Raw genomic sequence first — 144,179 nt, forward strand, 5'->3', positions numbered from 1 at the left:
ATAGTGGCCGCATTACCAGCCACACAATTTGGATCTTTAAATTATCGAAATTTACAGAGAGCTAAAATTAGAGCACTCAAAATTAATAGGGGCCATTTTGACAGGCCAATGGAACTACCTACAGAAGCCATTATAGAATTAAAATGGTGGATATACAATATCAAGGATTGTTCCAACCCACTAATCATTAGCAACCCGTCTATGGTGCTACAAACTGATGCAAGTGCACTGGGTTGGGGAGCCACCAATTCCATCTCCAGCTGTGGAGGGAGATGGAATGCACAGGAAGCGTCATTATTAGAAACGCAAGGTATAAATTACCTGGAAATGTTAAGTGCATTCCATGGCCTTAAGTCGTATTGTTTGTGATTAAATCACCAGCATGTTAGACTACAAATAGACAACACCACCGTGGTAGCATATATCAACCATATGGGTGGAAACAAATCGACATCTTGTGACAATCTGGCCAAAACTATTTGGGAATGGTGCATTCAGAGGAATATTTGGATATCAGCTACCTATTTACCAGGTAAACTAAATTTAGTGGCAGACACCAGGTCATGCAAATTCAAAGAAAACACTGAATGGATGTTGGATAAAAACGTATTTGCTGAAATTACAGCACGATATGGAACACCGGATATCGATCTTTTCGCATCAGGCTAAACCGCCAGGTACCAAGTTATGTTTCATGGGAACCAGACCCTGCGGCAGCAGCTACAGATGCATTTTCGCTGCATTGGGGGAAATTGTTCTTTATGCATTCCCTCCTTTCTGCCTCATCAGTCGGGTACTGAGGAAAATCCAACAGGACTCTGCATCTGGGATTCTCATAGTACACGATTGGCCTACTCAACCATGGTTCCCAGTAATACTAGACATGGCACTAGAACCATGCATCACGGTTCAACATGGACCTAAATTGCTGGTAAATCCAGTAACACAGGAAAGTCACCCCTGTCATAAATATACTAACTTGTTAATTTGTAGAGTTTGAAGGCGCCTCTACAACACATGGGACTGACGGACCGAACAATGGACATGATTGCATCGGCCCACAGACAGTCCACCAAAAAAACAGTACTTGGTGCACATCAAGAAATGGGGGAAGTACTGTCACAACAATAACCTCAACCCCAGATCCAACCATATTCCGTCTGTTCTGGAATGTTGGCCAGTCTACATTTCGATGAGGGACTCAGCTACAGTGCTATCAACTGTGCCAGAAGTGCTCTGTCCAATTACTTGTGGCAAGGAACAGAGCGACATTCTGTAGGGACTCACCCCCTGGTGACCAAACTTATGAGGGGTTTTTCAACACCAATCCCCCTAAAACCAGGTACACCCAAATTTGGGATGCGAGTATAGTTTTGACCATGTTAAGAAACTACAACTCTGTCCCTACAGAAACTCACTATGAAGATGGTCATGCTGATGGCGTTGGTCACGGCACAAAGGGTCCAGTCGCTACAAAACTAAGGCTGGACAACTTGACCATTTCATCAGGCAACATGATTTTCATTATACATGACTTGATTAAACAGAACAGACCAGGAACAGCAGGGCAGAGAATAGAATTCAGGGCCTACCCGACGGATGAGCGCCTCTGTGTAATAAATCATTTACAACTATACATAGAAAACCAGGATCATCAGAGGGAAAGAAATGGCACTGTTAATCAGCCACAAACAGTCACATAACAAAGTGACTACTCAGACCATCTCTCGATGGCTGAAACAGGTTTTAATGAAGGCAGGAGTGGACACTAATATTTTTAAATCTCACTCCACCAGGGCTGCAGCTACATCGGCAGCAAAACGTTTGGATGTTCCTATGGACCAAATCCTCGGGACAGCAGGATGGTCAAAGGAAAGGACGTTCCAACAATTTGATCATAAACCGGTCATAGAACCTGGAAATTTTGCAGATACAATTTTAAGTTCTGTAATATGATTTACCCACAAATAGGGGTTATGATTTGAATTTTAAGAAATTTCGTTAAATCAAGATCTTATTGTTATCTATGATGTTAACATTATTCTCCCCTCAATCAAGGCAGTAGTGAAGCATGGACTCGTTCTACGGCATGGAATCACAAGGCTTTAAAATCTTCACGAAGTTCCTCACGTGAATCCGAAGTAAAATAGTAAGATTAAACGAGAACTTACCAGTTTGAAGTTTGATCTTTATTTTATGAGGAGGAACGTTGAGGGAATACGTGCCCTTCGCTCCCACCCTTGATCATAGTCTGAACTGGTATCTGTTGTCTAATCTTACTATGTTTAGTCATTACAGTTATCTGTGATTCCACACCGCTGCTTTGAAGAATACACGCATGCGTCCTGGCGGGGTTCTTCACGTATTCCCTCAACGTTCCTCCTCATAAAATAAAGATCGAACTTCAAACTGGTAAGTTCTCGTTTAATCTTACTATTTTTATTCACACTTTCTGACGGCTCTCTCTGACAGTCTCTCTCATCTCTCTCTGCACCTTTCCTCTGCTACAACCAGTCGTCTTTCCCTTACCCCACCCCTCCTCCAGCTCTTGCTGTATCTCCCCTCGCTCTCCCTGTATCACCCTGACACAACTCTCTCCTCTTCTGTCCCATTGACTAACAATCACCTCCTATCCAGGCGCTCTGACCTCCCTTCTCCCTTCCACTTTCCTATTGTCCCTCACCCATCCCTTCATTCTCCCTCTTCAATTTCCTCCCTTTCTCTATCTCTCCTATCACTCTATCGTTTTATCTGTCTTCACCAACTCTCCTCCCCGCCTCGCTTCGAGATCTCTCTCCCACGTCCTTCTCCCACACTCAATCGATATATCTCCCATTCCCTCTCTCACACTACCTATCTCTTTCCCACTCATCACCTTTCATACTCCCTATCCCTCTCACTCCGTATCTGGCTCACTTCTCATTCTCACTTCATGTCCCTCTCCCACTCTCGATTTCTCTCTCCAACCTTATCTTACCTCATCAGCCTTTCTTTTTCGCTCATCTCCCCCCCCCACCCCCCCCAACCCCCCACCCCCACCCCCGGCTTGTATCTTACCCCATGCTCATTCTCCCATTCATAATGAGCACATTTGCTTTCACTCCCTCTTGCCACCTCTCTCTAGCATTCTCTCTCACTATGTTCCCTTTTCGACCCAACTCCCTGCCTTTGCGTTCTCCCCGTCTCCCGTCGCTCGTTCACCTGTCTACCTCCCCATTCTCTTTAACTTTCCATCTCTGAATCCTTGCCACATCTTTCTCTCTCACCCTTTCTCTTCACTATATCCCACGTAACCTCAATTTCTAACTATCTGGTACTGGACCCCAAGAAAGGGAGTTTGTAGAGTCTTAGAGCAGCTTGTACTGGAGCCTACCTGGGAGAAGGCAATTCTGGATTTAGTGTTGTGTAAGGAACCCGATTTGGTAAGAGAACTTGAGGTTAAGGAGCCATTAGGAGGTAGTGACCATAATATGTAAGAAGTACAGCATAGCAAAGATGACCGGGAAGCCAGAGGATTGGGTAATGTCAAAGAGCAACAGAAGATAACGAAAAAGGCAATACGGGGAGAAAATATGAGGTGCGAAGGTAAGCTAGCCAAGAATATAAAGGAGGATAGTAAAAGCTTATTTAGGTATTGAGGGAGTGCAGCCTAGTTTTACAAGGTTAATACCCGGGTTGGCGGGACTGTCATATGCTGAGAGAATGGAGCAGCTGGGCTTGTACACTCTGGAAATTAAAAGGATGAGAGGGAATCTTATTGAAACATATAAGATTATCAAGGGTGTTCAAAAGGGAACTGCAGATGCTGGAATATCGAAGGTACACAAACTTGCTGGAGGAACTCAGCGGGTGCAGCAGCATCTATGGAGCGAAGGAAATAGGCGACGTTTCGGGCCGAAACCCTTCTTCAGACTGATGGGGGGTGGGGAAAGAAAGAAGGAAAAAGGGAGGAGGAGGAGCCCGAGGGCGGGCGGATGGGAGGGTGGGAGGAGACAGCTAGAGGGTGAAGGAAGGGGAGGGGACAGCACAGGCTAGCCAAATTGGGGGAACTCAATGTTGATGCCATAAGGGCGCAAGGACCCCAGACGGAATATGAGGTGCTGTTCCTCCAATTTCCGCTGTTGCTCACTCTGGCAATGGAGGAGACCCAGGACAGAGAGGTCGGATTGGGAATGGGAGGGGGAGTTGAAGTGCTGAGCCACCGGGAGGTCAAGTAGGTTAAGGCGGACTGAGCGGTGGTGTTCGGCGAAACGGTCGCCCAACCTACGCTTGGTCTCACCGATGTAAATAAGCTGACATCTAGAGCAGCGGATGCAGTAGATGAGGTTGGAGGAGATACAGGTGAACCTTTGTCGCACCTGGAACGACTGCTTGGGACCTTGAATGGAGTCGAGGGGGGAGGTGAAGGGACAGGTGTTGCATTTCTTGCGGTTGCAACGGAAAGTGCCCGGGGAGGGGGTGGTGCGGGAGGGAAGGGAAGAATTGACGAGGGAGTTGCGGAGGGAGCGGTCTTTGCGGAAGGCAGACATGGGGGGAGATGGGAAGATGTGGCGAGTGGTGGGGTCACGTTGGAGGTGGCGGAAATGGCGGAGGATTATGTGTTGTATTTGCCGGCTGGTGGGGTGAAAGGTGAGGACCAGAGGGACTCTGCCCTTGTTGCGTGTGCGGGGATGGGGAGAGAGAGCAGTGTTGCGGGGTATGGATGAGACCCTGGTGTGAGCCTCATCTATGGTGGCGGAGGGGAATCCCCGTTCCCTGAAGAACGAGGACATTTCCGATGCCCTGGTATGAAATGTCTCATCCTGGGAACAGATGCGGCGTAGGCGGAGGAATTGGGAGTAGGGGATGGAGTCTTTACAGGGGGCAGGGTGGGAAGACGTGTAGTCCAGATAGCCATGTGAGTCAGTGGGTTTATAATGTATGTCGGTCAGGAGTCTGTCCCCTGCGATGGAGATGGTGAGGTCAAGGAATGGTAGGGAAGTGTCGGAAATCGTCCAGGTGTATTGGAGTGCCGGATGGAAGTTGGTGGTGAAGTGGATGAAGTCAGTCAGTTGTGTGTGGGTGCAGGAGGTGGCACCAAAGCAGTCGTCAATGTAGCGGAGGTAGAGGTCGGGGATGGGGCCCTGGTACGTATTGAACAAGGATTGTTCGACGTACCCGACAAAGAGGCAGGCGTAGCTGGGGCCCATGCGTGTGCCCATAGCTACGCCTTGTGTTTGGAGGAAATGGGAGGAGTCAAATGTAAAGTTATTGAGGGTGAGGACCAACTCCGCTAAGCGGAGGAGAGTGTCAGTGGCTGGGTGAAGGTTGCTCCTCTGGTCGAGGAAGAACCGGAGGGCTTTGAGGCCATCCTGGTGGGGGATGGAGGTGTAGAGTGACTGGACATCCATGGTGAAGATGAGGGGGTGAGGGCCCAGAGAGTGGAATGCGTGGAGGCGGCGGAGAGTGTCTGAGGTGTCTAGAACAAAGGTGGGGAGGGATTTGACCAAGGGGGATAGGATGGAGTCAAGGTATGTGGAGATGAGTTCGGTGGGGCACGAACACGCAGAGACAATGGGTCTGCCGGGAGAGCCGGGTTTGTGGATTTTGGGGAGAAGGTAAAAACGGGCCGTGCGGGGCTGGGGAACGATGAGTTTGGAGGCTTGGTCAGGTAGGGCGTGGGAATTGATGAAGTCGGTGATGGTGCTAGAAATGGTGGCCTGGTGCTCGTCAGTGGGGTCATGGTCCAAGGGTAAGTAGGAGGAGGTGTCCGAGAGTTGGCGCGTGGCCTCAGCTTTGTAGAGATCGACGCGCCAGACTACCACGGCACCTCCCTTGTCGGCTGGTTTGATGACCCAGTCTGGGTTTTTGCGGAGAGATTCGATGGCAGTGCGTTCAGAGGGGGAAAGATTGGAGTGAGACAGGGGAGTGGAGAAGTTGAGGCGGTTGACGTCGCGGCGGCAGTTCTGAATGAAGAGTTCCAGAGCCGGGACTTTCTGAGGGGGGTTCCACGAGGAGGGGGTGCGTTGGAGACGGGAAAAGGGGTCATCATTAGGGGGCGAGGACTCCTTCCCATGGAAGTGCGCTGTGAGGCGGAGACGACGGTAGAAGCTCTCCAAGTCATGGTGGGCGCGGAACTCATTGAGATGGGGACGGAGGGGGACAAAGGTGAGACCTCTGCTGAGGACAGACCGTTGGGTGGGGGAGAGGGGGAGGTCGGGGGGGATGGTGAACACCCGGCAGGGGTGGGAGTTGGGGCCAGAGGAAGGCAGGTGGGTAGACTGGGTACGGGGTTGTGGGTGTTGGAGGGGTGGTGGGTGGTCAGGGGGTGGGGGGGAGAGAGGGCTGTAAGGTGGGTGGGGAAGAGCGGGTGTGACATGGTTGGGGGGGGATGGGGGAGGGTCAGTGGAGCAGCCACTGAGGTTAGCACGGCTGGGCAGACGGGCGCTAGGACCCGGTGGAATTAAATCGAGGAGAGTGGGAGTAAGCAGCGTGAAGGCTGCAGGCCCAGTGCAGAGTCCAGGCTCCAGGTAAGGCGACGGCTGTGGGTTGCTGGAGGGGGGTGGAGTGGCGCGGGTCAACGGACCCGATGGTCGGAGTCCAGCGGCGCGGGTCAACGGACCCGATGGTCGGAGTCGAGTGGTGGTTGAGTCGGGGTCCGCGGGCGATGCGAGGGTGGTCCCGGTGGGCGGATGGTCGGCGGGTCGGCGGCGAGATGAATCGGGTGCGTAGCGGCGGCCATGTTGAGATAGCCCCGGTCCGGCGGCGTTGTCGGGTAGTTGGGGTCGGGTGGCGATATCGGAGGGATCGGCGAGGGGGAGCGAGTCCAAGTTACCGTTGAAGCTGCGAGGCTGGGCGTCATCGGTAGGCAGGTGAGGGTCGGCGGCGGCATCGATGTAGAGGTCGGTGAAGGCGGCGTCTCGGTGGATATGGAAGTCGCTCCTCGAGGCCAAGATGGCGTCGCGGGACTCGGGCAGGCGATGCGGGCCAGGGTTGGGGCCCGGAGTCTGCGAGCGGTCGAGTCGCGGAGTGTAGGCGTCGGGAGCGGCCTGGAGTCGGGATAATTTAAGGTCCTTGGTGGAATTCAGGTAGGCCAAGATTATCAAGGGTGTGGATACGCGAGAGGCAGAGGAAACGTGTTCCCGTTGTTGGAGGAGTCCAGAACCAGGGGCCACAGTTTAAGAATAAGGGGTAAGCCATTTGGAACGGAGATGAGGAAACACATTTTCCCACAGAGAATTGTTAGTCTGTGAAATTCTCTGCCTCAGAGTGTGGTGGAGGCCGGTTCGCTGGATACTTTCAAGAGAGAGCTAGAGAGGGCTCTTAAGGATAGCGGAGTCGGGATATGGGGAGAAGGCAGGAACGGGGAACTGATTGTAGATTATCAGCCATGACCACATTGAATGGCGGTGCTGGCTCAAAGGGCCAAATGGCCTACACCTGCGCCTATAATCAATTGTCTATTGTCTATCTCGCTCTGCCCTGCCATTGCCATTCCTCTCTCCCTACCTTCCTCCTTATTTGAACCTCTCTACTATCCTCCCGCCATTCCCTCCCTAACACCTCCTTCGTGTTTGCCTCCATTTAGCATCCTTCTTTCCCCTCTCTCTTTCTTCACAGTCATTCTACCTCTCTTCACTCCCTACCTTATTCCTGACCCCTCTATCTATTCCTCCCCCTCGCACTCTCTCCCCTTATACTGTACCTCCCAAATATTCTGTTTTACCCTCTTACTCTCGCCCTTCACCCATTCACCACTATTCCTCTCCCCTTTACTGGATAGGTGGCAGAATACGATTTCAAATATCTCGGTTTTTTCAGTCTCTCACTGTAGATTAACCATATTAGCCTGCCTTTACTATATCTATCACCACACATATTATGCATGCTGCACATTCCATATGTAGTCCAGTCTGGATCTTCATCCCTACCATTTGACTTTGCTATTCTTTTCCCCTTAAAACATCTAAGGAAGCTTTTACTGTCCTTCTTTATATTCCTGGCCAGCTTCCCCTCATACTTCATCTTTTTAGCCCATATTGCCCGTTTTGTTTCCTTCTGTTGTCCAATGAAAGCTTCCCAATCCTCTATCTTCCAGCTACTCTTTGCTGTGTTGTACATCATTTATTTTAGTTTTATTCTATCCCTAACTTATCTTGTTATCCACAGTTGCCTCCTACTCCCCTTGGAATCTTTCTTCCTTTCTGGAATGAAATGATCCTGTGTCTTCAGGATTATGCCCAGAAATTCCTGCCATTGCTGTTCCACCGTCATTCCTGCTAGGATCCCTTTCCAGTCTACCTTGGCCAGCTCCTCTCTCATGCCTTCATAATCCCCTTTGTTCAACTGCACCACTGACACTTCCGATTTCATATACATCTTCTGCCGTGCACCGGAGAGACGCACATTCGGGTGTACTTGTCTGAACAAAGAGACAAGTCACAAAAGGGGAATGCAATACTGTTAATACTTCCTGTTGGCAGTTTACTCCCGTACGAATATTAGCTTTTAATCGCTTTAAAGGTCTTGTATAATAAACGCCATTTGAATTGTTCGGTAGGTGAACATCTGCTGACACTGTCCGTCTCAGTCCTTCTGCCGCCGACAGAAGAAATCTCCGTGCACAAGACTATCACCCTCACCTGCTTTGTGAGAGGATTCTCCACTCGCAGGATCTTCGTCACGTGGACAGTTGATGACAAGCATTGGAGGAAGTACCGGAACACCGAGGCGGTGGCGGAGAACGGCAATGACACCTTCTTCACGTACAGCCTGTTATCCGTTGGGGCAGAGCAGTGGGCTAGCGGTGCACTCCTTCTCCTGTCTGGTGGGGCACGAAGCACTCCCCATGAAGACCATCGTCAGAACGGTCAATATGTCCAGCGGTAAACCCAGTTTTGTCAACGTTTCTCTTGTATTGATGGACACTGTCAATAAGAATGAATTCGTTTCAATTTTCTCTGAAATAAATACTAATAAATAAATACCTTTAACTTCAAATCTTGAGCTGAACACGAGGCCACCCAATTAATTGTATAGAACATTTGCCAAAACGATGACTGTATATTAACGTTGATACTTGAAAATCTTGGCGACAATTCACGGAAAACGGATGCAGACTGCACAGTAACATCGGGGTTTTGGAGATAAGTCACAGCTGCGCCACTGCGCCAATCGCGGACACACTTCAACATTATTGCTCTTGCTGGTCAGATATGGGTCCATGTCTTTGGATCTCCGTTTGCCTCCTTCTCCTGTTTCCAATCCAATCAGGCCTGAGGCAGGATCTGAGACGTCGCGCTTTGTAGGGCCTGCCGCTCCGAGAAAAAAGTAACAACTCACCCTCCTCCGCCCGCATGAGGGGAACGGACAATTTGCAGTGCGTCTGTCACGCATATTTCTGCACACATTTCTATTTCCACATATAGATTGAAATGCGCATGCACTTTCTTATTATGTAAACACCCATCTGCAAAATCACATGAAACGTTTACATAGTGCCATGTACTCAACATATTTGCACACAATTGCACGAGGATTAACAATATAAACACACACACACTCACGTACACACACACACACTCACAAACATACACACACGCGCACATACACACACGCAGACAAGTGCACACACACACACACTCACTCAGACACACACTCACTCACACACACACACACACACACACACACACACACACACACACACTCTCTCTCTCTCACACACACACAAACGCGTTCAAAAAGAAGGAATGAGAGTGGAACCTCCATATATTAATGAAAAAACAATGTTATCGCTGAAAGTCTTCAGGAACGTAGTCGAAACAGCCGATATCAATGCAATGAAAGCAACGTAATTCCAAGTACACCTAAGTGCAACAAAGAACAAGAATAAAGTGTCACCAGAATAGATCATACCCATGAAGAAGTGGGCCATTTAATTTCGGGTCGAGAACACTGTGGCGCTCAGTTAATAAACGGTCATCACCCCTGATAATGTGTGCTGGCGATTGATGGGACAACCGCTATGAGTGGCTGGTGGGAACACGAACTTCGAGCCCAATATCAGATGCGGGGAGAGATTTATTTGCACCCAGCTCGTGCGTTAGACGAGGGCAAATCCGTTTCCAGCTCTCCCCCAGATGTACACGAAGCATACTAATCACAAAACATCAGCGAGCGCACGAAAATAAAATAATTTATGTGTCGCATAGAAACATACATACAAAGCAATTAACGATATATATACACCATAGTACATGGACATCCACCTAAACAGACCAGCAATCAAACATTCTGTGAAATGCAAAATAATAGGAACGGTTAGCTAAAAGCACATATTTGCACACAAAATTAAAAAAAAAACTTTAATACAACACAAATACATTTAGGCGCTCACTTTAATACCAATGGACTTTCACAGCAAATTCTCCGTGACAATACACGTTAGCAGATATGTTGACATATAATATATTTCTTCTTCACAAATGCTGATTGATGTTGAAACAGATTTTCTACAACACATGCAGTATATACACGCACACTCACACTCAAGCACACATACACAGACACGCACACACACGCACACACACCTCACACACACACACACACACACACACACACACACGCACGCACGCGCACACACACACACACACACACACACACACACACACACACACACACACACACACACACACAAGCACACACACACAAAACCATGAACCAATACGAAAACTATGTTAGGATCTAAGCAAACTTATACTTATTCACACGTCTACCCAGTTACAGGCAAACGGAAGGGCAATTCAGATCATTTAATCAGTAGTTTTCCACGCGTTCCAAAAGACTAAGTGTAACCGTAGATTGATTCATGCTCCATATTCTACACTAGAAAATATATTGGCTATAAAATGGTTTAAAGCTATTTTTGTACACAAGCCTTCCTCCATTACTTATCCGAAAACAGGATACATCAGACAACAGGGTTCTAATGTGGGAATTATGGCAAATTATTGGGAGCCAATGTTTGCATTCAGTGAGTTCCTTCGCCCAGCTCCGGTCACCATCTCCAAATAAAGGTTTATCTGATAACATTGTAAGCATTAACCAGTTTCAATGTTTATACCATCCCGGTTAGCAAATTATATTAATGAGAAGCGGACGTTTATAGAATGAACGAGTAATCCCAGAAATATACATACGCATGGCTTTCTCGAAAACTATTCATAAACGGTTCTTTATTAGCTGCTGTGGCTACAAATGGCCATGATTTTGTATATATTTGTTGAGGGTGATTACCTCAACGTAAAAACAATTCATAGTAAATTTATATCCGCAATATTAATATTCGTATTATTTTGGTAAGTAAATAAAATACAATGTTCTATATTAGAAAACATTGTGAATGTCTTCGCGTTCTGCTTTCTGTAGATTATGCCGACGACGTTCGCCTTGAGGTCTATGAGGAAATCAGAGGCAACATCTGGACAACCGCTCCCACTTTCATTATCTTGTTCTTCCTGAGCGGTCCATGGACAATATCCGTTGTAACCAAGGGAAATGTTCCAATCTGAAACGAACAATATCATAAGCAATAGTTCATTCTGTCGATCAGACTTGTTTGATATTGCTTAGTCGCCTTTAGTATAGCGTTAATGTATCAAACTATTTTAATCGTAATTCGAATATCATGTGGAAATAAGTCGATTTTCTCAAACGGTATACATGTTTTTTTTAAATCTTTTTTTCTATACTTTTCTATTCTTTTTATTTGCATGGGCCATATTCGAGTCATTCCGGTGTTGAATGCTGTTGTATAGAATGTCGGGAACGCTGTTTGCGTGAGGTCGCAAACTTCATGTTAAATTCGGACACACTATCTATGCCTGTCATTATTCTAAAAACTTCTATCGGGTCTTCCTTCAACCTCCGATGCTCCAAAGAAAACAATCCATGTTTAGCTAGCCACTTCTTTTTTGCTAATAACTCTAAACCCTGCAGCATTTTAGTAAACCTCTTCTGCATCTCCTCCAAAGCCTCCACATTATTCCTTCGAAGGGACTACCTGACCTCCACACTATACTCCAAGTGCGGCCTAACCGAAGTCCCGTAAATAAAATGTAATGTAAATGCATGTGTAAATACATACCCGAAAATACAAACGCGTGCGCACATTCCACGTATCAGCAAATATCTATTTACTCCTTTTCTGCACAATTGTCGTTTCCTTAATTCAAAGCTTGACTCTCGAGCTAAATGTTGAGTGTACCCGTTCTCGTGTGGAATTCAGTTGTTTTGACCACTTCGTGTTATGTTTTTAAAAGCTTCTCTGTAATATGTTTTCTATTAAATCACAAATAAAAGTGGAACTTCATAAAGCCGAACCTGGTTTGCTATGTTCGTTTCTCGAAGGAACCAGCACCTTACGCTGAATGCGCACTCGTATTTCTTCGTGCTCCACCATTTCCCGAAAGATGATTTCTCTCAAATCGCCACTGGCTGGTAGAATAGGAATCACTTTGATTATGCGGCCATTGCGCGCTCGGTTGTCCGATGACGTTAAGGTCATATATATTTGAGTGCATTTGTATAGGGAGGTTGCACGTAAGGTCACCGGGTCATAGGGCTCGACGCACGGATCCGCTAAATCCAACTGGAAGACATCCGTCACTTCCGGTATATGTTATTAATGCTAGAAACGCGTACTTTCCTACCTGTTAAAAACGGCCAAAATGTTGACTTTTTGCGCTGAATAAAAATTGTGGGAGTCGGGGTAAGTGTAAGAGACATGGACCCAACTTTAGAATTCCAAACGTGAAGCGAAATGAAGGTATAGAGAAGCGAGAACTGAAGGGACTACAGCAGCTAAAGTGCTTGGTAAACATTGAAAATATTGGGAATTATCGCGTTTGCTCGCTGCATTTCATCAAGTAAGGCATTATTTGTGTTTTTCTTGATTCCTTTGGAATTCCTTGGAATACTGAAGTAGGCTAAATGTCTCACACGCTTATCCCGATTTCCATAATTATTTACAGCGCAAAAATTGACAATTTCAGCGGGTTTTAACGGGCCCGCTACGCTGCCTGCAGTTCATCGCGTGTAATCCATTTGGAGTAGCGTAGCAACAGTACGGGTCATGGGTCGTGACCCGACTGCCGTGAAACCTCCCTGTGCCAACGTTCCAGGAGAAGCTTTTCGCAACCTCCCCTTATACAGTGACTATCTTCGACAAATAGGTCGGCGTGACGAACTGTCTGCTCCACCAAGCACTAAGCAATATCATAATATATTCTTATATGTCTGTCGAAAATTCCGAAAAATGGTTCAAAGCAACGAGAGTGCACCTGATGCAGCCAGCACCGTCAGAGAGACCAGCAAAGTACGTGGGTATAATTCTGGGTATGGAGTCTAGAACGGGCAAGAGACAAGGATAGACATTAAGAATTAATCGTCAGCATCGGGAATTAGCTGGGATCACATTACATCAACGGATAGTAAATTAATTCAGATCGATTTGCCTCGTACCCATCTTGGGTAAACTTTCACTTGGGTGTTGGTGCGGCCTTTCAAGGCGGGCAGTGAGGGAATATCGCTCCCCAAATAAGAATGGTCCACACGGAGACACAAAGCGACGCAATCAACTCATCCCACTAGTTGGGTATCATGGACTTGTCTCGTTTGATTGTATTTGGCCCATTCAGCGCACTATCAGGGTAACGGCGACTACAGTTATTGGGCCCAGAGTAATTTGAATAGTGATTGGGACTACTTTCCGTGGCATAATGCAAGAACAACCCCGTGTGCTTTGTGTTTTCGGACCTTAGGTTATTTTGAAAGGTTTTACAGGGGGGTTGCACGTAAGGTCACCGGGTCATAGGGCCTGACGCACGGAGCCGATCAATGCATCTGGAAGACATCCGTCACTTCCGGTATATGTTATTAATGCTAGAAACGCGTACTTTCCTATCTGTTAAATACCGCCATAATGTAGATTTTTTGCGCTGAAAAAAATTGTGGGAGTCGGAGTAAGTGTGAGAGACATGTACCCAACTTTAGAATTCCAAAAGTGAAGCGAAATGAAGGTATCGAGAAGCGAGAGCTGAAGGGACAACAGCAAAAGTGCTTGGCCGTGCAGATATCGGAATTGAAAATATTGAGAATTATCGCGTTTGCTCACTGCATTTCATCAAGTAAGGCATTATTTGTGTTTTTTCTTGATTCCTTTGGTATCTAAAAATTCTCAGAAGTGATAAATCTGGCTGTAAATTTTTCTTCAGAGGTGTTTTCATTTTGTATGTAAAAACCCACTTGGGAACCATGGACGATTAAAAAAAATTACAACCAGATTTATCACTTCTGAAACTTTTTGGATGCCAAAGGAATCAAGAAAAAACACAAATAATGCCTTAGTTGATGAAATGCAGTGAGCAAACGGCCAATGTTCGCCAAGCACTTTGTCCGTTGTTGCCCCTTCAGCTCTCGCTTCTATCTACCGTAATTTCTCCTCACTTTTCGAATTCTGAAGAATGCTAAATGTCTCACACGCTTATCCTGATTTCCATAATTATTTACAGCGCAAAAAATGACAATTTCAGCGGGTTTTAACGGGCCCGCTACGCTGGAAACAATGGTAATTGCCTACCTGCAGTACATCGCGTGTAATCCATTTGGAGTAACGTAGCAACAGTACGTGACCCGACTGCCGTGAAACCTCCCTATAGGGTGATTTCACGAAAGGTCACTGGATCATAGATCCTCACCCACGTGACCGCAAAATCCAACTGGTGTACAAACGTCACTTCCAGTACATGTTATTGATGCTGAAAACGCGAACTTTCAAACTCGTTAAAAACCGCGAAAACGGCCCGTTTTTGAGCTGTAAATAACTGTGCCAGTCGGGCTGACCACGAGACACAGTTATCTTACTTTAGAGTCCAGAAGATAAAGAAAAACGAAGGTAAATACAAGAGAGCGCTGAAGGAAAAACAACAGCGGAAGTTGGCCGTGCAGATATAAAGATCGAAAATATCGGGATCATTTGAAAAACAATATTTGATCCATTCTTCCCCCATATGTGTCCGTCATGGCCTAATCCAATGCAAAGTCCTTCACAAAGTACACTACACAAATGCAAGATTATCTAGAATTTACCCCGCTGTTAGGGACACCTGCAACAGATGTAATCAATCTCCTGCCAACCATAGCCATATGTTTTGGTCTTGCCCTAAGCTAGCAGACTTTTGGAGGAGTGCTTTCGACTTGATAAGCAGAGCCTACGGCCAGACTATTCCTCCAAACCCACTGTCAGCCATTTTCGGTACCCCTCCCAACACCAACCTCTCTGTTGCGGTGAAACGCGTCCTAGCTTTTACAACCTTGTTAGCCCGGAGACTGATCTTGCTTAACTGGAGGCTCACCTGTCCCCCGACACACGCCCATTGGATTAAGGAGGTGCTTTACAATTTAAAGCTTGAAAAACTTAGGTTCTCTCTCAAAGGCTCTACCAAGACATTCCTAGATACATGGAACCCTTTCTTGGAACTTGTTAACTCTCTCAACTTGACCCCGGACTCGGAAGAGGACTGAGTGCTCTCCACCATTGTACTGCTCTACTGCAGCTGCTCTCCCCTTAACCCCTCCCCCCCTCCCCACGCTTATTTATTTAATTACTTACTTATTTACTGTTATTAGTGACCACATTTATTTTTAATTTATTTATTTATTTATCTTTTTTATTTAAAAAATAAATGTTTTTTAGTACTTTTTGTTTCGTTTATCTTACCATATTTGTGTGGATGTGTATGTATGTGAGTGTTGTTTGTCCCCGTTTGGTTCCGACCTGATTCGGGTGGGTTGAAGGTGGGTAAGGGTAAGGGCTTTGAGGGTCGCATACATACTGTTGCACAATTATGCCTTTACTGTCACTGTCTGTTATCATTGTATGTATGCAAATTGCTGTGAAATTCAAATACAAAGATTTAAATCGAAAAACAATATTTGTGACCATCCGCGCCTGCGCAGTTGGGGGAAGCTGGCGACACACAAAGTGACGTCGTCACCCCGCGCGTGCGCAGTGGGCGGGATCAGTCTGCATCGCCTCGACGCCCCCTGGCCTAGTTTGGGTGAGTGGGGCCGTGTAATGTTGTGTTGTGTTGTGTTGTGTTGTGTTGTGGGGAGGGGGGATCTGTTTGTTTTATATCGGGGGTGTTAACTACCCGCAAATGGTCCAGTCCGTTTCTGGTCGGCGGTGGAGACGGCGGTAGTTGCGGGATGACGGAGGGTTGGAGCGAATGACGGGCCCCGCACAGCAGCGGCAGCGGCGACGGCGGGTCCACCTCCTCCTGCAATCGCCCGCGCTCATTGCCGCCGCTGCTGCTGCTGCTGCTGCTGCATGCCACTCCGCCAGTATGTAGCTCAGTCTATCTAGCTACCCAGCTATCCAGTATGTAGCCATCTAGCTAGCTATCTAGCTATCCAGTATGTAGCTCTGTCTATCAAGCTACCTAGCTATCCAGTATGTAGCCATCTATCTCGCTATGCAGTATGTGGCTCAGTCTAGCTAGCAAACAGATCAGACAACGGCTACTAATCCTTTGTGCCAGAGATTGCAACCTTGGATGCCACCATGTAGCTAATAGTGTATCGCCGGTTGCTAAGGCCCCACAATGAGTTGCTAAGTGTACACAGTCAATAACCCACATAGCTAGTTCATCTGTCATACAGGTTTGCCCTGCCAGAGTAACCCACAGTCCCGACATATAATCAATTTTACAACCAAGTTGCTTCCACAGTGTAATATCTACTTCAGGAGCGTCCTCTTGTAATCTAATGACATCTTGGATGGTTGGCATTGGATTTTCCGAGGTGGACCTGTGTTTCCCTAAACTTTTAGTCACTCATCATTTTAGGTTCAACCATCCTGCGCTCCCCGTGCCATTTCTTTAGCTTCTTGCTCAGCATGTCGATTCCCTATATCTACTGGGGTTTGACCCCTGGTATGAGCACTGCACTTCATCACCAAAATCTGTTTTGGCAAAATTAAAGCTTGCAGCGGATCGGACACTAATTGCTGGTGAGAGATTTGTGTTCCCGCTGAGGTTAGGAATCCTCGATTCCTCCGTAATTGGCTAAAATCATGGACCACTCCAAAGGCATATCTAGAGTCAATGTAAATATTTACTCTTTGGTCCTCTCCGATGACATAAGCTCTTATCAAAGCAAACAGTTCCGCTTGTTGGGCAGAGAAAAGCATCTCAAAAGCAGCTGCTTCTACACTGTCTCCATTTTGATGTATGATGGTTGTATTACAGCTTAGTTCATGAACAGCTCTTCCCAATACCGCAAGAAATTGTAGAGAAAATTTGGCAAAGCGACCAACATTACCAAACACATCCCATGCTAGTTATTTTATCTTCTCCCTGCTCCTGTCTGGCAGAAGGTTGAAAGTGTGCACCACCAGACACAGAAATGGGTTATTTCTGAACAACGGTCTCGACCCGATACGTCACTCGTTCCTTCTCTCCAGGTGCTCCCTGTCACCCGGAGTTACTACAACATTTCGTGTCAAGTTTCGGTTTAAATGAGCACCTGCAGTTCCTTACAACACTCTTTCCCTGTTATCAGCCTTCTGAACGGTTCTTCCATGAGCCAGGGTTCTGTCCGATTCACCTCTACCCCACTGCAGGCATTGGACTTTGTCTCTGGAACTGATGCGCTACAATGCTGAGAACTATATTCTGCACTCTGTATCTTCCATTTTGCTCTACATACTGTACTTGAGTTTGACGACTATATATATGTACTGTTCTAGTATTATCTGATCTGTTTGACTAGCATGAAAAACAAAGCTTTTCACAGTACCTGGGTACATGAAAATAATATATCTAAACTCTGCTGTTCCCATCACACCCATACAATATATCCCCCTACCTTTAGGGATCTGTGGACACATCCTCTGCGCATCCTCCATTCCCTACTCTTCCACCATTGGTTTCTTGGGCTTCTTGATGCCAGTGATCCAGGTTCAATTACAAGCTTGCCTACTGTCTGTGTGGAGTTTGCACGTTCTCCATGTGACTGCGGGAGAATCCCCTAGGTGCTCCTGTTTTGTAGAGTTATACAGTGTGGAAACAGGCCCTTCAGCTCAACTTGCCCACACCAACCAACATTTCCCACCTACACTAGACCCACCAGCTTGCGATTGGCCCATATTACAGTAAACCTTTCTAATCCATCTACTTGTCTAAATGTTTCTTCAACATTGCGATAGTACGTGCCTCAACTACCTCCTCTGGCAGCTCGTTCCATACACCTACCACCCTTTGTGTGAAAACGTTACCGCTCAGGTTCCTATTAAATCTTTCCACCTCACCTTACCTATGTTCTCTTGTTCGTGATTCCCCTATTCTGGGTAAGAGACTTTGTGCGTCTACCCAATCTATTGTTCTCATGATTTTGTACACTTCTGAAAGATCACCCCTCATCCTCCTGCGCTGCAAGGAATATACTTATAGTCTTCTCAACCTCTCCCTGTAGCTCAGGCCCGCAGGTCCTCGCAACATCCTCATAAATCTTATGTGCACCCTTTCCAGCTTGACAACATCGTTCCTACATCATGGTGCCCAGAAGTGAACTCAATCCCCTAAATGCTGCCTCGCCAATGTCTGATACAACCGGAACATGACCTTCCAATTTCTATACTCAATACTCTGACTGATGAAGGCCAATGTGCCAAAAGCCATTTTGACCACCCTATCTACCTGTGATGCCACTTTTAATGAACTATATACCTGCACTCCTAGATTCCTCTGTCAAAAACACTTCCTAGAGCCTTACTATTCACTGTAAAGGTCTTGCCCATGTTTGACTTTCCAAAATGCAACACCACCATTTGTGTGTAAAATTCCATCAACTATTCATCAGCCCATTTTGCTGCATTTTGAGTTATGAGCGTGGGTGGGTGTACTCGCTGCTGTGAATTCCCCCAGGGTGTGTGTGTGTGTTGGGGGGTGTTGATGCGAATATGGAGAGCGCGAAGTGGGTGAATGTGGGATCAGTGTAGATGGGTGTGTGGGTGGGCAGCCCACGGCTGGAGGCACTGTCACTGTGCTGTATGACTGAGCTCACCTCTCCCTCCCACCACCAACGTCCCACAATCCACTCCATTCCCCACTCTGTGCCAGTCAGCTGCTGCCTTGCTGTGGCTCTCAGCTTTCCCTCAGTGGCAGGCACACTGTGGAATCAGCCCCCACCTTAACGTTCACATTAATCATACAGCCCTGCAATCCCCAGATGCCCTCGTGACCACCCTCAGATACATGCACAGAGGTATCCGCTTGCATGCAGTCTGCTGCCTTGGGTGCTTGTTGTTGGGACCAGCCAGCCACTGAGACCCTATCATAGCTTTGCCTACGATGATGGAGACTCCACCCTTCATCCCCTCATTTATTAAATATTGTGTTGAACCTGATGCCAAATTAAACCAATCCCCTCTGCATGCACATAATCCACATCCCTCCATTCCCTGCATATCCATGTGCCTATCTATAGCCTTTTAAATACACCTATTATCTAAATGGTGGCCGACTAGGAAAAGGGGAGATGCAGCGAGACCTGGGTGTCATGGTACACCAGTCATTGAAAGTGGGCATGCAGGTGCAGCAGGCAGTCAAGAAAGCGAATGGTATGTTAGCTTTCATAGCAAACGGATTTGAGTATAGGAGCAGGGAGGTTCTACTGCAGTTGTACAGGGTCTTGGTGAGACCACAGCTGGAGTATTGCGTACAGTTTTGGTCTCCAAATCTGAGGAAGGACATTATTGCCATAGAGGGAGTGCAGAGAAGGTTCACCAGACTGATTCCTGGGATGTCAGGACTGTCTTATGAAGAAAGACTGGATAGACTTGGTTTATACTCTCTAGAATTTAGGAGTTTGAGAGGGGTTCTTATAGAAACTTACAAAATTCTTAAGGGGTTGGACAGGCTAGATGCAGGAAGATTGCTCCCGATGTTGGGGAAGTCCAGGACAAGGGGTCACAGCTTAAGGATAAGGGGGAAATCCTTTAAAACCGAGATGAGAAGAACTTTTTTCACACAGAGAGTGGTGAATCTCTAGAACTCTCTGCCACAGAGGGTAGTCGAGGCCAGTTCATTGGCTATATTTAAGAGGGAGTTAGATGTGGCCCTTGTGGCTAAGGGGATCAGAGGGTATGGAGAGAAGGCAGGTACGGGATACTGAGTTGGATGATCAGCCATGATCATATTGAATGGCGGTGCAGGCTCGAAGGGCCGAATGGCCTACTCCTGCACCTAATTGCTATGTTTCTATGTTTCTAAATCCCACTATCATATCTGCCTTCACCACCATCCCCAACAGAACATTCTAGGCACTTACCACTTTGTGTTCTAAAACAAAACATTCCCCTTAAATTCAACCTCCCAAAGTGCAATACCGCATATTTGCCCGGGTTAATCACCGCCTACCATTTCTCCACTATACAGTGGCTTGCAAAAGTATTCATACCCCTTGAACTTTTCCACATTTTGTCACGTTACAACCACAAACAGTATTTCTGAACTGAAAGCACAGATGGAAGCTCAAGGTCGCAGGCTCGTTGCCAAGTCCTTCAGCCCTGACAACTATGAGACTGTACCCTTTTGAAATGGCCATGATATGATGCATCTGTCCAACACTATATGACCTATTATTTACACATATAACTAACTAACTAATTAACTACTTACACGCAATAAACTCAACTAACGTTAAAACCGTAATGTACTATACTAACACGACTAACTATATAGCAGGAAGGATGGGGGAGGGTAGACATATATTTTAAATACTAATTATGAATTAACTAACATACAGTTTAATGAAAAGTGTAATTATTGACGAGGTAATTTAATCCATAATTACTTTTATTTTAGTCCAAATCTTCTAGCTTCTCTTTTATTCTATTTTAAACTGTTCAGCTATTAATTGACCTGATATGATAATTTTGGTTACAACTAGAGGGAACCGACTAACGTTGGGTCACACTATAATAGGGGGGTAAGGCCCAGTGCATAATCTCATCGACGGAGGTCAATTTAAAAACAATCCTAGCTACAATTGGTGGCTTTTTTGTAAGATATAGCTTTTTTGATAACTTACACTCACTTTTTTTGTTTATTCACAATTATGTGTTGTATGACTTAACAATGTTTATGTCCACTTTATGTTATGTTTTTCTCTTTCCCTTAATTATGTTTAATAGTGTCAGGAGATGTAAAACTACTGCAGAAATTATGAAGGACAACTCTGGAATCTGGATTCCGAGGTACTTGGCTGCATCACATGAATCATACAATCTGGTAATAATAGCCAATGCAAGATAATAGTCGAACAAATATCGGAGGTCTCACCTTCTGTAGTTGGAACATCAGAGGTGCGAACGAGCCAATTAAGAGGGGTAACATTCTGGCACAATTAAAATCATTAAATATGGATATTGCTTTCCTACAAGAGACACATTTGAAACAACAAACTCAGATCAGATTAAGAGCAAACTGGATAGGTCAAACCTATTACTCCTCATTCACCTCTAAAGCAAGAGGCACTGCCATTATAATTCGGAAGGGTATACCTTTTAAATTAAAGAAATCCATATCTGATAAAGAGGGAAGATACGTATAGTCAAGGGAGAAATTTACAATACACCATTAACTATGATAAATATTTACGCGCCTAATTTTGATAACCCACAATTTTTAAAGAAAATAATAGATTTAATCGCAGAGCATAATTATCAAAATATAATAATGGGGGGAGATTTTAACTGTGTTATAGACCCATACTTAGATAAATCAATAAAGGTAGGGAAGCGTTTTGTTAAAACTAAGACCTGTGAATTTTTTAATACTTATATAAAAAATAACAACATAGCTGATGTTTGGAGAATAGCAAATCCAAGTGGTAGGGAATATTCATTTTACTCATCAGTTCATAAAACTTATTCACGAATTAACTATTTCATATTGGACACAAAATTAATCCCGTATACGAATAAACCATCATATCATAATAGTATTATTTCTGATCATTCACCATTGACTTTTATACTTAAAATTGAGGGAATGCCGGGTATAAAACCTTTTTGGAGATTCAACGCACACATATTAAATAACCCGCAGGGCTATGAGTATATAAAAGAACAAACAAAATTTTTTTTCGAAATAAATGACACGCCGGGTATTTCTGCACCGCTATTATGGGAAACCTTCAAGGCATATATTCGCGGCGTCATAATCTCTTACCAAAGTTTTCAAAATAAGGAAAATAAAAGAGAGCTTCAGCGGATAGAACAGGAAATAAAATTACTAGAACTGGACAATGCAACTGACCCAACCATAGATAAACATAATAAGATAACTTTATTGAAATATAAAAGCAATAGAATACTATCGGCAAGAGTAATAAGATTATTACAAATTACAAAACAAGCACACTTCGAATTTGGGGATAAGCCACATAAATTATTTGCGAGGCAACTGAAGCAACAAGAAAAGGAAAAAACTATCACTAAAATTAAATCGGATAAGGGCGAGTTTCTAACACTGCCAACGGATATTAATAAGAGGTTTGCCCAATTTTATCATAATTTATATACATCTAAAATAAATACAGATGTTAGTAAAATTACAAATTTTTTAGATAATTGCAATCTCCCAAAATTGGATAGTTTAGAACAAGAGCAATTAAGAGCACGGATTACTAGTGAAGAAATAAAACAAATAATAAACTCACAGAAAAATGGGAAGACCCCAGGACCAGATGGTTTTAGTAATTAATTTTATAAAAGATTTCAGGAGTCAATTGTACCAAGATTATTCAATTTATACATGCAGGCTTATACCGAAAATAAGCTACCAGAAACGCTAGCAGAAGCAACAATAACGCTTATACCAAAAAAAGATAAAGATTTAGATGAACCAGGTTCTTATAGAGCTATTTCACTTCTAAATACGGATCAGAAAATTTTAGCAAATATTTTAGCTAGAAGACTAAATAATTATATTAACAATTTAATAAATACGGATCAAACGGGATTTATACCCAAAAGACAATCATTTAATAATTTGAGAAGGCTTTTCAATATAATGTACTCTCACAATGAGGACAATGAAGATATTTCAGATGTTACGCTGGATGCAGAGAAGGCATTTGATCAGGTAGAATGGCAGTATTTATACAAGGTACTCCAAAAATTTAATACGGAAGAGAATTTTATTAGATGGGTTAAACTACTTTACGATAGACCTACGGCAAGAATATTAACTAACAATATGCTATCTCCAAAATTTTACTTATCAAGGGGTAATAGGCAAGGTTGTGCCTTATCACCATTGCTATTTGCCCTTATGATAGAACCGCTGGCCGAAAAGATGAGAAATCACCCGAATATTCACGGATATAACACTAAGGACTCAAAGAATAAAATTTCATTATACGCTGATGATATCCTTTTATATATTACTAATACACGAACGAGTATACCCACCTTATTCACACTAATTGAGGAATTCGGCTCTTTTTCAGGATATAGAATAAGTTGGAATAAAAGCGAAATTATGTCTTTAAAACCACAGGATTCGAGACACTTACTAAAATTCCCCTTCAAAATTGCAACAGAAAAATTCAAGTATCTGGGTATTCAAATTACGAGAACACAAATCATTATTTAGTGCCAATTTTATGCCACTATTAAATAAACTGAATGATATGATTAAATTTTGGAAAACGCTCCCGCTCTCATTGATAGGTAGAATTAACGCTATAAAAATGACTTTCTTACCACAATTAATATATTTGTTTCAAGTGATCCCAATATATATTCCAAAAGACTTTTTCAAAAAACTAGATGCTACTATCACTAATTCTATATGGGATTACAGAGCACACAGAATTCAATGAAAGCATTTGTGTAAACCTAAATAAGTTGGGGGTTTATCATTACCTAACTTTATGTATTACTACTGGGCAGTGCATATTAAGAACATAATGTACTGGTTGGATAGTTCCACTCAGCAGTTGGAGTGGATAAGAATGGAGAAAGAGGAGTACTCTCCGCACGATATCGGAACGATCTTGTTCTCACCGATAAAATTGAATAGTATAATATATAAGAAGAACCCAATTATTCACAATACAATAAGAATTTGGAAACAAATAAAAGTATCCTTGAAATTAAATAATCTATCAATACTAACCCCACCATTGAACAATCCCGCATTCAAACCATCTCTCATCGACAAAACATATCAACAATGGGATAGACTGGGGATTAGGAAAGTAGGGGATATGTATGAATTGGGCAAACTGTTATCATTTCAACATTTAAAATTAAAATTTAAACTGAAGGATAATCAATATTTTAAATGTATACAGATATGTGACTTTATGAAGAAATATACACATAGATTTCAAACTATATTTTTAGACCCTTTAGAAGAAGCAATATTAAGGCTGATTCACAAAAAACTAATATCATACTTTTATAATAATATATTAAATAGTAATGCAATACATAATTTAATTCAATTCAAAATGATTAATATCGCTCGAAGGGCCGAATGGCCCACTCCTGCACCTATTTTCTATGTTTCTATGTTTCTATTACATAGACTATATTATTCAAAAACGAGGTTGAATAAATTTTATCCAAACGTCTCTCCCAGATGCGATAAATGTTTGTTTCAAAACGCTGATATAACACATTCATTTGTAGGATGTATAAAGTTGAATAAATTTTGGAGCGATATATTTGATATATTTACAAAGCTTTTCAAGTCCACAATAGAACTTAAAACGGAATGGATTATATTTGGAATAATAGTAGAAGATATCAATTTAAATAACGACCAAAACGTTTTTTTAAATTATGGGTTAATAATTGGAAAGAAATTGATACTTAAATTTTGGAAAAATACAAACATACCAACTGTTAAAATGTGGATTAGGAATATGATGGACATAGCACGCCTTGAAGAAATGAGACTCCGACTAATAGATAAATATGACCGATTCTTAAGGAGTTGGTCTCCGTTCATCGACTTTTTGGAATCATGTGATGCAGCGGTACCGTAAAGATTGCTGATTTCAGTTCATGCCGTGGATAGATCTACAAATCCGAATAAAGATTTGAAAATTTCTCTTTTAAGGGGCCTTCTCTCCTATTTCTACTTACCACTTTTTCTTTTTTTATATATATATATATACACTTCACGTTTTTTTATTCTCTACCATCTATTTTTCCTCTTTCCCCCCTTTCTATTGTTTTCTTTTTCTTGTATTGCTTACTTCCTTCTCAAAACATAAAACTAGAGGTTGTACATAGAATGGATTACGGTATGACATAGTTGGCACCTAAAATTAGGTTCCACTGTACTGTTTTGTACTGTATTAACTTCTAATAAAATAAACAAAACAAAAAAAAACAAAAACAACTAAAAAAGAAGAGATTTTATTTTCACTCCCTGACCGGAGGCTGTTGTAAAAGGCTGCACGGATTCGTACATGGTGACTGGTCCTCTGAGGGTAACGCATTATGACGTGGTTTTGTTGAAGAGCTTGGAGAACAATGTTGACAGGTTGCATACAGTCAGTGTAACCACCAAGGTCATTAGATTATGTTACAAAAAATGTCCGTGTACTAACACATAAAATACTACAAAACAGAGCTAATGCATAAAAAGGTACACAAAAAAAGCTGGAGAAACTCAGCGGGTGCAGCCTTGGAGCGAAGGAATGCATAAAAAGTGCGGGCGGCGTTTTATTGAGTGAAGCTGAATCAATAATGATCTTATCTCGATTTACTTTTGAACAACAGTCCATTGTAAGGTGCTTCCGCATTTTTTTAGTGGCTGCCTGGTAAGAAAAACGGGTTTAACCGGAGATACATTTTAATATGTTGTCAACCTCCCGTGTTTATCTGAGTAATATGTTTTCGGCAATCTTCCTTCAACCAGTTCGGCTGCGGAACAAAGATTACTGTACACTTTCCTGGGATTTCCGAAAGAGTGGGGTCTTCTCCCGCCGCCGCGTTATTTTTTATGTGTAGGAATGAACTGCAGATACTGGTTTAAACCGAAGATAGATACAAGAAACTGGAGTAACTCGGCGGATCAGACAGCATCTCATGTGACGCTTCGGGCCGAGACCCTTGTTTAATGCCTGACGAATAAATGTTCTGAAATGGAAAAGCGGTGACTTTGGATATTCCAAAGACGCAATAAATACAGATTGCACGTAATTTGGAAAAGAACAAGTGATCCTTTGCAGTCCAAAATCAAAATTAACCCAACAGCCAAATGCAGGTTGGCGATCCGAAACGTGTTCTCCACAGATGTTAGTTCAGCACTTTTGTGTTTCAAGATAACAGCACCAGGGTAGTGGGAGATGGTGGCGGAAATATTGAATGGAACACAAGCCTTGCTATACTGTAGACTCTGCAGAAACCTGGTGGGTATGAGAGGTTTAGAGGGATAGAGGCCAAATGTGAGACGAGGTCATCCCTCAGCCTCCTGCACTGCAAAGAATAAAAACTCAAACCTATCCACCTTCTTCTTGCAACCCAAGCCCTCCAGGAAGGACCTAGCTTGGAATGAACAAGTTGGACCGAGGGGGCATTTTCCGTGCTGTAAGACTCTATGACCCCCCATAACCAAACCATGTAAATCTCTCAGAGCGGGTGCCATTCTTGACGCGCACGGAGATTGTGACAGAATCCCTGGTTAACAGGCAGGACACAAATTTGGCGATGTATCGGATTCACAGGGACATTGGCCACCCCCTCGCCTCTCAGAGTATTTTCCCCCCTATATTCTTCCTCTATTTGCGAGGCCTCCCTTTAACTGAAACACTCCACTTGATTGCTCTCTACCGCAGGGATTTGCTCCCACATTATGTAATTGTTTAGAATTTACCGCATGGGAACAGGACCTTTGGCCCACCGAGTCCACGCCAACCATCGATCACCCGTACCCAAAAATAATTGCTTTACCCAAAGAGTGACAAATGTTTGGAATAATCCTGTAAGGAAGTGAAGAGTCCAGATGAAATCATGATAGTTGTAGACTCACGAGTCACTAAGGTAAACGCACGGGCCACGACGTTCTTACAACGTGTTTATAAGTAAAAACCCAGAATTACATGAATGGGTAACAGCTCCGATCCCATCGAAAGATCCGCAGGTTTATATCCAGAAACGTGGCGACCCGGGATTGATCTAAAACCTGGGATCAAGTTGCAGAATCATTGAAGATCACAACACTAAAATAAGAAATTTCGACCACTACGTACGCTTTGTATTTGTGCCAACCGTCTCCGCTGGCAACATATGTCAGTGTTTAACCACTTTCTGATTAGCTAAACCCTCCTCAAGTAACCTTTATAATTCCCTTCCCTCGCTTTAAATCCTTGACACATTACACTTATAGAAACATAGAAAATAGGTGAAGGAGGAGGCCATGTGGCCCTTCGAGCCAGCACCGCCATTCATTGTGATCATGGGTGATCATCCACAAGCAGTAACCCGTGCCTGTCTTCTCCCCATATCCCTTGATTCAGCTAGCCCCTAGAGCTCTATCTAACAATCTTTCTGAAGAAGGGTTTCGGCCCGAAAAGTTGCCTATTTCCTTCGCTCCATAGATGTTGCTGCACCCGCAGAGTTTCACCAGCATTTTTGTGTACCTTCGATTTTCCAGCATCTGCAGTTCCTTCTTAAACAATCTTTCAAATTCAGCCAGTGAATTGGCTTCTTCTGCCTTCTATGACAGAGAATTACACAAATTCACAACTCTTTGGGTGAAATAGATTTTGTTATCTATGTTTTAAATGGCCTCTCCTTTATTATTAGACTGAGCCCCTTGGTTCTGGTCTCCCTTATGATTGGGAACATATTCCCTGCATCTAGCTTGTCCAGTACTTTGACGACTCCACAATCGCGGAAAATAAATATTTACAATGTCTACAGTATAAATACCTTGTCAGAAGGTCAGGAGCGGGCCAAAATTATATTTAGGAAAGACAGGGGAGTGAGCATGAAGCTAGAATCTAATCAAATGATACGATGGTTTAACCTGAGAAAAACAACGCGTGTTCACAATCTTCGTGCAATCTACAGAAGTAGAGACAACATATGCTGGAATATTAAGTGTTAAAACAAACTGCTGAGGTATTCCGTGCGTGTGGCAGCATTTGTGAACTGACAACGTTTTGGACCGAGAGACGTCTGCTGCCTAAATTCCAACGGTATAGACGTTGATTTGTTTTCCAATTTCAACCCCACCTTCCTCATTTCCCCAACTCCCGCTTCTTTCACAAGTTGCTTGCCAATCCACCGCCTCATCATTCACTCCTTCACCAGCCCTATATCCCCTGACATCACATTCCTCCGACTCAGGTTCCCAATGTTCAACTCGTGCGTTCTCTTACACGCAGCATCCCTCCCTCTATTCCAGATTTACCTTGTTTCCCGTGCATTCCCTCTCTCCGTCCCTCTCCCACGCGAGTTCTCCGACAACCTTCACTTTCCCCCGATCAATGTTACTGTTTGTCTCGTTGTCACTCCCCCGTCAGCCAACAGTGACATTCTACATTCCCTTGATCAACGTGCGCTTTGAATTTGCCGTTTTCACACCTTACATTCTCATTGCACCCTTCCATCTCTCTAGTTTCCATCTCCCCTGATTCCCAGTCTGGGGAAGGGTCTCGACCGGAAACGTTATCAATTCCTTATCTCCAGCGCGGCTGCATTTTCCCGCTGAATTACACCAACCGTATCGTCCTCAGTTACTAAACCGTGTACTCCTCATATGTCCAGTCATTTCTATGTAGAATACGCATTATACAACTTTATCAATTTATCAACTTTATCCATTTACAATTAACCGTTTACATTATTAATCATCCTCTGTTCAAGGTTTTTGACACCAATAGTAATTTTAATGTTAGCCAGGTTTCACATTCAAATCTAAACAAGTTGATTGTTTATAGATCGAATAATAACTATCAAGGAATCGACTACGTCCTGAAATCTAATTAAAAAATACTGAGTTCGTTGCTAGCTAAAAATTTACCAAGGCATTTGTTTTATAAATATACAATAAGAAGTACCTGACAGTGTTTCTTGGTCTGCAATCGGAACGAGGAGTTAACAAGGGTAACAAGTATCTGGCAGTGAGTGACAGACTGGAAGCTAAATGCACCAGTTAGCTCGAGGCAAATTATAGATCCAATAGATGCACAGGACAGTGTTGCAGACGGGTACGAATGGGCAGATTCAAAGGTTTTCAAGATAAGAGCAATTGCTCGAGACTTTGTAAAGGCAGAGATGTGATGAATGTTTCAAGATGTTTGTGATGTGGCCGGTTTTTATATGCCTTGCAATGGATGACACGCGGTTGGGATTGACGCGGAAATGGGGTTATCTTTAACTCGCAAGTGTTATAGATCTCTTAAATTATTAAAAAATAATCTTCCTTTCTGTTTGGCCCATTCGACATTAAATGTGAACCGTCTTCCAATCCCACCCTTATCTTTCCACCCAGAGTGAATTGCGCCATATTTCGATGTAGCGCACTCTCCTCTTGTTTCAGGTCCCATTTCCTGTCAGGTCGTTTACCCTCATGTGATTGTTGGCCACGCCCTGATGTGTTTCACCTGTGTCTCGTTATCACCTGCTAGTCTGTTGGCCACGCCCTGATGTGTTTCACCTGTGTCTCGTTATCCCCTGCTAGTCTGTATTTAAGCCTTTTGTGTTTTAGTTCCCATTGCCAGTTCGTGGTGTATGCTACTTGGTATCACCTCGTTCCAGCTCTCGAAATCTTGTGACCTTGTGATCTCGACCTTTGCCTGTATTTTCGACCACTGGTTCTTGCCTGCTCCTATATGGTACTGTTGCCTCTGTTTTGCCTACCTGTGTACTGACTTGGACCGATTAAACGCCGAAGACTGATCTGCCCTGTGTCTGAGCCTGCATTTGTGTCCTCCTCCTCGTTCAGTTCTGACAGGATGATCAGCCATGATCACAATGATTATTCCAAACATTTGTCACTCTTTGGGTAAAGCAATTATTTTTCTGGCTTTATGTTCTAAATATAATTTACATTTGTTTCCACTTGCAGCCCCCAGGTTAATAAATTATCTGACAATATTTAAGATTGTTTAAGTAATCTGCCTGTTGTAACTAAACACTGAAATTAGGTCGACCTGCAATGGTAATGTGTGGCATGGTGTGAATTTCCTCAAATAATATGTCAATGGTAGGATGGATGACAAATGTGCCTAGTGTAATCCCTGTCAGGGCACAGGTTGGTTTACATCACTCAAACAGAAGACTGTCGTTCACTAACCTATGTCGACAATATTATAAACTCTCTACATGTTTCTCGTCTGTGTTTACTACCATATTAAAATGGTGACAGTGACCATTTGTGTCAAATCCATTTTATGTTGATGTTTGAATTAAATATACAGACTTATATACTACTGAAGTCTATGTAGCAAACATTATTAACTATTTGCAGTCCCCTTAAGGCACGTTTTCTTTAAAAATTGAGTGATTTTCTTTTGGATTGGGGGTGAGATGAATTGGAAATTAAGCGGTAAACCTGATATGGGTATTTAAACTGTGTATATAGAAGAACTAATTCCATGTGCGTGAGACCGGGGGGTGGGGGGTGGGGGTTAATACATAATTATTGTGAACGGAGGAGCAAACCTCCAAAGACGTACAGGTTTGTGGGTTCATTGACTTCTGTAAATTGCCACTAGTGTGTGGGATGCGAAAGTGGGATAAACGAGAAATTGTTTGCCATGGACAAGAAGGTAACAATTCCTCCAATACGTCACTCTCACCCTTGCCTCTCCTCCACTTCCCTACCTAATATCTTCATTTCCACACCCGCTCTATTTTCCGCGTCCCCCTTCCCTCGCAGCGGCAGAGGCCCGGGTATAATTCTGATATTTGGAGTTATCTGTACAATGTGGATTCTGCACGTCCTCTCTGAGACCGAGGGTTTCCTCCAGATGCCCTGGTTACATCCCAGGAACGAAAGCGCGCGGTCATTACGTTAATTGGCCGTTGTGATAGGTCACTCGGTTATATGTGAGTTATGGCTCCTGGGCTACAGATGATGAGGATGTGGGGATAATGTCAACATTGTGCAGGATTAATACAGGATGAGTACTATAGTCGGGAATATTGAGATTTATAAGGACGATGTATAGGTCTAATATGGTTAACCCTAGAGGAAGCGTGATGGGGGAAATGGCCAAGAATGTAATCGGAATAGCAAAGATGAATCATTCTGCTGAAAAACAGGCTTTCTTTTCAGTCGGGGCGGGGTGGAGGATAGTCCACTGTAAATCTGTTTAGGTTCTTATCTGTTGCATTCTTGCGATTATAGTGCTCTTCCTCGCTGTGTTTGGCAGGCCTGTCTTCCGAAGTTTAACGACCGACCGCTTTAACGAGGGCCCTCCATTTAATGAGTAGAATCAACATTGTACTACAGCGACATTGGAATTTACGGAGAGTTTCAAAACTGCAGGAGGCATAAGATTAAAGTTAACTCTGGGGAAAGACAAGATGGAATGTTACTGAGTCATTGATTAATGATTTATTTCATTGTGTCATGAGGATATAACAATGTTGTGGTTACTATGACTTGCTTAAGCAGTTCGGGCTTGCTCACGCTTTTTCCGATGTACATTGCCGAGGCCTTTAATAAACCGACTTCTTCGATAGGCGCATCTCTGATCTACGATCAGTGTATATTGTGTTTGTGCCTATCTGAGTGAAGTCAGATATTGCGTTCGGGTAAAGCACAAAAGTCCCTCCTGCAGGTTCAAATGCTCGGTGTGGTCTCCGCGGCCGAAGGGCCAATTTCTCGGCATTTCCTTCGCCCTAATTTGTAGTCATACAGTTTCACCCTGCTCTTATTCTAGATTTCCTTTCATCTTCTCCACTTCTTCTCCACGGGCCCTCCCCTTTCCGCCTTGTCCATCGCTGTGTTTCTCTCCCTCATCCTCTTGTATTCCGGGTCGACAACTTGCTATATCCATCCATACTTCTGCCCGACAGGGTTCAATCCTGCCTGCAGTTCGCGGTTTACCGTCCTACAACCAGACTTCACCCCACATTCCACAATTGTACGGAATGATGTTAGTTCCCGACTGTAACCTGGTCCCGATATGAACACCGCAGCCTAGGGCAATCGGACGGGATTACAGAGAGGGTGGTGAATAGGATATAAGCTAATAGTGCAATGGGTGTTTTATGATCGGCAAGTTGCGTTGTCTCAAAGTGCTTTTGCGTTGTCCATTCCGCTCCCAACTTGCCCCTACTTGCCTACAATTTGGTCTTTGATTTTCCTATGGTCATTGTTATATTTCCAAATATGGCCGTCCCCCCCCCCCTCCCCCCCCCCCCCCCTTCCTCGCGTCTCAGCCAACTTCGCCCAACTGCCTCTTTGACCTCCCAGTCACTTCCCTTCCGCATTCTGCACCAACAGTTGCTTCCAATGCTGAGACCTGCGACCAAGAATCCACCCTGTTGATCCCGAGCTCCCTAGCACTTTTCCACTTCACGCCTCTTTCACAAATTGGCCTCCGACCTTTCTGTCCTGCATGGCCCTTCATCTTACTATATATTGTTCACTCATATATTCTACAGTCCTATGACTATTCCCCCTCATCCTGATAGGTATGTTGCAAAGCCTACCTGAAGCGTCGCTGATAATCTGTCGCTGCGGGTGTGCGCGATTTTGGCGCCGTTTAGAGGGGGGCGGTTTTAAAACGCGATTTTCTCTAGGCTGTTCAAATCGAAGATGTTCAGCCTTGTTAATTACTAACGAAAAATCGCTGGAAGACCCCGTCGCAAAAGCTATTATTAGTTTTAAAGGCCTTGGATAATAGTTATAGTAGTTTAAAAATCAATCTCTAAACCCGCGACCACCGACAGCCGTCAGGGTCCCATAGAGCAAACCACAGAAGGTATGTAGCTTATTTTTACATTAAAAAGGGCTTCTTAAGATCCCTTTATACAAAGTTTAATATTGCGAGAAGCTCATTTTGGGCCCATTATATCCCGCAGTATTTTTCTGGGCATTTGAGGGCACAAATCTAGCGCAATGTGAACGTTCTAAACCAGCGCGTTCACAGGAACCCACTAGAAAGCTGATTTAAAATGGACTTTAATTTACAGCAATTGAACACTAAATTCCTTCCATTTGGCCTATAAATTAATGTAAATGAGATTTAAAAATCATGTTTTATTGTGAATTATTTATGAATATTATTTGCACACTTAGGCTATTTAAAAATGTTAATCATTTATTAAGAAATGGATAGATGTTTAGATCTAGTAATTGAAGTTTGAAATTAGCTACACTTGAGTAACTAACTAATTATATGCTTTAAATTCAGGTCATCCAAGTAAGATTATTTTATATTTGTTTCAGAATGGTTCAATCTATGATAACTGAACATTTCATTCAGTTCTCTTAATTTTTAAGAAAGTTATGGGCTTTTGACTGTCCACGATCACAGCTTTTTTGTTACTTCCATAGAAAATCAATAGGGAACAGGATGCTAATTTCCGAGTATGAAAATGGCCATAACTTTTTAAATACATGAGGTATGAAAGTGAATTAGGTGTCAAATTAAACTTATTTTTATGCTTTATCTGATGGGATAAATTACAGACTTGATTTTTTAAATCTCAAAATGTTGTAACATTGCTAATCCTGATGTCATTACTATGCCACTGCGATATTTACCTATGACCACACGACTTTCCCCACCATGTCCTTTCATTCCAATTTCCTTATATCATTCTTCTCATCCTGCTAGCTTCAATTTCCGATATGTCCACCACATAGTCGTTTCCGCATGTTTCCGCACGTTCTATCGTCTGGCTTTCGCCCCCTTCCCTACATCTATTCACTTTTATTGCTTTTACCAGCTTGAAATATCGCCGATCCTCCCCTTTCTCCCAATGTACACTATTCCATCCCTGGATCTATCCCCGTAACACGCTGCACCTCCATCCTACCATTTCCATTCATCTGACAACTTTAATACTCCACCTTCTCGGTTGCCTCTCCAAACTGCAGCTCTTTCTCAATGTCTCGGCGGGGCGATCGAATCATAAACTTCGGAATCTTATGGATAGGATGCGCGAAATATCGAAATAGGCAGATTGGCAGAAAGTAGGGAAAGTCAGTAGATGGTCGTGATTTATTGCTACTGTCGTACAGGCCAAAAGCAAGACTTCCCAAGGCAAATGCCACCGTTTGCACGATGCGTTCAGCATATTTGAAACATAAACGTCGTCGGCACACGACCTACACCCGCTAACGCACGCCCCTTCTGAAACATATACACATTTATCCACCATCGCCGGCTGAAATATTTACATGGAATGACACAACACAGAACTGCTGACATTTGCATCTACTTTATGTGTTTACTTTCCTATACACTCCACTCCCTCTCTCTAGGCTCATTGAACAATGAGAAAGAAGAAGACGTTCCCTCCTTCAGGAATTGTATCTTCTCCAGCCTCTTCCTCACGCAGCTGCTTTGGTTCTCAGTCATTCAGCTGCGGATTATATTGTTTATCGGAACGATAAATCCCATGTTGGATTTCCTGGCGGACGGTGATCCCGGGCAAGGTAAGGGGTAGTAGCCATCCCTTGATACTACGAGATAGGGAATGGTGGAGGGAACACGGAGGAGGGGCATATGCGGGCTGGGAGACTGTGGTGTAGATGAATTGAAAGGGACGGAAGCAAAGGGAATAAAGGGAGTGACATGTGGAGATACGTTAATTGGGAATAGGGATATTAGAAAAGAATGAAGGTTAGCAAGGGTGCATGAATCTTGAATGGAGCAATAACAGTGTATATGAGGGTAGTCGATGGGACAAGATTGAAGTGAAATATTATAGAGTGCAAGAGATTAAATTGACAGAGAGGGTGAAGAAGGTAAATAAGGAGAAGGTCGAGTAGGATTGACAGTTTTTAAAGTCGCTGGGAAGGAGGAAACAACAAGAATCGATGGAACGATGGAATGGGGCGGTGTAATCGATTAGTGATGGTGCAACAATGGAGCTGGAGACGAAGAGGCAGTATGAGAATAACGAGAATGATCAATTCAGATGCGAAATAAAGAGGGATGAGTGGTCTGGGTGGTGAGGGAATTCTGGGACAGAAAGTTGCGGGATCGAGGAACGAAAGAAAGATGGAGACATTGTGTAGAGGACTGAAGGCACAGAGGGAATTAACCAGGTTTACGAGAGTGGGAAATATATCTGGTGGAATCATGTCGTCATACAGAAGTGCCGTCCAGAAACAGCCCCGTCAGACGCATCGGCACATTGTCCTTCATGCGGTAATCCCATTCGCCCGCATTAGAACCGTATCTTCTTAGGACGTGTTTACTCCACAAAGGAGAATAAAAATAAATAGTTTACACTGGCGGAAGTGTACAATTAGAACATTATGTAAATGACGAGAGATTATAGATATCTGATTTCTTCAGCAAATGGCGTGGAGATATGTCATTCAGCCGACTCCAGGTACGAAGGACAATATGTTTGGTTCGAAGAAAATTACAAGGGATGAAAAGTGAAATGCGTGTAATTACGCTAGGGGAAGACCGTTCATTTAACTACGAACCTCGCATCCGTGCCTGCAAATGAAGGAGTGTTCATTAAGACACACGAGGCAGACTGATGTCAGAGAACGGAGGGTGAAAACAGAAAGTTAGGGGGAGATGAATGTGTGGCTGCGTAGTTGGTGAAGGGGGCAGGAATTCCGATTTCTGGTCGATTGAGATCTCTTCTGGGGCAGGGGTGAGCTGTACAAAAGGGACGGGGGTTTCCCTTAACTGAAAGCGTACCAATATTTTTTTGCAGGCAGGTTCGCTAATGCTTCACGGGCGGATTTAAAATAGATTGGTATTGGGAAGGGATCTCATATCAGACACAGGGAGGTGAGAGGTTAGAAGTTCAAATGCAGCGTAGTGAGAGAAAAATTACAAGAGACAGTAGGCAGCACGATGGCGGATAGCGGGGAATGAAGGTTGTTTTAAAGAGCACTTAATTTAATGCTAATCGAACAGCGGCCTGCGGGTAAATCAGATGAGATTCTTTCTAACAAAAGGATTTGAGTATAGGAGCAGGGAGGTTCTACCGCAGTTGTACAGGGTCTTGGTGAGACCACACCTGGAGTATTGCGTACAGTTTTGGTCTCCTAATCTGAGGAAAGACATTCTTGCCATAGAGGGAGTGCAGAAAAGGTTCACTAGACTGATTCCTGGGATGTCAGGACTTTCATATGAAGAAAGACTGGATAGACTCGGTTTGTACTCGCTAGAATTTAGAAGATTGAGGGGGGGATCTTATAGAAACTTACAAAATTCTTAAGGGGTTGGACAGGCTAGATGCAGGAAGATTGTTCCCGATGTTGGGGAAGTCAAGAACAAGGGGGTCACAGTTTAAGGATAAAGGGGAAATATCTTCGGACCGAGATGAGAAAAACATTTTTCACACAGAGAGTGGTGAATCTCTGGAATTCTCTGCCACAGAAGGTAGTTGAGGCCAGTTCATTGGCTATATTTAAGAGGGAGTTAGATGTGGCCCTTGTAGATAAGGGATCAGGGGGTATGGAGAGAAGGCAGGTGCAGGATACTGAGTTGGATGATCAGCCATGATCATATTGAATGGCGGTGCAGGTTCGAAGGGCCGAATGGCCTACTCCTGCAACTATTTTCCATGTTTATATGTTTCTATGTTTATATGATATGGGGAGAAGGTAGGCATGGGTTATTGATTGGGGACGATCAGCCATGATCACAATGAATGGCGGTGCTGGCTCGAAGGGCCGAATGGCCCCCTCCTGCATCTATTTTCGATGTTTCTATGTTTCTATTCTCCTGCGCTCCAAGAAATTGAAATCCAGCCTGCACGACCTATCCCTGAAGCAAAGACTGGAGTCCTAGCGAAATCCTCGTATACCTTCTCTGTACCCTTTCCAACCTGACAACATATTTACTATAACATGGTGCCCAGAACTGAACACAATACTCTAAACTTGGCCGCAGTATCGGATCTGTATCGGTTATTTTCTTTCCTTAAATGGCTGTTGGCTGCGCCTTCGTTTCCCCATATGTTATTAATGCAAGAAACGCGTACTTTCCTACCTGTTAAAACCCGCCAAAATGTTGAATTTTTGCGCTGTAAAAAAATGTGGAAGTCGGGGTAAGTGTGAGAGACATGTACCCAACTTCAGAATTCCAAATGTGAAGCGAAATGACGGTAAAGAGAAGCGAGAGCTGAAGGGACAACAACAGCTAAAGTAGTGCTTGGCGAACATTGGCCGTGCAGATATCGGAATTGAAAATATTGCGAATTATCGCGTTTGCTCACTGCATTTCAACAGTAAGGCATTATTTGTGTTTTTTCTTGATTCCTTTGGCATCTAAAACGTCAGAAGTAATACATCTGGCTGTAAATTTTGCTTCAGAGGCGTTTTCTTTTTGTATGTAAAAACCCACTTGGGAACCATGGGCGATTTAAAAAATTTACAGCCAGATTTATCACTTCTGAAACTTTTTAGATGCCAAAGGAATCAAGAAAACACACAAATAATGCCTTAGTTGATGAAATGCAGTGAGCAAACGGCCAATGTTCGCAAGCACTCTGGCTGCTGTTGTCCCTTCAGCTCTCGCCTCTATCTACCGTCATTTCTCCTCACTTTTGGAATTCTGAAGTAGGCTAAATGTCTCACACGGTTATCCCGATTTCCATAATTATTTACAGTGCAAAAAATGACAATTTCAGCGGGTTTTAACGGGCCCGCTACGCTGGAAACAATGGTCAGTGCCTACCTGCAGTTCATCGCGTGTACTCGACTTGGCGTAGCGTAGCAGCAGTACGAGTCATGGGTCGTGACCCGACTGCCGTGAAACCTCCCTATACATTGCTATTTCTACCTCTGTTCTTTACTTATACAGTCAGCAAGTTTACAAACGCCCTTGGTATTATCCAATTATGCGGCATCTTGTGCGCGCCATGGAATGGGTTGATCTTCGACCGACACAAACGGAGAAACAAGCGGTTGGACACATCAGGTAACCCGGGAGTTCTGAGTCGCTTCTATTCAATTGCAGATATTTCACACAGTCATTAGATAGACGTGGGCTACTTATGGATCTTCAACATGTACGCGGGACGTCGTGTCTCACGAATCTGTTATGTGAGGATTTGATCAAAAATGTCGATGAAGACAGAGTTGTGCACGTTGTATACATTGATTTCAATAAGGCATTCGACAAGATTCCGCATGGTCGGCTGCTCTGAAGGTTAGATGCCGTGGGACGCAAGCAGAGATACCCGAATGGACATGACATTGGCTTCAGGCAACGAAGCAGGGGATGTTTGTGGAAGGTTGCTCTTGGCACTGGAGGGCTGTATTTAGTGATGTCCTCAGGGTTCGGTTCTGGCCCATTGCTGTTTGTAATATATATCGATTATATGAATGAGAGCGTACATAGCATGATTAGCAAGTTTTTTGATGTCAAGTGGGTGGTAATGCAGTGGTAGTGAATACGTTTTTCAAACATTGCAACAGGGTTTTAATTGGTTGTGCAGGTGCACTGAGGAATGCAGTGAAATGTGAGGTGTTGGATTTTGGGAGCGCTAACATGGGTAGGACCTACACAGTGAATGGTAGAGTTCCTGGGGGGGGGGGGGGTTGCAGAGTAGAGGGTTCTAAATGCACGGATACCTAGTTCATTGAAAGTGGCATCACGAGTAGATGGAGTGGTCAAAAAGGCTTTTGGCACATTGGCCTTTTTCAGTCAGAGTAAGTTGGGAGGTCATGTTGCAGTTTTATAAGACGTTGTTGAGGCCGCATTGGCAACATTGTGTTCAGTTTTGGGCTTCATGTTAGAGGAAAGGTGTCAAAGCGGAAAGGGTGCAAATAAGATTTGCGATGTTAACAGGACTCGAGGGTCTAGGCTCTAGGGCTCTGGATCTGGGCTCTGTTCCTTGCTGCGCCTGATTACCAGGGGTGATCTTATAGAGGTGTACAAAATCACGCGAGGAATATATTCGGCAGACGCAAGATTTATTTCCCAAAGGAGGGGAAACGGGGAACAGAGGCACAGGTTCAAGTTGAGGAACGAAAAAGATTTACTAGGAACCTGAGGGGTAAATGTTTCCACACAAAGGCTGATGGGTGTATGGTACGAGCTGCCGGACGAGGTAGTTGCAGTTACGTGCTTTGTCAGTTTGTCATCGGCTTAGGTGGCTGCTATTTTTATACATTGTGTATGCAAGCAAAGAATCTCACTCTGCTTAGTCACATATGACAATACATTATTTGTTCCTATCGCATCGTTTAATAAATATTTAGACAGGTACATAGATAGGACAGGTTTATAGGGTGGTTGCACGCAAGGTCACTGGGTCATAGGGCTTGACGCACGGAGCCGCTCAATCCATCTGGAGGACATCCGTAACTTCCGGTATATGTTATTAATGCAATAAACGCGTACTTTCCTACCTGTTAAAAACCGCCATAATGTTGAATTTTTGCGCTGAAAAAAATTGTGGAAGTCGTGGTAAGTGTGTGAGACATGTACCCAACTTTAGAATTCCAAAAGTGAAGCGAAATGAAGGTATAGAGAAGCGAGAACTGAAGGGAAAACAGCAGTTAAAGTGCTTGGTAAACATTGGCCGTGCAGATATCGGAATTGAAAATATTGGGAATTATCACGTTTGCTCACTGCATTTCATTAACAGTAAGGCATTATTTGTGTTTTTCCTTGATTGCTTTGGTATCTAAAAATTCTCAGAAGTGATAAATCTGGCTGTAAATTTTTTTTCAGATGCGTTTTCATTTTGTATGTAAAACCCACTTGATAATCATGGGCGATTGAAAAAATTTACAGCCAGATTTATCACTTCTGAAACTTTTTAATGCCAAAGGAATCAAGAAAAAACACAAATAATGCCTTAGTTGATGAAATGCAGTGAGCAAACGGCCAATGTTCGCCAAGCACTCGGGCTGTTGTTGTCCCTTCAGCTCCCGCTTCGCTCTACCGTCATTTCTCCTCACTTTTGGAATTCTGAAGTAGGCTAAATGTCTCACACGCTTATCCCGATTTCCATAATTATTTACAGCGCAAAAATTGACAATTTCAGCGGGTTTTAACGGGCCCGCTACGCTGGAAACAATGGTAAGTGCCTACCTGCAGTACATCGCGTGTACTCCATTTGGAGTAGCGTAGCAACAGTACGGGTCATGGATCGTGACCCGACTGCCGTGAAACCTCCCTATAGAGATATGGGCCAAGAGCAGACAGGTGGGACGAGTGTAGAATGGACATGTTAGTCGATCTGGGCAAGTTGGGCCGAAGGGCCTGTTACGACGCAGTAAGACAATGTCTCTTTGACTGTGAGTGCTAAATCTAGCAATGTTACAAAATGTTGAGATTTTAAAAATCAAGTCTGTAATTTATCCCATCAGATAAAGCATAAAAATAAGTTTAATTTGACACCTAATTCACTTTCATATCTCAAGTATTTAAAAAGGTATGGCCATTTTCATACTGGGAAATGAGCATCTTGTTCCCTATTGATTTTCTATGGACATAACAAAAAAGCTGTGATCGTGAACAGTCAAAAGCCCATAACTTTCTTAAAAATTAAGAGAAGTGAATGAAATTGTCAGTTATCATAGATTGAAGCATTCTGAAACAAATATAAAATAATCTTACTTGGATGACCTGAAATTAAAGCATATAATTAGTTAGTTACCTAATTGTAGCTAATTTCAGACTTCAATTACTAGATCTAAACATCTATCCATTTCTTAATAAATGATTAACATTTTTAAATAGCCTAAATGTCCAAATAATATTCACAAATAATTCACAATAAAACATGATTTTTAAATCTCATTTACATTAATTTATAGGCCAAATGGAAGGAATTTGGTGTTTAATTGCTGTAAATAAATGTCCATTTAAATCAGCTTTCCAGTGGGTTCCTGTGAACGCGCTGGTTTAGAACGTTCACATTGCGGTAGATTTGTGCCCCCAAATGCCGAGAAAAATACTGCGGGATATAATGGGCCCAAAATGAGCTACTCGCAATATTAAACTTTGCATAAAGGGATCTTTAGAAGCCCTTTTTAATGTAAAAATATACAGCCTACCTTCTGTGGTTTGCTTTATGAGACCCTGCGGTTGCTGGCGGTCGCGGGTTTAGAGATTGATTTTTAAACTACTATAACTATTATTCAAGGCCTTTAAACATAATAATAGCTTTTGCGACGGGGTCTTTCAGCGATGTTTCGTTAATAATTAACTAGGCTGAACATTTTCGATTGGAACAGCTTAGAGAAAATCGCGTTTTAAACCCGCCCCCTCTAAACGGCGCCAAAATCGCGCACACCCGCTGCGACAGATTTTCAGCGACGCTTCAGGTAGGCTTTGCAACATACCTACTAAATCTGATACTTGGCATTCTGATGAGAAGTGGCGCTCTCTGCCGCCATATCCCCGCGTCCCCCTCACTACGGTGCCTGCACTTTTACAACAGTATTTTATCTCGCACCCTCACTCAGCGCATGACTCACTCTTACATTTCCTCTCGCGGACACCACCGGGGAAGTCAACCCTTCCCACCCTCAGGGATAAACTCTCTGGATCGGGTAGGATATAGTGATACTGATGGGGAACGCGGATCGTTAACGACGTTTCACTTTTCCCCAGGCACGGCTGTCTCTGAGAGACTGGCGGACATGCAATCCGCGGTGCTGTCTCTCACCATTACCGTCACGTTATCTGTCACCTTCACGGTGTGCGCCGCCATCCCCGTATTGGAGGTTCAGTACCTGACCTTCATCCTGCAAACTGTCAACCGCGCCTTCCTTTACGGCGGACTCCATACGTACATCGTCATTACGTAAGTGAACTCGTCACATGAGGGATGGACCAGGGTTTAGTAGCCAAAGCCCGAAGCATTAGATCTGGATTGTGGCGACCTTTAAGGCGACCTTTGTACAGGATCATGGTGAGACCACACCTGGAGTATTGCGTACAGTTTTGGTCTTCTAATCTGAGGAAGTACAGAGAAGGTTCACCAGACTGATTCCTGGGATCGCAGGACTTTCATATGAAGAAAGACTGGATAGACTCGGCTTGTACTCGCTAGAATTTAGAAGATTGAGGGGGGATCTTATAGAAACTTACAAAATTCTTAAGGGTTTGGACAGGCTAGATGCAGGAAGATTATTCCCGATGCTGGGGAAGTCCAGAACAAGATGTGACAGTTTAAGGATAAGGGGGAAGTCTTTTAGGACCGAGATGAGGAACACATTTTTCACACAGAGAATGGTGAATCCGTGGAACTCTCTGCCACATAAGGTAGTTGAGGCCAGTTCATTGGCTATATTTAAGAGGGAGTTAGATGTGGCCCTTGGGGCTAAAGGGATCAGGGGGTATGGAGAGAATGCTAATACAGGATACTGAGTTGGTTGATCAGCCATGATCAAATTGAATGGCGGTGCAGGCTCGAAGGGCCGAATGGCGTACTCCTGCACCTATTTTCTATTTGTCTATGTTTCTATGCTGAATCCTCCTTAAGAAGACGGTGAAATGAAACCGGCTGAGGGCTGGGCGGGGAATGGGCAATGTTCCCTGGGCTCGGTCCAAACAACGAATAATGGAGGTGATACTCGGAAGCAATCAATATGTGAGATTGGGATAGGTTCCTCTGGATCATAAAGACCAGCCTGTATCAGTTACCTCTATTGCTCGGATGATGCATTCGTGGGCACGATTCAATGCTTTGCATTAAACCTCTACTCTTGCAGGTTCCCTCTGTGTCACTATGGGAAAACCTTGGGGATGACGCTGGCTCTGGCAGCCGTGGTCTCTCTGCTCCAGTATCCCTGCTTTATCCTCGTCAATGGACCTTTGCAGGGAAACCCATTGTACGTAAGTATCAGATTGTTGAGGTTTCTGTGAAACCTGCGGAGACGAAGCCGAAGTCTTCTGCAAACAGCAGACACAGCAGCAACAGTTATTGCTCGGGCATTATATCCAATTGCAGACACGGTACTTTTAGGGTAGATGATAATGCTTGTAAGAGGAGCGTAGAGGAAATAACTGGGCGGGGTGCAGCGGGGATACTGGAGGAGCGGTGCTTGCCTATAAATACAGACACTTCCGGGGAGATGAGGCAGAGGTGACGAACAGAGTGAAAGATAAAAAGAAAAAAGGGAACAAATGAGGTGGAATGAAATGAGGATCGGTGGCCTAAAAGCCACAGGCGCATGGCGGTTGGATGTAGAAACAGCGTGGGGCTGTGTGGCGCTGCTTGATGGAGACCGGATCTTTGTAGGAAATTAATTGAAATAACGAGTCGTGTGCTGACGTGGGAATGGGACGTGGAATGGGATGGGTAGGGAGTTATTCTAATTGTCTGCACGGAGCAGATGGTTCCACTGACTATCTTTCTGAGTACACGAATTATTCGTTGTTGCATCGGGGCAGTCGCTTCGCAAATCTAATCTCTCTCCACGTCTTCATTTCCATTACAAACACAGTTAAACATCGCACTGGTAACATTGAGTTATGACCATCCAATCAATGTGTATTTCTACTGCCGACGGGAAATCCGTAGACGGATACTCGAAGCCACACCAGTTCCTGCCCAACAATGATGGATATCTGAGCCGGACAGGGCGGTGCAGGGCGTTTGTAGTTGTTTACTTTGTGAGATCGTCTGCAGTCGGTACTTGATACTTCAATGTATTCTACTTTCCTAACAATAATTAATTATTGTACACGTAATGCCGCGATCTCGGTTTGTTCCGCCAACAGTCAGTTTCAATGTTATATTATTTACATCTTGATCCATTCGACAATGGCGGCACATTTTCTCGCCTATCTTTTCCATACATATCATGATTTCGCAAAACTGTATCTGATCATGCAACGATCTAAAACGAAAAACTGAACCCGATTTTTAAATTCAATGCAGATAATATATGCCCTTCATCGTTTGAATAATTTAGGTAAAGTCCTTTTTGAGCATCATCAAACCATTCCGTCTTATCTGAAATGTCACGCCCAAAATGAACTCGATGCTATTAACTATGACCGAAACATGTATTTAGGGATAGGGAACCTTGTTAGTTCTTTTAGGCTATATCACTTTTCAGAAATTCCGAGTCCCCAAACTGCTCCACCATTTCAATCAATTATCCACCTGTTTTCCCAAATCTCTCTATAGGTGTGGCCTATTTAGAAATGTGACTTCGTTTATATCGCATCTTCACTGATCAAATACTTACTCTGAGCATGAAACGTGATCTGTTTAATTTTCGCCCATTCAAATGTCTGTTACTGCATCTCAAAATAATGTGCCACCTACACGAATACTACCAACAGCTTTAATGAATTAAATATTACTGGTACCGCTTCCTGAGAAACTCTGAGGGACATTTTTCTTCATGCTAAAATAATTCAACTTTTCAAGACTGCATTATTCCACTAAATTCCATTTCTTTTAATCCTGATGCAACCAATTGCTCTCTTCCGTCACAAAAAAAAATCAATCACGTTAGTTAGAAAGGAAACGTCTTCTATAATTAATCGTTGAAATGGTGGAGCAGTTTGGGTGCAACGTTGAGTAATCAGTCGGTCAGCCACGTTTCTGAAAGGCATGGATTAGTGACGCTTGAGGTCGTGACACTCCTTCGGACAGTTTATAATAGGTGGGATCAAGAGTAAAGGGAGGTGGTGGCAAGAAAAAGCCTGACAAGTAATGAGTTGATGCGGGTGAAGGGTGGGGTGTTTGATTGGCAGAAAGTTGGAAAAGGACCAAGAGGAAAAAAGGTTCAGAATAGAAGACGTATGACATTTGAAATTAGAGGAATTCATATAGGTGGCAGAGGACAGGGAGAATGGTGAAGAGAAAAATAGACGCCCATCCTGGTGGGATAGGGCAGGGTTAAAGGAGGAGAGGGGGTGTTTGTAGGTTAGTTATCATATTTGGACAACTGGATAGTTGTGAGCTACCGCAGTGGAAAATAATTGTAATTGTAATTCATTTATTTATTAGCCACATATGTTAACATACAAAGAATTTAATTTGTCAAGAGCCAAAAAAAAGCAACAAAATACATAACCACATAAACATTTAACATAATCTTAAGCAGCCACCACAACGGTGTGTGAGAATCCCCAGGGCACACAGCATAAGCAGCGACCCACAGCCATTAGTTCAATGTCTGGGCTACACGCACACCTTCACCGTGATGTGGCCAGAGTTGTACCAACCGCAATCACTCTCTCTGCAGTCCCTGTCCGCCCGAAGAGACAGAAAGCTGTACACCCTCGCACTAAACTCCGGCATGTCTTCATGAAGCAACGTCCCGCAAAACACCGAGATTGCTGCCCTCACGGCATTCTCTCCAAGTCCTCACAAGAGCAGGCAGCATGGCCATCTTGTTTTACTGCGACCTCACATTCCCCACTGTAATGGAAGGCAAATAACTTGTACCTTCCCCACTGTGATGGAAGGCACACAACTCAGCCACCAAGCACGACATCCGGAGGCTGCAGCGAATCGTCCGAGAAGTTTATTCGCTGCAACCTCCACTCCATTTACGAGCTGTACACTTCAAGGGCCAGGAAGCCAGCGGGCAAGATCATCTCTGACCCCTCCCACCCTGGCCACAAACCCTTTAAATCACTTCCGTCCGGATGGCGACTCCGGATTGTCAAAGCTGCCACAGGCAGACATAAAAACAGTTAATTTTCCACGAGTAGTAGCTCTACTCAATAAACAAATATCTGTAGCCTGCTTTTGCAGTAGTATTTTATTGAATTCGCATGTTTAATCGATAATCTTTAATGTTTAATGTTTTATGTGTTATTCCTAACAATATGTGATGTTGTCGCTTTCGAGCAGAGCACCAAGGCAAATTCCTTGTATGTGAATACTTGGCCAATAAACTTATTCATCCATTCATTCATTCATTCGTTTATTTATTATTTCCTCCTTTTGTCCCGCCGTCGGGGCAATCGAAACTTCCGCAGGCGGCGATCGAAGTTCCCGCGATCGGGCCGGTCGAAACTCCTGCATTTGAAGCTCCCGCGGTCGATCCCATACAAAGGGACAGCCAGCTCCACGATGTTAAAGCGCAGTGCTGATGGAGATACGAGGGAAAAGTCGCATCTCCGTCGAGGAAAGAGATCAAACAAAGTGTATACAGGAATAACAAACAGACTGGCTCCGATCTGGGGTGGGTGGGGGGGAGTTGGATTCATTTGAGGTGGGCTTGGAGGGGAGGATGCTCCTCAAACTGCGGAGCATCTTGGACAATACAGCTCACCCACCCCCTCCACAACATGCTGGTCAACCTGAGGAATACCTTCAACATCAGACTGTTTCCACAAAGATGCAGGTGGCTATCAAACTATCCAACTCCTCCCCCTTCTGTCGTGGGGTAGACTGGCTCCCCCTCGCCCCTCCCCAATCTTTGCACATCCCCAATCCTTTCCACTGGTCAGTTTAATTTCATGTTTCATGTATTTTGTGTTTTATGACTGTTGGCCCACCAATTTCTCTCCTTGGATAAGCAATGTTCTATAGTATCTATCGTATAGTAAAACATGTTGAATGCGAAGGCCGGTGGTTTGAAAGATGAGGAATTAAGGAACTATCCTTGCTCCGTTTGGAGGGTGCGAGAAAACTATGGCGCTGAGAGGAGGGTCGGCTGACTGATCCATCTACACTAACAAGGGTGGTATGCGGGGGGGGGGGGGGCTTGTTTTCCCCTCAACTACGTCCATATTGCCTCCTCCCACGTTATTCGGTGACATGTGTAAGAATCGGCATTCTCATGGGCCCCCGCTTTCCCTGTTATTTGTTGGCTACACCGAACAATCCTTGCTCCAGACATAAACTGAGACCATCTCACAACTCTTTATCCGCTACATTGACGGCTAAATTGTTGTTTCCTCCTGCACCCATACACAATTTACCAGTTGCGGATGTGCGGGAGTGGGCGCCGTCTGTGTATGGCTGCCTGCCCGCAGTCCGTCTCTACTCCTTTTTTATTTTATTTTATTTTAAGTCCTGTTAAAAAATGTTAGTGGAGGTCTTCTATGTGGGGGGGTGGGGGTGGGGAAGGGGGAAACTTTATTTCTTAGTCCCCTACCTGGTCGGAGAGGCAGCATTCCTCCAAGCTGCTTCTTCACCCCGTCCTCGCGGCCTACCGTCGAGAATGGAGCGGCGTTTCCTGTCGGGACCGGCCGGGACTACAGCTTCGGCGGCGGTGGTGCAGCGCTGGGATACCAACAGGGAGCGGGCGATGCCTTACCGGGTCGCCGTGCGGTAAGCTCCGGAACGCTGTGGCTGTCGATCCCAACATCGCGGAGCTGGGGCTGCGGGCGTCCGGCCGCGGGCGGCGCTGGATTTGGAGCGCCGCAGAGCCAGATTTCGAGTTCGCCGGGGTCGGAGCTACAATCGGCGCGGCCTGAGGACTGCGAGTGCCCCGGTCCCCAGGGAGGAGGCAGCCGCTCCAGACTTCTCCAAGCCGCTGAGGAATGTTTCACCCGACGCCGAAGTTCCAACTTCACGGCAAGAGGGCTCTGAAAATCATCGGACTGGCTGCAAGGCCACAAATGGGCCCCGACCTCGGGTGTTTCACAGAGGAAGAGTACTTAACTTTCTGGTGCCTTTCCCCACAGTGGAAAGTTTTGATTCTGCTGTGGGGGGACGTTTGTGTTGAACTCTAAAATGCGTTGTGTCCATTTTATTCATTTTTTTAAACCTTTTTCTATGGTTTGTAATGGAACTTATTATTTAATTTATGTAAAGCACTTTGCTGTTATGTTGTCTGTTTATGATGTCTTGTTTATTTTTCTGTACAGCACTTTGGACAACATTGGTTGTTTTAAAGTGCTTAACAAATAAAGTTGGATTGGATTGGATTGGATTCAGGTTCACCCAGCCCACGCCTTCAACTGGACGCTCTCTGACAGCTCCCTCCCCTTTTTTTGCGTCTTTCTCCATTACAGAGGCAGTCTATCGACTGATTTGTAGGAAAACCGCGCGAGCTTCCACAGATATCTGGATAAATATTATTTCATCCTGCTTCTTGAAAAGCAGCCCTCTGTAAAGACAGCACCCTAGTCTGCATCAAATCCGGGTCCCAGGCGCTGAAAGGCAGCAACTATACAGCTGCGCCACTGTGCGGCCGGACATGCCCACGGGTGCTCGGAGGTAGACAGTTCGCAGTATGTGCAAACACTCGAGAAAGATTAGAAATGCGATTCTCGAGTGAGTTGAGGGATTTCAGGTACCGCCCATGCCGACTAGGTGTGCATATTGTGCGAGTGGCAGGCAGGCCGAGTGTGCATATTGTGCGAGTATACCTCTAAACTCTTCCCATCCATATATCTGCTCAAATCTATTTTTAAAGGTGTACCGCGTCGTTGGGAGCTCATTCCATATTTATGCCCTGAGTGAAGAAATGCCCTGTGGCCCCTCATCAATCTCTCCCGTCTCACTGTACTTTAATTTATTTCAGAGATACACGTGGAAACAGGCCATTCGGCCCACTGCGCCCTGACCGACTAGTGATCAACTTGTACACTGCCACTATCCTGTATACTAGGGACAATGTACAGCTTCCAGAAGCCAATTAATCCATAAATTTGTTCGCCTTTGAAGCCTGTGGGAGGGGGGCTGAAGGTCTCGGAGGACTCACGGTTGTCACAGTCTGCCCTCTCCTCATTCTCATCCACTTCACCTGCCTGCCTGCCACTCCCCTCTCATCAGCCCAACTCTCCTCACCTGTTGCACTCAGTTGCCTCTGATCACCAATTAACGCGGTATATAGACTCTCCTTACCGTTCACACTGTGCCACATTGTTCTCAGCATTCATGTAAGATTCTCCAGCGATTTCCCGACTTCCTGCCTGGCTTCGACTCTCCTTTCGTCTGTCCCTCGCTGGTGTGTTTGCATCGTGTGTTGGATCTCCTGGTGACCGGACCTTCCGCTACCCCGACTACGTCTCCTGCCTGCCCCTCTTCGGAACCCTCGCGCAATCCTGAGCCTCTGTGTGAGTACGGCGTACCCATTCCTGTGTTACTACTCTGTGTTACAGTATCGTAATAAAGTTCGTTACCAACTATACCTGCCTGATTCTGTGCTGCTATTGGGTCCAAGCTATACCCGTTACAGTACAATCTGGCCAACAATGGACTCAGCGCACACAACGTCTCCGTCAAACCGCTTCGAGAGGATTGAGCACACGCTCCTGCAGCACGAAGCTATGCTCACTGCCTCCAACTCTGAGGTTCGACAGGCTGTGTCAAACCAGGAGCAAGCATTGGTTGCACTAGCCACCCAGGTCCAACAGCTGACGACCACCCTTGCCCAGGCTACACCCCATGCTTCGCCTCCGGCTCCGACAGCACCAGCTCCCGGTCCGCCAGGGCCATCACCTGAGCCCCGGGTGGGAACCCCGGAGCGCTACGCTGGAGACCCGGAGGGCTGCAACCCATTCATCACGAACTGTTCCATTCTCTTCGCCCTACAGCCCTACACCTTCGCCCAGGAAGCGGCGAGGGTGGCGTTTACCATTAATCACCTGACTGGCAGAGCTCGGCTGTGGGGAACGGCTGAATGGGAGCGACGCACGCCGGCTTGCTCCTCTTTCCAGGCCTTCGCCGCGGAGCTTCGCAAGGTGTTCGGTGAGGTTTCGATGGGGGCGGACGCTGCGGGAGGTCTGCTGGGGTTGAGCCAGGGGAACCAGAGCGTCGCTGACTTCGCCATCGACTTTCGCACGAGGGCCCGTCAGAGTGATTGGAACGCCCCGGCCCAGTGTGACGCTTTCTTGCTGGGCTTGAATGACTATATCAAGGATGAGTTGGTGTCCCACGACCTTCCTTCTTCTCTGGATGGGCTTATCGAGCTAACGACCCGTCTGGACCGACGCATCCTGGCCAGACGTCGGGAGAGGCGACAGGGTCATTACATCTCCAAGTGTCCAGTAAAAGGCCAGACTCACCAGTAGCGGAGGAATTACTGGTGAGTCGAACCTCTGAACTTTCCTCTGCCCGACGCCCTCTTTGTCATGCCCGTCTGCTGTTGTCTGATGGTTCTCACACCCTCGCCACCTTCATAGACTCTGGTTGTGACATTAATCGGATGGACAAGGAACTAGCCCGCCAGCTTGGCATCAGTTGTGTTCCCCTGCCTGAACCTGTTCCCGCCAACGCCCTTGACGGCCATCACCTGGGGGCTGTTTCTCACCAGACGGACCCAGTGCGCATGCTCCTGTCTGGTAATCACCATGAGACCATCCAGTTCCACATCCTGCAGTCTCCCCGTCTTCCCCTTATTCTGGATTACCCCTGGCTTCGGCGACACAACCCCAACATCGACTGGAGGACGGGGGTCATCTTGGGTTGGAGCCCTTCCTGCCACCAAGTGTGCCTGAAGCAAGCCTCAGCTCCTCAACCGGCCACCTGCTCCAGTTCTGCTCCAGATCTGACGGGGTCCCAGCAGAGTACCATGACTTTGGGGAGGTTTTTTTAGCAAGTCTAGGGCCACCTCCCTTCCTCCTCATCGGCCCTGTGACTGCGCCATAGACCTCCTGCCTGGTTCCGCACCTCCTAGGGGTCGCCTTTACTCCCTGTCCGCCCCTGAGAGAGGCGCCATGGAGAAATACATAAACGACTCCTTGGCTGCTGGTCTCATCCGTCCCTCCTCGTCTCCTGCTGGGGCTGGGTTCTTCTTCGTGGAGAAGAAGGACAAATCTCTGCGTCCCTGCATAGATTACCGGGGGCTCAACGGCATCACGGTGAAGAATCGCTACCCTCTCCCACTCATTTCCTATGCTTTCGAGCTCCTGGAGGGGGCCCACCATCTTTTCGAAGTTGGATCTACGCAACGCCTACCACTTGGTCCGCATCAAAGAGGGAGATGAGTGGAAGACCGCCTTCAACACTCTCACGGGACATTATGAATACCTGGTGATGCCCTTTGGCCGTCTTCCAGGCTTTGGTCAATGACGTTCTCAGAGACATGTTGAACAAGTACGTGTTCGTCTATATTGATGACATCCTCAACTTTTCACGGACCAAGGAGGAACACGTACACCACGTCCAGGCAGTTCTACATCGGCTCCTGGAGAACGTTAAAGCTGAGAAGTGCGAGTTTCACTCCCCGTCAGTCTCCTTCCTAGGATACATCGTTGGCCAAGGGAACATCAAGATGGACCTCGCCAAGGTCTCTGCTGTCACCACCTGGCCTGTTCCTGACTCCCGCAAGTAGCTCCAAAGGTTCCTGGGGTTCGCCAATTTTTACCGACGGTTCATCCGTGGCTACAGTACTGTGGCCGCACCCCTCACGGCACTCACCTCCTTCAAAGTTCCGTTCCGGTGGTCTGCCGCGGCCGACGAAGCTTTTCAGACACTCAAGACACGGTTTACATCGGCCCCCATCCTCCAAGTTCCGGATTCAGAGAGACAGTTCGTGGTGGAGGTGGACGCCTCCGACGTGGGGGCGGGAGCTGTTCTATCCCAGCGGGCTGCCGGGGACCAGAAGCTCAATCCATGCGCCTTCTTCTCCCGACGCCTGACCCCTGCTGAGAGGAATTATGACATTGGCAACCGAGAACTGTTGGCGGTTAAGTTGGCGTTGGAGGAATGGCGTCACTGGCTGGAGGGAACCGAGCAGCCTTTCTTGGTTTGGACTGACCACAAGAACCTTGAATACCTCCAGTCAGCCAAGATGCTCAACTCTCGTCAAGCCCGCTGGTCTCTCTTCCTCACCCGCTTCAAATTCTCCCTCTCCTACCGACCTGGGTCCCGCAACGTGAAGCCCGATGCCCTCTCTCGACAGTTCTTGGCGAAGGAAGAGCCTGCCTCTGGCTCCAACACCATCCTCCCGTCCTCGCGCAGGGTTGCCTCCCTCACCTGGGAAGTGGAGGAGAGGGTCAAGGCGGCCTTGGAGAACCAGCCGGGACCCAGCGCATGCCCTCCTGATCGCCTGTTTGTGGTTTCTGCCCTGCGGTCCGACGTCCTTCAGTGGGCCCACAGCTCTCGATTCACCTGTCATCCCGGCATTCAGCGGACCAAGGAGATGGTGCTACGGAGGTTCTGATGGGCATCGCTGGAGAAGGACACTCGGGAGTTTGTCAACGCCTGTCCCGTTTGCAACCAGCACAAGATCTCACACCAAGCTCCTGCGGGTCATCTGCTTCCACTGCCTGTACCCCATCGACCATGGTCCCACATCTCCCTGGACTTCGTTACCGGCCTGCCCCCATCCCGTGGTCACACCACCATCCTGACCGTGGTCGATAGATTTAGCAAGATGGCTCACTTCGTGCCCCTGCCCACGCTTCCGTCAGCCAAGGAAACTGCCGAGCTCATGTTACTCCACATCTTCAGGCTCCACGGTCTCCCCGTCGATGTGGTCTCCGACCGGGGACCCCAGTTTGCCTCTGTGTTCTGGAGGGAGTTCTGCACGCTTGTGGGGGCCACCGTGAGTCTGACGTCCGGATTTCATCCCCAGTCCAACGGCCAAACTGAAAGGAAGAATCAGGAGATGGAGACGGCGCTGCGGTGTATGGTGTCCAAGCATCCCTCCTCCTGGTCCCAGCAGTTATTGTGGGTGGAGTACGCCCACAACACCCTGACAAGCTCGGCCACTGGGCTCTCTCCTTTCCAGTGTGCCTACGGGTTCCAGCCTCCACTGTTCCCGGCGCTGGAGAAAGAGGTTTCCTGCCCTTCGGTCCAGGCCTTCATTCGTCGCTGCCGCAGGACGTGGACCCAAGCCAGTGCGGCTCTTCTCCGCTCCGTGGACCGTTACGCCACGGCTGCCAACCGTCACCGCACCCAGGCCCCCACCTACCTCGCGGGCCAGAAGGTGTGGCTGTCGACCCGGGACCTTCCCTTGAGGGTGGAGTCCAAGAAGTTGGCACCCAAGTTCATCGGTCCCTTTGAGATCCAGAAGGTCATCAACCCAGCGGCTGTGAGGCTCAAGTTGCCTCGTTCCATGCGGGTCCATCCTACGTTCCACGTGTCCAGAGTAAAGCCAGTCCGGGAGAGCTCCCTGGTCCCCGCAGTCCCTCCTCCTCCACCGCCTCGTCTCATCGACGGAGGCTCCGCCTTTACGGTGCACCGCCTCCTGCGCTCCCGCCATCGCGGGAGGGGTCTCCAATACCTGGTCGATTGGGAGGGTTACGGTCCAGAGGAGAGGTCCTGGGTTCCTGCTCGACACATCCTGGACGCCTCCCTCGTCAGGGAGTTTCACCGGCGTCATCCCGACCAGCCGTCCAAGTCCGCCACTCCGAGAGGGGTCGCCGCCCATGAGACTCTGTCCCCTCTTCCGTCTGAGGCGCCCAGTGACGACGAGACGGAGCTTTCCTCTGATGCTATGGAGGAGGATGCGGACATGGATGTCTCAGACGAATATTAGCCCTCCTCCGATCCCCCTCCTCCCACCCAACTCTGCGTGGGATTGGGTTTATTTTCTTTATTGTTTTTTGTTGTTGTTGTTTTGCGACGTCAGGAGCCGTCCCTTGAGGGGGGGTTCTGTCACAGTCTGCCCTCTCCTCATTCTCATCCACTTCCCCTGCCTGCCTGCCACTCCCCTCTCATCAGCCCAACTCTCCTCACCTGTTGCACTCAGTTGCCTCTGATCACCAATTAACCCGGTTTATAGACTCTCCTCACCGTTCACACAGTGCCAGATTGTTCTCAGCATTCATGCAAGACTCTCCAGCGATTTCCCGACTTCCTGCCTGGCTTCGACTCTCCTTTCGTCTGTCCCTCGCTGGTTTGTTTGCATCGTGTGTTGGATCTCCTGGTGACCGGACCTTCCGCTACCCCGACTACGTCTCCTGCCTGCCCCTCTTCGGAATCCTCGCTCAATCCTGAGCCTCTGTGTGAGTACGGCGTACCCATTCCTGTGTTACTACTTTGTGTTACAGTATCGTAATAAAGTTCGTTACCAACTATACCTGCCTGATTCTGTGCTGCTATTGGGTCCAAGCTATACCCGTTACAGCGGTCGCCGGGAGAATGTTTAGTTTGTTTAGTTTAGTATAGTTTAGCTTAGTTTAGCTTAGTTTAGATTAGTTTATTGTGACGTGTACAGAGGTAAAGTAAATGCATTTGTTGCGCGCTAATCAGTCAATGGAAAGACAATTCATGATTACAATCGAGCCATCCGCAGTGAATAGATACATGATGAAGGGAATATCGTGTAGTCCAAGATAAAGTGCAGTAAAGTCCGATTCCAGACTGCCCAAGGGTTTCCAGTGTGATGGATAGTAGATCAGGACCATTCTCTAGTTGTTGATACGACCAGCAAATTGCCTGATAACAGCTGGGAAGAAACTGTCCTTGAATCTGGAGGTGCGCGTTGTCACACTTCTGTACCTCTTGCCCGATGGGAGAGGAGAAAAGAGGGAGCGAGCGAGATGAGATTCGACCATGATTATGCCGGTAGCTTTACCGAGGGAGCAGGAAGTTTAAATGGAGTCAATGGAAGGGAGGTTGTTTTGTGTAATGGTGTGGGTTGCGTCCAAATTATCTGCAATTTATTGCGGTCTTGGATGGAGTTGTTCCCAAACCGAGCTGTGATGCATCCCGATAAAAGTTATTGTACGACGCATCTGTAGAGACTGGTGAGAGTAGTTCAGGACATGCGTTTGTCTTCTAAGGAAGTAGTGGCGTTGGAGTGCTTTCTTGAACCATTGTTTCGATGTCGGTGGACCAAGACAAGTAGCTGGCGATATTTACTCCTCGGAAGCGATAGCTTTTAGCCATATCTATTTCAGCCAATCTCCCTTTCGGCGCCGTCAATGTATACCGGGTTATGCGTACGGTTTCACTTCCGGAAATCAACCATTACCTCCTTTGTCTTACTGATATTGAGATAAAGGTTGTTGTAGATTGGTTATTGCGTGTGAATAGTAGAAATAGCATCACTAACCCCACCTTACTATATGGTTCATACTAACACCCACTTCCTACACTGGTCAGTCTTGGAAGCGGTAACGGTGAACTAACAACTAACGACCTGCTGTACCGTAATAATAATAATAATAATAATAATAATAATAATAATAATAATAATAATAATAATAATAATAATAATTATAATAATAATAATAATAATAATAATACACTTTATTACGGACTCAAGGTTCAGACAAGGGGCAACATTACATTAAAAATGCATTGCATATCAAATATCATAAATACATATAAAATCTTGGTATATCACTTATAAAAACATCATAATTTATATTATTAAAAAAAAACAACAAAAAACACAATACATAAGTTAAAAATCCAGATGAAAAGATGATCAATGTCCTACAACGAGACAACGATACCAGTGTCTCCACAGCTGGTATCGTACGGTGTAGTGCTAACCCTTATGTTTGACAAGGCCACAATAAGCACATTTGTAGAGTCATTTATCCTGCAAATGAATTTATACATGTGGTGTCTTAGGATAGCTTCTAAAGTACTGACTCCTGCAACCACAAACATATTACTGGCACTACACCATCTAGGTTGCCTTAGCAGTGTTCTCATGGCATCGTTATATGCCACCTTTAGTCTCTGCATACTAGTCTTTAAATAGTTCTACCACAGGTGCGCAGTGTAGAGTGGTGCGCAGTATGCTCTAAATAGCGACAACTTCACCACATCTGCACACGCACCAAATTTACGCAAGAGAATATTCGCCTGTACATACAGCGTGCGTCGTTGCCTATAAATATCCTCATCATCTGTCATTTGTTCTGTAATAACATGCCCTAGATATTTTATCGTATTACAGACACTGAGATTATTGTCAGACAATTTAAAATCAGGATATTTTAGACATTTATCCTCTTTGGTTCTACAGATCATAACAGCACTCTTACTAGCATTATATTTAATGCCATGTTCCACACCATACACAGAACATATAGTAAGGAACTGCTGGAGACCAGCACTAGATGGACTAAAGACCACAAGATCATCTGCATACGTAATGTGGTTCACTAAAATATTACCAATCACGCACCCAGTGTTACAGGCTTTCAATTGTTTAGACAGATCATCAATATATAGATTAAAAAGGACTGAGGACAAAATTCCCCCTTGTCTAACACCATTGCTAACCTAAAATGGGGCTGAGACCCTATTGCCCCATTTTATTTGCATAGTCTGGTGGGCATACCAGTAGGCCAGAATTCTAACAATGTATTCAGGCACCGCTCTTTGACTCGTTTTACCAAAGAGCTGTCTGTGATTAACACGGTCAAAGGCTTTGGAAGCATCAATAAAGCACATAAGGATTGAAGAGTTTTTGCCTCTATATTTGTTTACAATCTCCTTTAGGGCATATATGCATAAGTCAGTGCCATGTTTAGCTTTAAAGCCAAACTGGTTATCTGTGGAGTTAACAAACTCATTTATTCTATCCAGCAGAACTCTTTCTAAAACTTTTGACAATATGCTGGCTAAAGCTATGGGCCTGCAATTATTTAGGCTGCCTACTTTACCAGCTTTGTCCTTAATGACCGGCACTAACAGGACAGACAACATTGAGTCTGGTAACAAGCCATGAATCATAAAGCCAGTAAAACAAATAGCTAGGAGAGGAGCTATCCTCATACTCGCATACTTAAGATGTTCAGCAGAGATATGATCCAAGCCACTTGCTTTGTTGTTGGACAGCTTGTTCATGGCATGATACACCTCATGTGACATAATCACCATCGAGTCATTACTCTCAATATTGTCCACCCTATACAAGTCACATTGGACACAGTTGAATAAAGAGCTATAATGTTGTCGCCATAATTCCGCGATATTAGCTGTTCCGGAGTTTCCACCTACAGTATATGGTAGAGATGTTTTGCAACTGCTAAGAGCTCTCACTTCCTTCCAAAAATCAGTAGCATTGTTACTTAGGAGCTTCTTAGCCATGGAATCAGCCCTCATAGCTTGCTCATTTTTACAGATGAAGCGAACAGCATACATATACCTTGCATTAGTGAGCTTCTTGTGCTCAAACACAGGCCCCTGTCTGGGTCTACCTGCCATAGCCCATGATTTGGTGGCTTCACGGGCTTCAGTATGACACTCAGCTACATACTTATTCCAGCCAGGTCTGATGTTATGTGTCATATTTTTATGCTTGCAATAGGGCTTACTGCCTACATATAAGGCGCTTACTATATCATTATGCATGGAGCAGATATCTCTCCTATGCTTCATATCTTTACAATTAACATTACTACATATTATTGCATCTTTAGGTAGATGAATATTGCTTAAGGATGTATCTGTATAGGCATAATAGGCTAGGATGTCATCCTTTGTAAGGGTTGACCAATCCAGTTTTTCTGTATTAAAGCTATTTCTATCTCTGGATACCACAGGTATGTGTTCAACATTTATTGTCATAGCAACAGGTATATGATCAGTCATTGCTGCCCCGTACAGACTGCTCATACACCCCAATGAAGCATGTGCATCAGCTGTACTAATACAGTGGTCCAGCCATGATGTGGTGTGCCAGGCCTCACTAATATAAGTATAACTATCTGTAGGTAAAAGCACTTTGCTTGACAATATTAAATTATTATCTTGACAGAACTGAGCCATATGATTGGTAAATAATGAGTTCCTATCTGAGATATCTGCATTCATATCCCCAATGACATATACACTACAATAATCATTGTTTTGAATGAAAGAATAGATGAAAGCAAGTCTATCTAAATATTCATCCTCATTCTGATGGCATTCATAGGGTGTATATACATTCAAGATAACAAATTCCTTGTCGTTGTGAGTAAAGTGTATGGCAATGCAACAGTCAACATCAAGCCGAATCACACTTACTGATGAGTCAAGCTTCTTGTTCCATAGAATAGCCACACCACCTGGTATCCTACCTCTGACTATTCCCATGCCAAGGTCAGTTGTAGACTCCCCAGCCCCATGAAAGTTGTCATTGAGAGAATTGAGTTTCTCCAAGTGTTGCTTCGCTAAGAATGTCTCTTGCATACATAGTATTTCACAGTTCTCCAGGAGGTTGTCAACAACTGAGCGGCGAGCTTTATGCCCTGCGCATACGCAGACCACGACAATTGTACGATAGTACCCGAATGTTCATTTAGCGAGACTAGTGAGTGCCCCTAGCACCAGCAGGTATACTCATTCCCCCCGCGGCAGGCGCGGTGCTTGATCCGATGATTCCAACCCTGCGCGGCTCGTAATAGCGCCGGACAAATGCCCCTTCTGGCCAGAGCTCCGGATTGTACATTTCGCCAACCTCATTGCATTCCGCAGATACTTTAAATGAACTGTATCTACTGTGTACAGTGTCAATCTTTTGACAGGTAACCTCACGGCCAAGTTTTTCATTAAGATAGACAGATAAAGTTCTGACATCTAGATCCGGTGAAAACTTGGAGGCAAAAACACTCACCAGCTTAGTCTTAATCATTTTGATGTTGCCCATAGCTCCGGTACCAATAATAGGCATAGTGTTACTGGATTTCTTCCTCTGCCCGGTGGACAATTTTGGCTTACCAACAGTGTTGTCTGGAGCATGACGTCGACCCTTTTTCACAACATGACTCCACTTTGGAGAGTCTTGTAACGTTAGACCACTGAGACTATTCTCCACGTTTAATGCAAGGCCCTCCGCCGCAGCCCTCACTCCGACAACTAAGCCAGAGGCTCCTGCCGGTGCAGCTCCCAGTGCTGTATCTGCCATGCCAATGGCTCCATCCAACGCCGCCAATGCATCCGGACCACCGCCCCGAGTCAGGTCAGTGGTGCGCTCCAATGCACACACTGGAGTAGTGATCAAGGTGCGCTCCAATGTACACACTTGGCGATCAATGTCCCCTGTGATGGCACGAAAATCTTCGCTTACATCAGCCTGTAGCTGTATGGCGTGCTTCATTGAACAGATCTCAGCGTACAGCTGCTTCATTCTCCCAAGTAGGCTCGAGACATCCATGTTAAAAAATGTCACCGGCAGCAGTTCATCCAAGTAGTGAGAGACAAATCTAGGATATTCTCCCCACACTCATTCATTACTTTAAGGCAACTATTTATGTTGTTAACGTCTTTCTGTGCCCCTTTATGGGAAACATTCCGCTGTGTAGTGGGGCAGAGTTCAAACAGAACTTTCTTCGAGGACTCTATCCACTCAGAATCAAAGGTGTTTGCAGCCAGAAGGACGATCTCATCCTGGCCTAATGTCTTAATCTTTACAGCAAGAAAATTAAGTAACTCGTCCTCAACAATAACCTTACCGTCAACAGTCTTGTAGATATCAGGCTTCACTCTAGACCTGCCAAGACGAGGTGCAATGCCCGCCATCTTCACCTGCCGGTTGCCCGTGGCCGATGCACCGGCTCCCCCGTTGCCTGCTGCCCGGCTCCAAGCTCCGGGTCTCCACTGCTCCACGCTCCGGGTCTCCGCTGTTCCCAGCTCCGGGCTCCGCTGCCCGACTCCAAGCACCACTGCCCCCCGGCCCAGGTCGGGCCCGTCTCGTACCCCGGCTCCGGCTGCTCGCCGCCCGCTGAACTTGGTGCCCCTTCCACCGAGCCTGGACTGCGACTCTCTCCCGGCACTGCGCTGCCGTTAAGGACCAGGGTTTTCTTCCTGCAGCAACTTCGAGGTGACATTCGCCCGCTCCTCGCAGGGATATGTAAGTTTTTTTTTCTTAGGGCACTAAGGACGCAAGTTTGAATTTGCCGCCAGCCGCGAGAACGTGACCGTGATCAACAGTCGGCCATCTTCATTTCTGCATTTCGTTATATATGGGTACTGATCAAAGATGATCTTGAACTTCAGATTGTGTAGATTGCTTATTTACAGTTGTTGTTTTCAAGTTAAAGTTAGATTTAGCTCTTAATGTCCGAGTCACACACACGCTCCTTCATCGTGATGAGACCAGAGTTGCACCCACCGCTATTACTCTCTCTGCAGTCCCTGTCCACCCGAACAGTCAGAAAGCTGTACACCCTCGCACTGGACTGCGGGATGTCTTCATGGAGCAATGTCCCCGCAAAACACCGAGATCACTGCGCACACGGCAAACCCTCCGAGTCCTCACCAGTGCAGGCAGCACGTCCATATTATTTTTTAGGCTACCTCACATTCCCCCGGCGTGTGAGAACCCCCAGGGCACACAGCATAAGCGGCGATCCACAGTTCAACATTTGCTTAACTTGCGCTTCACTCCAACAGGGACGTACATATCCTGAGCTCATCTTGTTCTTCTTTTGCTGTTTTGGTCTGTGTTTACTTGTATGTTTTTAGTGTACTTTTATTGTTTGTATTGTGTGGAGGTGGGGGTGGGGGAAACCTTTTTTTTAATCTCTTTCCGCGACGGAGATGCGACTTTTTCCATCGTATCTCCGTCTGCACTGCGGTTTTGACATCGTGGAGCTGGCGGTCCCTTTGTTTGTCCCGACTGCGGAAGTTTCGATCGCCCCAACGGCGGGAAATAAAAGGAGGAAATAATGAATAAATGACTGAATGAATGAATGAATGAATGAATGAATGAATGAATGAATGAATGAATGAATGAATGAATGAATGAATGAATGAATGATTGAATGAATGATGAATGAATGAATGAATAGGTTTATTGGCCAAGTATTCACATACAAGGAATTTGCCTTGGTGCTCTGCTCGAAAGCGACAACATGACATACAGTGACTGTTAGGAATGACACATAAAACATTAAACATTAATAATCAAACATTATCGATTAAACATGCGTATTCAATAAAATACCACAGCAAAAGCAGGCTACAGATATTTGGTTGTTGAGTAGAGCTACTATCCGTGGGGAAAAACTGTTTTTAGGTCTGGCTGTGACAGTTTTGACAATCCGAAGTCGCCTTCCAGACGGAAGTGATTTAAAGAGTTTGTGGCCAGGGTGAGACGGGTCAGAGATGATCTTACCCGCTCGCTTCCTGGCCCTTGAAGTGTACAGTTCATCAATGGAGGGGAGGTTGCAGCCAATAACCTTCTCAGCTGATCGGCCGATTCACTGCAGCCTCCGGATGTCGTGATTGGTGGCTGAGTTGTGTGCCTTCCATCACAGTGGGGAAGGTACAAGTTATTTGCCTTCCATTACAGTGGGGGATGTGAGGTCGTTGAAAAACAAGATGGCCATGCTGCCTGCTCTGGTGAGGACTCGTAGAGAGTGCCGTGAGTGCAGTAATCTCGGTGTTTTGCGGGACATTGCTCCATGAAGACATGCCGGAGTTTAGTGCGAGGGTGTACAGCTTTCTGTCTGTTCGGGTGGACAGGGACTGCAGAGAGAGTGATAGCGGTTGGTACAACTCTGAAGGTGTGCCGATAGCGCAGACATTGAACTAATGGCTGTGGGTCTCTGCTTATGCCGTTGTGGTGGCTGTTTAGGTCTATGTTTAATTTTTATGTGGTTATGTATTTTGTTGCTATGTTTTTGCTATATTTTATATATATTTGCTATATTTTTGCTATATTTTGCTGCTATATTTAAGAGGGAGTTGGATGTGGCCCTGGTGGCTAAAGGGATCAGGGGGTATGGAGAGAAGGCAGGTACAGGATACTGAGTTGGATGATCAGCTATGATCATATTGAATGGCGGTGCAGGCTCGAAGGGCCGAATGGCCTACTCCTGCACCTATTTTCTATGTTTCTATGTTTCTATGTTGCTTTTTTTTTGGCTCTTGGCAAATCAAGTGCCTTGTATGTTTACATATGTGGCTAATAAATAAATGAATTACAATGAATTACAATTGCAATTATGTTCTGCTTGGGTAGCTCACAACTATCCAAATTTGATAACTAACCTACAAACACCCCCTCACCTCCTTTAACCATGCTCTATCCCACCAGGATGGGCATCTATTTTGCTCTTCACCAGTCTCCCTGGCCTCTGCCACCTATATGACATCTTCTAATTTCAAATGTCATACGTCTTCTATTCTGATCTCACACCTTTTTTTCTCTTGGTCCTTTTCCAACTTTCTGCCAATCAAACACCCCACCCTTCACCCGCATCAACTCATCACTTGTCAGGCTTTTTCTTGCCACCACCTCCCTTTACTCTTGATCCCATCCATTATAAACAGTCTGAAGAAGTGTCACGACCTGAAACGTCACTAATCCATGCTTTTCAGAAACGTGCTTGACTGACTGATTACTCAACCACTTTGGTTAATTATAGAAGACCTATCCTTTCTAACTAACGTGATTGATTATTTTTTTTGTGACGGAAGATAGCAATTGCTTGCATCAGGATTAGAAGAAATGGAATTTAGTGGAATAATGCAGTCTTGAAAAGTTGAATTATTTTAGCATGAAGAAAAATATCCCACAGAGTTTCTCAGGAAGCGGTACCAGTAATATTTAATTCAATAATGATGTGGCAGTATTCGTGTAGGTGGCACATTATTTTGAGATGCACTAACAGATATTTGAATGGGCGAAACTTTGACATATCACGTTTCATACTCAGAGTAAGTATTTGGACAGTGATGATGCGATATAAACGAAGTCACATTTCTAAATAGGCCACACCTATAGAGAGATTTGGGAATACAGGTGGATAATTGATTGAAATGATGGAGCAGTTAGGGGACTCGGAATTTCTGAAAAGAGATATAGCCTAAAAGAACTAGGAAGGTACCCTGTCCCTAAATACATCTTTCAATCATAGTTAATAGCATCGAGTTCATTTTGGGCATGAGATCTCAGATAAGATGGAATGGATTGATGATGCTAAAAAAGGATTTTACCTAAATTATTCAAAGGAGGAAGGGCATATATTATCTGCATTGAATTTAAAAAGCGGGTTCAGTTTTTCGTTTTCGATGGTTGCTTGATCAGATACAGCTTTGCAAAATCATGATATGTATGGGAATGATAGACGAGATATCGTGCAGCCATTGTCCAATGGATCAAGATTTAAATAATATAAAATGAAAGCGATTGTCCACGGAACAAACCGAGAAAGCGGCCTTATGTGTACAGTGATTAATTATTGTTAGGAATGAAGATCTATGGAAGTATCAAGTACCGACTGCAGACGATCTCACAAAGTAAACAACAACAAACGCCCTGCACCGCCCTGTCCGGATCAGATATCCATCATTGTTGGGCAGGAACTGGTGTAGCTTCGAGTATCCGTCTGCGGGTTTCCCGTCGGCAGTAGAAATACACATTGATTGGATGGACATAACTCAATGTTACCGGTGCGATGAGTGCGATGTTTAACTGTGTTTGTAATGGAAATGAAGACGTGGAGAGAGATTAGTTTTTGCGAAGCGACTGCCCCGATGCAACAACAAACAATTCGTGGGATCAGAAAGATAGTCAGTGGGACCATCTGCTCCGTGCAGACAATTAGAATAACTCCCTACCCACCCCATTCCCCGTCCCGTTCCCACGTCAGCACACGACTGGCTATTTCAATTATTTTCCTACAAAGACTCCGTCTCCATCAATCAGGGCCACACAGTCTCTGGGCAAACGTTTCCCGGCCTAACGCTGTTTCTACATCCAACCGCCATGAGCCAGTGGCGTTTAGGCCACCGATCCTCATCTCGTTTCACCTCATTTGCTCCCTATTTTCTTTTGATCTTTCACTCTGTTCGTCACCTCTGCCTCATCTCCCCGGAAGCGTCTGTATTTAAGGGCAAGCACCGCTCCTCCAGTAGCCCTGCTGCACCCCGCCCAGTTATTTCCTCTACACTCCAAGCATTATCATCCACCCTAAAAGTACCGAGCAATCACTGTTGCTGGTGTGTCTGTTGTTTGTAGAAGACTTCGCCGGTGTCTCCGCAGGTTTCACTGAAACCTCCGCAATCTGATACTTACGTATAAAGGGTTCCCCAGCAAGGGTCCATTGACGAGGATAAAGCAGGGATACTGGAGCAGAGACACCACGGCTGCCAGAGCCAGCGTCATCCCCAAGGTTTTCCCAAAGTGACACAGAGGGAACCTGCAAGAGTAGAAGTTTAATGCAAAGTATTGTATCGTGCCCACGAATGCATCATCCGACCAATGGAGGTAACTGATACAGGCTGGTCTTTATGATCCAGAGGAGCTTAGTCCCAATCTCACATATTGATTGCTTCCGAGTATCACCTCCATTATTGGTCTATTTCACCAAGCCCAGGGAACACTCTCTCCCCCACCTGGATTGCCCATTCCCCGCCCAGCCCACAGCCGGTTTCATTTCACCGTCTACTCAAGGTGGATTCAGCATCTTAAAAGTCCCCAAAATCCAGATCTAATGCTTCGGACTTTGGCAAGTAAACCCTGGTCCATCCCCCATGTGACGAGTTCACTTACGTAATGACGATGAACGTGCTGAGTCCGCCGTACAGGAAGGCGCGGCTGACCGTTAGCAGGATGAAGGTCAGGTACTGAACCTCCAACACGGGGATGGCGGCGCACACCGTGAAGGCGACAGAGAACGTGACGGTAATGGCGAGAGACAGCACCGCCGATTGCATGTCCGCCATTCTCTCAGAGACAGCCGAGCCTGGGGAAAAGAGAAACATCGTTAACGATCCGCGTTCCCCATCAGTATCACTATATCCTGCCCGATCCAGAGAGTTTATCCCTGAGGGTGGGAAGGGTTGACTTCCCCGCTGGAGAACGAAGGGCTTGGAACAAAATGGACAGAGAGGGGGAGACTGTGCGTAAATGAGGGTTGGAGAGAAAATATTGTTGTAAAATGACAGGCTCACAAATGCCCGAAGTGACAGAGTCCGTTTAATAATGAGCTGCAAGACAATGCGCCGTTTGGCCTGAGAGTCCGCGAGAGGAAATGTAAGAGTGAGTCATGCGCTGAGTGAGGGTGCGAGATAAAATACTGTTGTAACAGTGCAGGCACCGTAGTGAGGGGGAAGCGGGGATATGGCGGCACAGAGCGCCACTTCTCATCAGAATGCCAAGTATCAGATTCAGCACTCACAGTCAAAGAGTCATTGTCTTACTGCGTCGTAACAGGCCCTTCGGCCCAACTTGCCCAGATCGACTAACATGTCCATTCTACACTCGTTCCACCAGTCTGCGCTTGGCCCATATCTCTATAAACCTGTCCTATATATGCACCTGTCTAAATATTAATTAAACGATGCGATAGGAAGGAATACTTTATTGTCATATGTGACGAAGCAGAGTGCGATTATTTGCTTGTATTGTATACATTTGTATTTTATACATTGTATACAAATAGCACCCACCGAAGGCGCTGACCAACTTGCAAAGCATGTGCCTGCAACTACCTCGTACCATACGCCCACCAGGTTTTGTGTGAAAAAGTTAACACTCAGGTACCTATTAAATCTGTCATTCCTCAATTTAAATCTGTGCCTCTAGTCCCCGATTCCCCTCCTTTGGGCAAGAAATCTTGTGTCTATCGAATCTATTCCTCTCATGATTTTGTACACCTCTATAAGATCACCCCTGGTCATCAGGCGCACCAAGGAACAGAGTCCTAGCCTATTCAAAATCTCCCTAGACACCAGACGTTCGAGTCCTGTGAACATCGCAAAACCTATTTGCACCATTTCCGCTTTGACATCTTTCCTATTACATGGTGCCCAAAACTGAACACAATGTTGCCAATACGTCTTATCCAACTGCTACACGACCTCCCAACGTACTATGACTGATAAAGGCCAATTCACTGTGTCGGTCCTCCTCTATAATCTTTGGTCCTACCCATGTTAGCGCTCCTAAAATGCAACACCTCACATTTCACTGCATTCCTCAGATGTTTGGACTACTAAATACAGCCCTCCAGTGACAAGAGCAACCTTCCACAAACACCCTCTGCTTCGTTGCCTGAAGCCAATGTTATGACCGGAGGAGGAGGAGCCATCTTGGTGAACGGCTGCTAGCCAGCAGCCGTCCCTTTTAATTCGTTTTTTTTATAGTTTTTAGTGAGTCCTGTTTTTCGTTTGTAGGGGATATGGACCTTTTAATGTGGGGGGTAGGTCTCAACTTTATTTCTAGGTCCCTACCTGGTCGGTGAGGCAGCTTTTTCTCCGGGCTGCCCGCTGACCCGTCCTCGTGGCCTACCAGCGGGCTTGGAGCGCCGTTTCCTGGCGGGCACCGCCCAGCAGCTTGGCCTCGGTGGCTGCACAGCGGAGCGGAGTGGAGCGGGCGATGCCTTGCCTGGGTCGCCGCGCTGGAGCGACGCGCTGGAGCTCTGGTGAGCTGGACCGGCGGCTGAGAGCAACATCCCCGGGCTGCGGGTCTGCGGAGCGGAGCGGGCGGCGCCGGCTTTAACATCGGGAGCCTAGGAGCTCCAAACCGGCGCGGCCTTGTCGGCTCCGGAAGCCGCGGTCTCAAGCTAGGAAGCGGCCGTTCCAGGTAGCCCAGCCGCCGAGAGGACTCTCCCGACGCCGGGGCAAGACCACCCGGTGAGAACGGCCAGGAACTTCGGGCCTCCGTAGAGGCAACTGCGGTGGCCTCAATAGGCCTGACTTTGGGGTGAACTGGGGATGGGGACTGGACATTGTGCCTTCCCCCACAGTGGTATCCACTGTGGGGGGATGATTTTTTAGTCTAATGTAATCCTGTAAGTCTGTGTCCAAGATGGCTGCCGTGAAGAGAGAGTGGACGCTGGCGCGATTTGGTTGCCGCTGCTCCCTCTTCACACTGTGTTTTTGATTTTCTGTTTTTGGATTGAATTCTGTTTTTAATTTGTGTCTCTGTGATGTCTTTATTCTTATTTTATTCTGATTATATGTTTTAAATGTAAGGTGTCCTTGAGATTTTGTATGAAAGGCGCCCATTAAATATAAAATTTATTATTATTATGTCCATTCGGGTATCTCTGCTTGCGTCCCAAGGGATCTAACCTTCAGAGCAGCCGACCATGCGGAATCTTGTCGAATGCCTTATTGAAATCAATGTATACAATGTGCACAACTCTGTCTGCATCGAGGTTTTTGATCAAATGCTCAAATAACAGATTCGTGAGACACGACGTCCCACATACATGTTGAAGTTCCATAATTAGCCCTCGTCTGTCTTGTGTCTGCGACTGAAATATCTGCAATTGAGTAGAAGCGACTCAGAACTCCCGGGTTACCTGATGTGTCCAACCGCTTGTTTCTCCGTTTGTGTCGGTCGAAGATCAACCCATTCCATGGCGCGCACAAGATGCCGCATAATTGGATAATACCAAGGACGTTTGTAAACTTGCTGACTGTATAATAAAAAACAGAGGTAGAAATCGCAATGTGTGGGTTGCCAAGAATGGGGGGGAGAGGGGGGGGGGAGATTGTCACGTGAAGGAGGGACAGTGAGAGCGTCAGCGGGGCAACGAAGGCGCATCCAACAGCCATTTAAGGAAAGAAAATAACCGACACAGATAAAAATACAAACTTGTAGCGAAATGTGCGGCCGAGTATTGTGTTCAGTTCTGGCCACCATGTTATAGGCAATATGTTGTTAAGTTGGAAAGGGTACAGAGAAGGTATACGAGGATTTCGTAGGACTCAAGTGTCAGAGCTACATGTATAGGTCGAGCAGGCTGGATCTTAATTTCTTGGAAGCGCAGGAGAATGAGAGGTGATCATGCATAGGTGTATAGACATGTGAGATGAATATATCGTGTAGACGCAAAGTAGGGGAATCGAGAGCCAGATACCATAGGTTTATGATGAAGGCGGAAAGGTTTAACGTGAATCTGATGGGTAACCTTTTCGTACAAAGGTGATAGGTGTATGTAAACAGCTGCAAGATTTGGTAGTTGAGGCAGGGACTATTGCAACGTTTTAAGAAGCAATTCGACAGGTAGGTTATCGACCCAACGCAAACAGGTTGGACTCGGGTAGATGGGACATGGTGGACGGTGTGGTAAAGTTGGGCTGAAGGGCCTGTTTCCGCGCTGTGTAACTCAATGACTGGAACACTCTAATTGAGATAATGTTGATTATGATAGGTGGTTCAATGTTTATTCATGAATTCGGAGACAGGTCTGATTGAGCGCTGGGATAGCGAATTGAGAGTGCGTTGGGATCCCAGGCAAAGTCATGGGGAGCATCCGAAGTGTGCCTGCATGAGCAACGGGCGCGGTAATCGTGATGTAACTGAAAATAATGCGGAGTGATATATAGTTATTTAGATTAAAAATCTGATTAGTGTACGGTACTGACTGATGTTTTGACTATATATCTGGGAAGCAATTATACTATGTGTTTGAGTATAGGGGGTTGCACGTAAGGTCATCGGGTCATAGAGCGGAGCAGCTCAGTCATTCTGGAGGACATGGCATACACTTTTAACTTTCTTACCTGTTAAAAACCGCCGACATGGTCATTTTTTTGCGCTGTACATAATTGTGGAGGGTGACTGAGCGCTATGAACCAAATACTGTAGTATCTTTGCTCTGAACCCGAGCACCAATGTAAGCGGCCGGAGGAGCGCATCCCTCAGGACAGCCCCCAACTCTCCCCCCGGGGTCAGCGCTGTCCGGCAACGGCCGCCCTCCGCCCCGTCTCCCCCTGTCCAGCCGCAATGTCACGGGCTGTGGGTCGGCAGCGCCCCCACACACGGGGCCGGGTGGATATGGGCCGCGACTCTGGGCAGCGGAGACACGGGGACGAAAACACGGCGATGTCTCCGTCAGCTGCAGCAGAGTTAGGGGACAGTCTGGTCCCTCCGCCCACCCATAGTCACTGACCGCGCTGCACCGGCACCCAGAACCCCCCCCCCCCCCAGAACACGAACCCCACCCCTCCCGGACCACCTGATTCAAGAAGACGACTATCATCCCGGTGCTAAAACGACTGAGCGCAGTGAGCCTTAATAAGTAGAGTCCAGTGTCCCTGGCATCCATAAGCATTTAGTACTCCGAGAGAGTGGTGATGGTGCATATTAAGTCCATTCGATCGAAAGTGCAAAATGACTTAGGTGTGCTGATGCAGGGTTCCCAAAAAGTTAATGTACAGGTTGAGTCGATCGTAAGGAAGGCAAATGCAATGTTATCATTCATTTCCAGAAGATTACAAAATGAAAGTAAAAGGATACAATGCTGAAGCTTTAAAAGGCGCTGGTCCGAACACGTTTGGAATATTGTGAGCAGTCTTGTGCGCCGTATCTGAATGACCTGGATAATTGGTTTCATTTATGAGAAGCGTTTCATGGATCTCGGCTTTTGCTGGCTGACGTTTAGAAGGCCGAGGATGGGACATTACAGAAACCTCCCGAATAATGAAAGGGCTAGATATAGTGGATTATGAGAGCGTATTCAATACAGGGAAATTCTAAATCAAGTGGGCACAGCCTTAGAATAAAATGACAACTTCAGATTGGAAATAGTAGAACCCAGAGTTTTGTGAAGATGTGGAACTCGTTGCCGCAGACGGTGGCGGAGGCTAAGTCATTGGGTATCTTTTTAGGGAGATTAACCGCTTTTTCATTAATAAGGATGGCATCGGGAGAAGGCAGGAACATAGATTTCCCTCCACGATGTCATTTCCCCGTGACAACGAGAATGTGACCGATGTTGAGTTGTGGATGCTACCCCTCAAACACATCTGTTTTAGTCATAGTCGAGTTATTAGTAGAGTGATACAGCGTGGAAACATACCCTTTGGCCCAACTTGCCCACACCGGCCAACATATCCCAGGTATAGTAGCCCCACCCCCCGGCGATTTGCTCATCTCCATCCAAAACCTCATATCCATGTACCTGTCTAACTATTTGTTAAAGGTTGGTATGTCCCTGCCTCAACTACCTCCTTTAGCAGCTTGTTCTATCCCCACACTACCCTTTATGTGGAAAAAGTTCCCCTCGGATTTATTATAACATCATTGATCCTTCACCCTCAAACTTATGCCCTCTTGTTCTTGATTTACCTACTTTAGCCAAGATAATCCTGTGCATCTATCCGATCTATTCCTCTCATGATTGTATATACATCCATAAGATCATCCCTCATTCCCCTGCTCTCCAAGGAATAGAGTCACAGCCAAAACAAACTCTCGCTGTAGCTCGGACCCCATGTCCTGGCAACACCCTCGTATATCTTCTCTGCACCCTTTCCAGCTTGACAACATATTTCTTATAACACGGTGCCAGAACAGAACACAATACAGGAATGTGGCTCAAACAATTGCAACAACGGAGAAGGTAAATCATGTCTGACGAATCTTATAGAATTTTTCGAGGATGTAACTAGTAGAGTGGATAGGGGAGAACCAGTGGATGTGTTGTATCTGGACTTTCAGAAGGCTTTCGACAAGGTCCCACATAAGAGATTAGTATACAAACTTAAAGCACACGGTATTGGGGGTTCAGTATTGATGTGGATAGAGAACTGACTGGCAAACAGGAAGCAAAGAGTAGGAGTAAACGGGTCCTTTCACAATGGCAGGCAGTGACTAGTGGGGTACCGCAAGGCTCAGTGCTGGGACCCCAGCTATTTACAATTTATATTAATGATCTGGATGAGGGAATTGAAGGCAACATCTCCAAGTTTGCGGATGACACTAAGCTGGGGGGCAGTGTTAGCTGTGAGGAGGATGCTAGGAGTGCAAGGTGACTTGGATAGGTTGGGTGAGTGGGCAAATGTTTGGCAGATGCAGTATAATGTGGATAAATGTGAGGTTATCCACTTTGGTGGCAAAAACAGGAAAGCAGACTATTATCTAAATGGTGGCCGATTAGGAAAAGGAAGATGCAGCGAGACCTGGGTGTCATGGAACACCAGTCATTGAAAGTAGGCATGCAGGTGCAGCAGGCAGTGAAGAAAGCCCTTGTGGCTAAAGGGATCCGGGGGTATGGAGAGAAGGCAGGTACGGGTTACTGAGTTGGATGATCAGCCATGATCATATTGAATGGCGGTGCAGGCTCGAAGGGCCGAATGGCCTACTCCTGCACCTATTTTCTATGTATCTATGTATCTATGTAACATGACCTACCATTTGCAATACTCAATTCGATGAAGGCCAAAGTGCCAAATGCCTTTTGACCACCTTATCTACCTGCGACTCCACCTTTAAGGAACCAAGCACCGCATTCCTACGTACCTCTGCTCTACAACATTCCCCAGCGCCCTACCATTCACTGTGTTGGTCCTCCTCATGTGAGACTTTTAGAGTATTGTGAGCAATTTTGTGCACCATATCTGATGGTGTATGTACTGACTCTGGAGAGGTTTACAAAAATGATCGAAAGAATTGTGGGACTACACATGATAAGCGGTTGAAGGCATTGGGCCTGTACTCGTTGGAGTACAGGCCCAATTAATACAACCTTATGTGACCTGCAGCAGTCTGCAATCTCCTGGCACATTTGTTCTTCTAATTCACGTTGACTGGTGTAGAGTTCTGCAGTACACCCCAACAAGTTGATCATCCCTTTCTTGTTCTTCAGCTCCACCCATATAGCCTCACCAATGCCCGTCTGTAAGGTCACATCTGACCACTGCAATGGCATCCTTCTTAACCAATAATAACCCCTCCCCCCGCTCCCCTTTTATCCTCACCACTGTCTATCTTGAATCTCCTGTACCCCAGGAACATTTAGCTGCCAGTCCTGCCCTTCTCGTAACCAGGTTTAAATAATGGCTACAACGACCCAGTTGCACGTGCCGTGCGCTAATCTCGTCTGATTTACCCGCAGGCCGCTGTTCGATTAGAAATAAATTACGTGCAGTTTAAAACAACCTTAATTCCCCTCTATCCTTCTTCCTGCTGCCTATTATTTCCTCTAAATGTTCTCTCACTACGCTGCATTTGAACTTGTAACCTCTCACCTCCCTGTGTCCGATATGAGATCCCATCCCAATACCAATATATTTTAAATCCGCCCGTGAAGCATTAGCGAACCTGCCAGCAAAAAAATATTGGTACGCTTTCAGTTAAGGGAAACCCCGTCCCTTTTGTATAGCTAACCCCTGCCCCAGAAGAGATCCAATCGACCAGAAATCTGAACTCCTGCCCCCTTCACCAAATACGCAGCCACACATCTCCCCCTAACTTTCTGTTTTCACCCTCCGTTCTCTGACATCACTCTGCCTCGTGTGTCTTAATGGACTCCTTCATTTGCAGGCACGGATGCGAGATTCCTAGTTAAATGAACGGTCTTCCCCTAGCGTAATTACACGCATTTTACTTTTCATCCCTTGTAATTTTCGTCGACCCAAACAACTTGTGCTTCATACCTGGAGTCGGCTGAATGGCATATCTCCACGCCATTTGCTGAAGTAATCAGATATCTATAATCTCTCGTCATTTACATAATGTTCTAATTGTACACTTCCGCCGGTGTAAACTATTTATTTTTATTCTCCTTTGTGGAGTAAACAAGTCCTAAGAAGATACGGTTCTAATGCGGGCGAATGAAATTACGGCATAAAGGACAAAGTCTGTTTCTGGGCCTGTTTCTGGACTGCACTTCTGTATGACGACATGATTTCACCAGATATATTTCCTCTCTCGTAAACCTGGTTAATTCCCTCCGTTCCTTCAGTCCTTTACACAACGACTCCATCTTTCTTTCGTTCCTAGATCCCGCAACTTTCTGTCCCAGACTTCCCTCACTGTGAGATTCAAAATCACAAATGCTCTTGAGACAAATTCAGGGAAACAAGTGTATCTTATTTATTACATTTCTGCGCAGAAAACGGGTGCCCCTCTGTCGCCCTCTAGGAGACACACCGAAGATGGAGATGCTTTCTATCTTATACATTTTCATTTCACTTTTGTAAACACCCTCATCCCTCCTCATTGAGCTTCTTCCATTCATAACATAAAGCACAGATTCCACGAGAACGTCAAAGACACCTCCCCTGACGTCAAGGTTACCTCCTATTACATGCATCGCATGTGCATTTAAATTAGGCATCTGTCATAGTAGGTGTGTGTACATATTCATGTAAGTTCATTAGGCATGCGGTAGTTGTTTTTAACCCCTCGCCCTTTTCAACTCTGCCTTACTTCCCTTAAAACTCATACTGAAGTATTTCTCTTGCTACTTTTTATTTAGAATTTCTCTCTGTTCTTTATATCGTTACTTTCTATTCTACTAGCAGTCTGGCTTCTGCTGACACCTTATTTCTTTTCAAAATTATATTCAGAGTTCTAGTATAAATCAACCATCTCAATTAACCCTTTTCTCACAATCCACCATTTCTCTTTTTGCTACGCAACTTTTGATTTATACTATATCCTCCTTTTCTAGTGCTAGCAGATTCTTCGCCTCACTATCCTCCTCTCGCCGTTCATTACTGTATTCTGAAGGCCAGCGCAGGGCAATGATACAACATCCGAATAGCCACAAAGTCAATGGTTCCTTCCCTTCACGCACAGTCCACGGGCTGATATTGTCTGGTGGGGCCTCCACAGGATCCTTAAATCGGCTTGCGTGTGTCCACCCTTTTTCTTTTGTTCGTACTGCTGTCTCGGTGATAGTAACACCAGGTAGGGTCCAGTCCACTTAGGTTGCAGCTTTTCTTCTTTCCGTGATTTTACAAGATCCCAGTTCCCTGCTTTCACAGAATGGATTGGAAAGTCGAGAACCCAACTTCTATACACAATGCTCTGATTTATAAAGGCCAACACACCAAAATCTTTCTTTACCATCTATCTATATGAGATTCCACCTTCAGGTAACTATGCACAGTTATTCCTAGATCCCTCTTTTCAACTTCATTCCTCAATTCACAATCATTTACCATGTAAGTCTAATTGAATTTGTCCTGCCAAGATGTATCACCTCACACTATCAACATTAAACCCATCTGTCATGTTTCAACCCACTCTTCCAAATGACCTAAATCTCTCTGTACATTTTTAAATTACTTCATATTCACAACACCACCTATCTTAGTATAATCTACATATTTCTTAATCTATTTTACCACACCAACATCCATATTATTGATTCACATGACAAACAACAGTGGACCCAACACACATCCCCGAGGTACCCCTCTAGTCACTAACCTCCAACCTGACAAACATCCATGCACCCTTACTCTCTGACATTTCCATACAGCCACTTTTTAATCCATCTTGCTATTCCTTACTAACCTCTTCTTAACCAACCTTATTTTCTTTTTGAACCTTGTCAAAGGACTTACTGTTCACCACTTTCACCCATCAATTTCCCTAATAAACTCTTTTTGTAAGGGAAAAAATCAAGATTAGTCAAATATCACAATCACAAATCCATGCTAATTCTTCCTAATCCTACCTTATTTATCCAAATTCCTATAATATTGTCTTTAGTATCCTTTCCATTATTTCTGATGTCAAACAACGTCTTGTTAAAACTCTAGTCTTCTTTGTCCTCCTGTTCACTTACCTCAGGGCTATTATCTATTCGTACCTGCGGGACAGCCCTCATGTAATTATTGAAATTTTACTAGGTATCTCAACTTTCTAAACGAACATCGGTCGGTGATTTAGAAAACTCCTACATACACCTTGTCTCAGGCTTAAAGGGTCCTTCCTCTGGTCCATCTCCGACAGCTTTACTTTACCTCTTCATAAATAGACTTGTATATCATAATTAACTGTTTCATATACTTTTTTAATTCTATCTTTAACTGTTCCAAACTCGGTCCCTTGTAGGGACTGCTCCATTGTGCCACCTGCTGGTTAGTTTGCATGAAACATTTCTTCAGTGCCAATGGCAGAGCATTACACAAATCTTATTTATTTTAACCTTCAATGTTACATTTATTCTTTCATCAAATGGAAAACAATCCGTTGTCAAAGCTGATTTATGTAGGTCTACCAAACCTCTAATTACCTTTTCATCATAAATGACACTACAGTGCTCATACCTAAATCGATTCAGACTTACCCTAGGCATATCTTCCAGATGCTGTTCCGGCTGCTTTGTCTGCATTTTAATTTAACTTCTTTAACATGTACTTTTTCCGTTTCACCATACAATCTCAACATATTTCAATCTAGTCTGAACTATATCATGCCTTTCCCAAGGTCATCGTCCGCTGTCTGATATTCTGAAGTAATTCTCTCTCTCTCTCTCTTCACTTGTGGAACAAACCAACAAATTGTCCACATCATCAAATACTGTCTAAGGGTTTACCTTCCAAACCCTACAATACAATACAATACAATACCTTTTATTCATGATTCGAACTTCACATGAGGTTCAAACGAAATTTGATTTCTGCAGCCACACAAGAAAAGAACCAAGACACACACCAACACAATTTACACAAACATCCATCACAGTGAGTCTCATCCTCACTGTGATGGAAGGCAAAGTCTTGTCTCTCCCTGCTCTTCATTCCTCTCCCGAAGTCGAGGTCAACGCCTCATCCTAGCCTTTCTTGACATCCTCCTTTAAATCCCTTTGTCTCTCTTGGGGACCCCAGTCCTGTTAGGGCTTATCTCCTAATTAATTTCACTCCTAATAGGACTTTTCGAGGAAAAGTTCCCCAAGACATATATTATTGGCATGTAATTCTCTGGCCCCGCTTGGTTCCGTCATAGGACTCACTTGTGTCAGTTCATCACTTATTTCAGTCTTTTCAATCAGGTCCTTTGTTCATTGACATCGACTGCATAGACCAACTGTTTGCTGAATCGGGGGTTGGAAATGAATGACAATCCCACCACCTCCTTCAATTCTGCCTGACTTTAAGAAGAATGACTTCCACCACAATAGTTCATAATATAATGTTCACTGGTTGCCTTCTATTTCTTGTTCATTTTCAACTCTCCACATTTTCAGCTAGTTTTCAAGATAGGCTACATTATTTGCCTCTCCTTGTCTATTTCCCCTTTGTTCCTTGGGGTTCACCTTAAGTGGGTAATGACGGCATCCAACCAGAAGATGGCACTGTGGCCGGTAGTCAGGCTGCCGTGACGGCATTCAACCAGAAGATGGCACTGTGGCCGGTAGTCAGGCTGCAGTGCCGGCATCCAAGCAGAAGATGGCACTGTGGCCGGTAATCAGGCTGTAGTGACGGCATCCAACCAGAAGGTGGCACTGTGGCCGGTAAGGTTTGTGAGCGGCGGCCATGTATGTAGTATTTTGGCCGGCCGGCTGTTAACAATTACATCATCCATCTTTATCTGCCACCTAGAGGTTCCTACCACTTTTACCAATGGTGCCAGCAAATCTTTCATGGCCAATAATCGTCCCACGTTCTCCTCCTCCAAAGCAATAATCCATGTCCTTCCCCATCAGGGATATAGGGTGAGGTATTTATTTATTTTTATTATTTATTTATTTTTATTTATTTATTTGCCCTCTCAGTTATGGTGCCCCAAGGGATAATATGTGTCATCCTGTCGTCTCCTACTTCTGTTTCTCTGTCTCTCTCTCTCTCCTCGTTCTGTGTCTCTGTCTTTCCCTCTCGCTGTGTCTGGCTCTCTCTCTCTCTTTCTGTGTCTGTATCTCTCTCTCTGTGTTTCTGTGTCTGTATCTCTCTCTCTCTGTGTTCTGTGTCTGTATCTCTCTCTCGCTCTCTCTCTGTGTTTCCAACTGAAGGTCTACCATAAAACAACAAACCATAAAAGCTGGTCATGTTCATCAATAACTTATTTCCCATTATTTCAATCCATATCACCATTATTTTAAATGTCCAATTCCTAGCACTGGTAACAATTTTCCAAATTAAGTTTACTGACAAGAAATCTAAACGAACATCAAGAACGATTAAAAGAAAATCAAAAGCTGATTTTTACAACTTCCCTTTTTCAGGTTACGAGGATACAAAGAGTTCATTTTACAGCTTGTTCGTAATCCCCCACGGCTTGCAGTATTTTTCAAAGATCCTCCGCTATAGGATCTTTGGTATTCTTAACTACAGTGGAAATTCTCGCCCCCGCCAAGGGGGGGGCGTCTGTGTTCAATTTTACAACTTGCTCATTCCAACCTTTCATCTTAAAACCTTCGTTCCAAACCGGTTTTTTACATACAAATCACATTCGTTCCGTTTCTTACTCAAATAGAGCATTCAATTTATATTTTCTCCTGTCCTCACTCTTGTCCCGGCCTTTGCCGTCTTCTTATCTGCTACTTTCGGGAGTAACTCCCTCATCATCCTGTCTCTCTCGTTCCTTATTTGCTGTTTTTTCTACTGCCTGCAACATAATCTTTACTAATTGTTTTTTCCCTTCTGTGAAAAGGGATTGATCTAACTGTCTTGTCAGACCTAAAGGATTGATCTAACTGTTCTGCCAGAACCTAAAGGATCTTCAAGGAGGCTATTTAACAAACCCTCTTCCCCTCAGGGTCCTCTCCTAGGTACTCCCTCAGGGGTCTAATTACTACCGATCTTCTTATCTTTCCCCTTCCGATTTTTTGACTAGCCATCCTGGTGGCCGGGTGATCTTCGTCCACCCCGGCCTCTGTCTTCTCTCTTCCCTGGGTATTTTGCCCCTGCGGCTCTGCATTTGCCCCAACGGACTATGGGCAGAATGCGGGGATTTGGCCTACAGCCTTCCCTCCCTTTTCTTAACACCATGTTTATCATATTATTAATACCGTGTTCATCATATTCTCAATACCATGTTCATCATATCTGCCTTGCTCGTACAAGGTCTTATATTCTTAATACCGTGTTCAATCTTAATACCGCGTTCAATTCTTAATACCGTGTTCATCATTCCCAATCGCCCAGGAAGTACTTAATAGTCATTTTCCTACCTGGGTTCCGTGCCCTGGAATTGCTCGATTGATTTTACGCGGATTTTCCCAACTACTCCCACTTGTTATCACTTGTTGCTCGAGTCTCTGTGTGGTCCGGATACTACTGCTTAAACAGCTGATGGCAAGCAGGAGTCTGGGACCGCTGAACTCAGCAGGGTGCACATTCCCTTCGTCCGTCTACTCCCGTCAGCTGTCCAGAGTATTGATCCCGGAAACGAGGCCCCATGTTGTGAGATTCAAAATCACAAATGCCTCTTGAGACAAATTCAGGGGAACAAGTTTATCTTATTTATTACATTTCTGCGCAGAAAAGGGTGCCCCTCTGTCGCCCTCTAGAGACACACCGAAGATGGAGATGCTTTCTATCTTTGTACATTTTCATTTCACTTTGTCACACCCTAATCCCTCCTCATGAGCTTCTTCCAATCATAACATACAGCCAGATTCCCACGAGAACGGCAAAGACACCTCCCCTGACGTCAAGGTTACCTCCTATTACATGCATCGCATGTGCATTTAAATTAGGCATCTTGTCATAGTAGGTGTGTGTACATATTCATGTAAGTTCATTAGGCATGCGTAGTTGTTTTTAACCCCTCGCCATTTTCAACTCTGCCTTACTTCCCTTAAAACTCATACTGAAGTATTTCTCTTGCTACTTTTTATCTAGAATTTCTCTCTGTTCTTTATATCGTTACTTTCTATTCTACTAGCAGTCTGGCTTCTGCTGACACCTTATTTCTTTCAAAGTTATATTTCAGAGTTCTAGTATAAATCAACCATCTCTATTAACCCTTTTCTCACACTCACCATACTTTATCCAGACCACCCATCCCTCTTTATTTCGCATCTGAATTGAACAATCTCATAGAAACATAGAAAATAGGTGCAGGAGTAGGCCATTCGGCCCTTCGAGCCTGCACCGCCATTCAATATGATCATGGCTGATCATCCAACTCAGTATCCTGTACCTGCCTTCTCTCCATACCCCCTGATCCCTTTAGCCACAAGGGCCACATCTAACTCCCTCTTAAATATAGCCAATGAACTGCTCTCAACTACCTTCTATGGCAGAGAATTACAGAGATTCACCACTCTCTGTGTGAAAAATGTTTTCCTCATCTCGGTCCTAAATGATTTCCCCCTTATCCTTAAACTGTGACCCCTTGTTCTGGACTTCCCCAACATCGGGAACAATCTTCCTGCATCTAGCCTGTCCAACCCCTTAGGAATGTTGTAAGCTTCTATAAAATCCCCCCTCAATCTTCTAAATTCTAGCGAGTACAAGCCGAGTCTATCCAGTCTTTCTTCATATGAAAGTCCTGCCATCCCAGGAATCAGTCTGGTGAACCTTCTCTGTACTCCCTCTATGGCAAGAATGTCTTTCCTCAGATTAGGAGACCAAAACTGTACGCAATACTCCAGGTGTGGTCTCACCTAGACCCTGTACAACTGCAGTAGAACCTCCCTGCTCCTATACTCAAATTCTTTTGCTATGATTGCTAACATACCATTCGCTTTCTTCACTGCCTGCTGCACCCACATGCCTACTTTTAATGACTGGTGTACCATGACACCCAGGTCTCGTCGCATCTCCCCTTTTCCTAATCGGCCACCATTCAGATAATAATCTCGTTATTCTCATACTGCCTCTTCGTCTCCTGCTCCATTGTAACACCATTACGAATCGATTCCACCGCCCCATTCCATCGTTCCATTGATTCTTGTTGTTTCCTCCCTCCCAGCGACTTTAAAAACTGTCATTCTTACTCGACCTTCTCAGTGTTTACCTTCTTCACCTTCTCTGTCAATTTCATCTCTTGCACTCTTTAATGTTTCACTTCAGGCTTGTCGCACCGACTACCCTCATATACACTTTTATTGCTCCACTCCAGATTCATGCACCCTTTCTAACCTTCATTCTCTTCTAATATCCCTAATCCCAATTCACTTATCTCTCGCCTGTCACTCCCCTTTCGGATTCTTCCCCTTTGCTTCCGTCCCTTTCAATTCATCTACACCACAGTCTCCCAGCCCGCATATGCCCCTCCTCCACTACCCCTTACCTTGCCCGGGATCGCCGTCCGCCAGGAAATCCAACATAGGATTTATCGTCCCGATAAACAATATTAATCTCAGCTGAATGACTGAGACCCAAAGCAGCTGCGTGAGGAAGAGGCTGGAGAAGACGCAATTCCGGAAGGTGGGGACCCCTTCTTCTTTCTCATTGTTCAACGAGCCTAGAGAGAGGGAGTGGAGCGTCATAGGAAAGTAAACACATAAAGTAGATGCAAATGTGAGCAGTTCAGTGTTGTGACATTCCATGTAAATATTTCAGCCAGCGATGGTGAATAAATGTGTATATGTTTAAGACATTGTTAGCGGGTGTAGATCGTGTACCGACGACGTTTCTGTTTTAAATATGCTGAACGCATTGTGCAAAATGTGGCATTCGGCTTGCAAAGTTGCTTTTGGTGGAGACGTGAGGATGGGAGTGGAACGGACATGGAAGAGTCGAAGGCCAGATTTGGAAATATATCAGTGACAATGTGAAAATCAAAGACCAAATAATAGGCAACCAGGGGAAAGGAGGGAGCGGAAAGGACAACGCAAAAACCCTTTGAGCCAATGCAACTCGCCGATCATAGAACACCCATGTATCCTTGTATCCTTTTCAGCATCCTCATCGCAATCCCCATTTGACTTTCCTCGGCTGCGGAGTTCATATCTGGACCGGGTTACAGGTGGGAACTAACATAATTCTGTACAATTGTGGAATGTGGGATGAAGACTGTTGGTAGGATGTTAATCGTCGGGCTGCGGGCAGGATTGAACCCTGATCTTTAGTGCTGTCGGGCAGAGGTATGGATGGATACATCAAGTTTTCGACCAAGAATACAAGAGGATGAGGGAGAGAAAATCAGCGATGGACAAGGCCGAAAGGGGAGGACCCGTGGAGAAGAAGAGGAGAAGACGAAAGGAAATCTAGAATAAGAGCAGGGTGAAACTTTATGACTACAAATAAGGGCGAAGAAAATGCAGGGAAATGGGCTCTTCAGCCGTGGAGACCACACCGAGCATTTGAACCTGTAGGAGGGAATTTTGTGCTTTACCCGAACGCAATATCTGACTTCACTCAGATAGGCACAAACACTGCTCGTAGTTCAGAGATGCGCCTATCGAAGAAGACGGTTTATTAAAGGCCTCGGCAATGTACATCGGAAAACAGTGTCAGGAAGCCCAAACTGCTTAAGCAAGCCATAGTAACCACAACATTGTTCTATCCTCATGACACAATGAATTAAATCATTAATCAATGACTCAGTAACATTCCACCTTGTCTTTCCCCAGAGTTAAATTTAATCTTATGCGTCCTGCAGTTTTGAAACTCTCCGTAAATTCCAATGTCCCTGTAGGGAGGGTTGATTCTACTCATAAAATGGAGGCCCCTCGTTAAAGCGGTCGGTCGTAAAACTTCGGAAGACCGGCCTGCTAAACACAGCGAGGAAGAGCAGCTATAATCGCAAGAATGCTATTCTGGTCACATTCTTAGCCATTTTTCTCATCACGCTTCCTCTAGGGTTAACCATATTAGACCTATACATCTTCCTTATAAATCTCAAAATTCCGGACTATAGTACTCATCCTGCATTAATCCTGCACAATGTAGACATTATCCCCACATCCTCATAATCTGTAGCCCAGGAGCTATCACTCACATATAACCGAGTGGCCTATCACAACGGCCAATTAACGCAATGACCGCGTGCTTTCGTTCCTGGGAGGTAACCAGGGCATCTGGAGGAAACCCTCGGTCTCAGAGAGGACATGCAGAATCCACATTGTACAGATAACTCCAAATATCGGAATTATACCCGGGCCTCTGCCGCTGCGAGGGAAGTTGAACGCGATAAATAGAGCGGGTGTGGAAATGAAGATATTAGGAAGGGAAGTGGAGGAGAGCAAGGGTGAGAGTTACGTATTGGAGGAATTGTTACCTTCTGGTCCACTGGGCTGCAGATCACCAGCGTTAGTCGACTGTGCAGGTCCATCCGCCGTAGTTCGCACTCTGTCCACCGATCCGTCATCTCTTTCTGATTCCATCTCTCCACTTTCTTCTCTAAGGTCTCCCTCAGTTTCCTTTTGCGCTTCGTGACTTTCTATTTCATCCGAACCCGCTCCAACCCCAATGTTTTTTTCTCTGATTCCCCCTTTAGTCCCCTCTCGCATTTTCTCTTCGAGCTCTTTGAGTTTCTCTTTGTCCATCTTCATCCTCCCTTCTGCGGTATTTCCATCAGTCTCTGATACATCGACCGCAACATTCATCCTTGTCTTTCTGGGGTCCCCAACAACCCTTCCCATTTCATCGTCGCCTTTCACTTCCTTCCTTTCATCTCCCTCTGCCTCTTGTCGATTATCTCCGATGTCTCCCTCCGTTTCTTCCCTCCCTTCCCCGGAGTGTCTTCCCGTTTTTCCCCATTCCAGTCTGTAGTGTCCATTCGTCTCCGCCCCACCATCTGCAGCTTCTTCTTCCGTCTGTTTCCATCGCACTCTAACGTGTCCTTCCGTGTCCTCTCTTCCATTGACAGCGTATCCTTCCCCCAATTCGTCCCTCTGGCCCTTCTCGGACACAGCCGCTTCCCGGCGAGAGTTCATTGAGAGTGCGCTGCATCGAAACATGGCGCAATTTACTCTGGGTGGAAAGATAAGGGTGGGATTGGAAGACGGTTCACATTTAATGTCGAATGGGCCAAACAGAAAGGAAGATTATTTTTTAATAATTTAAGAGCTCTATAACACTTGCGATTTAAAGATAACCCCTTTCCCGCGTCAATCCCAACCGCGTGTCATTCATTGCACGGCATATAAAAACCGGCCACATCACAAACATCTTGAAACATTCATCACATCTCTGCCTTTACAAAGTCTCGAGCAATTGCTCTTACCTTGAAAACATTTGAATCTGCCCATTGGTACCCGTCTGCAACACTGTCCTGTGCATCTATTGGATCTATAACTTGCCTCGAGCTAACTGGTGCATTTAGCTTCCAGTCTGTCACTCACTGCCAGATACTTGTTCACTTTACTAACTCCTCGTTCCGATTGCAGACCAAGAAACACTGTCACGTACTTTTTATTGTATATTTATAAACCAAATGCCTTGGTCAATTTTTAGCTAGCAACGGACAGTATTTTTTAAATTAGATTTCAGGACGTATTCGATTCCTCGATATTTATTATTCGATCTATAAACAATCAACTTGTTTAGATTTGAATGCGAAACCTCGCTAACATTACAATTACTATTAGTGTCAAAAACTTTGAACGGGGGATGATTAATAATGTAAACGGTTAATTGTAAATTGATAAAGTTGATAAATTGATAAATTAATTAAGTTGTATAATGCGTGTTCTACATAGAAATGACTGGACATATGAGGAATACACGGTTTAGTAACTGAGGACGATACGGCTGGTGTAATTCAGCGGGATAAGGCAGCCGCGCTGGAGATAAGGAATTGATGACGTTTCGGGTCGAGATCCTTCCCCAGACTGGGAATCAGGGGAGATGGAAACTAGAGAGATGGAAGGGTGCAATGAGAATGTAAGGTGTGAAAACGGCAAATTCAAAGCGCACGTTGATCAAGGGAATGTAGAATGGTTCATTGTTGGCTGAGGGGGGAGTGACAACGAGACAAACAGTAACATTGATCGGGGGAAAGTGAAGGTTGTCGGAGAACTAGGGTGGGAGAGGGACGGAGAGAGAGGGAATGCACGGGAAAGAAGGTAAATCTGGAATAGAGGGAGGGATGCTGCGTGTAAAGGAACGCACGAGTTGAACATTGGGAACCGGAGTCGGAGGAATGTGATGTCAGAGGATATAGGGCTGGTGAAGGAGTGAATGATGAGGCGGTGGATTGGCAAGCAACTTGTGAAAGAAGCGGGAGTTGGGGAAATGAGGAAGGTGGGGTTGAAATTGGAAAACAAATCAACGTCTATACCGTTGGAATTTAGGCAGCAGACGTCTCTCGGTCCAAAACGTTGTCAGTTCACAAATGCTGCCACACGCACGGAATACCTCAGCAGTTTGTTTTAACACTTAATATTCCAGCATATTTTGTCTCCACTTCTGTAGATTGCACGAAGTTTGTGAACACGCGTTGTTTTTCTCAGGTTAAACCATCGTATCATTTGATTAGATTCTAGCTTCATGCTCACTCCCCTGTCTTTCCTAAATATTATTTTGGCCCGCTCCTGACCATCTGACAAGGTATTTATACTGTAGACATTGTAAATATTTATTTTCCGCGATTGTGGAGTCGTCAAAGTACTGGACAAGCTAGATGCAGGGAAAATGTTCCCAATCATAAGGGAGACCAGAACCAGGTGGCTCAGTCTAATAATAAAGGAGAGGCCATTTAAAACATAGATAACAAAAATCTATTTCACCCAAAGAGTTGTGAATTTGTGTAATTCTCTGTCATAGAAGGCAGAAGAGGCCAATTCAGTGGATGAATTTGAAAGATTGTTAGATAGAGCTCTAGGGGCTAGCTGAATCAAGAGATATGGCGAGAAGGTAGGCACTGGTTACTGCTTATGGTTGATCAGCCATGATCACAATGAATGGCGGTGCTGGCTCGAAGGGCCGAACGGCCTCCTCCTTCACCTATTCTCTATGTTTCTATAAGTGTAATCGGTCAAGGATTTAAAGCTGGAGAAGGGAATTATAAAGGTTACTTGAGGAGGGGTTAGTTACACAGAAAGTGGTTGAAAACTGACATATGCTGCCAGCGGAGACGGTTGGCACAAACGCAATGCGTACGTAGTGGTCGACATTTTTAATTTCATTGTTGTGATCTTCAATGATTCTGCAAATTCATCCCAGGTTTTAGATCAATCCCGGGTCGCCACGTTTCTGGATATAAACCTGCGGAACTTTCGACGGGATCGTAGCTGTTACCCATTCATGTAATTCTGGGGGGTTTTTCCAATTGGATTCATCCTATTGTCCCCTCTCTCTGTTATTGTCTAAAAATAAATTTGATTTCAGCCTGCAACACTTTCCTGGGACTCAATTCTCGGTGTAAAACTCTTCATCTCCAGATATGGTTGTAGCTTGTAACTGACATTTGATATGAACGCAGACTCTCAAAATCTTGGATAAATATCCATACACTATTTTCGCCTTCTTAGTTCACACATATCATCCCACTCTGATTCTGAGCCTTACCCGTAAGTATACCCTTCAGGCAGAGGGTAGGGAATGTGTCTCCGAGGAAAGAGGAATATGGTGCGAAGGACATGGATGAAGCTTAGGCAGCTGATGAACAAGAAGATTGACATCAATGAGAAACCAGCTTCATACACCAGCTGAATAGAAGAGGCGGAGGAACGGTGTGAGGAATTAGGATCAATGCAAAACAGTTCATCATTAACAGTAACGCTGACCTCAGCATTATTCTCCACACATACGTCCCACCCTGTTCCCCCTTGAATCATCTATCCCGCGTTTCTCACATACACTCATTCACGACATAATGTATCTGTCTCGTCATCTTTCCCATGAAACGTTCCACTTCGATCTCTCTCCCTACATTTTCTTCTCTCTCTGCTTATTCCGAGGCCTTGCAACTCGTACCTCGTCTCACGGTCAGCCACTGCTTTCCAAGTGCCGCTCCTCCAATTCTTAGCACCATTCAGTATCATTCCCGTGATGGTCTTCACGGTCCGAACTGAGTTAGCAAAGCCACACCCTGATCCTGAATCAGGAGGGAGCGATCATCGTCTCGCAGTGTCCTTTCAAGTGGATTTATGGGATGTTAATGCGAAAGACCGAGCCCATCGTATTTGCTTCAGCTCCTGGTTTCCTAGCCCCCCCCCCCCCCCCCCCCCCCCCCCCCCCCCCCCCCCCCCCCGCTCTTCCCCCTGCGTCTTTCACATGTTTCACCTTTTCGGTTGACTTAAATCTTATTTTGAAACTTCGATTCATTCTTCCATATCGTAACCATCGTTGTGCAGAAACTTGTTCGCTAAAGCCCTACCACCACCCACCCTCCCCTCCCATTCGTGCCCCCCAAACATCACAACGGATTCCTTTAGTGCCTGATCTAAGCACATTCTGTCCAATATCCTCTCAACAATCGGTCACCTTAAGAAACAACCCCAGCTTACCAATCCATTACATTACATGGTTCATTGCGAGTAAGTTTAAGTCGATGTCAGTAAACCTCACCTTGACCACCAAGAAGACGACTGCGGAGGAATCAAAGGCCCCGTTGAACAACGTGATGACAGTCGATCTTTTGCTCCCAAATAGATTTCCAACCTGGGATCGTATGAAAATACCAGTCAGCGTGCAACCGATTACACAGGGATGTTGCCGAAATATTTGCACATCATGCCCCGTTCTGTTTGCGCAGGGCCAAAATAAAGCTTAGATTATATTAGCGCCCAATGTTGTTAATTTATCTTTCTCGTGTGTGAAACTGACTCCTGCACCGTGTAAGAACCACTGGCTCCACCTTGTGACTCTAATTACACAAATAGAAGCCATTACTTTAACATTTGCACTGGTCTAGAAATCCGTGTGCAGCAAAACATACTGCACTGGGATAGCATAGCCCTGAGGAAGCTCGGCGCTATCTGAGAGCCAGTGCTCAGCGAACAGCATGAACGCGAGAGCCACATATTCGAAATGAGACACACGCACGCTGTTGACGGTGAGCGAGTGCCGCCATCATAGAGAAAAAATACTGCAGGAAGCTCCACACTTTTGGACAGGCAATAAGGAGGGTGCGGGGCAATGTTGAAGACTAGAACTGATAGCGACGTATAGTGGTGGAGAACCAACAATAAGGGACTTAAGACGGTCAGTGTCAGAAAAACATGGCGTTGGAGGGACGCCAGCGGGAGGGCGACAACCTTGGAGAGCTGGTACTGAGGGATCGTACTCAGCGATCCGTAAGAACGACAATGAAAGTGTCTCCTAATGCGGCTGAGGCTGCACAGAATTGTCGACCCAAGGCGTGGGTAGCAGTATGATGTGAACGGCTGTAAAGCTCGTACTGAGGGATCGCCACAGTATGTGAGCTTTAGCAGTGAGACAATGCCTCGCCGTCGGTGGAATTGCGGACAGAGGCCCTTATTGTGCTCGGGATATAACAAAGGTAGCCCCCATTATGGAGAGGCGTCAGGGAGAGAACGGAACCCTGAACGACAGCCACAATAACGGACAGGAACTACGAAGAGATGGTCACGATGTCGGAGAAATTGGACTGAAATAGGGCTTCAATTTAAAAAAAAAGACAGTACGTACAATAATGGCAATGATAGAGCTAAGATACTGAAAGTGAGCCACAATGTCGGAAAGGGAATACAGTAAGGGTGCTATAATAACAGAGAGATAATACGTACATGGCAACGATATCGGAGGGATATTACGGAAAGAGGGCCATATTATCAGAGGATTAATACGGAAAGCGGGCCACGATATGGAACAGATTCTGCGGACAGAGGGACTGAAACGCATGCAACACGGAAAGTGCACAGCGATTTCGATGCGGCTGTATTGAAAGAGGGCCGCAATGATGGAGTGACAGTACCGAAATTGAATTACACTATTCAAGAGCTAAAACTCAAAGACGGCCACAATATCGGAGGAGCGGTATCAGAAGAGAATCACCGTATCCGAGATAAAATTGAAAAATGACCGCAGTATCGGAGAGACGGTATGAAAGTGGGCCACGTGTTGAAGAGGGACACAATATCGGAGAGACAGAAGCGAAAGAGGAGCACGATGTCGGAGAACATTTACAGAACGAGGGCCACAATTTAGGATTGACGGTACGGAAAGATGGCCACAATACCACTGAGATAGAACTGAAAAGGGTCACAATGTCGGAAGAGAGAGTATTGAAAGAGGGCCACAGAGAGTATTGAATGAGTGCGGTAGGGGTAGTATGAATAGAGGGTCAAAATGTGGAAGGCAGGAAAATAAGGTAATGTAATCGGAGAGCCTATGTTGAATGAAAAACACACTGCAGCAACATGCGCTCACTCAGTCTGAAAAAGGGTCCGACCCGAATCTCGGTTGTTCAAGTTCCACGGTGATGCTGCTAGACCCGCTGCGATACTCCATCACTGTGGGTCCTAATATGTAAACTAGTATTTGCAGTTCCTTGTTTCTACACCCAAGGAACATGTCGTATTAAGATTAGGACGTACGATCTGATTGTCAATTTGTGAGAGGGACACACTGATTGAGGCAGTTTTGAGCGAGTGGTGCAGAGTTTGGGGGAGGGGCGAATGAGTGCAACGCGTGTTCACTGCAACACTAATTGTGAATGAATCACTTGTTCCAACAAGGCCGGTGTCTCTCTTTTCAGTCCACGACAGGTCACCGCTCCCTCTCCAATAGCACGGTTGTCTCTTAAGACTGATTTCTCCTATCGCCGGCACGGCACAGATTCCTCTGCACTACCTCTCCAATAGTGTGTTGTTCCCGAGGAGAATCCCCCTCCAAGTCCACCCTGACAGGACAACGCCCTCACTCCATTCATCCCCCTACAGAGCGGTAGTTCCCAAATAGATCCCGATCTACACCTATCCCGAGGACAGAACTATATCTGCACTGCCCTTATAGAACCCTCTATAGAACAAACGGATCTCTGCAACGCCTCCCCGACAGCATGGGCGGACCTGAGCAGACCCCTCCCTCCATTCCAACCCAGAAACGGCAGCATTCACTGGGCACTGCCAATCCAAAGGCGCTGGGGCCGTCCTGAATTGCTTCACTGCCCTCCCAACATTCCCTTCCTACTGTCTCCTCATAGGTGGCAGTCGTCTGGTTCAGTACGTCGAACTCCGCCATACTTTACCTGTATGTTTGTGAAGAGCAAGGTGATTCCTCCCACTCCCACAAATGAGAGAGCGGGGAACAGCAGCGTGGGTGAAGCTGGAACAGAGGGGAAAGTGAGCGTACGTCATAGTGTACATTGCATAACATCCCTTAACCGCAACCACATCATAAACAAGAAAGGCTTTTAGCTGAAACCAAGTCCAAATGTATCACACATTTCCTCGTCGTAATTTACGACCAAAACAAGGTATTTTCTTAAGATAAACACTGACCAGGCATTGCAGATTATATCCGCGTGTTGTGCGGGTGACAGCGTTCGTTTTTTATCCTTCAAATTGGAAAGGGTGTAGATAATATATAAGCAAAGTATCCCGGACTCCTTAACTATTGGGTGAGGGTTGACAGACTAACACATTATTCATGACAGGGCAGAAGGCTGAGAAGTGATCTTTTCAAGGCAAATGATACCACGGTGGGCATGGGTAGGTAGAATTTCTCCAAGGATAGGGGAATGAAGAAATAAATGGTATAGATTAGGTGTGAGTGGGTAAAGATTTATTGAGATTCTGAGGGTCACCTTTTTTTCACAGAACGCGGTGGGTGCATGGACGAGATAGTTGAGGCAAGTGCGATAACAACATTAAAATAAAACTTTAGGACAGGTATGTGGATGGGACAGGTTGAAATGGACATTGGGCAAAACGTGGGGAAATGGGATTAGATTGGATCGGGCACCTTGGTTGGCATGGATCAGTTGAAATCAAAGACATGTGACTATATGGTGTAAGGCTTCTAATAGGGCAACATTAGATGAAAGATTGTGCCTGTAGCAGTGGTGAGATTGGTCAGTTCTGCTCATCTAACACTGTAACACTCTGAGAGATTGTACCTGCACCAATGTTGCGATTCCTCAGCTCTGGTCGTCCAACACCTAACTGCATTTTAGCATTTCCCCTCCAAAATTGCAAGCGTGTGTGTGACGCGGATTTCATTCGTCATTTCATCCGTCGTCTTGTCTTTGTTTCTCTATTTTCTCTTGATCGCCATCTCTTCCGCAGGTCTTCCCCGGTTCACCCTCCCACACTCTCCTGCCTCCGCTTTTTACCACAGTAAACACTGCCCAGTCCATCATCGGCTCTGACCTTCCTTCCATCGAAGGGATTTATCGCAGTCGCTGCCTCAAAAAGGCTGGCAGTATCGTCAAAGACCCACACCATCCTGGCCACACACTCATCTCGCTGCTACTTTCAGGAGCCTGAAGACTGCAACAACCAGATTCAGGAATAGCTACTTCCCCACAGCCATCAGGCTATTAAACATAGCTCGGACAAAACTTTTATTATTAATAATCCATTTTCTGTTATTTGCACTTCATCAGTTTATTTATTCATGTGTGTATATAATTATATTATGGTATATGGACACACTTGTCTGTTTTGTAGTAAATGCCTACTATGTTCTGTGTGCTGAAGAAAAGCAAGAATTTCATTGTCCTATACAGGGACGCATGACAATAAACTCACTTGAACTTGAACTTGAACTTTTCGCACTTCCCCTACTTTCTGTCATTGGCTCGACCAGACTCTCTTTATCGGCATCGTTCTCTATCTGCTACGCGCATATACAAACTCACTCTTGTTTTCTCTCGACTGCACAAAATGCTTTGTTGCCCTCGCTCAACCTATTGCTCGCCATCATCACTGCTTATATTCTCTTCCACTCGCTCCCTCAGCCACCCTCTCTCGCTTACTGACCTGTCCTTCATTCACATTGCATTTGCCTCGTTTTTCCCCATTTCTCTGTCATTGTCTATTTATGTCTTCCTCGCACCACCCCTTCTCTTCCGCCTCTCAGTTGCCACCGTTACATCCCACACAAATATTAATCTTCTTCCCTATCATGCTCTCGCCTTTTTTGCAAGTCCATTCTCGCACTTTATTTATTTTGCACGCTCGTGTTAATAGTTTCCCGCATATGCAACAACTCTCCATTTATCATATGATTCTCACACCGTCACATTCTGACTCTAATTTGTCCCGATCATACTCTAGCTCGCTGCCCCTCTTCTTGTTTTCCATTCACCCTGGCCAACCATCCCTCCTGCGATTGTGCTTTCGTTCTCATTCGCCTCATCATCTCTCTCAATTTCTCCCTCCGTTTCTTTCTCACTCTCGTCCTTAGCATTCACGTTCTCGCGCACCCGGCCCTTCTCCCCTCCCGCTTGTTTCCACGCACATTCTCCGCCAGCTTCCACTCGAGCCCATATTTAACTAAGTAAAGCGGAAGGGAGTTTGACTCACCAGTGGCGGAAAACGTGATCAGCAACGTACCAGTTGTGTATATGAATCTGGGAAGAGATAACCTCAAAGGATTAAGCACTGGCTGCGACGGTACCCGGACTTGGCTTCGAAGGACGAGAAGCCGAAGTGAAGAAGTGGAAGTCAAATAACCGAACGGAAAGGACGCCGAAAAGCCGAATAACCGAAAGGGCGCAACGCAGAAAAGCCAACTAACCGAACAGACGCAACGCCGAAAAGACAAATAACCGAAACAGCTGGACGCCGAAAAGCCAACTAACGGAAAGGGAGGGACATCTAAAAGCCAACTATTCGAAAGGGCGCAATGCCGAAAAGCCAGATAACGGACATGACGACGCCGGGGGAGACGGGAGGGTGGGGTTCATTTTCCCACACAAGATCGCCCGGGGCTGGAGGGTGACTGGGCGCTCTGAACCCGAGCACCAAGGTGTAAGCGGGCGAAGGAGCTCATCCCTCGGGACAGTCCCCGCTCTTTCCTCCGGGGTCAGCGCTGTCCGGCCACGGCCGCACTCCGCCTCGTTTCCCCCGTGCGGCCGCACTATGATGGGCTGTGGGTCGGCAGCGCACACACAAACGGGGCCGGGTGGCCGGGCCGCGGACACACGGGAACGAAAACCCGGCGACGTCCCCTTCAGTTGCAGCAGAGATGGAGACAGTCTGGTCCCTCCGCCCGCGCAGAGTCACTGACCGCGATGCACCACCACCGGACCCCGACCCCCACACCATGGTGATTCACCTCCCCCCCCCCCCCACCCGACTCCCGGACCCCGACCCACACACGCTTTTAAAACATGGGGACTCACACACATTCCCTGGCGTGCCGATGACGTGTGCATGATAACGAACAATGTTATCTTCTCCCACTCCCCCCACCCCTTGACAACAAGAAGCACGCTTCATTTATTGTTTAAACACAGTATTACCGTCGTGTTGCCCGCGTAACGCACACAACAAGGTCCCACGCACAAAACACCAGATAATCTGTATTGTTTCAGTTTATTTGCAGTTCATTTGTTTTTTTTTTAACTTTGCTCATTTAACTGTGCTATTTTCGCAGCGGTGTCGAGTAAATCGTACTCCCCCCGCCCCCCCCCGCAGACGATACATTACTCTCAAATCACATACCTTCCCTTTGTTACCCCTCTAAATGAAAACAAAGTGTCAATGCCTCTTCATGGTCTACTAATCCACCCATAGCTTCACTTGCAGTTACAACTGAAGGGATTTGGCGCTCGAAACAATAACCGCATTAGATCATCTGAGCATCTTGAAATCAATCTCATCAGCGCGAGTGAAAGATAGCCGAGCGCCGCTTATCGATCAGCCCAACTCGATTTTACTTCGGAGTTACCTGAGTGATTCCGTGAAGAACCCCGCCAGTCCGCATGCGCGTCATTACGTCTGCCGCATGGCGCAGCGACCGGCTGGGAGGTGCAGCGTTCCTCCAGCGGTAAGTTTCAAAAGCCTTAGGTAAGTGTCAAACTTAGTCGGAGGACGTTTTCTGCGCTTGATAATTCTTGTTTTCAGGAGGCAAGTCCAAGCATGGAGAAAGCGTTGAGAGCAAGGTGAGCCGTCGCGAAAATAGCTAAAGAAGTGCGGGTAGCGGGCGACTGCCTAGTTCATCTACTGAGTCGTTAACGGTACGACCAGCGACTGCAGACTTGGTGTTTGAGGGCACCGTGGCTGCATCTGTGGGGCGCAAAGCCACCAGAAATGCTGCACGGCCGATAGACTCGGACGAGTTCGGCCGGCAGCGTTCCCCTCCGAGAATGGATACTGTAAAGGAGTGAAGTCTAACACACTTTAACCTTTACTGAGTCTTTTATTATAGAACATGGTACACACGTCCCAGCACTGACTGCATCTAGTCTTCAGGAGTGCTGGAACCAACAGGCGGATATCACAGTTATACTGATATGGGTAGGCGTGGTTAGTGGTATTGAGGTAGCTACGTTATAGGTTGCATGCATAAACCATCTACATCCTTCCCCTTAGAAAATTAATAAATCAAAGATATAACAGTGGTAGGGAGATTATACAAAACCTGCAAATCTAAACGAAATCACCGTAACGGTCAGGAGGTCTGACAACCCGACCCGAGCGGGTGCGCATGGCACCCTCACCCTCCCCACCCGAAAGAAGAGGAGGAGGAGCAGGAACAGCAGGGAAGGAGAACGCCGGCGGGGACGCAGCCCGGAATGCGGAAGGGGAGCCGACCGGCACAGGAGAGCCAGGGGAAGGGGACTGTGCAGGAGAGATCGGAGCAGGCGGTGAGAGAGGAGAGCGGGAAGGGGAGGAGCGGACAGGGGTTGAGACAGGGTGAGGGGACCGCGGCGAACGGGCAGATGGGGGCACGCAGCGAGTCGAGGGGTAGTTAGTGGTTGGAGGCTCGAATCACAACCGAGGAGCATGCGTGGCCGCAGGGGGAGGCTTAGGCTCGTTGACAGCCAACAGGTGCTGGCGGCTGCGGCGATAGATAGCCCCTCAAAGTCCACCAAGTAGGACCGTGGCGAATTGTCCACCCCGACCACGGTTGCGAGCCGGGAGAAACCGGTGGAAGTCTGCAAGCGAACGACCTGGCCAGGCAGTAGTGGTGAGAGAGGGCGGCAGGACTTGTCGTGGGAGCGGCGCTGAACTTCATGCCGTTGAGCAATCCGCTGCTGGACAGCAGCTGGCTGAAGGACCTTTGGCACCAAGGATTGTTGTGCGATTGGAATCGGTGGGCGAAGAACGCGTGACATCAGACGTTGAGCAGGGGATCGCATGGTATTGTCCCTGGAAATGTTACGGAGGTTTAACAAACCCTGGTAGAAATCACTATTGGAGAGACGAGACTGCTCGAGCAAGGTCTTGGCGCTGCGGACAGCACGTTCGGCCAGGCCATTGCTCTGCGGGTATTCTGGGCTGCTGGTGAAATGAGTGAAGTTCCACTTCGCAGCAAAAGCTTTGAACTCTGCGCTGGTGAACTGACGGCCTTTGTCGGTCTGTAAACGGACCGGGGACCCAAAGGTGGCGAAGTGTCGGCGCAGCTTACTGATGACCATCTCAGAGGTGATGGCAGGGAGAAGGTCCACTTCGAACCAGTTCGAGTAGGAATCAACCAACACGAGGTATTGCTTACCACGCCAATCAAAAATGTCTGCAGCCAGCGATGACCAGGGCATGTCAGGGGCCGGCTGTTGCAGAAGCGGCTGGCGCTGCTGGTGAGGGGCAAGAGAGTTGCAATCAGGACAGGAGGCTACACGGGCCTTAATGTACTTTGCCATGCCAGGCCAATAGTATTGTTCTTGGGCATGTGATACTGTGGCATCGGCTTCTGGATGCCCCGTGTGGGCAGCGGTGTAGTACGAGGCATACAGGGAGGCAGGGACGACCACCTTGTGACCCTTGATGATGATCCCGTCCCGGAGCACCAGTTCATCGCGAACCAGAAAGAAGGGATGCACACCCGCAGGCAACGAGGTGCGCTTGTCTGGCCACCCGCGCCTGATGACAGCAGCAAGCTGTTGCAGATCGGGGTCGTTGGCAGTGTGCTCAACCAGGCACTGCAGCTGTTTGGAGGGAACGAAATTGACATTGAGAACCTGCAAATCCTCCTGTTCGTAGGGATGTCTGTCACAGGAGGACGGGGGGCTCTGGACAGCGCGTCAGCCACGTGCATCTCAGTGCCCTTCTGGTACACGATCTTGAAGTCGAACCGCTGGAGCTGCAGCATCATCCGCTGCAGTCTGGCCGGGGCGATGTGGATTGGCTTGTTGAGGATAGTCACGAAGGGTTGATGATCCGTCTCGACAGTGAACCTGGCACCGAAAAGGAAGTCCTTGAATTTGGAGCAGGCAAACACAACCGCCAGAAGCTCCTTCTCTATTTGAGCATAGCGCTGCTCGGTGTCCGTCATAGTTCGCGAGGCATAGGAAATGGGCTGCAGCGAGCCGTCATCATAGAGCTGCAGGCAGGCAGCACCGAGTCCAAAACGGGAAGCGTCGCACGTCACCACAATTGGACGCTGCAGATTGAAGAACCGAAGAGTCAGTGTGCTGATCAGCTTCGTTTTGAGGAGATCGAAAGCCTGCTGGTGTTGGGGAAACCAGGACCAGGCGATGTCCTTCTTCGTCAGTTGCCTCAGAGGCGCGCTCAACTCGCTGAGGTTTGGGATAAACTTGCCCAGATAATTGACCATGCCCAGGAAACGCTGCAGGCTGGTAACATCAGTCGGGGCAGGCAGCTCGGAGATAGCGTTTGTCTTCTGCGGATCAGGTTTCAGCCCGTGGGACGTAAAAATGTGGCCAACATATGGCACCTCAGCTACACGAAACCTGCATTTGGACGGGTTAAGCTTTAGGTTGATCTGGCGAGCGCGGTCAAGAATCCGTCGGAGGTTGCGATCATGCTCAGCAGCATCTCTCCCATAAACAAGAATATCATCCACAATAATGGCACATGGCAGACCGGCAAACAGTTGCTCCATGGAGCGCTGAAACACCTCGTGGCCAGAGTTGATGCCGAACGGCATTCGTAAAAAGTTGAATCATCTGAAGGGTGTGCTAAAAGTTGTTAAGTCTGAGGAGCGTTTCTCCAGAGGTATTTGCCAGAACGAGCTCCTGGCATCGAGGACCGAAAACACTGTGGCCTGACCGACCTGGGCAGCAACATCTTCTACAGTCCGCATAGGGTAGTGGGGACGTTTTATAGCCATATTCAAATCCTTGGGGTTGATGCACACCCGTATTTCGTTCTTACCCTTCTTCATGGTGGCGACCATGGTGGAGACCCACTCGGTGGGATCGCTGACGGCTTCCAACACCCCCATTTTAACCATGTTGTTCAGCATGACTTCCACCTTGTCCTTCATAGCGAATGACACCCTGTGTGGGGCACGGATCACAGGCGTGACAGAGGGGTCAGTAGCAATCTTGTACACAAGAGGCAGCTTCCCCAATTTGTCATCGAAGAGGTCGGGGTACTCGGAGAGTGGATTCAGCATCACCCGCACTTCGTGGACCGTGCGGTCGAAAGACACTAGACCAAGGTCCTGGCAGGCTTGATTACTCAAAAGAGTCACACAGTCGCAGTCCAGAATGAAGAACGACAGGTCACGGGATGCTTTCTGCAGCACACAATGGAAGGTGGCCCTCCCCACAGGTGTTAGCTCTTCTCCCCCATAAGCACGTAGTATAGAGCGATCAGCAGTCAACAGCTCATTATTCCTTATCTTGTTGAACAGTGATGTTGACATAACATTCACTTTCGCCCCCGTATCTAGTTTCGCAGAGAAGGACTTGTTGTTATCACTGGATACTTTGACTGATTGCACCCACGTGATTTAACATTTCCACCACCAAAGTGTATCAACTTGGACTTGAGCATGCAGTTTATGCATATTCGCACAATCCCTTTAACGCACAGAATGCACCTAGTGTCTATAGGTAGTTGATACCATATAACTGAAGAATTGGTAACTCATGCAAAGCCCATCCGCCCCCATAACTAGAGATTGTATTAGTAATTTTCCATCTTTGAGCAATAGCACCAGTTTGTAATTGTAACTGAAGATTTACTGACGAAAAGTTAGTGGAGCAATGCCGAATACTGTTCGTCCACCAAAAGTGACTTTAATGGTTTCAGCTGGTAATAGTGATGAGCGATAACGTGCCCACCGCTCCCGACCCTCATATCATAAAGGTAATCTGGTATGGCTGGTTTATAATCATACTATGTTACTTCAGTTACTGTTACCTGTGATTTCACACCACTGCTTTGAAGCTTGATGTGCATGCGGACTGGCGGGGTTCTTCACGTAATCGCTCATGGTAACTCCTCATAAAATAAAGATCAAACTTCAAACTGGTAAGTTCTCGTTTAATCTTACCATTATTTGTTGGTTATAACTCTACAACTTTAAGCCACAGTGCCATGTGAAGAAATATACCCCAATAATTCCACCCTGCAAATCAGACAGCGTCATGATTGGTTAATACCGCCGATGAACGCTCGTCAAGATGATACGTAAATCGTGTTTCGCTCACCGCAGTTGCTGCCTTATCTTATTTAGTATAACTTGTTTAGAGATACTGTGTGGAAATAGGCTCTTCGGCCCACCGATTCCATGCTGACCGTCGATCAACGGTTGAACTTGTTCTATGTTATCCCACTTTCTCATTCACTCCCTGAACACTATGGGCGACCTTCCGTTTTTGCAGAGGCCTCTGATTATAGCAGCAACCCCTGTAACTACATTGCTTCCTCGGCCATTAACATCTCTAAATGGCTTCTGCTGATATGCCTGCCAAGATGAATGTTTGTTTTTTTATACGTGATGCTTTCTTTGCCCCACCCCTAACTTTGTCCCTGTATTATTTAAACATCTCTCCCCTCAGAATACCTCTCATGTGTTACACCCACGACACTGTGACCATCTCGGCATTCAAATACAACGTGACCCGTCCCAGGACCCACTTGTCACGACCCCTTCAACTTCACCAAGACTCCTGCAGCATTGCTCAGTATACCCTCACTCCTCTTGATGCTCTTCCGGCAACATAGAAACATAGAAAATAGGTACAGGAGGAGGCCATTCGGCCTTTCGACCCAGCACCGCCATTCATTGTGATCATGGCTGATCGTCCCCCATGCCTGCCTTCTCCCCATATCCCTTGACTCCACTAGCCCCTAGAGCTCTATCTAACTCTCTCTTAAATCCATCCAGTGACTTGGCATCCACTGCCCTCTGTGGCAGGTAATTCCATAAATTCACAACTCTCTGGACGAAAACGTTTTTTTCTCCCCACAGTCTTAAATGCCCTCCCCTTTATTCTAAGACTGTGGCCCCTGGTTCTGGACTCGCCCAACATTCGGAACATTTTTCCTGCATCTTGCTTGTCCAGTCCTTTTTATCTATATTACTAAAAGTCTGATCTTGACCGCTTTTGGCACACTGTGGCGTGATTTCCGAGAGAACGCCGCCACTTAGGGCCGTCATTTTTGCCCACCTCGCTCAGAGCCGCCCTACGCCTTTCGGGACCGGAGGATTTTTCCCATCGATGAAAAGTTAGAGATATATTATTTTTTTTTAAAGATTTGCCATTCTCTCTGCTGCCCCTGCTGGAGGGAGGGGGAGAGGCTATAAAACCCGGAAGTGGTGTGCCTCACTCAGTCTTTTCAAGATGGAGGAAGCCAGAGGGTCACGTTTCTCTGAGCTGTGAATAACACTGAACACATGTCTACTCAACTGTGAGGGCCCTTAATGTGGTTCTAAAATGCATGCAAAAAGTGTCTATTGGTTCTAAAAGGCTTGCAAAAAGTGTTTATTAGTTCTAAATGTTTGCAAAAAGTGTCTATTGGTTCTAAAATGCTTGCAAAAAGTGTCTATTGGTTCTAAAATGCTTGCAAAAAGTCTCTTTTGGTTCTAAAATGGTTGCAAAAAGTGTCTATTGGTTTTTAAATTCTTGCAAAAAGTGCCTCTATTGGTTCTAAAATGCAAAAAGTGCTTCTATTGGTTCTAAATTTTTTGCAAGTGCCTCTATTGTTTCTAAAATGCTTGCAAAATGTATCTTTTGGTTCTAAAATGCTTACAAAAAGTGTCTCTTGGTTCTACAATGCTTGCAGAACGTGTCTTTTGTGGTTCTAATATGCATGCAAAAAGTGTCTATTGGTTCTAAAATGCTTGCAACAAAAATGTCTATTGGTTCTAAAATGCTTGCAAAAAGTGTTTATTGGTTCTAAAATGTTTGCAGAAAGTGTCTCTTTTGGTTCTAAAATGGTTGCAAAATTGTCTTTTTTGCTTTTACAATGCTTGCAAAAAGTCTTTTGGTTCTAAAATGCTTGCAAAAAGTGTTTATTGGTTCTAAAATGCTTGCAAAAAGTGTTTATTGGTTCAAAAATGTCAGCAAAAAGTGTCTATTGGTTTTAAAATGCTTGCAAAAAGTGCCTATATTGGTTCTAAAATGCTTGCAAAAAGTCTCTTTTGGTTCTAAACTGCTTACAATAAGTCTCTTGGTTCTACAATGCTTGCAGAAAGTGTCTTTTGTGGTTCTAATATGCATGCAAAAAGTGTCTATATTGGTTCTAAAATGCTGGCAAAAAGTGTCTCTATTGGTTCCAAAATGCTAGTAAAAAGTGCCTCTTTTGGTTCTAAAATGGTTGCAAACGTGTCTTTGCTTTTACAATGCTTGCAAAAAGTGTCTTTTGGTTCTAAAATGCTTGCAAAAAGTGTTTATTGGTTCTAAAATGCAAAAAGTGTTTATTGGTTCTAAAATGTCAGCAAAAAGTGTCTATTGGTTTTAAAATGCTTGCAAAAAGTGTCTATTGGTTTTAAAATGCTTGCAAAAAGTGCCTATTGGTTCTAAAATGCTTGCAAAAAGTGTCTCTATTGGTTCTAAAATGCTTGCCAAAAAAATGTAAATTTGTTCTAAAACGCTTTTAAAAGTGTCTCTATTGGTTCTAAATTGCTTGCAAAAAGTGTCTCTATTAGTTCTAAAATGCTTGCAAAAAATGTCTCTATTTTCTAAAATGCTTCCAAAAGGTGGCCCTATTGGTTCTAAAATGCTTGCAAAAAGTGCCTCTATTGGTTCTAAAATGTTTGCAAAAAGTGCCTCTATTGGTTCTAAAATGCTTCCAAAAGGTGCCTCTATTGGTTCTAAAACGCTTGCAAAATGTGCCTCTATTGGTTCTAAAATGCTTGCAAAAAGTGCCTCTCTTGGTTCTAAAATGCTTGCAAAAAGTGTCTTTTGGTTCTAAAATGCTTGCAAAAAGTGTTTATTGGTTCTAAAATGCAAAAAGTGTTCATTGGTTCTAAAATGTCAGCAAAAAGTGTCTATTGGTTTTAAAATGCTTGCAAAAAGTGTCTATTGGTTTTAAAACGCTTTTAAAAGTGTCTCTATTGGTTCTAAATTGCTTGCAAAAAGTGTCTCTATTAGTTCTAAAATGCTTGCAAAAAATGTCTCTATTTTCTAAAATGCTTCCAAAAGGTGCCTCTATTGGTTCTAAAACGCTTGCAAAAAGTGCCTCTATTGGTTCTAAAATGCTTGCAAAAAGTGCCTCTATTGGTTCTAAAATGTTTGCAAAAAGTGCCTCTATTGGTTCTAAAATGTTTGCAAAAAGTGCCTCTATTGGTTCTAAAATGTTTGCAAAAAGTGCCTCTATTGGTTCTAAAATGCTTGCAAAAAGTCTCTTTTGGTTCTAAAATGCTTACAAAAAGTGTCTCTTGGTTCTACAAAGCTTGCAGGAAGTGCCTTTTGTGGTTCTAATATGCATGCAAAAAGTGTCTCTATTGGTTCTAAAATGCTTGCAAAAAAATGTCTATTGGTTCTAAAATGCTTCAAAACGTGTCTCTATTGGTTCTAAATTGCTTGCAAAAAGTGTCTCTATTAGTTCTAAAATGCTTGCAAATAGTGTCTCTATTGGTTCTAAAATGCTTGCAAAAGGTGTCTCTATTGGTTCTAAAATGCTTGCAAAAAAAATGTCTATTGGTTCTAAAATGCTTGCCAAAAGTGTTTATTGGTTCTAATATGTTTGCAAAAAGTGCCTCTTTTGGTTCTAAAATGGTTGCAAAAGTGTCTTTGCTTTTACAATGCTTGCAAAAGGTGTCTTTTGGTTCTAAAATGCTTGCAAAAAGTGTTTATTGGTTCTAAAATGCAAAAAGTGTTTATTGGTTCTAAAATGTCAGCAAAAAGTGTCTATTGGTTTTAAAATGCTTGCAAAAAGTGTCTATTGGTTTTAAAATGCTTGCAAAAAGTGCCTATTGGTTCTAAAATGCTTGCAAAAAGTGTCTCTATTGGTTCTAAAATGCTTGCCAAAAAAATGTAAATTTGTTCTAAAACGCTTTTAAAAGTGTCTCTATTGGTTCTAAATTGCTTGCAAAAAGTGTCTCTATTAGTTCTAAAATGCTTGCAAAAAATGTCTCTATTTTCTAAAATGCTTCCAAAAGGTGGCCCTATTGGTTATAAAACGCTTGCAAAAGGTGCCTCTATTGGTTCTAAAATGCTTGCAAAAAGTGCCTCTATTGGTTCTAAAATGTTTGCAAAAAGTGCCTCTATTGGTTCTAAAATGCTTCCAAAAGGTGCCTCTATTGGTTCTAAAACGCTTGCAAAATGTGCCTCTATTGGTTCTAAAATGCTTGCAAAAAGTGCCTCTATTGGTTCTAAAATGCTTGCAAAAAGTGTCTTTTGGTTCTAAAATGCTTGCAAAAAGTGTTTATTGGTTCTAAAATGCAAAAAGTGTTTATTGGTTCTAAAATGTCAGCAAAAAGTGTCTATTGGTTTTTAAATGCTTGCAAAAAGTGTCTATTGGTTTTAAAATGCTTGCAAAAAGTGCCTATTGGTTCTAAAATGCTTGCAAAAAGTGTCTCTATTGGTTCTAAAATGCTTGCAAAAAAAATGTAAATTTGTTCTAAAACGCTTTTAAAAGTGTCTCTATTGGTTCTAAAATGCTTGCAAAAAGTGCCTCTATTGGTTCTAAAATGTTTGCAAAAAGTGCCTCTATTGGTTCTAAAATGCTTGCAAAAAGTCTCTTTTGGTTCTAAAATGCTTACAAAAAGTGTCTCTTGGTTCTACAAAGCTTGCAGAAAGTGCCTTTTGTGGTTCTAATATGCATGCAAAAAGTGTCTCTATTGGTTCTAAAATGCTTGCAAAAAAATGTCTATTGGTTCTAAAATGCTTCAAAACGTGTCTCTATTGGTTCTAAATTGCTTGCAAAAAGTGTCTCTATTAGTTCTAAAATGCTTGCAAATAGTGTCTCTATTGGTTCTAAAATGCTTGCAAAAGGTGTCTCTATTGGTTCTAAAATGCTTGCAAAAAAAATGTCTATTGGTTCTAAAATGCTTGCCAAAAGTGTTTATTGGTTCTAATATGTTTGCAAAAAGTGTCTCTTTTGGTTCTAAAATGGTTGCAAAAAGTGTTTATTAGTTCTATAATGTTAGCAAAACGTGTCTATTGGTTTTAAAATGCTTGCAAAAAGTGCCTCTATTGGTTCTAAAATGCTTGCAAGAAGTGCCTCTATTGGTTCTAAAATGCTTGCAAAAAGTGTCTATTGGTTCTAAAATGCTTGCAAAAAGTCTCTTTTGGTTCTAAAATGCTTACAAAAAGTGTCTCTTGGTTCTACAATGCTTGCAGAAAGTGTCTTTTGTGGTTCTAATATGCATGCAAAAGGTGTCTCTATTGGTTCTAAAATGCTTGCAAAATGTGTCTCTATTGGTTCTAAAATGCTTGCAAAAAGTGTCTCTTTTGGTTCTAAAATGGTTGCAAAAGTGTCTTTTTTGCTTTTACAATGCTTGCAAAAAGTGTCTTTTGGTTCTAAAATGCTTGCAAAAAGTGTTTATTGGTTCTAAAATGTCAGCAAAAAGTGTCTATTTGTTTTAAAATGCTTGCAAATAGTGTCTATAGGTTTTAAAATGCTTGCAAAAGTGTCTCTATTGGTTCTAAATTGCTTGCAAAAAGTGTCTCTATTAGTTCTAAAATGTTTGCAAAAAGTGCCTCTGTTGGTTTTAAAATGCTTGCAAAAAGTGCCTCTATTGGTTCTAAAATGCTTGCAAAAAGTCTCTTTTGGTTCTAAAATGCTTGCAAAAAGTCTCTTGGTTCTACAATGCTTGCAGAAAGTGCCTTTGTGGTTCTAATATGCATGCAAAAAGTGTCTATTGGTTCTAAAATGCTTGCAAAAAAAATGTCTATTGGGTCTAAAATGCTTGCAAAAAGTGTTTATTGGTTCTAAAATGATTGCAAAACGTGTTTATTGGTTCTAAAATGCAAAAAATGTCAATTGGTTCTAAAATGCTTGCAAAAGGTGTCTCTATTGGTTCTAAATTGCTTGCAAAAAGTGTCTCTATTGGTTCTAAATTGCTTGCAAAAAGTGTCTCTATTGGTTCTAAATTGCTTGCAAAAAGTCTCTATTAGTTCTAAAATGCTTGCAAAAAATGTCTATTGGTTCTAAAATGCAATAAGTGTCTATTGGTTCTAAAATGCTTGCAAAAAGTGCCTCTATTGGTTTTAAAATGCTTGCAAAAAGTGCCTCTATTGGTTCTAAAATGTTTGCAAAAAATGCCTCTATTGGTTCTAAAATGTTTGCAAAAAGTGCCTCTATTGGTTCTAAAATGCTTGCAAAAAGTCACTTTTGGTTCTAAAATGCTTACAAAAAGTGTCTTGGTTCTACAATGCTTGCAGAAAGTGCCTTTGTGGTTCCAGTATGCATGCAAAAAGTGTCTATTGGTTCTAAAATGCTTGCAAAAAGTGTTTATTGGTTTTAAAATGATTGCAAAAAGTGTTTATTGGTTCTAAAATGCTTGCAAAAAGTGTTTATTGGTTCTAATATTTTTGCAAAAAGTGTCTCTTTTGGTTCTAAAATGGTTGCAAAATTGTCTTTTTTGCTTTTACAATGCTTGCAAAAAGTGTTTATTGGTTCTAAAATGCTTGCAAAAAGTGTTTATTGGTTCTATAATGTTAGCACAAAGTGTCTATTGGTTTTAAAATGCTTTCAAAAGTGTCTAATGGTTTTAAAATGCTTGCAAGAAGTGCCTCTATTGGTTCTAAAAAGCTTGCAAGAAGTGCCTCTATTGGTTCTAAAATGCTTGCAAAAAGTGTCTCTATTGGTTCTAAAATGCTTGCAAAAAAATGTCAATTGGTTCTAAAATGCTTGAAAAAAGTGTCTCTATTGGTTCTAAAATGCTTGCAAAAAGTGCCTCTATTGGTTCTAAAATGTTTTGCAAAAAGTGCCTATATTGTTTCTAAAATGCTTGCAAAAAGTCTCTTTTGGTTCTAAAATGCTTACAAAAAGTGTCTCTTGGTTCTACAATGCTTGCAGAAAGTGTCTTTTGTGGTTCTAATATGCATGCAAAAGGTGTCTCTATTGGTTCTAAAATGCTTGCAAAAAGTGCCTCTATTGGTTTTTAAATGTTTGCAAAAAGTGCCTCTATTGGTTCTATAATGCTTGCAAAAAGTCTATTTTGGTTCTAAAATGCTTACAAAAAGTGTCTCTTGGTTCTACAATGCTTGCAGAAAGTGCCTTTGTGGTTCTAATATGCATGCAAAAAGTGTCTATTGGTTCTAAAATGCAAAAGAAATGTCTATTGGTTCTAAAATGCTTGCAAAAAGTGTTTATTGGTTCTAAAATGATTGCAAAAAGTGTTTATTGGTTCTAAAATGCTTGCAAAAACATGTCAATTGGTTCTAAAATGCTTGCAAAAAGTGTCTCTATTGGTTCTAAATTGCTTGCAAAAAGTGTCTCTATTGGTTCTAAATTGCTTGCAAAAGTCTCTATTAGTTCTAAAATGCTTGCAAAAAGTGTCTCTATTGGTTCTAAAATGCTTGCAAAAAGTTCCTCTATTGGTTCTAAAATGTTTGCAAAAGGTGCCTCTATTGGTTCTAAAATGTTTGCAAAAAGTGCCTCTATTGGTTCTAAAATGCTTGCAAAAAAAGTCTATTAGTTCTAAAATGTTTCAAAAAGTGTCTCTATTGGTTCTAAATTGCTTGCAAAAAGTGTCTCTATTAGTTCTAAAATGCAAATAGTGTCTCTATTGGTTCTAAAATGCTTGCAAAAGGTGTCTCTATTGGTTCTAAAATGCTTGCAAAACAAATGGCTATTGGTTCTAAAATGCTTGCAAAAAGTGATTATTGGTTCTAATATGTTTGCAAAAAGTGTCTCTTTTGGTTCTAAAATGGTTGCAAAATTGTCTTTTTTGCTTTTACAATGCTTGCAAAAAGTGTTTATTGGTTCTAAAATGTTTGCAAAAAGTGTTTATTGGTTCTATAATGTTAGCAAAAAGTGTCTATTGTTTCTAAAATGCTTGCAAAATGTGTCTCTATTGGTTCTAAAATGCTTGCAAAAAGTGCTTATTGGTTCTAAAATGTTTGCAAAAAGTGCCTCTATTGGTTCTAAAATGTTTGCAAAAAGTGCTTCTATTGGTTCTAAAATGCTTGCAAAAAGTCTCTTTTGGTTCTAAAATGCTTACAAAAAGTCTCTTGGTTCTACAAAGCTTGCAGAAAGTGCCTTTTGTGGTTCTAATATGCATGCAAAAAGTGTCTATATTGGTTCTAAAATGCTTGCAAAAAAATGTCTGTTAGTTCTAAAATGCTTCAAAAAGTGTCTCTATTGGTTCTAAATTGCTTGCAAAAAGTGTCTCTATTAGTTCTAAAATGCTTCAAAAAGTGTCTCTATTGGTTCTAAATTGCTTGCAAAAAGTGTCTCTATTAGTTCTAAAATGCTTTCAAATAGTGTCTCTATTGGTTCTAAAATGCTTGCAAAAGGTGTCTCTATTGGTTCTAAAATGCTTGCAAAACAAATGGCTATTGGTTCTAAAATGCTTGCAAAAAGTGATTATTGGTTCTAATATGTTTGCAAAAAGTGTCTCTTTTGGTTCTAAAATGCTTGCAAAAAGTGCCTATTGGTTCTAAAATGCTTGCAAAAAGTGCCTCTATTGGTTTTAAAATGTTTGCAAAAAGTGCCTCTATTGGTTATAAAATGCTTGCAAAAAGTCTCTTTTGGTTCTAAAATGTTTACAAAAAGTGTCTCTTGGTTCCACAATGCTTGCAGAAAGTGTATTTTGTGGTTCTTATAAGCATGAAAAAAGTGTCTCTATTGGTTCTAAAATGCTTGCAAAAAGTGTCTCTATTGGTTATAAAATGCAAAAAGTGTCTATTGATTCTAAAATACTTGCAAAAAGTGTCTCTATTGGTTCTAAATTGCTTGCAAAAAGTGTCTCTATTAGTTCTAAAATGCTTGCAAAAAGTGTCTCTATTGGTTCTAAAATGCTTGCAAAAAGTGCCTCTATTGGTTCTAAAATGCTTGCAAAAAGTGCCTCTATTGGTTCTAAAATGTTTGCAAAAAGTGCCTCTATTGGTTCGAAAATGTTTGCAAAAAGTGCCTATATTGGTTCTAAAATGCTTGCAAAAAGTCTCTTTTGGTTCTAAACTGCTTACAATAAGTCTCTTGGTTCTACAATGCTTGCAGAAAGTGTCTTTTGTGGTTCTAATATGCATGCAAAAAGTGTCTCTATTGGTTCTAAAATGGTTGCAAAGGTGTCTTTTTTGCTTTTACAATGCTTGCAAAAAGTGTCTTTTGGTTCTAAAATGCTTGCAAAAGGTGTCTCTATTGGTTCTAAAATGCTTGCAAAACAAATGGCTATTGGTTCTAAAATGCTTGCAAAAAGTGATTATTGGTTCTAATATGTTTGCAAAAAGTGTCTCTTTTGGTTCTAAAATGGTTGCAAAATTGTCTTTTTTGCTTTTACAATGCTTGCAAAAAGTGTTTATTGGTTCTAAAATGCTTGCAAAAAGTGTTTATTGGTTCTATAATGTTAGCAAAAAGTGTCTATTGGTTTTAAAATGCTTGCAAAAAGTGTCTAATAGTTTTAAAATGCTTGCAAGAAGTGCCTCTATTGGTTCTAAAATGCAAGAAGTGCCTCTATTGGTTCTAAAATGCTTGCAAAAAATGCCTCTATTGGTTCTAAAATGTTTGCCAAAAGTGCCTATATTGTTTCTAAAATGCTTGCAAAAAGTCTCTTTTGGTTCTAAAATGCTTACAAAAAGTGTCTCTTGGTTCTACAATGCTTGCAGAAAGTGTCTTTTGTGGTTCTAATATGCATGCAAAAAGTGTCTCTATTGGTTCTAAAATACTTGCAAAAAGTGTCTCTATTGGTTCCAAAATGCTTGCAAAAAGTGCCTCTTTTGGTTCTAAAATTGTTGCAAAAAGTGTTTATTGGTTCTAAAATGCTTGCAAAAGGTGTTTATTGTTTCTAAAATGTCCGCAAAAAGTGTCTATTGGTTTTAAAATGATTGCAAAAAGTGTCTCTATTGGTTCTAAAATGCTTGCAAAAAAATGTCAATTGGTTCTAAAATGCTTGTAAAAGTGTCTCTATTAGTTCTAAATTACTTGCAAAAAGTGTCTCTATTAGTTCTAAAATGCTTGCAAAAATCTTCCCTACTCTCAATGGGAAAAGCTTGTCCACATCAACTCTGTCTATCCCTCTCATCATTTTAAAGACCTCTATCAAGTCCCCCCTTAACCTTCTGCGCTCCAGAGAATAAAGACCTAACTTATTCAACCTTTCTCTGTAACTTAGTTGCTGAAACCCAGGCAACATTCTAGTAAATCTCCTCTGCACTCTCTCTATTTTGTTGAAATCCTTCCTATAATTGGGCGACCAAAATTGTACACCATACTCCAGAATTGGTCTCACCAATGCCTTGTACAATTTTAACATTACATCCCAACTTCTATACTCAATGCTCTGATTTATAAAGGCTAGCATACCAAAAGCTTTCTTTACCACCCTACCTACACGAGATTCCACCTTCAGGGAACTATGCACAGTTATTCCTAGATCCCTCTGTTCAACTGCATTCCTCAATTCGCTACCATTAACCATGTACGTCCTATTTTGATTTGTCCAGCCAAGATGTAGCACCTCACACTTATCAGCAATAAACTCCATCTGCAATCTTTCAGCCCATTCTTCTAAATGGCCTAAATCTTTAGTGTGCTGCAAGGACATCAGAATTTTACCTGAATAAGGGGATTAATAAAGTTTAATCTAATCTAATCTAATCTAATCTCTCTGTAGACTTTGGAAATCTACTTCATTATCCACAACACCACCTATCTTAGTATCATCTGCATACTAATCCAATTTACCACACCTTCATCCAGATCATTGATGTACATGACAAACAACAGTGGCTATTGGTTCTAAAATGCTTGCAGAAAGTGTCCTTTTTGGTTTTAAAATGGTTGCAAAGTGTCTCTATTGGTTCTAAAATGGTTGCAAATGTATCTCTATTGGTTCTAAATTGGTCGCAAAAAGTGCCTCTATTGGTTCTACAATGGTTCTATAAGTGTCTAATGGTTCTAAAATGCTTGCAGAGAGTGTCTCTATTCATTCTAAAATGCTTGCAGAGAGTGTCTCTATTGGTTCTAAAATGCTTGCAGAGAGTGTCTCTATTGGTTCAAAATGGTTGTAAAAAGTGTCTCTATTTGGTTCTAAACTGCTTGCAAAAAGTGTTTATTGGTTCTAAATAGCTTGTAAAAACTGTCTCTATTGGTTCTAAAATGCATGCAAAAAAATGTCTATTGGTTCTTAAATGCTTGTAAAAAGTGTTTATTGGTTCTAAAATGTTTGCAAAAAGTGTCTCTTTTGGTTCTAAAATGTTTGCAAAAAGTGTCTCTTTTGGTTCTAAAATGCTTGCAAAAGTGTCTATTGGTACTAAAATGCTTGCAAAAAGTGTTTATTGGTTCTAAAATGTTAGCAAAAAGTGTCTATTGGTTTTAAAATGCTTGCAAAAAGTGTCTATTGGTCTTAAAATGCTTGCAAAAAGTGCCTCTATTGGTTCTGAAATGCTTGCAAAAAGTGTCTCTTTTGGTTTTAAAATGCTTGCAAAAAGTCTCTTTTGGTTCTAAAATGCCGGCAAAACGTGTCTAGGTTCTAAAATGCTTGCAAAACGTATCTATTGGTTCTAAAATGCTTGCAAAAACCATATAACCATATAACAATTACAGCACGGAAACAGGCCATCTCGACCCTACAAGTCCGTGCCGAACAATTATTTTCCCCTAGTCCCATCTACCTGCACTCAGACCATAACCCTCCATTCCTTTCCCATCCATATACCTATCCAATTTATTTTTAAATGATAAAATCGAACCTGCCTCCACCACTTCCACTGGAAGCTCATTCCACTCAGCTACCACTCTCTGAATAAAGAAGTTCCCCCTCATGTTACCCCTAAACTTCTGTCCATTAATTCTGAAGTCATGTCCTCTTGTTTGAATCTTCCCTACTCTCAATGGGAAAAGCTTGCCCACGTCAACTCTGTCTAACCCTCTCATCATTTTAAAGACCTCTATCAAGTTCCCCCTTAACCTTCTGCGATCCAGAGAATAAAGACCTAACTTATTCAACCTTTCTCTGTAACTTAGATGCTGAAACCCAGGCAACATTCTAGTAAATCTCCTCTGCACTCTCTCTATTTTGTTGACATCCTTCCAATAATTGGGCGACAAAAATTGTACACCATACTCCAGAATTGGTCTCACCAATGCCTTGTACAATTTTAACATTACATCCCAACTTCTATACTCAATGCTCTGATTTATAAAGGCTAGCATACCAAAAGCTTTCTTTACCACCCTATCTACACGAGATTCCACCTTCAGGGAACTAGGCACAGTTATTCCTAGATCCCTCTGTTCAACTGCATTCCTCAATTTGCTACCATTAACCATGTACCTCCTATTTTGATTTTACCTGCCAAGATGTAGCACCTCACACTTATCAGCATTAAACTCCATCTGCCATCTTTCAGCCCATTCTTCCAAATGGCCTAAATCTCTCTATAGACTTTGGAAATCTACTTCATTATCCACAACACCACCTATCTTAGTATCATCTGCATACTTACTAATCCAATTTACCACACCGTCATCCAGATCATTGATGTGCATGACAAACAACAGTCTATTGGTTCTAAAATGCTTGCAGAAAGTGTCCTTTTTGGTTCTAAAATGGTTGCAAAGTGTCTCTATTGGTTCTAAAATGGTAGCAAAAAGTGTCTCTATTGGTTCTAAAATGGTTGCAAAAAGTGTCTCTATTGGTTCTACAATGGTTCTATAAGTGTCTAATGGTTCAAAAATGTTTGCAGAGAGTGTCTCTATTCATTCTAAAATGCTTCCAGAGAGTGTCTCTATTGGTTCTAAAATGCTTGCAGTGTCTCTATTGGTTCTAAAATGGTTGTAAAAAGGGTCTCTATTTGGTTCTAAACTGCTTGCAAAAAGTGTCTATTGGTTCTAAAATGCTTGCAAAAAAGTGTCTATTGGTTCTAAATGCTTGCAAAAAGTGTCTCTAATGGTTCTAAATGCTTACAAAAAGTGTCTCTATTGGTTCTAAATGCTTGCAAAAAGTGACTATTGGTTCTAAAATGCAAATAAAATGTCTATTGGTTCTAAAATGCTTGCAAAAGGTGTTTATTGGTTCTAAAATGATTGCAAAAAGTGTTTATTGGTTCTAAAATGTTTGCAAAAAGTGTCTCTATTGGTTCTAAAATGCTTGCAAAAAAATGTCAATTGGTTCTAAAATGCTTGCAAAATGTGCATCTATTGGTTCTAAAATGCTTGCAAAAAGTGCCTCTATTGGTTCTAAAATGTTTGCAAAATATGTTTTTTTGGTCCCCCCCCCCCACTGGCCAGCAATATTGGAATTGGTGCAGAGGTGGAATATTGCATTGGGGGACCAGCCCTCCCGTGTGAAGCTGGGACCCAATGGGTCCCACTTAGTCTAGTAATTTTATATGTTTCTATAAGATCCCCCCTAATCCTTCTAAACTCCAGTGAATACAAGCTTAGTCTTTTTAATCTTTCCTCACATGACAGTCCCGCCATCCCAGGGATCAATCTCGTGAACCTACGCTGCACTGCCTCAATCACAAGGATGTCCTTCCTCAAATTATGAGACCAAAACTGTACACAATACTCCAGGTGTGGTATCACCAGAGCCCTATACAACTGCAGAAGAACCTCTTTACCCCTATACCAACACTGAACAAAGCAATCAAGAATAACTTACATAGCCAGGAGACGAGTGACCACAGTACCGAAGTAGTCGAGCAGGAAGCCGTTGGCCACGGTAGTGACAGGCATGACGAAAGCGGCAATTGTGAAGATCAGCGTGAATCGTTCATCCTGCAAATCACAATCTAGTCGGAGAGACAGTTGGTGAGAGTTATTGAGCGAAAGAGATATATAGAGCGAGGAAGTAAGGAAGGGAGATGGCGGAAGAAAGACAGGGACAGAGAGAGGGAGGGGATGAATAAAGCTGTTGAAAATTAAAGAATGCTTGGATGAAGGAAATAGGTAAATCACCGCGATAGGCAAAGGCAACGGAGAAAACGAAGAAATCTGAAGTGTTAGCTAGGATGGAGACGTGGTTTAGTGTGAAAGAGGGAGATAATTTCAGATAAAGCGGGCAAGGGGGGACAACGAGACAGAATAAGAGAATGTGGATGGGAAATGAAAATGCAAACTGTGAAGTGTAAGGACACATTGTAAGAGTAGAGGTACTGTGAGAGAGGGTAGAGAGAGGGGAGCATGCAGCAAACAGAATATCTACTTTTAAAGCAACTTTGAATTCCCTCGTGATATTCAATCATATATTGCAGCCTATTGAAAACGCGGGTTATTCCCTGTTGCCGTGGATAGATCCATCACCAGCATCTCTTGTAGTTCTGCTTTTTCCACTCTCTCCACAGGTGGAACTAGGACAGACCTCCACTCGTCCTCAATTTTCACTCTTTCGGTTTCCACATCCAATCCAGCAATCTACGATATCCCTGGCACCTACAACGTGATCCTACCACCAGTCTCGCCTTCCCATGCCACCCTTATCCTACTTCCGTGGACACTAATTCCTCCATAACTCCCTGGTTCCCTCATACATTCGCACCCAAACACACCTTGCTCAGTTTGTTACCTCTGCAATCACACGGGAATTGACACATCTTCCCATACCTCCTCCCTTACACCCATCCTTGGACACCAACAGTACTTCCATGGATATAGTCAAGTCAAGTCACATTTATTTATATAGCACATTTAAAAAACAACTCTCGTTGGCCAAAGTGCTTTACATTTGTTATAAGAATAGTATAAACAAACAAACTACATACATATATACATATAGCCCTCGCTCAGTGGACGTCAGGAAAGGCTTGGGAGTATAGATAAGTTTTTAGTCTTGACTTAAAGGAGTCGATGGAGGGGGCAGTTCTGATGGGAAGGGGGATGCTGTTCCACAGTCTAGGGTCTGCAACTGGGTAGCTTGCAACTTTACAGTATGAATGTTAAATTATGCAATTTTAAGAAATTAACCTAAAACATCCCCCTTGGATTTGGATCCAGTTTGTCCCCTCCCGATAATCCTTCCCCTAACTTTATAATTATCACCTATATTTTAATCTCTGGCATTTGTCCAACTAGTATCAAAACAACTCGCCTTCATCGCCCTATCACTTGCCAGGTTTTGTCCCGCCTCCATATCTCTGCCAGTTTACTACCTTGATGTAAATCTGAAAGAGGGTTCTGACACGAAACGTGACAGAACCTAATCATGTTCTCCAAAGACACTGCCTGATATAAATTATTCCGGCAAAACGTATATTTTGCAATTCAGCGTCTGTAGTTCCATATGTTTAAGAGCGAGTAGCCACAGCTTCCAATGTTCTAGTGTGCGCATAGAAATGCAGCGACCTGGTAAAGAGACAATAGGAAAACCTTTCTGCCCAAACCTAGTCCTTCTCGCAGCGGTGAATCCTCCCATTTATCTCCCACCGCGACAGCGTTGCCTGAAACGTGCTCACCAATGGTGAGTGCACCAAAGTCTCGCTTCTCCTTCCTTCATCCTGCACACTGTTCAGCGCAGCACATTTTTTACTGAAATCACTCCTGCACACTTTGCTTCTTCGCTCAATGGTCATTCCCTTCGCCCTCCCCATATTCATGCCCTACATTTCCCGCCCAATGTATCCACTTCCCTCTTCTCCTTAACCTCTTTTACTCTCCCTCGGTAACTTTGTCTCAGTTTCTCCACTTCCATCCACTTTCGCAATTCAAGAGTAAAGGTGAATGAAGAAGGTGGAGAGAACATGTTAGGACACAATTTGCTTCTAGATTCCATGTTTACTTTTCCACGATACTCTTATCTCATCGTGAAATTCGCAGATTCAGATATGTGTCTTTTTCGCTTTTGCGATCACATTCTCTGCGCGCCTGCCTGTTACGGTGTCACTGGGACCGTCGTCCTAGCCCCTGTCCCACTTAGGAAACCTGAACGGAAACATCTGGACACCTTGTGCCCCACCCAAGGTTTCCGTGCGGTTCCCGGAGGTTTTTGTCAGTCTCCCTACCTGCTTCCACTACCTGCAACCTCCGGCAACCACCTGCAACCTCCGAGAACCGCACGGAAACCTTTGGTGGGGCGCAAAGTCTCCAGAGGTTTCCGTTCAGGTTTCCGTTCAGGTTTCCTAAGTGGGACAGGGTTAGCAGCCTCGGTCGGCGTCAACTATTTAACTTGGTCTCCTGAATATTTCATCAACGTTCTACTTTTCATTGATCTGTCTTTCTCCATCGTCTAGCTCTGTCCCTCTGTATAGTCGCTTGATTTTCTCCTCTCCCCCGTCCCACGGGCACTCACCAGTGACATTCCTCGCTCCAGAATCGCTGGTGTTATGCAACGAGAGGCAGAGATCAGCAAAGTACTCTTCTTTCTTCAAAACAAACACAAGGGAGGGCCATCCATAGAGCAACCCCGCGAAGCCTAGGCACTCTATGATCCCAGTAACAAATGTCAAATACCGCCTGACTCTCTCGCACAACCGGACCATCTCGCAGACAATCACTGGATATGCTCGAAAATCAATGTTTCTCTGGTTGTGTATAACTGCCCCTGTACTTCTGGCAACGTATCAATCTATCCCGGCGGTCCTTTAAACCGTATGCAAATCGATCAACTCTGCCCTTCTGACAGCAAAGGGTTCCCTCAGCACTGTGTCCCAGTGACTGTGCAGCGTTCTCTCAGCTCTGCCCCTCCAGCAGTCGACCATCAGCATGGCATATTTGACGGTAGGATACTTCCTCAACTGTGTCCCTCTGAAGAATCGTCTCGCTCACTACCGCTCCTCGACGGCGCAGCGTTGCTTCTGGACTGAATGAGGGGCGTTGTGTGATTCACATGTGCGGAATTCCGTCAATGCAGCCGGCGCGAAGTTATGTAAGTATGTCACAAATCCGGTTAATGTAACCAATTGTTTACAGCATTAACAACGCCAAACCTGTCAAATCACTTTTGGTTTGAATTAATTTCAACCTGGAGATAGACAATGTTAAAGATGAGCTGCGGGAGAGATAGAAATGGAAGGTAAAGGGAAAGCATGAAACAGTCTTCATGACTTCTGAGCATCCGAAAATGATTGGTGGAAAAATAACTAGCTTTGAGAAAGCAGGCAGTGTGAGCACAAAAAGCTCCTGCAAACAGTAAGGTGTTTAAATATAAAGACATATAAGAGAAACACCGCGCTCCCATTGAAAAACCATGTCTTCCCTTCACCAGGCTCAAGAACAGCTTCTTCGCAGCTGTTATCCAAACCCCCCCCCCACCCATCGGCTCTCCCCACTCCCTGCTTTATGTCCAAACACTAGAATCGTGGGAATAAAATGCAACCAGAAATTGAGGGTTGAAAGGATTGAAATATCTTTCAGATATTGGTACAGGGACAGTAGCCTCTCACACTCCATATACGTGGAACACGGTCTCTTTCTCACCGCACAAAAATACAGGCGGCTGACGAGCCAGTGAACCAACTCAAACGTTTATTACATGCCACCGCTCTGTGCAACACTCTCCCAACCCAGATCCCCAATGTAAAGGGGGACAACTCCCTTGTAGAGGGACCCCCACTGGAGACCTCCTCCGCCTTCGGGTGGTAACACCGACCGCCATGGTGTGTCAGGACGGAGACGAAGGCAAGGAGGTGCAGAATGTGCAAGAGCATTGTGTAAAGTATACGTCTGTTCGCATCACAAAATGGCATACTGGGCATCTCGGAAAGGCGGTTCAGGTTGTGTGGAGCTGGTGCCCGAGAAATATCCTGGAGCCTAGGCCCGATGAGCAAATAGGACGGAGCGAGGTGAGCTCATTCAGAACCACTCTAGGCGCGCCCTCTCCTCGACACCCGCTATGACAGGGTGAGGATCGGCCAGTCCTGCAGCCACAACATCCCCCTCCCCCTGTGGAGCAACACGCTGGCTGAAAACAACCAAATTCCTCACTGTGGAAGTTCCGGAAGTGGCGGCGCTGTGATACAGCTGCGGCTCGCCTGCAGTCTGTCTGTTTTTACTTTTTGTGGGGTTTTTTGTCTAGTTTAGTAATTTTTTTTTGGTTATTAGGTGGTGTTATGTGTGTGGGGGGAGGGTGAAACAGAGCTTTCTGTCTCTCCCTTCGGGGGAATGCGACTTTTTTGTCGTATCCCCCTTCTCTTCCCCCGTCTGCGCTGAGGCCTAATGGCGGAGCTGGCGGCCTCCAACCTGCGACCGACCTCGAGGGTCCGGAGGTAGAGCCAGCCAGGACTCACCAACGCGAGGCTGGCCGTCTTCGAGCTGTGGCGACGTCCGGGTAGCGGCACGACTCGGCGCTCCGGTGAGGGCGGACGGCGCGGGGCTGAGACACTCCCGTGTGAGCGGCTCGGCTACCGGCTGGAAGGCGCTCCCGTGTGAGCAGCCCGGTGCGGGGCTGAGACGCTGCCTTGTGGGCGGCCCGGTGCGGGGCGGAGACGGTGCTCCGGCGGCTGAGGCGGCGGCGACCTGGATCCGGGGCTCGGCCGCGGGCCAGTGGAGGACAATGTCGGGAGCTCGCAGGTCACAGGCTGGTGCCTGTTTTCCGGAGCACCCGTTGCAACAGCTGCGCCCGCTGGACTGGAGGGCGGCAGCTTCGACCACCCCCGGGCCGCGGAGCTTGAACCGCGGGACTGATACCATCGCCCGGTGGGGTATCGCCTCGGCGCAGAGGGAGAAGAGGAGGGAAGAGACAGTAACTCTAGGACTTTTGCCTCCATCACAGTTAGGAGGTGTTTGGTGAACTCACTGTGGTGGATGTTAATTTGTGTTTATTGTGTTTTGTTATTATTACATGTATGGCTGCAGGCAACAGCATTTCGTTCAGACCGAAAGGTCTGAATGACAAATAAAGGATTCAATTCAATTCAATTCGTTAGCACATCATCATAGAAACTAGGCAAACCCCGTAAGGCGGGTCGACTGATGCCCGCCACCGGGAGCCACGTAACCCCCCCTTAGGCAACGACCCCGACTGAAAAAACACATGGCCAGAGCGTGCCATCTGGGGGGGGGGGGAGGGGGGGGGGCTGTTGTCCGCATACATATACCTCCGCAGAGTCCTGAGATGGAGAGCCGCCACCTGGGTACGCACGCATACCAAGGACTGCCCGCCATCCTCTAACGGGAGACTCAGGACCACTGCGGAGACCCAATGTTTCCTATTTCCCCAAAAGAAATCCACCAGCTTCTTCTGTAAAGCAGTTACAAAAATGGAAGGCGGGACAAGAGTAGGCAGCCGGTACCATAACATGGAGGCCACCAGCTGGTTTATGACCAGCACCCTCCCCTGAAAGGAAAGAACTCCAAGCAGGCCTGACCAGCGCCCCAGCTGGGCTACCACTTTCTTCTCCAACTCCTGCCAGTTCACCAGCCAACCATCCTTAGTGGGACTCAGGTAAACCCCCAGATAGAGGAGGTGCCTGGTGCCCCACGAATACATTGTCATCCCTCCCGGCAGGGAGTCTACTTACCACTGACCCACTAAAAGTCCAGAACACTTACTCCAGTTAATCCCGGCAGAAGATGCAGCTGAGAACGTCTTCTGGCAGTCACGCATCCTCCGCAGGTCACCAGGATCATTGAGCGTAAGGAATACATCATCGACAAACGCCGAAAGTACCACCTCCTCCCCCGGGCCAGGTAGGGCCAGGCCTGTCAACCTCCTCCTCGGAAGACACAGGAACGGCTCCACACAGACTGAGTACAACTGACCCGACATGGGACACCCCTGACGGACCCTCCTCACAAAATGAAAGGGAGCCAACAACACACCATTAACCTTCCCAAGGCACACCACTGCAGCATACAAAAGCCGGACCTGGGCTACAAAATGCGGTTTAAATCCGAACGCTTGCAACGTCCCGAAGAGGTATTCATTCTACCCTATCAAAGACCTTCTCCTGATCAAGAGACAGAAAAGCAGCTGACTGACCAATACCCTGGGCTAGATGAATCAGGTCCCTAACCAGGTGGATGGACTGGCCAGGGACTGTATAGGACTGGTCAGGTTGAATCAGTTGAGACATCACAGAGCACAGGCGATTTGCCATCACCCGTGCAAATACTTCATTCTCTGTACATAGGAGAGAGACCGGGCGCCAGTTTTCAACATGTGGAGTTCCCCTTCTTGGACAGCAAGACGACAACTGCCCTACGCCACGAGAGAGGCATCTCCCTGGTCGCCAGGCTCTCCCCCCAGAACCACCATGTACCCACCCCCCAGAATATCCCAGAAAGCTCCAACAAATTCTACCATCAACCCATCCAGCCCAGGGGACTTGCCCCTCCTGAGCTGGTACAGGGCACGAGTTACAGTCGGTAAACCCTCCCACAGGGCCCGCTGAGCCTCCCCGCTGAATCCATCTGCGAAGAACAGGGACCCATAAAAGGACCGGACCAAAGCACTGATCCTCTCCGGATCCATTTGGGGTTTGAGGATGCCAAGTGGGTGGGGGGGGGGGGATGTGTGCGGGGTGGGGGGCGACAGATAGGACATATATGTAACTCACAGAGAGAAATTGTCATAGAGGCATGAGTACCGATCACATTTAAACAACGCTTGAGTGTGCAGTTGAAGAAACGTGTCCCGCAGGCGATCGATTCCATTGGGATTCCGCTGTCCACTGCTGATGGGTCAAGACCTCCGCTGCTGTGTCCCACACGTTCCATCTGTATACATATAAAAGTCTGATCTTGTGTCTGTGTCTGTATTCATTGTATCTTCCTCAAAACGCTACCCTAAAACTCTTACATTTTTACATATTCTTTCTCACATTTTCCTCCCCACGACCTCATCAGGTTCACTTCAAATTGCATGCTCGATTTCAAAAGTTATTGGCGATTAAAGTTAAAAAAAAAAGACAAAACCCGCTTCTCACAGAGAGCCTTTTTCCAGCAGCTTCAGATGATGATGTCACAATGCCACTCACAGTGCACCAATCATAATGGGCTCTCAAGCAACCCATTACCATAATTACATCACAATGGGACGTTGCCAACGGTAACCGCAGCAGGAAGAGAGGTTGCCAAAGGCAGACCCTGTCAGGGGAGGGGGGGGCTGGCAACAAATGCCATTTGGCATGGCCTTGTCTGCTTCAAATGGATCTTGATTTGGGGGCCTCTGAAATTGAGGGGCCTATAGTTGATCTTGGTTTGTGGGCCATTAAAATTGAAATTGGCCTGGTTCATGTGAGGGAGGGCCTGGCCAATGTCTCTCGTGCCTCGGCGGCCTCCATTCGACCAGTGACGTGCTCGGACCACTGTCTGGTGCGAGTGGACTTTATCCCAACGCGCACGTTACTAGCATACTAGCACTTTAATGACCGTCTGCTGGAGAATCGGCGGGGTGGGAGATTACAACTTTCACGTGGTCCCCCCTGTTTCGACTAATGCAATCAACCGGACATGCACAAACAAATATATCAAATAGAACAAGTTGACCAACAACTTTAGGCTGTGCACGCCATGCGTAAGAAGAAGAAGGAGGACGATCTTCGATTCCGGGAGTCATTCAGTCGGTTTTTGGTGAAGTGGAGAGAGAGGCAGAGGGGCCTCCCTTCCCGGAGGTAGTGGTGGGATGTGGGAAAGGATTACATCCGTCTCTCTTTTTCAGGATGGATTTAAGAGAGAGTTAGATAGAGCTCTAGGGGCTAGTGGAGTCAAGGGATATGGGGAGAAGGCAGGCACGGGTTATTGATTGGGGACGATCAGCCATGACCACAATGAATGGCGGTGCTGGCTTGAAGGGCCGAATGGTCTCCTCCTGCACCTAGTTTCTATGTTTCTATGAATACACGTGGGGCTCGACCAGAAGGCGGGACACGACGGTCGAGCAAATCAAGAGGGAGTTACTCGACTCAAGCAGGGACAGCAGATCTGTACATATTTCGGGTGCTGCCTCATCAGTGCCCCATATAATTCGAGCAATCCTCTTGAAATAAAGCTCAGAAAGCCCTCTCAGAGTTTGAATAGACGGAGGACGGCAGGAGAGAGGGAGAGCAGAGGGCATGGAGGGAAGGGGATTGACAACAGCAGAGATGTTTCAGACGAGGAACTCCAGTGATCTGGGATGCGCTGCCTGAATGGAGCACAGCAGATTCACAGCATTGGGCAAAGGGAACTGGAGAAAGTCTGGACTGTGGGGAGTAATGGGGAGTGAGACTCAACAAGGAGCTCCATCATCAAGCTGGAACAAGCCTGATGGGCCGAGTGGATGCCTGTCATTCACCGATTCACAAATCCAACCTGGAATTCCGGGGGGGGGGGAGGGGATGTGGGACTTGTTCCCTCCCTGTGGCAGGCTCTCCCTCTTCATGGTTCAATCGTTGATAATGTCTCCTTATTTCTGCTCCTGATGTCCTAACTTAGGTCCGTCCACTCCTGGTAATCTTAACTTTCCTCTCTCTGTTCGCAGGTCGTAATCAAGAAAAAAAACGTGAGTATCAAGTACAAAAGCGAACACTCGATCCAGAAAAAGAGTCCACAACCAAGCACTGGTGGGGAGAAGTGGTTGGTGACAGGAAGTGAGTCAGAGTAGAGAAACAGAGAACTGGGAGGCAGAGTGAGGTGAGAGGGGGAGAGTGTGAGGGAGACAGATAGGTAGGGAGGGAGGAAGGAGAGGGAAATAGAGAAGAGATGCAAAGATAAATGCAAGGGTTATGGCCACATAGTGCAACACAGAACCCTCAGTCCATCATGTCCATCAGGTATCCATCTCCCACCACATGGTCTGTACCCTACTCGATCTTGGTAATTCAGGAGCTCATGCAAATGTTTCTGCCTCCCCCATTGAGGGTAATATACTGGCCAGGAATTGGTCATCTGACAGAAGATGGAGTAGGATAAAATGGGTCATATTTGGGCTGGGTGGCTGTGACCATGGATGATGCAGGATTAATGCTGGACCCTGCCGCGCATAATTGGTATCCCTGGATTGTATGAGACGATCAGGTTGGATATGTCAAAGCAAAACACAAACTGCTGGAGGAACGCAGCATCAGTGGAAGCAGAGGGAAGATGCCTGTTTGGGGTCAGGACCCTGCACCAGCTCGCTGCATGATATATCCAAGATAGCTGATGATGCCAAGCCAGGAGGATGCAGAGACTTCAGGGAATCTAGACATCGGGCAAAAAAATGACGGATGGAAAATAACATGACGGTGGGAAATTGAAAGGTGTGGTGTTGGGAGAGGTCCAAGTGTGGAGTCCTTGCACACCAAACACTGAAAGTTCACATGTAGGGCAGTGAGCTATTAGTTGTGTGTTGGGCTTTATTTCAAGAGGATTGCTCCACTTCTATGGGGCAGCCCCTGAAATATGTACAGATCTGCTGTCCCTGCCTGAGGAAAGATTACCCTCAATGGAGGGTGAGCCTCATTGCTTCACCAGGTTGAATCGTGGATTGGGATGGGGTCTGGCTTGTTCCCTGTAGAGAGAACAAACAAACTCGGCCTAAACCATCTCTGGTTTCCAAGAATGAGAGGTGATCTTATTGAAACACAATTTTTACTGGGTTTGATGTGAATTTGATGTTTCCGTTGCCTTCAGTCTGAAATACAACTATCCCCCACTCTCAGCCGCCTGTCCATGCTGCTACCCACTCTAACCGCCTCCTGCCTCGGTTTCACTCAGTCTTGAGGGTAGGAATTCATCAAACCCCTCCTGAAAGCCCTCTCAGTAGCAATGTTACAAAATTTTGAGATTTTAAAAATCAAGTCTGTAATTTATCCCATCAGATAAAGCATAACAATAAGTTTAATTTGACACCTAATTCACTTTCATATCTCAAGTATTTAAAAAGTTATGGCCATTTTCATACTCGGAAATGAGCATCTTGTTCCCTATTGATTTTCTATGGACATAACAAAAAAGTTGTGATCGTGAACAGTCAAAAGCCCATAACTTTCTTAAAAATTAAGAGAACTGAATGAAATTTTCAGTTATCATAGATTGAAGCATTCTAAAACAAATATAAAATAATCTTACTTGGATGACCTGAAATTAAAGCATATAATTAGTTAGTTACCTAATTGTAGCTAATTTCAGACTTCAATTACTAGATCTAAACATCTATCCATTTCTTAATAAATGATTAACATTTTTAAATAGCCTAAATGTCCAAATAATATTCACAAATAATTCACAATAAAACATGATTTTTAAATCTCATTTACATTAATTTATAGGCCAAATGGAAGGAATTCAGTGTTCAATTGCTGTAAATAAATGCCCATTTAAATCAGCTTTCCAGTGGGTCCCTGTGAACGCGCTGGTTTAGAACGTTCACATTGCGGTAGATTTGTGCCCCAAATGCCCAGAAAAATACTGCGCGATATAATGGGGCCCAAAATGAGCTACTCGCAATATTAAACTTTGTATAAAGGGATCTTTAGAAGCCCTTTTTAATGTAAAAATATACAACCTACCTTCAGCTGTCTGCTTTATGAGACCCTGCGGTTGCTGGCGGTCGCGGGTTTAGAGATTGATTTTTAAACTACTATAACTATTATTCAAGGCCTTTAAACCTAATAATAGCTTTTGCGACGGGGTCTTCCAGCGATTTTTCGTTAATAATTAACTAGGCTGAACATCTTCGATTTGAACAGCCTAGAGAAAATCGCGTTTTAAACCCGCCCCCTCTAAACGGCGCCAAAATCGCGCACACCCGCAGCGGCAGATTTTCAAAGACGCTTCAGGTAGGCTTTGCAACATAACTACTCTCAGAGTTTGAATAGTTGGAGGATGGCAGGAGAGAGGGAGAGCAGAGTGCATGGAGGGAAGGGGATTGACAACAGCAGAGATGTTTCAGACGAGGAACTCCAGTGATCTGGGATGCGCTGCCTGAATGGAACACAGCAGATTCACAGCATTGGGCAAAGGGAACTGGAGAAAGTCTGGACTGTTTTAGTGTATCTTTAGTTTTGTATTATGTGCGGGGTGGGGGGACTTTATTTTATCTCTTTCCTCGACAGAGATGCGACCTTTTCCGTATCGTATCTCCGTCCGCACTGCAGCCAAACAACGTGGAGCTGGCGGTATCTTTGCTGGGGATCGACCTCGGGAGCTCCAACGCGGGAGCCCGCGTACTTAACATCGTGGAGCTTGCGATTCCTTGGTTGGGGATCGACTTCGGTTAGCTCCAGCCGCAGGAGCTTTGACCGGACCGATCGCTGGAGCTTCGATCGCCACGAATCAAATTCCTTGTATGTTTTTAAATACTTGGTTAATAAATTAATTACAATTACAACATTAGCACTGTATCCATTCCAACAATGTTCCTCTTATTCCACCTGGAGCTTCGGATGATTACATGTCGTATCGTTGAAGCACTCATGGTTCCAGCCTGATGCATGTATATTATAAACCTGCAAAAATAAAAAATAAATGCAGTCCATTGTCAGTTATGTTAGTTAAATTATTCCTTTATGGTGTATACTGTTTCAACTAAGTCAAACGTTTCCATTTAGCAGTTCCTTTCATGCCCACTAGGGCTCATGTTTCTCCTGCCACTTTATCAGTAATGTTGTCCAACGGGGATGGAGACCAGCTGTTTCCGGAAGAATTCTAACCATTACCTAATCTCCGTCCATCAGCATATTAGCTTCAATGCTTATTTTCTCCTTTTCGCATATTTGATCGTTTATTGATCAATTAACTCATTCTTAAATGCATGTAATGTTTTACTGACTCTTGGATGTGCTCGCTAACGTTCCCCTTTCCGTTACAAACCTCTGCTCCTGACGTTTTTACATCTTCTGACTATTCATAACTCACTGTCATCAGCCCACATGTATTAACCCGTTCCGTCTCGCTGGGGCTGCTTTGAACTTCATTAGAATGGCTGAGAGTACCTTAGTCCATCCCTATCCATTCTTGGTAAAAGCTTTAGTCAGACTGTTCCTTCGTGTTCTGTTCGTTCACTCCACAATTCCAGAACTCTGTGGGTGTTGGGGAGTGTAAAATTGGTGGTAAACTCCTAACAAAGCACATGCTCCCTTCATTACCTTCCTGTGAAATGTGTTTCCTGATCAGAGCATATCTGAAGTATAATCTCCCATCTAGGTGATATTTCTTCAGCCAGAATTCGTGTCACGGTTCCGGAGGTACAATCCCGACATGAGAATGCCACTTCCCAGCGGGTAAAGTGATCAATTAGTACTAAACAATACATTTTATATCCCATTCATAAACATTCCATCATATACAGTAACCATGTCCAACCTGAAAGACATATCTGCTGTCGGTATAAATATTAACTCTCTTTCATTTTCCTAACTTGAGGGCCTCTGTCAAGGCTATTAATTCTGCTTCCTGTACTGATCTTGTCCCCTGAATCTGCTCCCCTTTAAACATGTTTCCTTCTCTATCTACCACTGCGCATGCTTTCGAGGGATACCATTATAATATTTCCTTGATTCGTCTATATACATACTATCTAAAGGTACTTCTATAATCCTCCCATCTTTTTCTGCTACTACTTCAATGCAGCATGCTCTTTTTCTTCATTCACTCTAATTGTGGCTGGTTTCAACACATTGTCTTTGAATATCTGTACCTGCTTATCCGCTGGCAACGATACACTATCCCATCTACTCCCCCGTCGATTATCTGATACTGCCTTTAGCTTCCCTGCCACTAAACGTTGCACCATGCTACGAGGACTATGTGGAATTATATCCACAATTAAAGTGATGGACTTCAACTGAACATGTTGCAGTCAAGTGCTTGAGCACACCGGTGCAGCCTAGAAGCCATGTCAGCATGGAATCTGGATCCGTCTTTTAAATCAATTAAAAATGAACGAATTAGGAAGGAAAACGAACGGGCAAGTCAAAACAAACCTGCACCTTTACACACCTCCTTCATTAAAACATTTGTAAGAAAACAAAGAATAAACAGTTAATTCCACATTGATTGATACAAATACATTGATAGATGCTCCTGAACACATCATCAGTGATGTAACCTGTGGTCATTGGGTGTTTTGGGTCTTTCAACATCAGACACCCTCACCCAGGCGACCCAGCCGTGGTTGATCAGACCACGACTTGTCTTCAGGTGGCATTCGCTCCTCCCCATGAACCTCCTCTCCTGATCCAGAGCCATCAGCATCTAACAAATGTCCAAAGACTAAAAGATGAATGGGGTGGAGAGGCCCCATCTCACAATGTATTAAATGGACACTACTCCATTAAGACACATGAGATACAACTAATATATTTTACATTGAGGAGCAGAATCCTATTCCATCGGGACTATACGATTATTTAAACATTTTCCCAGAACAAACTATTAAACAATTTAACAATATTTACACTCTCACCTCCCTTCATACAAATCAAAAAATAACTGGCGAGTTGCCACAACACATGCAATCTGCTGACCCTCACAAACATTTGCATACTTATAACATTCCGGTTGGCCATATGTCCTATCATGGAGGTAATTTGCCCCTGGTCATACTGACAACTGTCTGAATCAGAGCTACTGGGACAGCAGCTCATTTCTTTATCTCTATATTCTATGGTAGGGACAGTCCTTAATCCCCAGTATGCCCATCTTGAGACATCTCATTGTCTACTTTTTCCGTCAATGTCGTCTCCATCCATCGGCGGGGCCGTAGCCGACACAGCGCCACCTTTATCCCTCAAATGTATTTCGTTCTTCCTGCTCTGCACACTCTAGTGTGTTATTTTTAACTTTTATTGCTGGTTCTTTGCCATGCCTGTGAGGATAATTACTCTATATTCTTATTTACCCCTTTCTTGACCCTGCCACCTGGTTTTGTTCTCAGCGAGGAGTACTCCGGATCGTATAATTTCTCTCCCAATTATCCGATTACTTTTTGTTGCAGTTAATTATAGGTCGAATACGGACCCGAGGGATACAGAGTAGAACCTATAATTGACTGCAACCACGTGACCTGGTCTGCCGTGCAATCTCCCCATTGAACATATTGGCAATCCGATCTGAACCTATCTGTTCGTTTTTGGTCCAAATCCCAACATTTTCTGTATTCCGTGATTCACTTAGCCTTAATTCTAACTATCTCTTGAAAACAACAACTTGAAGACAACAACCTTTATCTCAATATCAGTAGGACAAAGGAGGCGGCGCAACCGACGTTTGCAGCGGCCTCTGTAGTCCGTCTGTCTTTTTTTTACTTTTGTCCCGTTGAGTGTATAGTTTGTGGTGATTTATATATTATTTTTAACTGTGCATATGTGCGGGGCAGGGGACACTTTTAAATCTCTTCCCTGTACGGGGGACCTGACCTGTCGAGTCTCCGTTGACGTTGGGGCCTAGCACCGTGGAACAGCCTCCAACCGGAACGACCTGAGTGCTCCAGTCACGGAGCCTGCGGACTTACCATCGCGGAGCTGGCCCGCTTTGGAGTGTGGAGAGCTGTAGTGGCGCGTGGCTGCGACCCGACTCCCGAGCTTTGGAGGCTCCAGCCGCAGGCCTGGTGGATGGTGACATTGGGAGCTCGCGGGTCCCTGGTGGGAGATCGCTTTTCGGAGCTCCCGCAATGGCAACTTCTCCCGCCCGAATTGAAAACTACCCGGAGCAGGGCCTTACATCCAGGGCCTTACATCTAGGGCCAGCCCTAGGCCGATTGGACCGATTTTTCAAAATTGGGCCCCACGCCCAAGGGGGGGGCGTTAATTTTCCGTATTTCATAGGCCGGTTTCCATTATAGTTTATGTTTGCTGTTTCCGTAGCGGGTTAGGGTTTTACAGGGTAGGGGTGGGTGCTCGCTCTACGCCCAACCGTTCTCCTTTGTCCGGGCTTGGGACCGGCACTGGCTTCGGGTGTCCATAACCAGAAGCGGGACGCCAACCTATCGAGGGTGCAAGACGTCACACATGACCGAACAGAATGGCGAAAGCTTGCTGCCCAATGCACTAGACAGTTTGTGAAAAACTAAGTCTAAGCCTAAGTTCTATTTCTAACAAACGTTTCTGTCCTTAGATCCTCAATTGCCAGAGTTAGTCCTTAAGAAATCTGGAGGTAAAGAACATCATATTCCGCTTGGATAGTTGACATCCCAAGAGCATCCCTACAACCACCCTTCTTCATTCCCGTTCCCCACATCCAGGGCCAGATTTAGATGAAGAGAGGCCCTAAGCTATTTCACCTGGAAGCCCCCCCCCCCCCCCCAAATCCCCCACCCCCACGGCTAGAGGACCAAGACTACCCGACAGTGACAGTGTGACACTTTTAGATCCTACTGTATGTTGTCATTAAACAGTTGGTTTTAAAATACATATTGGATTCACCGCGGAGCGGGCGATGCCTTACCTGGATCGCCGTTTGAAGCTGGAGTGTTGGGCCTGTGGCAGGGATGGGGGTTGGGGCCGGAGGAAGGCAGGTGAGTGGGCTGAGGCCGAGGCGATGTCTGGTGCAGGGGTGGTGGGTGGTCAGGGGGGAGGGGGGTATGAGGACTGTAGTGTGGGTGGGGAAGAGCTGGGGTCACATGTTTGAGGGGGATGGGGAAGACCCACTGAGATTACCAGGGTTAGGGGGGGCTAGCTCTAGGACCCAGCGCAGTCAAACCCAGGGGAGTGGGAATCTGCAGCGTGGAAACTTCAGGCCCGGTGCTGAGTCCAGGCTGCAGGTAAGGCGACGGCTGCAGGCTGTTGGAGGGCGGTGGAGTGGCCAGGGTCAGCGGGCAAAGAGTAGGAGGTCCCGGTGGGCGGATGGCCAGTGAGGCAGTGAGGTGAGTAGGCCCCCCTAGATCTCGAGGCCCTAAGCTTAAGCTTGTCTAGTTTATACATAAATCCGGCCCTGCCCACATCCTTCCCTGTTAAACTATGTCTCCTTTTTCCCTTCCCTTCCACCAATATTCGTGACTCTGGCCTTGCAGCTCAATCCTTACATCACAGCATTTGTCTTGTTATCTATAACCTTTGTCTAACTATCCACTTATCAAGCACCCGTATCCATGTATCAATCGCGAGGCTGTGACCTGCCCATCCTCTCTTCCAACTATATTTCCCCACTTAGTCTGAAGAAGGATCCTGACACGAAACACCGCCTATACATGTTCTCCTGAGATGCAGCTTTAGCCAGTGAGTTACTCATTCACGTTGTGTGTATTTGTGTAAACCAGCGCACGCAGTTCCTTGTGTCTGGGTGTAAGATCCAGGTTGAAAGAAAAGTGTGAATTGTGGAGCCAAAATTGTGGCATACAGGTGGAACGTGAGTGGAGAAATTTGTGAGAATCCAGGTGGGCGACAGGGAAAGAGAGGGAGGGGAATGGGCGGAATTGCCTGGGCATTAGTTCAGTTAACTAAAATTGGAGAATTGAATGTGCACACGATTTGGTTGTATGGAAGCTAAGCGGAATATGAGGTACTGAACTTTGAATTCTCCAATGCAAATGTGTGAAATCAAGTGAGTATGTTTGAGTGTGCGTGAATGTGGGAGTGTGGAAGAGCGCGTGAGTGTGTGTGAAGTTGTGCGATTATGGGTGCGAAACAATATGTGGGTCTGCGAGGTTGTAACTGAGTGAATGTCTGTGAATGTGTGCCTGTTCATGTCATAGTGCGCAAGAGTTTAAGTGTGTGTACGCGTGTGATTTTGAGTGTGTGTGCGTGTGCGTGACCGTTTTTATGAGTTTCCGTGTGCATGCCGGTGTGTGAGTGCGTGGGAGATTGTGAGCATGTGGGTGTGAGCGGATGGGTGTCAGTGTGGAAATATGCATGCGTGTTGCAAGTGAGGGTTGGGCTTGTCTGAACGTATTCATGCAAATACGTGAATATGTGAGTGTTAGTGTGTAAGCATGTTGGTGTATAAAGGTGTATGAGTGTGAGCCCGAGTGGGTGAGCGCATGACATTGTGTGAATGTGTGAGAGTTGGTGTGTCAGAGTGTGACTGAATGTGATTGGGTGTGTGAATGTATGTGAATGTGTCATTGTCTGGACCTGTCCGATTGGGTTTAACTGATTCCAAATTACAGTGGGGCTCGACGCTGACTCACGACGAATATGAGGTGACCGGTAAATTCCACCACGGTAAATTCCATCACCACGTGACTCGATTGTTGAATTTTGAATTTAACTGTTTAATACACACTTTAACTGAATACACGGACCATGGCTGCAACATTTATCACATCCGAGAAGAACAAACGTAAGCTTTGCGATGAAGAGAATCATATATATGAAAAGCATGGAGATAACAGTAGCAAAATCAAGACATATTGGCGTTGTGAGCATTTTTATAATGGTTGCCGAGCTAGACTACATACAACTTACAACTGCAGTGAACCAGAAGTAATTTTTTCATCGGGCTCCCATAATCACTCAGCAAGCAGTGCACACGTTAATGCCTGAAAAGCAGTTTATTCAATGAAGAATGAAGTGATGAAAACGGGCACAGTATCTTCACGGGAAGTAATAGCTACTGCTGTACAAAATCTCGATGAGGAAGCACAATCACAGTTGCAAACCATTCCTGGACTTTCACGTAACGTAATATACGTAACTGGAGGCAGCGTACTTTAGGAATCCCAGCACTTCCAACTTGTAGGTCAGGGTTTGAAATTCCTAATATAGTTGAGTACTAAGAAAATGGGCCTTTGACAGTGGCATTGATGACCCGTACAGAATTTTAGTTTTTTCCTCGGAAAAAGTTTTTTTTATTTACTCTGGTGGAATTTCCCATGGTGGAATATACCGTGGAGGAATTTACCTATGGTGGAATTTACCTATGGTGGAATTTACCGTGGTGGAATTTACCGTGGTGGAATTTACCGTGGTGGAATTTACCGTGGTGGAATTTACCTAGAACTGAATATGATCCCTTCCGATTGGGACAACAAACACTCATGGTGACATTGAACCCGAGAATAAGTGCGACCTAAGCACACATTCTCTACCACTTACATCCCAAGTACGTTCGACCCAACCAAATGTCACTTTACTGAAATAGTCCTTTCAATTTTTCATCTGCCCGCATTTAAATAGTTCAAAAAGCTGTAAAGTTGCCCCAATTTCCCCACATTCTGCACAAATACTTGTCCCAAGAACAAGGCGGGCGGGTAAATATGATCTGTCATGCTTGATAGATTAGTACATACGATCTGTTGCAAACCGCCTTCCCTGATCTCTCTCTCTCTTTTTTTTTAAATTTATTTTTTTATAAATCCAAGACATTATTCGATACAACAGATCAAGTCATAAACAGAAAAAAGAAATTACACTATATCAAGTGTCATTATAATACAACATTACAATCATTGTTCACAATACTCTCAACCCCACGCGGTGAACAGCGCCCACGGAAGACCTCCAAAGTCCCCGTGGACACTGCAAAAAATACGTGGCCAAAGCATGCCATCTGGGGGGGTTCTCTATATACATATACCTCTGCAGGGTCCTGAGGCGGAGAGCCGCCACCTGGGTACGCACGCATACGAAGGACTGACCGCCCTCCTCTAACGGGAGACTCAGGACCACTGCGGAAACCCAGTGCTTCCTATTTCACCAAAAGAAGTCCACCAGCTTCTTCTGTAACACATTTACAAAAATGGAAGGCGGGACAAGAGTAGCCAGCCGGTACCATAACATGGAGGCCACCAGCTGGTTTATGACCAGCACCCTCCCCTGAAAAGAAAGAACTCCAAGCAGGCCTGACCAGCACCCCAGCTTGGCAACCACTTTCATCTCCAACTCCTGCCAGTTTGCCGGCAACCATCGTCAGTGGGACTCAGGTACACCCCCAGATAGAGGAGGTGCGTGATGCTCCACGCAAACATTGCCATCTCCTCTGGCAGGGAGTCTACCTGCCACTGACCCACTAAAAGTCCAGAGCACTTGCTCCAGTTAATCCTGGCAGAAGATGCAGCCGAGAAAATCTTCTGGCAATCACGCATCCTCCGCAGGCCACCAGGATCAGTGAACATAAGGAGTACATCATCGGCATACGCCGAAAGAACCACCTCCACCACCGGGCCAGGTAGGGCCAGACCTGTCAACCTCCTCCGAAGTAGACACAGGAACGGCTCCACACAGACCGAGTACAATTGACCCGACATGGGGCACCTCTGACGGACCCCCCTCCCAAAATGAAAGGGAGCCAACAACGCACCATTAACCTTCACAAGGCACTCCACTGCAGCATACAAAAGGCGGACCCGGGCCACAAAATGCGGTCCAAATCCAAACGCTTTCAACGTCCCGAAGAGGTAATCATGCTCTACCCTATAAAAAGCCTTCTCCTGATCAAGAGACAGAAAAGCAGCTGACTGACCAGTACCCTGGGCTAGATGAATCAGGTCCCTAACCAGGTGGATGTTATCCTGAATGGACCGGCCAGGGACTGTGTAGGACTGGTCATGGTGAATTAATTGAGACAGCACGGAGCCCAGACGATTTGCCATCGCACGTGCAAAAACTTTATATTCTGTGCATAGGAGAGAGACCGGGCGCCAGTTTTTCAACAAGCTGAGTTCCCCCTTCTTGGGCAGCAGGACAACAACTGCTCTACACCACGAGAGGGGCATCTCCCCGGCCGCCAGGCTCTCCCCCAGAACCAACATGTAATCATCCCCCAGGATACCACAGAAAGCTCTTACGAATACCGTCAACCCATCCAGCCCGGGGGACTTACCCTCCTGAGCTGATGCAATGCACAAGTCAACTCCTCCAAAGATAAAGTGCCGTCAAGAAGATCGGCCACCTCCCTGTCTACAATCGGTAGACCCTCCCACAGGTCCTGCTGAGCTTCCCCGCTGAATCCACCTGCGGAGAACAAGGACCCATAAAAGGACCTGACCAGGGCACTGATCCTATCCGGATCAGTGACAGAGGAGCCATCATCTGCGAGCAGCTCCACGAGCTGCTTGCGGGCTCCCCGCCCCTTCTCCAGGGAGAAAAACAAAGGCGAAGCTCGATCCAGATCGTGCAGCATCTGGACCCGCGCCCTCACGTAAGCGCCTCGGGACCGCTCAAGTTGCAGGTTCCTCAAGGCTTCCTTCTTCTCCTGAAACACACCACAATCGCAAGAGTCATCTCCAACCTGACCCAGGAGAGACTCTGCGTCCAGCAGCTCCCTCTCAAGCCTCTCGACCGCTGAGTCCCGCCGCCCGGTCGACCCCCACGTATAATCCTTAGAAAAAAGACGGATGTGAGCTTTCCCCACATCCCACCACTGCCTAAGGGAAGAGAAGCACCTCTTCCTCTCTCTCCACCTCACCCAAAACCAACTGAATGATTCCTGGAAACACCGATCCTCCAGCAGCCCGTTATTAAAATGCCAGTACGTGGACCCAGCCCGAGCGCGCGCTGGATTAAAATCCACACGCACCAGACAGTGGTCCGAGCACGCCACCAGCTGCATTGAGGCCGCTGAGACACGGGAAACAAACGCTCGGGAAATATATATTCGATCAATGCGGGAACCACCGCCCTCAGACCACAGAACGGTCTCGCACCTCAAGTGTGCAATTAAAGTCCCCCCCAAGGAAGACACACTCTCCCCTATCAATGGTGCTCAACAGAGCAGTCACCTCCTGAAGTAGGCTGGCCTGCATCGTGCCGGAGCTGGGGGCATACACGTTAATGAAATGCAACGGCATGCCATCCAGGCTCACGGCCAGATGGAGCAAACGTCCTGGCACAACTTCTTGCACTTTTAGAACATTTGACAGGAAATTCTGAGCCAACAGAAAGGCCACCCCACTCGAATTCAAGCTAAGATGACTCATGTAAACCCTCCCTTCCCACTCCAGTCTCCAGGTGGGTTCATCACAAACAACGGTATGCGTCTCCTGCAGAAAACACACTGCAAATTTCCCCTCCCTAAGGACTGATTAAAGCTGAAATCTACGAAGACTCGCTCTACTCCCGTTTAAGTTTAATGTGGCTACTTTGAATGTGCAGGCACACTAGATTGAGACCCTCATACTCCTCGTAGACTCCATAACTCTCTCTCTTCGGAACTCCAAAAATACACCAATCTGGCACTTCTCAGAGTCAGGAACATCACTATCCTTATTGCCAAGGATAGCCTCGAGAGTTTTAACCAAAGCCAGCAGATCAGCCCACCATCTCTTAGCAGCATCCGCCTTTGTTCTGTTGGCACGGATTATCTTTAAGAACTCTCGCACCTCACAGATAACATTTGCATGAGACACGACCTTGGATCCTGGGCTCTCGGCCAAACGATTCGCACCTGACACAACAAGCTCAGCATCACCAAGGTCATTGTTAGAAGTCGAAAGACCAGAACTCTCTGAAATTTCTCTAACCCCTCCACACAAACTGGTCCCATCACTCTCCCCCCCCCCCTCCGGCATGACACCACCCCCAGGATCAATGCCATGGAAGGGTCCTGAAACCCCTAACCGCAACATGCAGCCCACTGACTGGCTGGGCTCCTGTGCTCTGCCCTCACCCTCTACGTCTGGGCCTGGGGAAGAAAAAACAAGACGCACCCCCAGGGTCTGTGGTACATTGGCACCCCCAGAATCTGAAAGAGGATCGCCACCCAAAATAGCACCGACCTCCACAGCACCTAAAGCACCCCCTCCACTGGCAACACCCAAAGGCTCTCCACTTGCTTTTTGACTCTCCCCTGCCAACTCATCCAGCAATGCAGTACACCCCTCAGCACCTCCATTGGTTCTGATATGGAGCACAGATTGGTACACCATTCCCCCCTATCCCCCCCTCCTCGGGCTGACTCCGCTCATCCCGCGTCTCAGGGGGCACACTACCAGGGGAGCTTACCACACCCTCTAGTGTGCCGACACCCTCAGTAGGCCTCTGAAATGAGGGGACCTGCTCCGACCCAGAGGACACACACCCAGGGGAGCTAAACTCAACATGCGATGAGATAACTCCCTCGGAGGGCCCCTGAGACGAAGGGACATCCACCCACCCAGAGGACACAGCTCCAGAGAGGTCAATCCCACCACCTGATCTTGTGATACCCTCGGGAGATCCCTGAAGTGGAGGCCCAACCTCCAACCCGGAAGACACCAGTTCCTGACCTCCAACCAGATCGGTGGTGGGAGGTCTGGAAAAAGACATCCCCCTAACTTTGGACCCACGTCCTTGCTCTTCCTCGCCAGGCCCATACCTCCTTTTTGTCCCACTAGCATGTGGCGGTACGGTGACCTCCATAAAGGAAGGGTCTTCCACCTCCACTCTACCCCCAGCCACTTTACCACCCGCACGTTTTACCTTCCCTACCCCTGTCTGAACCACCTCAGCTCCTTGCTGGGCCACGGCAGTTGCACTCTGGACCTCACTGGAGCTGACCGGCGCCCTTTGGGTGGTCTCAGATCAAGCAACTGTCCATATGGTGCCAGCACAATAACCTGGCCCTCAACACCAGCAAAACCAAGGAACTGATTGTGGACTTTGGAAGGAGTATGAGGGGGACCCACAGCCCCATTTATATCAACGGGTCGATGGTTGAAAGGGTCAAGAGCTTCAAATTCCTCGGCGTGCACATCTCTGAAGATCTTTCCTGGTCCAAGAACACTAATGCAATTATCAAGAAAGCTCATCAGCGCCTCTACTTCCTGAGAAGATTACGGAGAGTCGGTTTGTCAAGGAAGACTCTCTCTAACTTCTACAGGTGCACAGTGGAGAGCATGCTGACCGGTTGCATCGTGGCTTGGTTCGGCAATTTGAGCGCCCTAGAGAGGAAAAGACAACAAAAGTAGTAAACACTGCCCAGTCCATCATTGGCTCTGACCTTCCTTCCATCGAGGGGATTTATCGCAGTCGCTGCCTCAAAAAGGCTGGCAGTATCATCAAAGACCCACACCATCCTGGCCACACACTCATCTCCCTGCTACCTTCAGGTAGAAGGTACAAAAGCCTGAAGACTGCAACAACCAGGTTCAGGAATAGCTACTTCCCCACAGCCATCAGGCTATTAAACCTGGCTCGGACAAAACTCTGATTATTAATAACCCATTTTCTGTTATTTGCACTTTATCAGTTTATTTATTCATGTGTGTATATATTTATATTATGGAGCGGCATTTCCTGTCGGGGACCGCCCAGAACCTCGGCTTCGGCGGATGCACAGCGCTGGAGCGCTATCGCAGAGCGGGCGATGCCTTGCCCGGGTCGCCGCACTGGGACCGGCGATAAAAAACATCGCGGAGCTGCGGGTCTGAGGAGCGGCCAGCTGCGGGCGGCGGCGCTGACTTTACATCGGGAGCTTGGGATCTCTCGACGAGATCACCAGTTGTGGAGCTCCATCCGACGCAGCCTTGTTGGCTTCGGAAGCCGCGGTCTCCAGTAAGGAAGCGGCCGTTCCAGGGTTCCCATGCCGCTGTGAGGATTCTCCCGACGCCGGAGCACCATCACCCATCACAGGAAATTTTAGGTACACGGTGATTTGACTATGGTCTGCTGCCTAACAGTGAATGCACTGATAGTGCAGGGGTCTATGTCAGTAATTGCGTAATCTACCACGCTAGACCCAAGAGCTGAGGAGTATGTGAACCTTCCCAGCGGGTCCCCTCTGAGCCTACCATTCACTATGAAGAGGCCCGAGGCTCGACAGAGATGCACTACCTCTCTACCACTTTTATTTATTTCACAGTCAAGGTTGTTTCGGTTAATGATAGTTGGTGTGACATACAAGGGGGCTTGACCGAACACATGGTTGTTGCCCTGTGGGTCTATGGAATCGTGTTCACATCCGGTCCTTGCATTCAGGTCTCCACATAGTAGCACATTTCCCTGGGCCTGGAAATGATTGATTTCCCTGTGGAGAGTTTCAAATATATCCTCTTCAAAATATGGTGATTCTGTTCGGGGTATGTAGGCGGCACATAGATATATATCTTTTCCAATTATTCCAATTTTTTAATCTAGTTTCAACCATATATGTGATTTCCCCTGTTTTATTGATGTAATGTGACTGTCTAGTACTTCTTTGTACCACACCAAGACCCCCCCGGAGGTTCTGCCCTTATGTATATCAGTAGTTTTTACTGAGGGCACCATGACCTCATGGTACCCTGAGGGACAGTGAATGAACGTATCCTTTCAATACCATGTTTCTGTTAATACCATTATATCTGTGTCTTCTATAGACTTTAGGAACTCAGCGTTCCCAGTCTTCATCCCAAAGGTTGAAGAGTAGAGACCCTGGATATTACAGCAGCCTATATGGAATGAACTCATTTATTTTGTATTTATATTCTCTTCTTTTTTAGTTTAAATAAAACCTATTTTGTGGGACAGGTGCGAAAACACTATTTTTTTCTATAATTGGGGAATGTTAGGTACAGTTTTGTATGCCATGGTAAGGCAGACTCATACTGCCACCTAGTAATAATAACTATATTAATAGTCAATATCAACAGTATTAATATTAATATCAACAATATCCACAGTACTAATTCCGTGCAATCATATGCTTTTATCAGTCATTCAGACTCCTTTGTTACCCTAGGAGGTGGGAACATAGCTTGTGCAGCAGCTGTCTCTCTCCCTACCTCCGCTCATCTATACCGAGAGACGCTGGAGAGAGAGAAGAGAAGAGAGAGAAGAGAGAGAGAAAGAAGAGGAGGGAGAGAAGAGGGGGAGAGGGGAGGGAGAGAGAAATAGAGGGAGAGAGAGAAAGAGAGAGAGAGAGAAAGAGAGAGAGCTCTCTCTGGATCGAGTCTCTCTGGCTCGGGAGACGAGCTCTCTATCGCTACTCTCTGAGACTCTCTATCTTTCTCTCTCTCTCTCTCTCTCTCTCTCTCTCTCTCTCTCTCTCTCTCTCTCTCTCTCTCTCTCTCTCTCTCTCTCTCTCTCTCTCTCTCTCTCTCTCTCTCGCTCTGTCATTCTCTCTTTCTCTGTCTCTACCGCTCTCAATTCAATTTCAATTTTCAATTTATAAACTTTATTGGCATGATAAAAATACATTGTTATATTGCCAAAGTATAAAACGTGACATACACATTTGAAATGCATAAGTATAAATACAAGTATACAGTGCATGGATAGGTATGTCCCTGTACATAAACTTGCAATAGGGCTATAGCCCTTTATTGATTGCGACACTCTTGCAGCTGTAAGCAATACAACACAATAGCAAGTTTAGCAATTCAATATTAATTTCTTAGTGTTAGTTAATGTCGATTAGTGTGTGCGTACATATGTGCATGTTGGTCATTCACCGTCTCTCAGGTTATGGCATGCTGTTATTGCCGTAATTTCCTTTGCCAAGGATTATTCTTAGTTTTGATGTATCATCTAGTTCTTTAAAGTCAGGGGTTGCAACACTGAGTTTGTCAAAGTATGCTTTCCTTGTTTTGTCAAATTTTGTGCATTTTAGGAGGTAGTGCACCTCTGTTTCAACCTCATCTGTCAAACAGTGGCCGCATATTCTGTTTTCTCTTGGTTGCCAGAATCTCTTCTCTCTTCCTTTTTCGACTGCCAAATAGTGGTCACTTAGCCTGTATTGGGTGAGGGTCTGTCTCTGCTTTATGTCTCTAACAGTTGAGAGATAGTCTGCCAATTTATAATCCCTTTTTAGGGAACGGTAACATTCTAATCTGCTTTGGCTTTTGGTTTCTTTATCCCAATGTTCCAAGTATGTTTCTTTACATTGTTTGATAAAGCCCAACACACAACTAATAGCTCACTACCCAACATGTGAACTTTCAGTGTTTGGTGTGCAAGGACTCCACACTTGCACCTCTCCCAACACCAACACCTTTCAATTTCCCACCTTCATGTTATTTTCCATCCGGCATTGTTTTGCCCGATGTCTAGATTCCCTGAAGTCTCTGCACCTCCTGGCTTGGTATCATCAGCTATCTTGGATATATCATGCAGCGAGCTGGTGCAGGGTCCTGACCCCAAACAGGCATCATCCCTCTGCTTCCACTGATGCTGCGTTCCTCCAGCAGTTTGTGTTTTGCTTGGACATATCCAACCTGATCTTCTCATACAATTCAGGGATACCAATTGTGAGCAGCAGGGCCCAGCATTAATCCGGCATCATCCCTGGTCACAGCCACCCAGCCCAAAAATGACCTATTTTATCCTACTCCGTCTTCTGTCAGTTGACCAAGTCGTGGCCAGTATATTACCCTCAATGCTGCGCATGCTAATTTTGTTTTAATAACCTCCTGTACTGCACTTTATTTTTGGCCTCTGAATCCAAATACATATCAACTGGGTCCTCTTTTTCATTCCTGCCTGTTGCAACTTCAAAAGACATTAGTGTTTCAGGTTGGGACACTTCTTTACACTGATTGGGGGGGGGGGGGGGGAAGGAATTTGGATGAGAGGAGGGGCAGGGTAAAGCCTATGCGTCACGGGTGGTTACAGATGAAGGTTGTTTGATAGGCGAATGGTTGAACAAAGGCCAGAGACGAGTTGAGAATTTTGAAGCTAGAGGAAGGAATGTAGTTGGAAGGAAATGGGTAGCAAATGGTTGTGAGTCCAGGTGTAGCACAGGGAAGAGAGATGGACTGGGGGGAAGGAAGGGGGGAAGAATGTGGGGGAGTTTTGTAAGCTGCCCAAAATTGGAGAATTAAATGTCTATATTATTGGGATGTAAGTTACCCAAGTGGAATATGAGGTACTGTTCCTCTAGTTTGTGTGTGGCCGCACTCTGGCAGAGGAGTAGGCCCTGGACAGAGAAGTCAGTGTGGGAATGGGAAGGAGAATTAAAATGGTTAGCAACTGGGAAATCTAATAGGCTTTGGTGGACGAGCTCAAGTGTTCGGCAAAACAGTTGCTGAGTCTATGCTTTGTGTCATCGATGTAATGAAGGCCACATCCGGAACACCTGGAACATCTGGAAGGTTAGATTGCATGGGATCTAAGGAGAGTTAGCTGGATGGATAGAAAATTGGCTTCATGGTAAGAAGCAGAGGTTGATGGTGGAAGGTTTCTTTTCGGACTGGAGGCCTGTGACTGGTGGTGTGCCTCAGGGTTCAGTGCTGGGCCCATTGCTGTTTGTCATCTATTTGATTTGGATGAGAATGTACATTACTTGATTAGCAAGTTTGCAGATGACACTAAAGTGGATGGTATTGTAGATAGTGAAGACAATTGTCAAAAATTACAGCATGATCTTCATCAGTTGACCATTAGGGCTAAGGAATGGTTGATGGAATTCCATACAGAGATATGTGAGGTGTTGCATTTTGGGAAGACGGACATGGGCAGGATCTACACAGTGAATGGTAGGGCTCTGGGGAGTGTTGTAGAGCAGAACGATCTAGGAGCGCTGGTACAAAGTTCGCTGAAATTGGCAACACAAGTAGATAAGGTGGTCAAAAAGGCTTTTGGCACGTCCTTCATCTTTCAGAGTGTTGAGTATAGAAGTTGGGAGGTCATGTTGCAGGTGGTTAGGCCGCGTTTAGAGTATTGTGTTCGCTTCTGGGCACCATGTTACAGGAAAGATGTTGTCAAGCTGGAAAGGGTGCAGAGAAGATTTACAAGGATATAGCCAAGATTCAAGGGCCTGAAATTTATGAGTCGTCATTATATGGAGAGGTTGAGCAAGCTCAGACACTATTCTTTCGAGCACAGGTTGATGAGGGGTGATCTTATAGAGGTGTACAAAATCAAGAGATGAATAGATTGGGTAGACATACTGAGACTCTTACCCATAGTAGGGGAATCAAGAACCAGAGAACATAGGATTATGGTTAGGGGGGGGAAAGATTTAATAGGAACCTGAGGGGTAACTTTCACACAGGTGGTGCGTGTAGGGAACGAGCTGCCGGAGGTAGTTGAGGCAGGTAGCATCGCAACGTTTAAGAAACATTGGGACAGGTGCATGGATAGGACAGGTTTAGGGAGATATGGGCCAAATGTAGGCAGGTGAGACATGTAGATGGGACATGTTGGTTTGTGTGGGCAAGTTGTGCCGAAGGGCCTGTTTCCACTCTGTATGAGTCCGTGACTATGACCCGGGTCCCATTGAACATCAACATTGCCCAGTCTCTCACCATGTGACAAACCTGCTTTTCAGGTATTGCAGTATTGCCCATTTTTACAAACTCACTCATCTTGTCTGCTTGAAGCCACTTTTCATCTTTCTCTCTACTCACAATCACACCCCATTGTGTATCATCTGCACATGTGGCCAGATGATACTTGGTCCCCTCAGCCAAACCATGAATGATCGGGACTGGGCCCCACTGGTCACAGCTCAACATCCCGAGTATAATCCATTCATGCCGCTCTTTGGTTTCTGTCCCATAATCAATTCTAAATCCATTTCAGTGCATTATCTCCAATTCCATCTGCACTAACCTTGTTAACCTATCTGCTGTGAACCGAAAACAAAATATTGGCAGCAAAATATTTAAGGCCTGCCGCCTGGGCGAGGAATTGACATTGGTATTTAAAACTAAGAAGGAAAGCTATGGGAATGAACATAGAGCATGGAATAGTGCAGCACAGGAACACGCCCTTCAGCCCATAATACTTGTGCTGAACCTGATGCTAAGTTAAACTGATCACATTTGCCTGTACGATCCTTTTCTCAGCTCAACCTGGCCCAGATTTTGATGACTTTCTCCATAAGATTTTGGAGGAGGCAATGATAGAGATAGTTGATGCTGATTGTTATCTTCCATTAAAGTTAAAAATTGAAACATTTAAACACGTTGTAAGAACGTAGTGGCCCGTGCGTTTACCTTAGTGACTCGTGAGTCTACAACTATCATGATTTCATCTGGACTCTTCACTGCCTTACAGGATTATTCCAGACATTTGTCACTCTTTGGGTAAAGCAATTATTTTTCTGGCTTTATGTTCTAAATATACTTTCCATTTGTTTCCACTTGCAGCCCCCAGGTTAATAAATTATCTGACAATATTTAAGATTGTTTAAGTAATCTGCCTGTTGTAACTAAACACTGAAATTAGGTCGACCTGCAATGGTAATGTGTGGCATGGTGTGAATTTCCTCAAATAATAAGTCAATGGTAGGATGGAATAGATAAGTGCCTAGTGTAATCCCTGTCAGGGCACATGTTGGTTTACATCACTCAAACAGAAGACTGTCGTTCACTAACCTATGTCGACAATATTATAAACTCTCTACATGTTTCTCGTCTGTTTTTACTACCATATTAAAATGGTGACAGTGACCATTTGTGTCAAATCCATTTTATGTTGGTGTTTGCATTAAATATACAGACTTATATTACTGAAGTCTATGTAGCAAACATTATTAACTCTTTGCAGTCCCCTTAAGGCACGTTTTCTTTAAAAATGGAGTGATTTTCTTTTGGATTGGGGGTGAGATGAATTGGAAATTAAGCGGTAAACCTGATATGGGTATTTAAACTGTGTATATAGGTGAACTAATTTCATGTGCGTGAGACGGGGGGGGGGGGGGGGGGGGTGTTAATACATAATTATTGTGAACGGAGGAGCAAACCTCCAAAGACGTACAGGTTTGTGGGTTCATTGACTTCTGTAAATTGCCACTAGTGTGTGGGATGCGAAAGTGGGATAAACGAGAAATTGGGTACGGGTGATCGATGGTTGGCGTGGACTCGGTGGGCCAAAGGTCCTGTTCCCATGCGGTAAATTATAAACAATTACATAATGTGGGAGCAAATCCCTGCGGTAGAGAGCAATCAAGTGGAGTGTTTCAGTTAAAGGGAGGCCTCGCAAATAGAGGAAGAATATAGGGGGGAAAAATACTCTGAGAGGCGAGGGGGTGGCCAATGTCCCAGTGAATACGATACATCGCCAACTTTGTGTCCTGCCTGTTGACCAGGGATTCTGTCACAATCTCCGTGCGCGTCAAGAATGGCACCCGCTCTGAGAGATTTACATGGTTTGGTTATGGGGGGTCATAGAGTGTTACAGCACGGAAAATGCCCCCTCGGTCCAACTTGTTCATGCCAAGCTAGGTCCTTCCTGTAGGGCTTGGGGGTTGCAAGAAGAAGGTGGATAGGTTTGAGTTTTTATTCTTTGCAGTGCAGGAGGCTGAGGGATGACCTCGTCTCACATTTGGCCTCTATCCCTCTAAACCTCTCATACCCACCAGGTTTCTGCAGAGTCCACAGTACAGCAAGGCTTGTGTTCCATTCAATATTTCCGCCACCATCTCCCAATACCCTGGTGCTGTTATCTTGAAACACAAAAGTGCTGAACTAACATCTGTGGAGAACACGTTTCGGATCGCCAACCTGCATTTGGCTGTTGGGTTAATTTTGATTTTGGACTGCAAAGGATCACTTGTTCTTTTCCAAATGACGTGCAATCTGTATTTATTGCGTCTTTGGAATATCCAAAGTCTCCGCTTTTCCATTTCAGAACATTTATTCGTCAGGCATTAAACAAGGGTCTCGACCCGAAGCGTCACATGTTCCTTTTCTCCAGAGATGCTGTCTGATCCGCCGAGTTACTCCAGTTTCTTGTATCTATCTTCGGTTTAAACCAGTATCTGCAGTTCATTCCTACACATAAAAAATAACGCGGCGGCGGGAGAAGACCCCACTCTTTCGGAAATCCCAGGGAAGTGTACAGTAATCTTTGTTCCGCAGCAGAACTGGTTGAAGGAAGATTGCCGAAAACATATTACTCAGATAAACACGGGAGGTTGACAACATATTAAAATGTATCTCCGGTTAAACCCGTTTTTCTTGCCGGGCAGCCACTGAAAAAATGAGGAAGCTCCTTAGAATGAAATGTTGTTCACAAGTAAATCGAGATAAGATCATTATTGATTTAGCTTCACTCAATAACACGCCGCCCGCACTTTTTATGCATTCCTTCGTTCCGAGGCTGCACCCGCTGAGTTTCTCCAGCTTTTTTTGTGTACCTTTTTATGCATTAGCTCTGTTTTGGAGTATTTTATGTGTTAGGACACGGACATTTTTTGTAACTTAATCTAATGACCTTGGTGGTTACACTGACTGTATGCAACATGTCAACATTGTTCTCCCAGCTCTTCAACAAAACCACGTCATAATGCGTTACCCTCAGAGGACCAGTCACCATGTACGAATCCGTGCAACAGCCTCCGGACAGGGAGTGAAAATAAAATCTCTTCTTACGAAAAAAAAATCTCAATCACTTTGAAATGTATTGGAAGGAACAGCAGATGCTGGTTTAAACCGAAGACGGACACATAAAACTGGAGCAGCTAACAATGAATGGCCTGTTCCCTTTATCATCGTTACTTTTGTGCATACCTTTCATAGAAATGTGAGATATATTGTTTGTGCTCACAATCACTACTCAGAGACTAAATCGTGGAAACAAGAAATGCTTTATTTGCGAGTCTGCAGAATCGGGTGCCTCTCCAAGTTGAGACACACCGAGCAAAGGAAAAACGTCTATTTTTATACAATTCAGTATACAGTCTTTATTGATCGGACGCCTCCCCTTCTGACCCCTTCCAATCAGGGTACCGAGGTTCACAATCTTCCAACCCTCCCCTCCGTGCGTCATCAATCATTTCCTCTCCTCCCACATCATACATCGCATGTACATTTAAATTAGGTTCTTTGTCATGAGGGGCGTAAAGTTAATATTCATTTAACCTTTTAAGCATGCGCAGTATCTGTTGGCCTAACCTACTTAATTGCCTTTGACCTAAAGAATAGCTTCTGTGTTGTCAGCTACATTCCTTACCTCATCTTGTTATTCTACAATGTTATCAACAGCTCTGAAGGTCTGACTGTTTGTTCGAATCACAAGGTTGGTGATTCCAGCTACTCGGCCCATCACAAGGTCGGTGACTCCAATCACTCGGCCCCTCGCAATGATGGTGGTTTAATCATCTTATCCCTCACAGAAACATAGAAACATAGAAAATAGGTGCAGGAGTAGGCCATTCGGCCCTTCGAGCCTGCACCGCCATTCAATATGATCATGGCTGATCATCCAACTCAGTATCCTGTACCTGCCTTCTCTCCATACCCCCTGATCCCTTTAGCCACAAGGGCCACATCTAACTCCCTCTTAAATATAGCCAATGAACTGGCCTCAACTACCTTCTGCGGGAGAGAATTCCACAGATTCACCACTCTCTGTGTGAAAAAAGTTTTCCTCATCTCGGTCCTAAAAGATTTCCCCTTTATCCTTAAACTGTGACCCCTTGTTCTGGACTTCCCCAACATCGGGAACAATCTTCCTGCATCTAGCCTGTCCAACCCCTTAAGAATTTTGTAAGTTTCTATAAGATCCCCCCTCAATCTTCTAAATTCTAGCGAGTACAAACCGAGTCTATCCAGTCTTTCTTCATATGAAAGTCCTGACATCCCAGGAATCAGGCTGGTGAACCTTCTCTGTACTCCCTCCATGGCAAGAATGTCTTTCCTCAGATTAGGAGACCAAAACTGTACGCAATACTCCAGGTGTGGTCTCACCAAGACCCTGTACAACTGCAGTAGAACCTCCCTGCTCCTATACTCAAATCCTTTTGCTATGAATGCTAACATACCATTCGCTTTCTTCATTCTACATCTCTCGTTTTCCTTTCCCCAACTCAAAGCCGCAGGATGGAGATGTCTTCTTTAACACTGTTGCTTATTAAAACAGACCTACATTCAACCTTCATGAGCGGTTGGCTCAAGAGTAACTCGGGAGACAAATTTGGAACATCGCAGAAAGGACAAGTAAACGGCAAACTTCGTCAAACCCGTGGGAACCCGGTTAAACTCTTGATCATACACTTGGAATCTTGCACACAACCACGAGTCTTTCGCTCTGGGTACCCCGTGGGTCAGCTCGCACAGTGTGACAGGGCTACGCCGTCGTGTTGCCCGCGTAACGCCCACAACAAGGTCCCACGCACAAAACGCCAGTTAATCTGTATTGTTTCCGTTTATTTGCAGTTCATTTGTTGTTTTGAACTTTGCTCATTTAACAGTGCCATTTTCGCAGCGGTGTCGAGTAAATCGTACTTTTTCCCCCCCCGCAGACAATACATTACTCTCAAATCACATACCTTACCTCTGTTACCCCTCTAAATAAAAACAAAGTGTCAATGCCTCTTCAAGGTCTACTAACTGTAGATCAGTGCATGCTCCTTTAACATAGTGACCTCACCACTACTAACCACTCCCCATTATCTTCAGTATAACTGTAGCCTCCCCACGTCTCTCTCGCTCTCTAGCTCCAGTTGACAGACCATGGACATCTAGGGCACAGTGTGTGTTTTATACCAGTTTCTATAATAAAACATGTAGTGAAGACCACGCGTGTTTGGAAGTCATTACATGGTGTCAAGAAGTCGTACTTCGCGCCTCCTGTCTATCGGGGTTTTTTTTTTGCTTTCCCCCAGTTCCAATTTCCCTGTTATTTGCCATGGCTAACTCGTGTCGTAAACCTGACATGCTGGTGTTTGACTCAGACATCGTGCACCGTTGGGCGGTCTTCAAACGCGATTTCGAGCATTACATCGCGATCGCCCAT

The 144,179-nt window shown here is 45.2% G+C and overlaps 2 protein-coding genes across 2 annotated transcripts; one reads left to right on the forward strand and one right to left on the reverse strand.

Moving 5' to 3' along the window:
* The first annotated feature begins 38,294 nt into the window (after positions 1 to 38,294).
* On the forward strand, positions 38,295 to 43,864 carry LOC116971585 (solute carrier family 43 member 3-like). The gene is made up of 4 exons (XM_033018819.1): positions 38,295 to 38,382; positions 41,803 to 41,995; positions 42,906 to 43,029; positions 43,641 to 43,864. Exons 1-4 carry the CDS (start codon positions 38,295 to 38,297, stop codon positions 43,755 to 43,757), a joined length of 522 nt encoding a protein of 173 aa, XP_032874710.1. The 3' UTR covers positions 43,758 to 43,864.
* Positions 43,865 to 63,226: 19,362 nt separating this feature from the next.
* Positions 63,227 to 113,505, reverse strand: LOC116971586 (solute carrier family 43 member 3-like). Its single transcript, XM_033018820.1, has 12 exons — positions 113,111 to 113,505; positions 110,489 to 110,618; positions 90,931 to 90,977; positions 88,650 to 88,726; positions 86,006 to 86,098; positions 85,004 to 85,143; positions 81,771 to 82,465; positions 79,839 to 80,012; positions 67,216 to 67,332; positions 64,458 to 64,650; positions 63,981 to 64,104; positions 63,227 to 63,377 (listed from the first exon to the last, which is right to left on the reverse strand). Exons 1-12 carry the CDS (start codon positions 113,298 to 113,300, stop codon positions 63,252 to 63,254), a joined length of 2,106 nt encoding a protein of 701 aa, XP_032874711.1. The 5' UTR covers positions 113,301 to 113,505; the 3' UTR covers positions 63,227 to 63,251.
* Between the last annotated feature and the right edge of the window lie 30,674 nt (positions 113,506 to 144,179).

This window comes from Amblyraja radiata, chromosome 3 (genome assembly GCF_010909765.2).
Source record: "Amblyraja radiata isolate CabotCenter1 chromosome 3, sAmbRad1.1.pri, whole genome shotgun sequence".
In the NCBI taxonomy this organism is placed as follows: Eukaryota; Metazoa; Chordata; class Chondrichthyes; order Rajiformes; family Rajidae; genus Amblyraja; species Amblyraja radiata.

Coding starts and splice junctions, on each gene's coding strand:
- LOC116971585 (XM_033018819.1), top strand. CDS start 38,295: ATGTCGATGAAGACAGAGTTGTGCACGTTGTATACATTGATTTCAATA. Junction 38,383..41,802: donor CATGGTCGGCTGCTCTGAAG/GTTAGATGCCGT, acceptor ACTTTTCCCCAG/GCACGGCTGTCTCTGAGAGA. Junction 41,996..42,905: donor CATACGTACATCGTCATTAC/GTAAGTGAACTC, acceptor CTACTCTTGCAG/GTTCCCTCTGTGTCACTATG.
- LOC116971586 (XM_033018820.1), bottom strand. CDS start 113,300: ATGGTCCGGTTGTGCGAGAGAGTCAGGCGGTATTTGACATTTGTTACT. Junction 110,619..113,110: donor TGGAGCGAGGAATGTCACTG/GTGAGTGCCCGT, acceptor CTCTCCGACTAG/ATTGTGATTTGCAGGATGAA. Junction 64,105..64,457: donor AGCACGTTCATCGTCATTAC/GTAAGTGAACTC, acceptor CTACTCTTGCAG/GTTCCCTCTGTGTCACTTTG.